Raw genomic sequence first — 113,185 nt, 5'->3', positions numbered from 1 at the left:
GGTTATAAGGTGCTCGTAGCATTCATTTTCATTTTACAGTCCGAGGCGTCCTCAAAGAGAGCCTAAACAACAGCATACCCTGATAGCAAATATGAAAAAGAAATCCAAATTAATAGGAACAAAAAGGGGGATAAAACAAAGCCAAAATATAAATAGCTAAACAATAGAGCAAACTCTTATCCTAGTCCGAGCAGCCCCTTTCCAACTTCCCAAAGCAGTTCATCTAGCCCTCTAGATTCCACTAGTCTTCTCTGTAAACATCTTCGACCCAAACCCCTGAACCCCTGTCGTCCCTTCCTAAACCCACCCAAAGGACACCCCCAAAAGCCCGTCAGCGTAATTTGTTCACTTACATTAGCTGCTGAATGGAGAAGCTGAAGAAGATGGGTATGGTAATACAATGTGAAGCATACAGACAAGAATAACATGTGAGCTAACTGCATTCTGCTCAGACAAAAGGTTTCGGCAATTTTTTTTTCACCCTCCCTCAGCAGAGAGAGCGAGCGAGAGAGAGAGAGAGAGAGGAAGAGAGAGAGATGAGAGAGAGGAGAGAGAGAGAGAGAGAGAGAGAGTGACGGACACACAGTTACAGACTACTCCAGTGTCTAAGAGAAAACAGACAGTGGAGACAGAGGGGAAGAAAAAAGCAAGAGCCGAACGAGAACAAGTTTTTTTGCCTTTTCAAAATTTTTTTTTTTTTGTCATTTATCAATAAAAAGTGAAGAACTAATTCACACCAGTTTCCTTTTGTACTATACATATATAAGTATACATATACATATATATATATAGCTTTGAAAAGGAAGAGAGGATAGAGGGGAGGAACAATGGAGGGGATTCATTTCGAGGACGGAGGAGAAAACTGTCCGCGAGCGCCGGCGGGGGGGCGACGGCCCTCTGCCCGCCGGGCGGCACTCAGGGGCAACCCGCTACCTCCAGCCACCTCGAAAAAAAAAGGGCGATCTGGATTACAAAATGGAGTCTGTGAACAAAAGGCACTTTCAAGGGACAACCTTTAACTGCTGGGAAACTATACACTACAGCACAAGCACTATAAGAGTCATTTACAGAGGAGGGGGTGGAACAGGGGAGAGGCTCACCTTGCTGCCTGTTTCATAAATGGCTCAGACCTCATATTTTACGCCTGATTATCAGCTATGTTTGCCCCTTCTCTGCTGCTTCTGGGAACTGTACAAAAGGTCTCGGCTAACTCCTCGCTCCACTTCCACTTCAGGTGTCTCATCACAACCTTCAGAGGTTTGTTCTAAAAATGGGGACAAAAAGATTTGGGGGCGTGAAGCATCTCCGGCAGTAACAGGGAGGGGCTCGTCGCGTTCTGACGCCAATGCGTGTGGAAAAAAAAACGAAAGAAATTGGGAGGGTTGTTTAGTTTTTTGCTGGTGAATTTCAGGCAGTGCTCAAGAAGGTTTTTTTTTATGAACAGGCTTGACAGTATAGGTTTATTTTATTCTTACTAAAGGTTGAACCAAAATGCCTTTTGTGTCACAACCTTAAGGATTTGGAACCTCTCCCCCTACTCAATACAAATAGAAGAATACAAATAGAGAGAGGAATAACGCTGTTTCCTAAATGGTCTGTTATTTTTGTTCATCCGTTTATAATATTTCTGAATGTACTTTATAGTGTTAAAGCACCAGTTTTCATCTGATGATAGAGATTTTTTTCTGAAGTTGTGTAGATTTTTTTTTCCTTCAGCCCTCCCACATTTTTATAAACAAATGATTATACATAAAACATTAAAAAAAAAAAAAGAAAAAAAAAAGAGACAAAGGAAATAAAAACAAATACCCCCAACTTACAAAGACTAGGATTTTTCATGGCCCTCTAGTTTAGAGTCCCGGAGCTTATGGACTTGAAACAAATACATTTTTTTTCTCTTTTCTCTTAGCTTTCTTAAAAATCTCTAACAGACAAACACAATGATCTACCCAATGCATTGCACGTGGCTCAATCGACACATATTTTTCAATAATAATACTTTCCATCAAAAAACAAACACTTTTTTTTTTTTCTTCAAACCTACTGTCGATTTTTGACATGTTTATCTAGGTATCATAATGCTGCGCTGCAGATGGCGATGGCATGTGTCGTTTGATTCGTACTGGTAACAGTAAGGTGATGTTACTGAAACAGGGTCGTGGGGGGGGGGGGGGGGGGGGAGTGAGAGTTCAGAAAATAACTAGACTGCCAACAAGCTCATGTAGTAAAAGTTAAAAAGGAGCATATATCATAAATATATATGTATAAGATCTCTCTCTCTGTCTTTACAAAAAAAAAAAAAAAAAAAAAAAAAAAAAAAAAAAAAAGGTTGCAGTCCTCTATAAAGATCTGTCCTAGGCCAATGGTTTCCACATGCACCAATGCTACCATTCCCCGTAGCTTTAGCTTATATGTGGGAAGAGAACCTGAAGTCAAGTTTATTACTAATTGCATGATGGGAATACAGAGGCACTTCCATATATTGTTATAGTCTTGATATATGGTTTTAGTACATAGAGCTAATGTTACTAGAAGGGGCTGAGAACATGGTCTCAGCCCGGTTTACTATCCCTGCAAAACAGAACCAACAGCTAGGCAGTCCAGTTATTTTGTGAGGTCGGCTTTTGTTGAATTGTGTCATGATAAAAAATAATACCAACAGCAATTTTCAGTGTGAGCATTGACGTAGAAAAATATCTCAAATTAAAAAGACAAGATTTTAACTGAATGAAAAACCATTAACAAAGGCAGATCGGAGAACCAAATGAAAGGCTTCCCTTTAATTTGTTGTTTTCATGTCAGATTGTTGGTGCTTTCAATGTGCATTTTATGTGCGTCTGTTTGTGTGAGTGTGCATGTCTATGTGTGCTCCTCAGGGTTTTTCTGTGACCAGACGAAGGGATGTGGGGTGAAGCAATGCAAAGGATGTAAATGATGAGCTCTTGTTACTGTGCTGTCTATAAGTGAGAGATTTCAGAAACTGTTGCTTTTGTTCTGCTAAAAAAAAAAAAAAAAAAAAAAAAAAAAACCAACAAGCATGATATTTGAATATTTACTGCAAACAAAAAAAAAGTGTTATGGCATGCAAGAAAAAGCCAAAACAATCCTGGTGAGACAAACCCAAAACAAAATCTAGCAAAAAAAAGAAAAAAAAGAAAAAAAAAAGAAAAAGAAGAAGCAAGAAAACACCTATGAACAAAATTAAAGCTAATTATTTGAAGTTGATGCTGCATGTGCATTATTGTAAATGTCAAGCTTGTGAATAACAACATGATATTGTGAGTGACTGCATGACAGAATGTTGTGGATAGCATGGCCAACCTGTACTGTCTACAAGCGTGCATGTGTGTGTGTGTGTGTGTGTGTGTGTGTGTGTGTGTGTGTGTGTGTGCATGGGTGTGTGCGTGCTCTCAGGGTCTGGACCTCAACACTGACACGGCCCCACACCTGCTGCGGCGTCCCGCCTCGACTTGCTCCTCCGATCGCTCACCTGACCATCGATGTGCAAGACTGTTCATCCCTTATTAAAAACTAATAGTGCATAGGTGAGGGGACGAAAGAGCACATGTAGAGTTAGTGTTATGACTGTCGTGTGTTCACTTTCTAGCACTCGCCGTATGGCTATCACTTCTCCCGCAGCAGTACGCCCTGATACTTTGACAGGTAAACAAAGACCAGCCACTTAGTGCATATACGTCACACCATTGGATGGTGTCACTACGATTGGCCAATCGGAAATGAGAGAGGCTCAGGGCTGAGCGACGCAGGCAGCGGAGCGCGGCAACGCGCAGGTGTGCGGCTGTGACTGTGACTGGGGTCGCGACCCTGAGCGGCACCGGGCTCCAGGTGGACCGAGTGGGGGAAGGCGGTGGCGGATGTGGGGCGTGATCATGTACCTGGAGGAGAAATGCGCAGAAGAATTCACAGATACGGAGGCGTGCAATTTGGGTGGCGATCATTTCAACTTGCACATCAGACACTTCACCTTTTACCACTACATGTACTCTTTTCTTTTCTTTTTTTTTGTTGGATCTCCCAGCCAATGCATGGAGTTTCATTGTGGAGACAAGAAAATGGAAAAAAAAAAAAAAGAAAAATTAATCATAAAAAAAAGGAACAACAAATGTGTAATTGGTCATTTGTCACGGTGCCATATTGTGTTTCCTTTCTGACATTTTATGGTGTGTGAGACAGTTCCTCAGCTTCGTCTTCCTCCTTCTTGCATTCTGACTCTGTCCACTCAACCTCATTGAAGCCTCCTGCATAAAAGGGGACGAAGGTTCCTGCTCAAATGGAGTTGGATTGGGAGTCCTCTTGGGGCGGCGAGGGGCTTTTCGGGTTCCATAGTAGTACTTTGAATAGTGTTGGCGAGAGAGAAAGACCTTTTAGTGTCAGCAGTTTGTTCTTTATCAGTGGTGATGTGTTTCTTTTTCCGATTTCCAATTTTCATGACACAATTTTAGCTGTTGATTCAGAGAGGCCTTGTCAGAGGAACCAGGACTGTGAACAAAAAGAAAAACAGAAGAAAGATGTTTTAATCACTGAACCACATTAACACAGGCACATTACAGATTGAAATCAGCATTTAGTATTGATGTGCTGTGAAGAAAATACTGACAAACATAAGAGCTGAAACAATATAGAATGCAAAAGTATGAAGTATGAGTACAAAACAGTATTATAGAAACAAAAACTCACTTCCAATTATGGTGTTGATCGAATGTTTAAGCAGAAGAAGTCATGTTGGCATTTATGTAAACAAAACTAGCTGGAACAAGCACTGAATTCCAGTTTTTAAGTTTCCAATCCTGTGCCATAAGTCCCCAAAATGTAAATCCCTTCAACATCCAGACATCTTCTACCCCGGTTTATTGAACCCAGGGCGGCTGGAGCCGAACCCAACTGACTATGCATGAAGGCAGGATGCATGATGGTGACCACAAACCATCACAGAGCAAACACAGAGACAGACAAACATAAAAACATTCAAACATTCAGGCAATTTATAGTCCACAGTGGATGTATTTAGACTGTAGGAGGAAAACTGGAGACAACCCATGCAGGGAGATCATGCAAACTCCATATAGACAAGCCCCTGACCCCAACCCAGGCTGTAAAATTACTTGAAGCAAGTGCTAACCACTCTAGATCTAATGCAGTCCTCCTTATATTACATATTTCTGCTAAAAAAAAGGCTAAATCAATCACTCTGATAGCAATTTTTACTACTTTTTTTGTTGTACGAACTAAAAAGACACATTGTGTAAACTACACACAAACCTTTCCTTTTGCCACAGGCTGCAGTGAATGGAGATAAAGACAGACTTTACCCACTAGGGGGCAAACTACTACTCCTTTTCCCCCTTCGCTCTCATTATGTGCTGAGCTCAGCTGTCCCATACAGCCCTGATCACAAAGTTACCACCTCAACCTCACCGCTTGCTGCTTTTACCAGGGCTGACTGCAGCGCTTCACTCATTAACAGTTGTTATTGCTGAGCTAGAAAAAGAATTACCACAGCATTTCTGAATGGCTTTCCAGTGAGCAAACACGGGACTACAGCAGCTCTGTCATGTGCTACCGGTGTGGATGTAAGGCGATCCTGCTAGTGTGTGTGTGTGTGTGTGTGTGTGTGTGTGTGTGTGTGTGTGTGTGTGCGCTCTGTGGGGCAGAGGAGCTTGAGGCTACAGTATAAAGCCACTGAGGGAAGCGGCTGCCGGGATCCAGTTTCTGAGCTTGATAAGAGGTCAGAGTGGAGGCTTTGGCGCAGGCCGGAGCTCTTCTGGCTGCCTCTGACATTCCACAGGCCTCGAACCGGGGAGCGCAGCCACTCGCCACACCTTTACCAGCGAGCTCGCTCTTGTCCCCCCCCCCCGCTCAGTGTCAAGCAAACCAGGAGAAACGTTCAGGCCCCTTAAACCTCCGGCTATCCTCCGCCACCTCTGCCTCCCGCTGCTGCTGGGAGATGACTCCTCCTTCTCCTGGCTCCAACTTCCTTTAACCCCTTTCTCTTTTCCTCCCTGGCTCTCAGTGTAGTGCTTGGCAGTGGAAAGTGACCCCCCCCCCCCCCGCTTTACTCGCTAACATCCCCCCCCGCTTCAAGTTCAACTGCCTATGACATCATGTCTGGTTGCTGCGGGCAACCAGACAGCCAGGACGTGACTGTGGAGCGCAGCGAGCTTCAACTAACTCCCTCGCTCTTTCTTCTCTCGCTTTCTCTCGGTCCCTCTGACTTCTCTTTTTTTTTTTTCTTCCTGCAGACTTCCCCGTCTCCCCCTATACGCCCCTTCCTGCACAGCTCGGGCCTCGCCACCAGAGAGCTCCTCAGACCAGCTTTTCTCCGCGTCTTGCTCCGACGGCAGTGGAAAGACTCTCTCTCCCTTCCGTCTTGGCTAGTTGGCGAGCAGGCAGCGAGGCGGGCTGGCAGGGCCGCCGTCTGAACCTCACCATATGCCAGCGAACAGCAGGATAGGCACAGACCTCTGTTACTCGCTCTGGCTGAGGCTGTTGCTGACCTACTAGGCTCAGCTTACTGGGCGCAGTTGGTACTGATGCCCAGGTTCTCGCTGTGCTTGCTGTAAACCCCACGGAAATGTTAAAAAAAAAGAAAAAAAAAAAGAGATTGTTCAATTGCATTCGATAAGCAATAGTAGAGATTATCAGCATTCTGAGCAGCTGTTGTTTTTTTAAGGGGGGAGAATGAGGGGCAAGAGTTTTGGCACGGAGCTGAAGTGTATGTGCATGCGTGCATATGGGCTGACACGCATTTGGATGTCCCTTCGGTGCCAGAGCTACATCTGTAGGAGAGTGGTGCAGGTGGGGAACTTGAAAATACTAAAGGGAGCAGCAGGAGGAGAGAGGGAGAGAGAGAGGGAGAGAGAGGGAGGGTGGGCTGCCGATGCACTGGAGGGAGGGAGCGAGGGGGGGGCAGCCGAGCAGAGCTGTGCTGAGGAGGAATGCAGATTGTTTCCATGTGTAGGGAGGACAGGAGAGCCGAGTTGGCTACAGGCAGGTGCGGTTAGCCCCTAATGAGAAAAGTTGTGTTGGTGATGGAGGAGGCCCAAGACACTGCAGCCCAGTGGCAGAGCGCAGCCAAAGCTGAAACCACAATGTAGTGCACTGCTGGCCTCACACGCTGCACTAATACACACCGTGGGGCCGTGCAGAGATAAATCAACACTGCTGGAGTTGAAAACTAACTGGCACTGCTGACGTTCACTGTGGGGAAATGACTGTGGTGGAGGTACTGTAAACCAATACTGAAACTCAGGCCTTGATTCAGGGGCAACGCCGTTTCGATGCAGCAAAGCAAGTTTGCAAACAACTAACGCATCATATTTGTGTGTGAAACCCACCAAACCCCTCTTTCCTCAAAACTCCTCTCCAATACACAGATAAACCATAACATTATGAGCGCATGCTGGACATTGTGTAGGTTCTCTTTTTGTTGCCTCATAAGCTACAAAGCTGTGAATCACAGCATATTTTGCCACCTGCAATTTCTCTTGCTTGTCTACTGGACCAAGAGGTGCCAGCCCTCACTGCCTCACTGCTCGAGAGATGAAGTTTTGGAGATCCTCTGACCCAGTCACCTACATGTCATAATTCAGTCCTTCTCCCTGGAGGGTTGGCCCAGAGATTAGTGTGGCTTGTAATCAGAAAGTAGCTGGTTTAAATACTGGGAACGACAAGGGATCTTAGTGGGGAAAGTGACCCTTATCGCTACCGCTCTGGAGGCTTAAACAAGGTTAAGCCTTAAACCTCTGAATGCTTCCCAGAAGCCCGGTGCTCCTTTAGGATGGGTCAAATCCTGTGAGCCAATTTTAGTGTACTATTTTGCACATGTTGCAAAAGAAATTCCTATTCTTTCTCAAATCTCTGCACATTAACTTTAAGGACAAAATGTTGACTTGCTGTCTAATTCATCTGACTTACTAAAGGGTGCAATACTAAAGAGATATGAGGGCTAATCAGTTTACTTTATGATGATCAAAAAGTTATGGCTGATCGGTGGATGCTCCAGTAAACGTTTCCTATTTTAGCTCGTGTTCAGCAGCGTCAGATGGAGAAAGGAGCTTTGTTTTTTTTTTGTGGAGCGTTTGATGCATTCTTCTCCGGTAAAGCAGGTGGCAGAACACAGATTATCAGCTCTAATGTATTCACCCCCTACTGTGAAAGATATTTTCCATTTTTTTAATGAAAACCCCACCGTTTCCTAAATCTACTGAGCTTGACAGATCCATCAATACGAGAACTTTGCAGTGAGGCATTACCACGCTCGGGAACAAGCTGAATTTGAGATGGGGAAACTGCAAAAATTCAGATGAAGGAAAAACAAAAAGATGGTTACGTGTCATCTGCTCATCAGGGTTTTTGCTTTTTTGTTTTTTTGTTTTTTTTTGTTTTTTTTTGGCTGGATAAAGATGTTGTCAAGGCAGCGCCATTGTCTGAGTGTTGCTTGTTTCATAGCCTTCACTTTGAATCACATGCTTGTCCACCAAACCCTGAGGATGCCTGGAAAGTGGCATCGGTGTGCAGCGCTGTGCAGAGTAAAGGTGGATACTTACTCCGCAAGGACAGAGAAATTTGTTTGTCTTCTCGAGGTACAAAGGGCAGGAACAGGGTTTGTTTAGGTTAGGACATGTGATACTCCTGTGAAGTCCTCATCTGGCTACTGCTTTTGAGCTTCAACCAAAGCCATGGTGCACCTCTGACCCATCGCACAATGGCTGTCGGACAACACACAAGATAAAAAAAAAAAAGTTCTGCCGAGATGACGTGTGGAGAACACGTTGGGAGAAACTTCCCAAATCAAGGCTGCTGAAAAAGAATGATCTCGGTTTTTTTTTCTCTCTCAGCTCTGTGAGAGAGGGAACAGATTTCTCTGTTCTTGCGGAGTACGTGTGGACCTTAAGGCTCGCGCCGGGTGATGAGGCGAAAGAAAGAAAAATACATAAAACAGAGTAGGAGGCGGTGGAGGAGGTGGAGGAGGGAGAGGTGGACATGTGGATGTTAATTGAATGAGGGAGGTTGGCGGGGTACCTGAGTCTGCTGGGGGATATTCAGAAAGTTGTCCCGTGTTCCGATGCCGACAAACCGGTTGGGAGCTGTGGAGCCTGGCGTGGAGTATGCTACAAACAGAGAGATACAAGTGTGTACATGCTTTTACACACACACATACACACTCAGCTCATCGTAGAGTTTGATGCTCTCGTCATTTCTTTTGTTTTTTTTAAATGATATAAACCTGCAGAGGCTGTGACTAAATATCGCTGTCAGATGAATTACTGGGGAAAGACAGTACGGGTCAGGGATATTTGATCGTCATTTGGGTGATCTGTTCGTGTGTTGGGCTGGTTAAATGTTAGTTTCTTCTATCTAACAATTAATTCTGTGATTAAAAATATGGCATACAGTCTTTAGTGATTAGTGCTAAAACAGAAAAGCTTTTTTTCTCTCCTAAATATATGGCTGTGCTGTTAGTCACAGGCGCTCCTCAGCAGCCCCTAACCTCAGCATTAAGCCGCTGTGATCACAGAAAACCACGGGGGGATTCGCTGTGGCATTCTTAACAGGGTGACCTAGGAACCAGCTACATTCATCACCATCGCTCCGTCTACTTTATTAGGTTAAGCGGAGCATCTTGTCCACATAGTGACACCGAGTAATGATGCCACAGGATCAAATTTAGGGCAGTTGTGCTCACTGGACTCCAACATCCAACAGCTAAGTAGAAACTTCGCTGTGCATGGCTTGAGTGAGTTGAGGGGGATGGGGATGTGTGGGGGTGACAGTGACAGGGCTGGAGACTGATACATGAGTGAGGGTGAGTGTGTACCATGTGTGTCAGTGCATGTGTGTGTGTGTGTGTGTTTGTGTGTATGTGTGTACACATGAGATTCATGACTGTGATCACGATATCTTGAGAATCAAAGACAAAATCATTGGCGGAAGAAAAAAAAAATACAGTGATAACAGTCACTGGGATGAGAGAAAAGACGGAAAAGTAGGATATTTATTTATATAGATGTTCATATAAATAAATAAGAGTGACACATTAATCTGAGAGGGTTGGAAAGGGGGAGGGGGAGAAAAAGCTGAAAGAACAGGAAGAGGAGGGGGGGAAAAAAGTTAAAACAAAAAGGAGGAGAAGGTGCCCCGGCCGCTCCGTCCAGTGCCCCCTCTCGTTGTGCCTCTCCCATGGCCCGACTCCCGCACTGCACCTGTCTGGGTGGAACCGAGCACATCCTCACCGCTCTCTGACGACACGCCTCTCTCCCGCTCCCCCAGTGCAGCGGTAATTAGACAGGTCTGATTAAACTCTACCATTCATGTTCAGAGAAATGGGTTGTTCTTGTTACACTGTGGTTTTCATGTTTTTTGTTGTTCTCAATTTTTAATTGTTGTGAGATTTGTGTGAAAGTGCCGAGGGGATCGGGTGGATAAAGTGGGGCATGATGTTTTCTTTTTCTTTTTTTTTTGGAGTCCACGCCAACTGCCCTAATTTTGTTCCCTTTAAAAGTTAAAAAAAAGAGAGAAATAAAGGAAAAGAAACAAAGAAAGGAGGATAATAGAATATATCAAATAAAGAAAAGAAGAAAGCAAAAAAAAAAAAAAAGAAATGAGAGAAGGGGGGCAAATTGTATTGCTGCTGTCACAGACAGACATGCAAAGTCTGTGTTGATCAAAGGGTTGCAGCTACAGAGGCAACGTGCACACGGCCCTACTCTGCTCCCCCAAACTACAAAACACATCAAAAAGAAGGGAGAGAAACTACACTGCCTCTTGTGGTGCTAGCAGGAACCCCAATGCCAGAGAGAGAAAGGAAGAGGAGAGAGAAACGGAGGAAGACTGAGGCTGAGGCGGTTTGCAAACTTATGAAGAGAGAGAGAGAAAGAAAGAAAGAAAGAAGGCCAAATGTCAGAGCATAAGAGAGAGCAAAAAGTGCAGAGGAGCTTGAAAGAGGATCTCTGGTTTGGCAAAGGCGTGGCTTCTGCCTCAACAGGACTGTTGCTCCCTGGACAGATCGGTACGAGTACAGTAACGTACAGTCCACAAGGTGATGGATGGAATCGGAGTGAAGCTCCTGGGGCTGCTGAGACTGCAACCTTACTAAAAGCTGAGGTCAAACTCGATAAAAGATGACCAGGTAAGCTATGAAAAACTGCAGCGGTAGCCATCGTAGAAGTCTCAGACTTGTGCTTTTCCAGGTGATTCCTCGGAGGAATGCCGTATTGTTGCTTTAATTCACATGAAGACCGAGACCGCTATGATGGCTACATCTATTCTAGTCTACTGAACTTGGTGGAGTACTCGGGCATATCTGGTTGAAATCACTTCCAGGTATGTGCTAACTATCCAACGGGGGCCTAAGATTGGACTGGCCTCTATGGAAAGTCTGCGGGAACACTGGGGCATTAATGGGGTTTTGTGGAGGGGAGTTGGGGGGGGGGGGGTGACTTACACGGAGATGCGGGTGAGCTGAGTCCACCGTCAGTGGGCGTGCTGATGGTTTTAGAGTCGGGCATGGGGAGGGGCACAGGGCGTGCCACCGGGGGTGGCGGGGGCAGCAGGAAGGAGCCCGGCATTTTGCTCTGGCCACCTCCATTTGGCTGCAGATGGACCATACAGACAGGGTGAGCAGGACACACCCCGAGAATATACAGTGCACAGGAAGCCAAGCACACACACATTAACTGTCTCTCTCTCTCTCTCTCACACAAACACACACACACACGGTCTCATTTAAGGGAAGAGACTCAGATACGGACGTATCCCAACAGCACTCACAGAAGGAGTACATGCAGAGAAACTGAAACGCTCACACTCCCACACAGACTCACAATTCAAAATAAAAACCAAACAAAATTTCACAGCCTGGTCCAAAGTAGGGACGTCAACAGGAAGTGGAAAAGTAATGAGCATGTCACACAAGAGGGGAAAAGAAAAACTGAGTTGTCCATGGGGGACAATGGGGGACTGTTAGGGAGGTAGTTACAGTGCAAAATAAAGATTCTTTTTAAAAAAAAAGGAAAAAACAAAATCTGCAATGTGAAAAAGATGATCGTGTGTATGTGTGTGTGTGCATCATGTGCCATGTTTAAATGTATGCCTTGTGTATTTGGTGTGTGGAGTGATGACAACAAAGTGTGATCGGAGGTGAAATAGGGTTCAATAAGTGGATTCAAAGTTGCTCGTAAGGCCAAGTTTGCAGTAGAGGTTTACAGCGCTGCTCATTGTGAGTGTGTGTGCACGTGTGTGCGTGCATGTGTGTGTGTGAAGCAGTTCACAAATGCCCCTGTAAGGCCAGTTGACAGTCAGCTGCACGCCGTGTTTTCATATCTGAAACTGGAGCTGTCAGCACAAGTGAGTGTGGGCATGTTATTGGTGCTCTCAAGGGGGTTTCTCCCTTCACTAATGTTTCCCCAAATTAGGCCCACGCCACTTTAAAAAGGCTCAACTGTGTCCCAGAAACACCCCTCTTTGCCCTCGTTAGCTCCTGCATTGAGTTTCCTATTAATTCACAACTACCAGCAAGCTCCTTTGATTTCATCTCACAACCTCCAGTCGCTAGTCTTTAATTCTTCCTGCACAGGAAGACTGTCACAATGCGCCACTTGCACATAGTGCTTATATAAATACAAACGTCGTGTGTTGGATATATAATGCTTGACTGCTAAGCACGCTTTCTGCAGAGGCTGCATAAATGCAGACTGTGCACTTGCATTTGTCTCCACTGAGGAAGGTTGCCGGTAAAACTGAATGATCATCAGTCAAAATTGCAGCGGGTGAAAGGGGAATTGTTAAACAACTGCTGAACACACCTGTCACCTTAAGTATCTGGCACATACTCTCCCAACAGTACTAATCTTGATCTGTCTACAAACGCCTCTCCAAGGCCTGCCGCCTTGCGCCCCTGTGGTAAATCCACTGCCAGCTGCCAGTTCTGCCCCGACCATATTTACCCTTTGACGTGTCGGCGGAGAACGACTTTCCTTCCTCACATTTTCTACCTCCCGCAATCTGTACACATCTGAAAGACAAGATCTCCAGCTTCCCAACAGTGGGAGAAGGTACTACTTTATATGCTGAACCTGTGATGAGTCAAATGTGGTTTGGCTCTTCTCCCCATAATTTTTTCCAGCTGAGTTTTTTTTTTTTTTTTTTTGAAGCACATCTGGCTGCCTCCTCCCGTTGATGTATTTGCCCTAAAACCTTCCCTGGTAAAGTTGTTCCACTTCATAAAATGTGCAGATTTTGGCTCACTTGACCTTGTTGGTAAGCCATTCTCACTCCTTTGTGCGCTCTCGCTTTTCACTATTTTCTGCACTTGAGCGATCAGTTTTCTTTAATATCAGTTTTACTCCACAAAATACTGCAGCAAAGCATCCTACCATCACCTGTCCTTCCTCCGCAGCTCCCACGGATCATTTACCTGTGCACTGGGCTGTCCTGTGCCGTCGGTGCACACAAACTGCACAAACTCCTTAAGCGGGTCCTGGTGGTGATGGTAGCGTATGGTGGGGTGGGTGAAGTACGGGCTGGACTGCTGGATGATAGAGGAGGAAGGGAAGTGCAGGGCTGAGGCTGAGGCACGGGGACTCCCTGAGAAGAAACGGAGATTGTAAAGAAGAGGAGAGGAGCAGAAATGTGCAGAGAAAAAGTGGAAGAATTACAATCAGCACAGATGGCACAAGCATTCAAAATTCTCCACTTTACAGACATCAGGTACATTAACATGCACGCCTATGACAGATTCTGAAACATGCACATTTTAAGTGTCCAGAAAGTTTGAAAACTATTACTGTATATAAGATAACAGTGACATTTTCCTGTGTTGAACTGACTGAAGCCATTTCTGCTTTCAGATGACTTGCATTATCCCTGGCTACTGGGGAACATCTGGTCCCATTCATCTTATAAATCAGCCCACTAGTTTGTGTGTACCTCTGGTAAAGCCTGGCATCACTACTCATGGAGACACACACACACTTTCACAGCCACATACACGCCAGCGTGTTACAGTATTTTCTGCCTTCTGCTCCTTCTTCATTTCTTTCCCTCTCACCCACACATACACAAACCGCTCGGGTATGACAGAACCACATATGCACACATACACACACACATACACACACGCACACACACATACAAACTGGGTTTTTTTTTTTCCCACTTTTGTTTTATTGCTTGTCAGTGATGTGTAATCAATCAGCTGCATATCCTTGCTGTGTGGTTCTGCCCAGTAGTTTGAAGGTTGAGAGAGAATCTCCCCTCTGCTCCCGACCGACCACAAAACACCTCCCAGAGACATTAGTCAGCCAGCCAGCCCCACACACACACACACACACACACACACACACACACACACACACACACACACACAAGGCTCCAGTGTCTGCCTTGTCTGCTGTGATTCTATGGCTTTGGCAATTTGGCACACCAAACTAAAGAGGCAAGCTGCTAGGTGAAGGGAGTCTGGCGAACAAGCATCTGTGATTATGTCTGTCACCTAGTATCTCTTGTGTATACTGTACTCACAAAGTGGCCAGACCCCTGCCTGCTCAAACTTTCTGTGGTTTTGTGTCTCGTGTCTGTTTAGGCGTGTGCTTGTTTGCAGGTGCGCTTCAGCGTTAGTGTTTTGGCTTATGTGTATTTTTTGTAGTCTGAATGTCGTGTTGTCTTTCGCTGTGTGTGTGTGTGTGTGTCTCTCTCTCTTCTGCGACAATAGCGGACTCTCCAGACTAGTATAATCAGGCAACAGTCAGTCTGGCAGCACTCCATGTCAGTGTGAAGCCAAAAACAGAACGTAAACCATCGAGTCCCTACCCCGCAACAACCGCACTCACTAGCCTTAAACAACAAGAGCTAACAAGCTCCAACTCATCCACGGCGGCTAGCTGCGCCTCCCTCATCTCCGTCTACCCCATCTCTCTTTTCATCCCGCTCTCCTTCCCTCCCTCTCAACATCCTCCAGTCTCTTTATAGAACCAAGGCCTCGGAGGGACATTCCATTTGGATGGCAGCCATTTTAGCTCAGAGAGTCCTCCACAAGAGTGTAAATTTACACATGCACGCATGTGTGTATCCCCGTGTACGTGCACAAATGCACCAAGACAATCTCTGAACACTGTCTCATTACAGCCTCTCTATTACATGAAAATCTCTCAGCCAACAGTCTACATACACCCGTTTTCAGAGCGAGTAAAGTTTGTTGGAGAACAACGAAAGCTGAGCAAGTCCTTCACATCTCGTGCACAAAACGGGAGCAAATTGGAAAAAAAAAAAAAAAATTCTAAATAAAGAAATCTGAATTTTTTGCGAGGGTTTAGGACAGCTTTGTGGAGATGAACAGTACGGCCCGATGGGGGAGGATCCAACCAGGACCATCTTTTCTAAATATACTGTGGGGAGCTCCGCGAGTAAAATTCAATACGTTTCAGCACGGAGGGCAATGAGTCCAGACGACCTTTATGTGGCAGGTCCTGTTTGGCTGTGGACCAGTCCATCCCTTTGAGGGACAAACGGAATGAGAGGGAGAGACAGAGAGAGGAGGACATGTTTATTCCTTTGAAAAGTGAGACAAGTCTACAGGGACTTGTTGGCAAACTTGAGGTCTTTGAGACTTTGGGAATTCTCTGACTGGAGATTGAGAAATCGTGTTTGTGATCCTGTAGGACCAAAAAGCTCTGGTGAGGACGGCCCGTCCTTAATGCCTCTAAGGAAACAAGACCTTGGAAAGACTGGAGGTTACTTGGAACATTTAATCAACTACAGTGGAGACATGTGTAACTGTTTTCTGTGCAAATTCCTACCTCTTCGTTTTAATTGGCAAATCTATACCTACTCTTGAGTAAACACCAAAGCCAAAGGACAAATCATGTGCCTGTATATGTCAACGTTATATCAATTGCTGGCATGTGTTAGCTGTGTATTTGCTGTCTTGTCTTTGCGTAAATAAAATACTTTTTTAACATCTTCACTTCAGACTGTGTCTTATTGCTCCATATGGTACATTCAAGCACCTTCTCAAGGTCACTGTATCGCAGCCTGGTCTGCTCAAATGCAACAAAGTGACTTACGTTCAGTCCAACGTACAAAATACACACTGCTGTAAGATGTGAGGTAAATCAGTCACACAGGCATGGATGCAACACTGGTACCATGCAATGACAATATTAAAAACACAGGCACGAAGATGGTGGTAAAATGGATGATGGAAAGAGGCTGAAAGAGAGAGAGAGGAATTTATGCCAAGCCATGATGATAGCAGTAACACTGAACAGGTGAAACTCTGCAGGCATATTGCTTCTCAGCAGTTGCAACTGTAGGATTGGAAAGTTTTTTTTCTGCTTTATCAGCAGGTATGTTTTTTTTTTTTTTTTAAGATTTATATTTTCAGGCACATGATTGTTAAATTAATTTTTTTGTTTGCTTCCAGAGGAGTTGGGGGTGCGATTGCGACAATGTACAATTTGAGTCCGACACTCCCTTTCCTTCTCTCTCTTTTTCATGTTACTAAAAGGGGGGGGTGTTGGGGGTTGTTGGGTTCATGGCAGGGCTCTCACCTGGTCTCACTCCTGCCAGCACAGGCAGCGGGTGGTGTGTGAACGCCATGCGGGGGGACCTCGTCTGGGAAGTCAGGGCGTTGAAATCAAACTTCCCCGGCTTCTTAAGTGAACCAGGCGAGGACAGTCCTGGCAAAAAAAATAAAAATAAAAATAAAATAAAATAAAAATGGGATTAACAAAAAAAAAAAAAAAAAAAAAAAAAAAAGTGGGGGGGAAGAGGGAGGAAAAGAGAGAGGTGGTTTTAATCAACAAAGTGTTGCTTTATTTGATTGGTTTCACTTAAAAAAAAATCAATTTGATTTCGTATTGAAGGGGACTTAAACAATCGTGATTTTCTGATTGGATTGTTTTTTTTTTTTCTCTGCAGTGATTGATGGCAGTGCATTGTTCCCTGTGCTCATTTGGCAGTTGGCCATCGACTCCTGCGAGGTTTCAATGAGCCAGGCAGAAGACTGTAAACGATGTAATCAGAGAGGATAAAGATTTTCCAAAGACCCAAGAATGTTGACTGCTAATTACAGCGTTTCGCTACTCCCAGGCAGTAATAGTTCATTCAGAAATATACTGATATTCCCAACTCCCAGCTTTACGGTCATATACTTGGTAACCTAAGTGCATGCGTTCAAATAAAAATGGAGGAAAAAAAGCTGAGTCCGAGATGAATCTGGTCTTTGTTTTAGTGCCAGAGAATATCTGAGGCTATATTAATCTCCACTGTGCCACTGTATGTTTTTCCTGTCTCATCTCTTTCTGTTTCTCTCTCTCTTTCAGGTGCCAGCTCTCGGGTTTCTCTGTGTATGAGCCTGGCCACCATACAGCCACAGTCAGCTAGTTGTGGTCTGGCTTCGGCGAAGCTCACAGGCTGGCTGCACGAGAAGACAGCTTCATTCAGAAATAGCACACACTGTACAGTATGGACACGGCAGCTGCTGAGTGTGAAAGACAAGCAGACGGACAGAGAGAGGAGACAGAGGGAGAGAGAGGAAGAGAGAGGCGAGAAGAACGTGGGAGACATGAAAATATGTGAGGGAGCAAGGGAGCAAGAGAGCAAAGCAGAACCTGTGAAAAATGCAGCAGTATCTTTTTTTTTCATTGCATTGCTCTGACAACATGTATGAAATTGGAATGTCATAAGATGTTAAATATGGTTATTATCTCTCGTGCGCACACACTCACACATGTCTAAACACACTTGAAAGACCGCCACATTTAACCGATAAAACAATAGACAATCTTTTTTTTTTCCCCCCTCTTTTAAGTTTCATTCTAATCTTCCTAACAAGTGAGTGGTGTGATGCTGTTCTTCTTTTAAACTTTCTGAGACTGTTGTTTTTTGTAGTCTATTTCTGTGGCCGCTCCGCATCAAACAAGGCATTAAATACGATTCCTCCTCAGTTCTCCAGCTGGAGACGTGTGAAAGTCTATGGGAGTGTGGGGGCGTGCAAAACCTTCCCTCCCTGTGTGAAAGAGTTAAGTCTCAAGCAGGTGGGAGTGAATATGTGTGAACCATTTATGTCTTTAGCAGACATATATCCTAACCACCTCCCCCCAACTGGAGCGGGAGTCTGGGGGCGTATTGTACTGTCAGACAAATTCCAAGCATGAAAGCAACCCCGGTCCCACTTCTGACACCAGCAGTTAGCATTGATTGCTATGCCACTGTCACAGTGGTGGGAGAAAGGTGGAAACGAGAGCAGTCTCCACAGACAGAGATGTAAAAGCACCAGAGGGGAGAGCTGGGAAAGACTGAAAAATCAGAGCCTTGTAGATTTAGACAATGACGGTTTTAGAGGCGCAGACTTGCGTGTTTCTATTTTGGAAGTGAGAAATGAGTCTTTAGTGAAGACATCAAAGAAATGAAACTTTTAGCAGATCAGATGTAGACTGATGTTTGGTTATGTAGAAAGTTCTCGCACTGTTGCTACACTGCTGTACTTCTGAGACTGTGCGATGGTCTGATCTGGTGCATGTGTGAGCGTCTTTGTGCCACAACTGCACTCGCTTCCTCATCTGGCAAGCCTTAGCATTTCACTGGCAACCAATCAAGCGTTCCCATGATGACCCTTCTGTCTCTTTGCACTAACAGGCCTGCCACCAGATGCGCCTCTGAAGAACACACACACACACACGCACGCACGCTCGCATACACACACGCACACACACACACACAGTTGTCAATGAGAGGAGATTGTGGTTTAAACATGGAAAGAGAAGTTAAGGAATTGTCCTCGCTCTCCTCTCTCCAGTGATTTAAACCACATATGTCCAGAACCGAATGTCCAGCCGCGTCCCTCACGGGGCCTGTAGCGTTTAACTGAAAGCACCGCAGGCAAAGCCTCCGCCACCACAAGTCCCCGGTGTCTTAGAAACATTTCACAATCATTTGGAGCTAATATGAAATCATGGTTGTCTCGATTGTCTCCACTAACCTCCCCCCACCCCTGCTCACCCCTGAGGAGCAGATGTCTCCAGCATCCTCATGGATCCCAAGGCTACACACACACGGAAACACCATCTGGGACCACGCTTCAGCTGTACGTGTGTGTGTGTGTGTGTCTGTGTGTGTGTGTGTGCGCGCAGAAATCCATCATGTCGATCTCTGGATGTAACTGTGTCTGTGTGGTTTACATGTACGAAGTGCTTCTTCATGCACGTGCACGTCAGTGCTGGAGAGTGCTCTGCTGGTGATGGTGGATGTGAGGAGAAGTAAATGGCAGTATTGACAGACTGAGAGGAACACCTGTGGGGTTTCTTTCAGAAGTGTGTGTGTGTGTGTGTGTGTGTGTGTGGCTGTTTATACACACATACACACACACAACACCTGAGCAGGAAGTCCCAGAGGAGATCTGCTGGTGGCAGGTGGGATTCTTTGGAGGATCTGATGCACACCATCCCAGAATCACACAATCTTGACTCCCTGCGTCCTTGCTCTCCCATACCTATCAATCTCTTGGCTTATCTTGACTGTGAAAAATGCTTCGTGCGAGCCACGGTTTCAAATTATTTCCTAACCCGCACACAGCAACGGGGCTGATAATTACAAAAGCTTTTGGCTTTCCAATTTTTTAGCATGCATTTTGTAAATTAATTGGGTAAGGGGTCCAGATTTGCATGCTATGCTAAACCCCTTATTTGCCAAACTCATTAGGAGGTGTACAAGGCTGCGTGCTGCAATTTGGATTGTAAGGCAGTGGTACGCACACACACAGAGGAAGAGAGGGAGACAGAGCAAACAAGAGACGAGGAGAAAGATGGGAGGTGAGGCTCTGGTGCGCTAAGGCGTGCAGGAGTCTCTGTTGTGGCTCTGATGAGCAGCCTCTTAATTACATTTACAGCTAAGTGGAGCAGGAGCAGAAGAGCAGCCGCCGAGGCTCAAGTGAGAGTAGACTGGGGCAAAACCCAAGCAAGGCTTTTGGCTTGTCTAGTTCACTTTCTCTCTTATTACCCATCACCGTTTCACCACACACGACTCATCCTCCGCCATTCCAACAACTTTCCCCCCCTCCACTTTTCCTAAAATTTCTCGTTCTCTTTCTCCACCTTCTTTCCTCTGGAACGTTCCTCCCTCCCCAGGGCCTTTCCCGCTCTACACGTTTTCAATTAGACAGAAGGGAGACAGGGACGGAGGGCTGAAGGGGAGAGCTCGGGAGCAGGAGGAAGGGTTTTACACCTCTGATCCACAGAAGCGTCTTAATGAGGGATTTGAGGCATGGAGGGATGGAGCGGCGGAGGCAAAGCAGACACCTGAACACCTGCAGGGGCGGGGAGTATGATAAGCATGTGTTTTAATGTGTGAACGTCTGCATGTGCGGTGGATGTGAGCGTCTGAGTCACTGTGTGGTGGAAGGGGGGCTCCTATGTATGTTTGTGCAAGTGCGGTGGTCTGAAATAAAAGTGAAAGTGTTGCTGGTGCTGTCACGGTGAGGGGCTGGTGACAACAGTCGGTTCACTGGGCAGACTGACACGACTTCAGGGATGAAGTCAGAGACCTGAGGCCGGCTAACTGCAGCCTCACGTTTCACACAGACTGAAGCTTAGACTCTGTAATCTACAGTAATCCTGCCACTGTACACCACAGGAAATGCATTGTTCATGAATAAGACTTTGATCATAAGATTGATATCCATGATATCAATCTGCTAAAAATCAGACATCACTCGAACATTAGTGTGGAAAGCTACTTTTGACTTTATCACATTCATACTACTCAGAAACACACATATTTATATATTTTATATATATATATACAGATATATATGCATGTATATGTATTTATATCATATATATATACACACATACACACACAAATACAAAGGAATGACTGAGCTACAGAAAGGCTGATAAATAATGAATATATATGAGTGTAATCAATGTTCTAACCATGGTAAGGAAACTGCACGCCATCGTTTTCATGTTTTATCTTCCTCTCCTGCACACTCGCCAAATGGTGCTGCACTGAAAGTGAAGAAGGGTATTGTTAACAATGAGAGAGAGAGAGAGAGAGAGAGAGAGAGAGAGAGAGAGAGAGAGAGAGAGAGAGAGAGAGAGAGAGAGAGAGAGAGAGAGAGAGAGAGAGAGAGAGAGAGGGTGTAAAGGGAAATAGCGTTTAGACTGAGCATTTGTGTGTGATGGAGGTAGTGAACGATGGAGAATTGAGAAAACATCAGGTAAACTTTTAGCATGAAAATGGCTTGAAGGAGGGAGCGAGGGGCTGTGGACCCGTTCAGTGCACAGGAGGAGGTGTTTTCTTGTTGTAGCTAGGATGAAGAGGGCACTGCTGTGAAGCTGTAGTCACTGCCAAAACAATGTAAACACTGTCATAAAGCCTGAATACAGGCTGCTGGGAGATGCTGTGGGTTATGGTTCCAGTTAAAATCTTCTGACCGGAACATGGCACAGACTATAAATTAAAACATGCCTGTGACTTTAATGCCACTTAATGAACGTCAAAGGAAGGGACCATTCCAATCAATGTAAAAAAGTTTCACGCCCACAATAAAGGTGAAGACCGTGAAGCTATTTAGTGGCAGATTACAACATATTTCACTATCCTCTCACTTGGTGTCATATCAAGATTACTACTCTTGATGAAACTTTTTTTTAAGCAGTGATTTTTTTTTGAGTAAAAGGGTCAGATTGTGCCACACACACACTGGTGGGAGAGTGTGAGGCCTCTGAGAAATGCTCAGGGTCCATCACCAGTCGATTGAGGAGTTTAGACAGAGGCATCAGTTTGAACTGTGGTGGTGGAGCAGGGGTTAAGAAAGAAAAGTGCAAAAGACTTGAGATTGCACGGCGGGGCAGGTGTGGGGTGGAATATGAAGGTACCTGCATCCATGTCATTGGGCCATGCGCTGGACTGGGAGGAGCTGGCAGCAGGCGAACGGCCAGGGTAGAAAACATCATCGGTGGGGCTCTCCATCTCACTGTCATCTAAGGACTTCCTCTTGGTGGAGCTGAGGCCGTCGGAAGGTATTTGGTGGAGATGGGGGGCAGAAAGAGATGGAGAGAGACGGTATTAAATAAAAACGGCGCACATGTTGCAGCAGGAAAAGTCAGTGGGTTCAACAATACATTTTAGTAACATTATAAGGAAGAAGGAAGTCAAAAGGAGGTTTGCATCTTCTTGCCCCAGAGTCTTGGGAGTAGAACAGACACAAGAAATGTTGAAATGAATGAAAAAGGAGGAAACAGAAAGAAAGAAAGAGACCGCAAGGACAGCCACATGTTAAGACTCTCTGAATGTGAGCCTCTGTATGTCTTTTTTTCTGTGCATGTGTTTCATGGACTTGTAGGATTTCAGTGTTTATAACTACCTCCGCGGAAGGTTTGCGTACAACTCCACCTCAGACCTAAAGTGACAGCAGATGACAGAGGTAAGAAAAGAGAAAGAGAGCGGAGAAAGTCACAAAGGAGGAAAAAAGCAGAAAGAGCCATCACACATTTATATCGAGGACTGCAGCCAACAAAGACACACACCACACACACACACGCACACACACACACACACACACACACACACACACACACACACAAATGTATATAAACAGCTACTGAGACTGGGAATGGACCACAAAGTACCATTCATAGTAAGAAGCTTCAATGAAACAGCCTTACTTTACTTTTGTCATACACACTGTCTTACAGCACTGTGATTTCACACTTTCTTCCAGTTTGCCCTTCGCTACACAGAGAATCACAAACTGAGGCAAAGCTGCTAAAGCCACAGCGTGTTTTCCCCCACAAGACACAGCTGCACTGTTGTAATAGTCATCCTTCTTTCTGGGGCAACCGACACCTCTGAAAATCCTAAACTGTCTGCGTAAAAACTGTGTTGGAACTGTTTACCTGGTGGAGGGAGGGGAGGTGAGGGAGCGCCGCCCCAGAGCCACCTGGTTAATGTTGTAGTAGCTGGGACTGCTGTCCAGGTCGGCCAATGAGAAGTTGGGACCTGACGCTGTGGCTACAGGAGCTGGGAAGTAAAGGATGGAGGTCAGGTAATAAATTCCAAAGATACTCAACAGAGAAACATAAACAATGGCTGAGTTGCACTGTGTCCTACAGCACAGACACTCAAAATATGATGAGAAAATCATTTTAAGACCGTTTTTATTTACATTCCACAATCATATTGTCAAGCCTATTAATGCTTCACTTAATTTTATTAATTATTTTCTCCTTACTCTGTGACACTCTGACCAGCTCTGCCACGTTCCACACCCCCGAAGTGACGAAGCAGTCCTGGAAACTCAGGTGCCCTGTTCAGAAAAGAGGGCGATGATGATTTTCCCCAAATATATTTTGCGGGAAAAAACAAAACAAACAAACAAAAACAACACCAACTTCTAAATTCAAATAAAGCCTTGAAAATCACATGCCTTTGAGAGGGTGACCATCTGCAACTCTGTTTGTGGATCAGCATCTGTGTGAGTGTGTTTCTTAATTGGATCCATAATTAGAATATGTTAAGACTGATAAGCATGATGGAATCAATTCACGTACGCTGATTTGACAGTGTTTGGACACAGACAAACACTGTGACACACTGTGTGTGTGTGTGTGTGTACTTGTTATTCTATACTGGTCGGTGCCCAAACCTGATTTTGTGAGGACTGATTGTCACCATTTGGTCAACAATGGAGGCCCTCGATAGGGAAATTCAGGATAGGCCACCAACGGTTAGGGTTCAGGCTACCAGTAAAACTGAGTTAACTCTGCACTACATGAATGTAGGTGAATGTGCCATTCCTCATAAAGTAGTGTGTGTACCTACCATTGGGTGGCGGTTTGATGTCTGTGTCCCCTTGTTGGCTGGAGCTGTCTGATTGTCCAGATTCTGTTTGGAAAGAAATAAGAGAGCGCAGAAAGACGAAAAGATTATGACTTGATCTGGATGGACTGAGGAAAAAACATACTGAGAAGCGTACAAAGTCTCAATGAATCATAAATAAGTGTTCATGTTGCCAAGACTGTAATAGTTGAGGTGGAAGTGGGAATAAGAGGGACTTGCAGTATGTGCTGGGGTATGGTATACATCTTGTGAATGCATGTGTGTGTGAATTCACACATTTTTGTGCCACAGTCTTGTATCTACGAATGTTCCTTCCCGTCTCCCTCCGTCCCTCCAGACTTAAGGTGCAATGATTTACAGTGTTCTGCTATGCCATTTAGTATCTAACCACGCAATCATATCCCTCATCCTAATCCTATTTAATACTTTCTTGCTGGTAGGGATTTAGTCTGCGTAAACAGAGCACCTTACACAAACACACACACACGCACGCACACGCACACACACACGCACGCACACCCTCAATCTGTTTCTTTCGCTAATTTTGGTTTCATACTTTAATACATGTTGTAATCCTTGCATGGACAAACTCATAAATAAGACAGAGACAGATGGAGCAAGGAAGGCTGACCACGATGGGCTGCTCCTCGCCCCGAGGGGATTTGAGGCAGAGCGTGTTAAAGTTTAGGCAAAGCTCTTCCGCTTGGGATCAAACGATGCGGAAACACACACACACACACACACACACACACACACACACACACACACACACACACACACACACACACACACACACACACACACACATACACACCTGTTATGACTGGTCTACGAAAGCACCGGGGCTTCTCTCACATGAGCAGACACAAACATGCCAAGTCTTGGCAACACAAGGCTACAATTACTTGAGGGAGCAACAGGCTGCAAAATGAGGTCTTGTAGCCTGAGTCCTGAGAAAAGTTGGCCTCAAGATGCTACTTTCTCTCACAGGCTGTGCAAACGGGTACACAACGCGAGCTGAAGAGCCGGTGTGTTTCCCTGCTCTTCTTGACCTCGTGAATAAGCTGATAAATGAGCTCCGTTTCCCGGATTTGGTGTGCAGGACTAATACCACGGGCAGTCCATTCAGGCCTAGCTAGGCTGCAGCTAGCTAGCAAACCTAGCAAAGGAGGTGTTTATCTGCAGGCTGTAGGTGATAACAGGGCACACAGGCTCCTGCCAGCAGCACTTGCCTTGCAGCCACACTAAGCCACAGATTACTGAGCAGAAACAATAACAGACCTGTCTCGCTGCCTACGAAGCAGTGCTTATCCACAGAGAAAGGGGCGAGACAGACAAGAGCGAGAATGAAAGAAAATAAAGAGTACAGAAATGAAAGAGGGCTTCTTTTCCACTCTCTCTTCTCGAGCAGAATCTCTCGCTCTTCTCTGTCTCTCGCTGGCTGGGTGTAATCCTGGCAGCCATCTTAGAGCTTGGCAGCCATCTTAACATTGGCGGTAGTGCCACATTCCAGCTAACTGACGGCACTCACTCCAAACATACGAGGCTGCGCCCCCGCCGCACACGCACGCAGACACATTCAGACGCGCACGCACACACTCATACGTGGACAAACACTGAGGTACACACTCAGAGTAAACATATATGATGGCCAATGAAAGCTGTTGAGAAAACAACCTGACTTCACTGGCCTTTTTACCGTCGTGTAGTATTTCACCACAGGGCTCTACTGACACTCGATTTCTCACACCATACATGCACTGGTTAGATACACAACGTTTGTACTGTATCTGCAGTATGCTCGAGAGATATCGCATATTCTAATGTGTAAGCTACATAAAGCCATAAAGCTGCAAGAAGATTTTCGGAGAGCGTACGGATGATTGAAAACAGTCGTACCGAAGCAACTGGAGCAAGGCCTGCTCAACCCTGTAGTCATTCCTGGGATGTGGTAGTCGAACTGGTTCATATTTAATATTTTCAATGTTTAAAATGTAGGGTACAATTTTTATTTTATATACCGACTCCTCCTACGACTGTACTATTGTTTCAAAAAGCAATGAAGGGTTTTGATCAAGGCGTACCATTAACTAGTGCAACACTCACTGCTCTGAATCTAAGGTATTGGAAAAAAATCTGTTTTTCCTTAAAAATCAGAGCACCACAGTGGAATATTACGCTACAGACATCAGCGAACCCAGTGACATCCACATTTCGGTATTCTTTAAAAAAAAAAAAAAAAAAAAAAAAACTGACATAGCTTCTCTGGTTTGGAATCATATCCTGCTTATCTTACTCAGTAACAGAGCAACTGTTTTTCAATATGGACATATCACATTTTGGAAACACCCTGCACTTGGAAACCCTGCCCTCCGTGTATCTGAATTGCCCATTGTTGGCCTGCCGTGACCCCAGCATGTTCTACTGTTGCTGAGGTGTGAAAGCTGAGGCTCATGGCAGATAAGAGACTGTCAGACAGATATGCACAACAACAGGAAAACTGATAGCTGTCCTCAACATCACCCTGAGGTCTCGACTAGCCAGCCTGCATCAGCCCTCAGAGTCCCAACGGATAATATGACTTGTGTTTTCTTTTCTATTCTTCTCTTAATTCTTCGGGACTTTTAGGGAAGAATTTTTGATGGTGTGTGCTCACGATTCAGTGACGTGAAATTGCTCCCGGGAGTTAACTAACGTTGCGCTCACGCCACGTCGCGACATCGCTCACTGGAATTAAGTGTCATTGTTAAATTAGAACATCATATAGCTGTTGGAGAAGTGAGGAGGACAGGGCGAGAGGGAGGTAAGACAGAGGTCTAGTTGCTGGTTATCATCGCTCTGCAAGCTGCAGCCTACAACAGCAGCCACAACCCCCTCTGCCACCCCCTGCCTAAACACCCCCCCAGCCTCCTAACCACACATCCAGCGCCTTATCTTCTCACCGCAGCCCCCTAAAGCCCTCCCTTCAGCAACCATAATCGTCGTCCTGCAGCCCCCTCCGTCTCTTGGATGCCCCTCTGCCTCCACCAAAAGCAAACCCATCTCCGGCCTGGAACCTTTCAGCCTGCCCTGTAGTCCCTTCAGATCAGTGAATTTGAAAAAAAAGTATAGATAAAATCAGAGCACACACAGTGACCAGATAATGAACACAAAGAGGATGTACAAACTGTCCTTTTTTCCCCTTAAACCCAACCAAACCACCACATAATGACTTTTCAAGAGTTGATTTTGCGAAAGTTTTGGCTGATTTGTGAACCATGTTATCTACACCTGACTGAAATAGTGTCAAACACTTATAAAGTGTTTGAACTTGACGGGACATTGATTTGATAAGTTTGACTGCATGTGTGAAGGAGTTTCACAGTCATGAATGAGATTTTACCTTCAAACCTCAGCTAGTTAAAATAAACCTGAAACCTGGTGAAAGTCACAAACCGTGGATGGGCGCAGCTGGTCCTCGAGGGCCACACTGCTGCTCAGTTTTGATGTATCCTCACTTCAGCACACCTGATAGTAATGACTGGCTCATTCTCAGGCTTTCTGCAGAGCTTCATTGTGATATATTCATTAAATTCACGGATGATGGAGCAGGGGAAGATTGAAAACATACAGGATGTGGTCAACGAGGTCCAGAAATGTAAAACCCTGTGATAAAACTTTCTGGAATTTCTTTTTTCTTCAATCTACTTCCTTAAATGATGCAATCTTTGTAAAACCCTGCCCCCCTTGTCAAATCAGATCCAAGCGTAGGAGCAAAAAAGCATCGCTACCCCTGATTACAGTTCATACAACATTGGCACATGAGCCCTGACTAATGTGTTACTGGTTTGATTCCCGCCGACCAAACCATTTGCTGGATGCTAATCTTATACATACATACTTTCCTATATTTCTTACTAATTTATTACTATCATGTAAAGGTAAAACAATAGCAACAATAGTGCTTTAATGGAATAACGCCAGACTGAACATTCAAAAATCTATAACCAAATAATGTGACGTATTCTAGATTGGAAGTGAACAGTTTTTTTTTTTTTTTTTGTTTTGTTTTTTTTTGGAGAAAGATCCAGTTACAGAAAGACAAAAATCAGTGAATAAGAATCAACTAATGTTGGTCAAAACAAAATGACCACTGACAACAACTTTGGCTAAGTGCTTGATAACATTCATTCCCTTCGTGGTTGATTAGTTGACATGTTGAAGCTTCTTGTGGTGAGTTTGTGTTGGTTCTCTGACTGTCGGGCTTCTTTGTGGTTGCAGCTTAATGATCACTGCTGTCACTGACTGCTGATTGCCGACTCTCTCTACGGGCTCCGGGGCAAATCTCACGACCCCACCACAATCAACATAACCCCACTCATCACGGTCTTGACATTCAGTACTGTGGTTGCTCTCTCGCTCTCACAATCCTTGCCTCAATCGGCGTGGGGCTCAGCTCTTCCCATCCGCCGCATATTTCCGTGGCTTTCTTCAGCATCTTTTCCACATGAACCATAATCTCCTCCAATTCTATTTTCTCATTTGACACATTCATCTGGTTTTCTTTAGGTCCCTTAATGCAAAATGAGTCATTCTCAAGCCCTGCAACATCTATTTTGGCTAATTCTGTTTGCTATCCAACTCTTTCTGTTGTAATTACCCGATAATCTCCACGAGCAGGAAAAAAACAAACTGACCTGTAACAGCAAACACCCCAGCAGGCAAACAACCACACCACCCTCACTCCATCAGCTCTAGATTAGGTTTTAGTGCAGTGACCTGTTGGTTGTTGACCGACAGGTGTGAAGGGAAAGACACAGTCGCCTAACTGTAGCTCAGGTCAAAATTTCAAACACCTTCCTCACAATTAATTAATCCACACATTAAACATGGCATTAAACCAAAAAAAGAGAGAGAAGAGTCAAGGTCATAACTGTGAAATATACCATGCGGGTTTTACACTGCTGGTCATGCTGAGACTCCGATCATTAGCATACAAATCAATAAGCGACCTAATGCACTCTGTGGCCACATCAAACCAGCATGAGTCCATATGTGTGAACAAATGCGCGTGGAACTACAAGTATGTGTCGAGATTCCCCTCCTTGTTGGAACAAATGTCAACTCTGCAACTCCCCCTCCATCTCTTCCTCCCCCTCTCCCCTCTTCTCCTCCCCAAAACACAGGATAACGCAGTGCAGCCTCCCAATTGGGTTTCGCTTAAGAGGTTTATCGGTATGTTGCTAAACATTCTGACCTTTTTTTAATCCTTAATGCGCTTAAAATGTTCCAAACCCTCCTAATCCCCCCGGCTATCCCACACAGATGTTCACTCAGCTCTTTTATTGGACGTTATTTTATATTTTTTTAATTTTTTATTTTTATATATATATTTTTTTGTTTTATTTTTTAATTATTTAAGTCAGAGTCATATGAGGGTATATTTCTATTTCAGTGTGAGGAAGTCTTTATCACTATTGCTGCTCAGTTTGTGTGTGCATATATGTGTGTGTGCATGCGTGCAGCTATGCTTTTGTCTTAAAAGTGTAACCCAGATCCCTGTGTATATATCCCAGAAGTGTAAATGTGACATTTTCATATCTTTACGCTATTAACAGCATAAACTTATAAGTCACTTATAATAAGCATCACATGAAATATTTAAGGGTTCAAAAAGAAAAAAGGAAAAAGGCGAAAATGTCACAGGAAAAATAAAGCACATTGCTTTTGTGTTGAGTTCTTACACTCAGTGTTTGTCTGGCATACACACTATGGCGGAACAAATCTGTGCGTGCGCACACATTTGTGTCGGCACGTATGGATGTACAAATAAATGTATGTATCTTTGTATGTATACACGTGTGTCTGTGTGTATTTGTGTTTCTGTCCCTGTCTCACCGTGCCACTGTGCCAGGCAGGCAGGCTGTGTGGCGAGGTGGCAGAGTAGGGCTCTGTGTGTGTGTGTGTGTGTGTGTATGCATGCATCATTGTGTGTGTGTGTGTGTGTGTGTGTGTGTGTGTGTGTGTGTGTGTGTGTGTGTGTGGAGCAGGTGCGCCTGGCCGCCCTGCGCAGCTTGCTGCCCATCTGTGCTCCCGTCTGTGTGCCGCCTGCGCCCACGCTCTGCCAACAGCACCACACCACGGCAAGAAGACCCAGGAGAGAGGGATGCTGAGACGAGGGGAGGGATGGAAAGAAATGGAGAGAGAGAGAGAGAGAGAGAGAGAGAGAGAGAGAGAGAGAGAGAGAGAGAGAGAGAGAGCGAGAGGAGAAAGGGAGGGAGACGGTGGGAAAGAGGAGGAGAGAGGAGCAAACGGGAAGAACAGAGGGAGGAGCAGGGAGGCGGAAGAAAAGGGGGATTACAAGACTGGGAGCATGGAGGATGGGAAAGGAACCCAAGAAAGTGGGAAAGGGAGAGGGTTATGGGTCTGGAGTGTAAGCATGAACTCGTGGGGAAAGGGAGGAGTGGGTGATAGTTGAAGTGGAGGTTTTGAGGGGGTATCTGGCTGGCTGAATGCCCAAACATGCCCCCTCCTTATTTATTCTCTTCAATCCTCCCGCCCTCTCTCCATTCACCCTCTTATCCTCACCCCACAATCACCTCTTTGCTCCATCAGCGCAGATTACTGTACTTCTCAGTTCTCTGCAATGTTTGTCCATCACATGGTTGGTTTTTTTTCCATTTTCCCCAAAGATATTGGTATTATAAAGCCACTGGAGGTTTCTCAAGATGCGACAATAAAAGTTAAACTAATTATTTGGCTGTAGTCTCACTAAGCGTATACCCAAAAGAGGGTAGAATATTTTAAATTAGCCTGCCCAGTGGACCTTTAGAAAATATTCTGGTGAAAGCCAGAAGGTAAAAGCAGCTTTTGTGTAAAAAAAAGTTGAAAGTTAATGAAGAAAGTCTGCATATCATGGCAAACGTTTTCCGTCGTGATGATTAACACGAACACATTACGGCTCAGAGGGGCTCACAATTCACAATGACTTTCCATCAGAAGTTTAAATTTAAGATGAGGTACAACTTCAGAAGTGAGATCAAAACCTTTTATCTTTGTTAGAGACGATATTCCGTTTCTATTTAATCATTTAATTGTCTTCCCTTATGAAATCATATTTTTGGAAATATAAAGGAATCTCAGAGCTAAGGTTAGATAATCAGCTCATACCTCTATATCAAGATTGCAGCCCCCAATTATTGATGAAGAAATCCTGTCGTCGAATTGCCTTCCTTTACCAGTTGACTGAGCTGGGAATGAGTCACTGACTGTGCATCCACACATGCCACAGCTTGTTTTTAAATCGGAGCATGTGAAGCGATGCATTGTATTATTGTTCCCAGCACACGGAGCATGTCAGTTTGTTTTGGGTTCGCTAATTGGATTAAAAATAAATAAATATAGAAAATCTGAAGAACAAAACAAAATCAGGATTTTTTTGTTCTCCTGCAGTGGAAAGTTTGAGGTATAATACTGTTGCTATTGCCAATATTGGCAAAACAACTAAACAATGTAATGAGTCTTGATACTGAAAAAGACAGGAATACGTTCAAATTGTGCTAAACTCTAGGCTGAAGTAAGAATATTTGTGTGTCTTACACAAGCACACAGCAATCCTTGATCATAATGATCATTTTTTTATGTGAACGTATCCTTTCAATCTGGTTATAATGATGGAAACATGTTAAACCATCACTACCTATGTATTTGTTGAAATGTCAAAATGGGTTTTTTTTTTCCCCCTCATTTAGTTGCGATGTGAAAGAAATACGCTCACTTGAGAAAATTTCATCCAAATACAACTAATAAAATAAAAGGAAAGTAAGAGTTGGAACATTAACTTCTTGCAAATTAAACCAGACTAGCTGCGAGTATATTTTACGTTGTGTTTTTTTTTTTTTTTTTTTTTTTTTTTCCACGGATGAAAATAGAGTTTACAAGACAGGAAACCCTTGAACAACCCCATTTGGTTGCTGTGACTGCATTGCTATGCCTTTTTGCTATGCAATGCGGTCACAGAGGCCTCCGACAGTGCTCGGATTCATAATTAATATGGAGAGCTGAGTGTAAATGAGATTCTGCGTGTTGGAGTTGCACTGACAAAACTTGTAGTTTGGACCGCAGCTCAAAGTCATGAAGGACCACAAGGGCCCAAGGAGCGAGAATCCTTCTAAAACAGACACAAGAAGACACTAAGCCATGCTCACAGTCAGCACACACGCTAATACAAATGTACTTTTGGAGTGGAAACATGTCTGGGACAGAAAGCACACAAGGCGAACCGACTTAGCTGATTAAATTTGAATCTATAAAACTTTTAACGCTCAAAGAATTAGCCTAAAATGTCACACTGACATGTAATATATTAAAAAGTGTACCTACGCTGAATTAATGCCCTCAGCCCGTGTGTGTAAAAATGTGCGTCGACTGCTTATCAGTGTGATCATTATGCATTCATGTACGTGTAAGCTGCTTCATTAGCAGCGGCCCGGGCATCCTGCACGTGTGAGTGTGTGTGTGTGTCTGAGGCTGGGGGCCCCCAGCACGGTTCACGACCCAGCCTAACAGAGTGTGAACGTCCCCCCGCCGAGCTGATACTGATATAACTGTCCTGTAAGTGGTGTTGACACCGGCATTATTACCCTGTCAACCTCCATCGCTACTCAGCTTAAAGGAGTCAACTGGGGCGGGGGCCCGAGTGTGTTAAGGACCAGTGTCTTTGCAAAAGCTCCGCCGCAGCCCAAATAAATACAGCTGCACAAAGGCCGGAAAGGGAAAGAGAAGGGGAACACGGGGGGAGGGAGGGAGAAGGAAGGAGGAAGAAGGCGGTTGCACTCACTCCTGTTGCTACCTACACGACTTTCAGCAGATTCAAACAGGAGAAAGACGTGCTGAGGGGACGGCTGCAGTGGGGGGTTTTCACCACCAGGTGGCATTTTCCTGGCACATGTGGACCGTGGTGAAATGCAAATAAAGTAACAAGGCCTTGGGCCAGGCGTCTCAGCTAGCTCAGACTTCACTCTCTAGACTGAGGAGAGAAGCAGGCCAGGAATGGAGAGAAAGGCAGACAAAGAGATGAAAAGGGAGAGAGAGATGCGACGTGAATAAAATCAAAGTGAAATATGGAGCCGTGAATATTATTGAGATGTGAGTAGGAGCTTATCTCCTCTGCATTTCGCCCTCAGATAGCAAGACCCTCACATGGCGTGCACACGATCATGTTCAAAGAAAGTGTTTCGAATTAAAATGCTTTACACACTGCAGCATCAGGAGCCGAGCGCTGTCTGACAAAGAGACCGAGGGAGAGGGGGAAACAAACCAGAAAGTGCACAGACACAAAGATATGTGAGCCGAGGGAATGCAGATTTGCAGAAAATGAAAAAATGCATGGCACTGTGACAGGATGCACATTTGACTCAGAAAAAAAAAAAAGAAAATCAACAAAAATTTTGAAAAAGAAAGCTAAGAGAGAAAAGTACAAGAAAGTCTGACAGCATGAAGGAAAAAGCAACAACAGAATGGTTCAGTAATGTGACACTATACATAACAGTTTTACTCTGGATCACCTAAAATATGGCCGTTGTCCTGAGATTCACATGAGAACGACATAAAAGCAAGCCTTGGAGTAAAGTAATCCAGAAACACCATAGAGCTCAGGAGCACAGATTTAAAGGAGGAAAAAAAAAAAAGAAAAGAAAAAGCTAGAAGTGTTGCAGAAATATCACAGTACTAAGCCGAGTATAGAACTGAGAAGTGTTGGGAAGGCCTGTGTTGAGACTTGGATATCTCCTCCCCCGGTCCCTTTTCCTGCTGGCCTAGATACACACTGTGGGTCTTTGTGCTGAGGCTGTTATACACACTTCCTGTCTGGCCAGCAGAGGGGTGCTTTAAGGTAAGCCTCTCCCATGTTTTACTGTTGCAACTATCTTTCACTTCAGTCCTCTCCTTTCTTCAGACCATACCTCATATTCTACCTGGATTTATGCCCCTCTGGTTGGTTGGAACTCAACATTTAAATTAATTTTGAAACACTATGGCCACCTGCTTTCTGCCCACAGCCACGTCCATTTACTAAGATACTTGAGTTTATTTTCTTTTCCCTCCGTTACTCTTTCCTTCACTGTTATCTCTCAGACTCTTAGCATTTCTTTACAAGACACATAAAAGAAAGTGAATTACACTGATAGAAGGCTGCTGCACATGCACGGCCAAGGACACGTTGATAAGAGTGAGAAAACATCCTCAGTGCGTGCGTGCGTGCACACACACACACCAAACACACACAGAAGTGATACTGAGCAAGGTTGCCAACTCCTCCAAAAGCACCACTGAGATAACAGTGATAACAAACATTCTTCCTGCAGCCAAGTCTTTCTCTCCCGAGGAACACTTCAATGAAAATTCAGAGCAAATGTGCCACTTTATGAACATAACAATACGTCAATAAGTCAGCTGGGTGAATGTATTGCGCTGGAAAGCAGGAGACCCAATTACAGAGTAACTCTTAAGTTCTTTTCTCCTGAGGAGCAGAGCGATGAAAGAAAAGTGAGAATCCATCCATCTGAAGAGATCTAAAGAATTACGATTGTGCTTTTGGGAAGGCGAAAACATAATCACGATCATTTCCTACTGGAGAAAAGTTTTGCGTCTGACAATAATTGAGTCATTTTTTTCAATTTCAACTGTATAATTTCAACGTAATATAAACATAAAACGGATAATTATAAGCTGTTCCATTAAATACTAGATGTTGGTTTCAGTTGCAGGAATATTGTGCAGCAATCAGTGGCACAGACTGACACAATATATGTCTCACTGGGAAGTATGAACAATCTGAGAGACTCAGTCCTGTCAATCTGTGCCAAGAAGTTGGGTGGGTGGGGGAATCAAAAGAAAAAAGAGGAGCAGGGATGCTAGCAGAGGAGGAGGAGGAGGAGGAGGAGGAGGAGAAGGAGGAGGAGGAGGAGGATAAGAGCGGCTGGCAAGCAAAAGGAGTGAAAGCCATACAGCATATGAAAGCTGTGTATATGATATTGTATATATACATGGAGGAACGCTCCAGGAGAGCGGGGTTGATCAAAGAGGTCACACTGTCACATTGACAGCACACAGACACACACACCAACGGAAGAGCGGAAGGACGTGGCGCTCGTCCTGCCAAGCGGTGGTCACCTTTGACCCTTTGGCAGTGCAGCTGGAGACGATGCCAGCCAGACGGCTCAACGCAGGGCAAGGAGAGCAAACAGTGTGGCTGAATGTGCTTATGCGAGTGTGTTTGTGTGTACACAGGGGTGTGGACACACACTGGCCAATCACAGCCATGTCAGAAGATATGCGCCAATGAAAGCAAAGTTTGACAAGGCTGACAAGGGTTGATGCTCGCTCATTTCGTGCCATGTCAATATGCACGCATGTCGGCATTTGTGTGCATTTTGGTGAGTGTGTTGCTGAGCGTGCTGATGTGTGAGGATGTGTAGCTGAGCAGACCGGGGGATTTGAGAGGAGAGGAGAGGAGAGGGGGCTGGCAGGGAGATGGCAGAGCGGGCTGCCTGTGAACTTGTTTCTTTGAGTGTCGGGTCTCGGGACCTGGACTGCCATCTTATCAAATCTGGCTCATGATACCCGCACTTCAACACACACACACAAAAACACAGCGAACAACAACAGATGAAAGAGTCGTCAAAAAGAGAAATGGCGCGTCACTTGGTAACGTTCACACCCTTTCGCATGAGCCACAGACGCCGCACTTTTGAGCCTCTCTTTGTCCATTGTGAGGCCTGGTCAGGGCAGATGGAGAGGGATGAGAGGGTGAGGTCATGTGAGGGAGCTGGAGCCAGGCGCGACGGCCAGCCTCAAGTCAACCCAGCAGTCTGTATCACCAGTCACTGACCCTGTGACCACGGCCTTGTATGTCTTTGGATTACATCTTGAATGAAACTGAAAGCCCTGTGCACAGATAAATTAGGTCAACATGTGCATGTCATGTATGAAAATGTAATATGACTATCTCATTTTGCAGAAAATATGGAATTGTTAAAATAAAGCTGATATGAATTTATTTTTTTTACCAATTCTAAATTAAAAAAACTACATTTTCACCATTTGATATGTGTTTTTAGTTTTTGTAACATAAATCACATTTGAATATTCACTATCTTTGATAAATGACATGAGTAATTTTTTTTGCAGTACATACTGTAAAGCCCACAGGATTCTGTCATTAATCGTAGCAAATATGAATATAGCTGTGAGTGCAAAGAAATAATGGATACAGACAGAATGTACATCAATGAAGACACTTCAATATGAATCTGGACGGTGTATTTAACAATGGATTCTAATTTTGAAAAAGATAAAGGAAACATAAATAATGTAACTCTGATCACTTTTTGACCCTCTTTCCTCCTTAATGCATCAAAGGAGAGTTTTTCAAGTGCAACCAACGAAATACAATCCATGCAAAAGTTGGTGCATATGAATACCTGGACACCCTGCCGTTTCGTAGAAGTGAAGAAAAACAGGAGGCACACTAAGCAACAAACAATGTCAACAAGCACACAAACAATGTCAACAAGCTAATCCAACAAATGGCAGTGGTGGTAACCCTTCACAGCTCGCACAGCTTCCAACAGCTTGGACTCTGAACAAACAAGTGAGGGCACCGACACAGACAAGTAGATAAACCAATCAGGAAGTAGATGTACAGTAAAGCAGACCACCATCTGTCTGGCAGTATAGACACTCACTGGGGAGCTGCATCACTGTCACACAGGGTCAATGCTAGTGTGCACGTGTGTGTGTGTGTGTGTGTGTGTGTGTGTGTGTGTGTGTGTGTGTGTGTGTGTGTGTGTGTGCAGAAAAGAAAAAGCACGAGCAACTGAGTAGGTGACAGAGATGAAAACACACCGAGTTTATGACTGGACAATTATAACCACGCGTGTTTTTATTCTTCATCGCCTTTTTGCCACCTTATTTTCGATCTGCAAAAAAGAGCACTCAGGCTGGGCAGAGGACAGCAGGCGACTCCAAGGCTTGTGCCAGACAACAGAGGCCTCCAGTCTTTTTAGAGTTTGGATCACAGACAAAGCATGTGTGTACCCGCAGCCCACAACTCACTGAAACAACACACACACTTACATAACATTTGTATGTATCTGTCAGTGTGGGACTCTGTCCTCGTTTGTTTAGCCAATTTTAGCCCCCTTCCCCCGTCTCACTTTTGTGTCCAGTGTTACCTCAGTCCTACCCAGAAACCAGATAGGAATTCATGCCTAGGTTCATCTCGCTGTGTCTATGTATGAGTGTTTATGTAAGGATCACACACCCCACCCCACCACCCAGCGCTTAGCCGGTAAGCCCATCCCGCTTAACGTCTCGTCGCTAATTCTAATTCTAAATCTAATTCACTTCCTTACCACAATCACCCCTCACATCATCCCTGTACTCTGGCCGGGCTAAGCCACACACACAGACGCAGAGTATCTGATTGGCCACATGGCAACTGGACCATGGTATTTGTGCTGTATAGTTAATCCATATTAATAGTGCTTTGCTTAGCTTCAGCCTATGACCCTAATCAATTAAATTCTGTGTAACCTCTCGCCCAAAGTCAATGCCAAAACATCCAGTTACAGTAGAGCCTCCCACTAACTCACCACATGTGTAGGCTGGGTGAAAACTAAGAGCTCGAGGTGAGGGAAAACTCTGTGCTTCCAATAGTAAAATCATTTTCTCTTTTTTTTTTGAGTTTGAAGGCCTCAGAAGAAAACTCGGTTATCACACATGAAACAACTATTTTTAAACTTCGTTTTGTTTTTAGATGCTTTATTTGAGGTTTCTTCCAGTCAGGTTCACACCAGGTTGTGATAATAAATATTGTGCATGTGATAGTTTAATGTATAATGTCAATTTCTTTCAGTTTTTCAAATGTTGAGAGTAAATGCCGATTAAATGCAACCTGCATGACTTCTCGCTCTTTTGCTGCTGCAGCCCCTAAAAATAAAGTATATAAAATGAAGTGCATTGTGATACATTATCACTCAAATCAGCACTAGATTGAAATGAAGACACTGTTTTTGTACTTATGTGTTGTTAATGCGAGGGTACTTTAAACCTCTACGGATTACAATTCATATTTACAGGATGAAAGTAACTGGTGGTAACAGTTATTAATTCTGCTGCCTGACAAATGTCAGAGTGATCAAATTGCTTCAATAATGGTTCAATACCAAGTTTTCCTGATTTCTGAACTGCCATTAAGTTAATTCCTACTTTTACCATTGTATTTTTTCCCTCTGAAGTATCTGTATTTCTACTTAAGTAATTATTGAATACTTTTTCTCACATAGATTTCTTATCAAAAACAGGTAGCATCTATCTACACTACTATGGAGCTTTCACATTTGAATTGGTGTGTGTGTGTGTGTGTGTGTGTGTGTGTGTGTTTGCTGGGGTAGAGGAAGTGTGTGAGCAGACCTGATCCCCTGTAATCTAACCAGTGATGTAATGCCTGGTGCAGCCACCATAATATGTTACATAACCTCATAAAAAGGCTTATGCACCCTAAGGTTCAAGGGGTTCACTCGCCGTATAAATGGGTGTTTTGTCTCTGGCCCAGGCCAAATGACCAAGAAGCAAAACAAATGAATAATCAATAACAAGTTGCTCAGTTGCACAAGGCATCTGTATATTTTTACACCCAGAGGCCACTCAAAGAGCCCCTTCTTTGCACTGCTGAATACGTTTACGATAAAAAAAAAAAAAATGAAATGCATGCAAAGATTCTGGAGTATTTTCAAAAAGTACGGAGACTTATGAGTTAGCTTCACCCCACTGAGAGGAGCTGTCTAAATAGCCTGGACTTCGCCGAGGTTGATGCAGAGCAGCAGTACTTACACAAATGGCTACATTCACACACCGAAATGGCTATAGTCAACCCAGTATTAACATACCAACTCACAGCATACCTCCTCGGCCCCCAACTGTTCTTAGCTCAGAGGAAAAAGCTTTTGATTTGGTTGTGACTGGCAGTTCATGTAAACACTGCATCGGCTCGTGAGCGATAGACCGGGAGAGAGTTGAACGCTTGCCAAAAAGCTGCAAAGCCAAGTTTGGCCCTATAGCACTCGGTGCGTGTGTGCATATGTGATGAAAAGGGGGTTTGTGTGTGCAGGCAGGAGTGTGTACATACAGTATGCGAGCACGTGTGTCTGTGTTTAACCCATTTACGTAACAGTCGGGGTCCCTGGGTTCAAGCAAATTTGAAGACTGAGCGAGCAAGAAGGTGGAGGAAGGAACTATATGGGAGAGGGGAAAAAAAAAGCGGGAATTGGGATTTTTTTTTAAGGGAAATACAGGAGTACAGATTTTGGGGGTAATTGAAGGGGAAAAAAAAGAGGGCAGCAAGTAAGAGAAAAGCAAAAACCTGACTTTCTTACTCTCCCTTATTTCTAAGCACAGGGTCTCAGCTCAGGAGAGGAGAAACGAAACGACAGGCACCTGACAAACGCAACTTTAGTGAAGGAAGTTTGACAAAGCAGAAGCTGAACAGACTTCCAGCCCAGACACCAGGCTGCTTGGATGAAACTGCAAAGAGATTAGGAAACTAAGATGTTGCCTTTGACAGAGAGGAGGGAAGCGAGTGAGACAGAGACGAGAGTGTGAGAAAGTGTCAGGAGAATGAGAGACCAGGAAGAAAGACCAGGGACAGAAAAAGGACGAGAAGAGACAAAAAGCATGAAAGTCAGAGAGAAGGGGAAACAAGATAGAGACGGAGAGAGAGAAAGAGCGGGAGAGAGAGTGGAAAAAGAGAGAAATGGAGAAAAAGAAAGAAGCATGAAGGCTTGTTTCTGGTGGGACTCCAAGAGCCAGCATCTGTTTGGCTTGGGCTCAGAAAAGTCTAGTGTTTCACCCTGCAGCGCCCGGGGGAATGCTATTCCAGGCTGCATGGGCTTCTATGAAAAACAGCTTTATGTGGAAAAGGGGAGATGGAGGGAACCGGAGAAAGAGAAGCAACAAGGGAAGGAAGGAGGGCAGGAGGGAGAGGAAGGAGCGAGGGAGGGAAGGATAAGGGAAAGTGGAAGAGGAGAGAAAGCCTGGAGAAGAATGGGGTGACACGTGGGGGAGAGGAGGAAATCATGAGGAGTGAAGTCTGAATAAGAGGAAGAAGATGAATGACAAAATAAATGCAGCGTCTTTTGAGATATTCAGTAAATGAGCGATCAGGGGAGAAAAGGTAGAAACAAAAGCGCAGTGCAAATGAGGGTCATTTCTTTTTGTCTGGCAGTTTCACCTGTTTCTAATCCTTATTCACCCCAACAACAGCTCCTGCTTATTCACAAGTCAGGAAAGTCCGTGTGGGAGGTAATGAGGCGAGCGCACACACATATGTATACACACACACACACACACACATAACCACAGACATACACACACACACAGACGATTTTTGTCCCTCCTCAGCATCTGGGCTGGGACAGCTGTGTTGTTTCTCCCAGCCTCGGGCCTCCTCACCTGTCAGTCAGACGGCTGAAACTCCCCAAGGGACAACAAACAGCTGGCGGACAGGTGCCACCGCCGTCCACCTCAAAAACCACACCTGTGTGGGTTTGTGCGTGGAAGCATATATTTCTGCACCGATAACACGCTCTTCCTTCATCTCCCGGACGCCGCGCAGCGCGGACAGGCACAAACGAGCGTCCAAGAACATCTGAGGTGGCTTCATCTCAGAAACAAACATATAGAAGTTGGCAGACAATCAGTGCATGGCTGCACATGCTGAACCTCTCTGCTGCTCGAGCAACGCAAGATGTATGATGTCTGAGTGTGTGTGTGTGTGTGTGTGTGTGTGGGGGGGGGTTATGGTATTAAAACAGAACTCTGGGTTTAATCAAAAGCAGAGGCACTTTTCCCTGGAAAAACAATGAAGGAAAGCAAAGTTTACAAGAGTTAATTGACAGAGAGCGAGAGGAAGCGTAGATGGATGGACGACGGAGGGAAGTTGGAAGGGAAGAAAATAAACAAACTGCGGAGTCAGAGCATGAAGATAGATGGAGAGAGCGAGCGAAAAACAATTGTAGTGTGGCGCAATGACATGAGGAAAATGTGCTTTTCATTTCTGGTATCACTTCACCACCCTCTTTTTACTTACCTCGCCCCTTTATTGTCTACTACTTATCACGACTCCCATCGTCATCCTGAAATGTGTTTTGTGATGCGAGTTTTGCGCAACGTGTGACCCTAAACATATGATCCGCGAAACTCCACAAGGCGAAGCACCCACCCCGATCCCTCTCCACCACCCTCAATCTAACTCCATCTAGATCCCACTGGAACACATAAGCCTGTACTATCCCCTGTACTATCAGCTTTGGGGGGATTTCAGTCGTTTTAAGGCATTTCACTTGTCCAGCCTGGATTGACGTTGAGTAAAGCGGCTCCCAAAATCAACAACCTCTCGCATAAAGCTCCTCGGGGTTGGATGAGGACAGAAGAGAGGAGGAGCAGGAGAACCAGAGAAAGAGGCAGACAGAGACGTGGTTGTGGAGGAGCGTGAAACAACCTTGTGAAAAAGCCTTGAAATTCTTGAGAATGAAAATAAATGTGGAAAAGTGACCGAATCCACAAAACGTCCAGCGGTACTTTCCTGTGTGCAGCAGTGGGCTGGTATAAAACATTAATATGGAAGACATAATACGTTTTTTATACACATATTGAGTTGATTACAGGATACTTCCAGAAAAAAGAAACACACAAGGATGATTAAGGCAGATTTGGGGTCATCTTCCAATAAGCTGTGCAGTGATGTTTTCAAGAAACATTCAGTCAGTCAATTCCCTGCTGGGCACCTTGGTACAATAAAGAAGAGCACCGGACAACCTGCAGGTATGTTACAGCCGCCCTCCATTTGTTCATACTCCTCCAGGCTGTTGCCTTAAATGAAAGCAGACCATCAGTCAACCTGTCCGGGTGAATTAAGGGTTAAAGAGAACCGCAGCAGCACAGATAGGGCATTGTGCCTCAACTCAAAGGCTGGGGCTCCTCATGCTATCTCTAACAAACACATCATCACTCTTCTCCATTCACATCTCTCAGGTTTTAAAGTGTCTCCCTTCAGGCACTGCTTTCTGTAGGAAAACTGTAAATATCTCTGCTAAGTGACTGACTGATCTTACGAGTGCATTAGTGTTATCTCTGCTTGTGCAGCTCTCCAGGCGATTTATAACCCGAGGACCTTCGCAGCCAGGAAAGAGGAAACGATGGTAGAAACGACACTATTTACCACTGCTTTCATTCATGTGTCACAATCAAGATGAAACCTTTCCAAGACAAAGCTCATCTATTTATTCTCCCGCCGTCTTTCTTCTCTCATTTAATTTACTTGTGACTGCGAGTTGTTCCTGAGCCAGCAGTGTGTGGAGACCTGGTACGGAGTTACAACGCATCCCCTTTAAAACACAATAAGAGTAATTACTGTTTGGTGTCTTATCAGAGAATATTTAGAATTAACACAAAAGCCAAAACCTGTTGTCTGTGATGTAGCAGACTCCTATCTTAAAGTGCACATTTAAATAAATAGGCACGTGAATGTGATGGAGTGTGTCCAGTCCAGTTTGTCCTGAAGAGCCACAGTGCTGCATGTTTCAGGTGTTTTCCAGATCAACACATCGGGCTTCCTGGAGCGTTTGGTAACGACACATTCATTTCATTCAAGTGGCTTGGAGCTGGGAAACATCTCAAACACGCATGAGATGGGGAACTACCGCCTCAGACGGTTCTGGCATTCAGCAAGAGAACAAAGTCAAAGTTTCGATAACTCACTGAAAATGCTCTTAATGAGAACAAAAGTTGTACGTCACATGTTCATCTGTGGATGTTTCATCAAGCCTTAATGACCGTATATGAGATCAACTTGGAACCACCTGTTTCTACTGTTACTGATATTCAATCGGATTCTTCATACAAACAAAAGACTTTGTTCGCAGTAATTATTCTTCAAAGTAAATTATTACTGCGAGGAAGACAGAGATCAAGAACGGCTTATTAGCTTCTCCTTCTGTCACTGGGCATAATTACAGATATCATACAGCAACATTTAAAAGAAGTTATTCTTAATTGAAATGTAAAATACTGGTCAATTATTTCTACAAATATAACATGTAACCTGGCAGATTTAAAACAGTTTATTTGTCATAGTTATACCCTCCACTGAAAATGAGGAAGAAGTACAGTAGCCTAGATTTTTCATAATTCATAAGACAGAACTATGAAAAACCAATTTCTGGTGTTTCGGTGATGATAAGGGACACCATCCAGCCTGAAATACACAAATCTTTCACAGCAAAAGAATCTGTATTAAAAAATCTTACTGAACAGCCTTTTACTTTCACTGTCGTTCCATTAGAGTCTAAGGCAGAGTTCGATGGGGAGAAATAGAAGCAGCTCCCCGCTGACAAAAGACAAAAGTCAGACAGCGACCAGGACAGGTAGGGTTAAAAGACCGATCCCTTTTTAAACGCTCTGTTTCCTTGTCCTGATCCAGCTGATAAGATTGAATTTAACCGCACCGACGAGGCTCTTTTCTGGCTTCGTGCCACTTTGACAGCCTTTATTGTTCACCCAATTATTTCATGGACACTTTACCGTATGGCGAGAGTTTTTCCACACACCACTCTCTATTCACTTGACTGCGCTTGATTTCAATAATAAAAACACAAACACACACACACACACACACACACACAAGTGTGGAAAATCCGCAGCTAAAGAATATGCATCACAGGGAAATAAACACACACACACACACACACACACACACACACACACACAAACTTGTAGAACCATATGGACCATAGCATAAATGAATTGGCTGTTTTAATGAGCGCTTCTGAATGAATGTTTACTGCAACACTGGAAGCGTCTGCATTCATCAGCACTCGCTCTCTCTGTTGTGTGAGGAGACAGCCATATGATTTCACTTAGACACGGCCTTGGTCTGAGAGCTTCTCGTCTGAGGATAGTGACGAACTAATAATCCCCCTTTCCTGCAATTATCCTCCTCCCCACTCCCCATCACTCTCTCTTTCTCCTGTAATTCTTCCTCTTACCCTCTCAGTCATCGCTCGGCTTTGTCTTCTACCCTTCTTCCCCCCCCTCAATATCTGACATTACCTGGCAGACTGAAGGAACTGTATGATTGATAAAACTGTATTTAGGTGCAGTATTTTACATAGATAAGTTAGTATAAACCTGGCGTGATTTGCTAGGGAACAAGTTATTTTCAGTAGTTGACAGATTTGCTGAAAGGCGATCAGGGATGTGTGCACAAGGTTTATAGAAGTAGTAATTTTGCAATAAATATTTCAAATAAAACAACTGTTAGAGTTATGATCTTACATAAAAATTTAGTTCATATTGTCTTAAAACTATTAAAAATCGTTATAATACAATAAATAATGATTCACATTAAGTTGATATGCTGGAATCTACGATTAAAAATGAAAAAAAGAAAGAACTCCCAGAAATCAGGTCACGTTTGTGGCGTCCAACATGTGTTTCCAACTGGTTCCAACATCTAACTCCACCGCTAAATAGTGAAATGAAGACTGTGTGAAGTCAACATGACGCTGATGGCTCGCGACAGGTCGAGCCGGTGACAGAGACGCTGACGTAAACCCACCGGAGGACTCTGTGGTGAAACGACTGACGCCCTCGCTGATTGCCTCTCCTGGGAGACAGGAGGCAGAAAGCGGGATGGAAGCAAGGACGATGGCGCCGTGATGAATAATGTGAAAGAGGAAAAAAAAAATGTTCCTGACAGTCAGTGTGGTAGATTTCACGCTGACATTGGGTTCACATGTATTAGCACTCACTCCCATCCTAATCAATGTGCGTGATCAATAAGCTTCTGTCGGGCTGTTTCAGCTGGGGCTGGCTGGGCGTCAATGATAAGCCAGAAATCATACAGTTCAGCCGGGGGCATCAGGGCCTGTAAGGCCGTCTGATTAGCTCATGGGTCGGGCGAACGGCCACAGATCGTCCTGCTTTGGCTCCTCCAGAGCTGATGGTGATTATTTGGGCTTATTGACAAGCTAATGGTGAATCGGGGCTCTGAGGGATTGTTTAGAGAGGATTACTGAGTGAACTGGAGGGGATATAAGGACCATGACGACAGCAACGGTGATGCTGATGATCTGGCCAGACTAATCACTTCAGGATAAGTTACAAAAACTGAACGTGGATCAAGGGAGCGGACACATAAGTTTGAATCCAGTTTGTCTTTGTTCTACTAAAGCTGGGGATCACAGGATAATCTACAAACATTTTATAATAACATTTTTAGAAGTGTTTACACACCAGGATTACAACGTGAAATGACATGAAAATATTGAATATTTCCTCATTATCAAAAATATTTATATAAGAATGTCGTTCAAAAAAAAAAAATCATAGGTGAGGGTTCAAATGGATTATCTGCAGCATATTTCCTATAGAATTATTAAAAAAGAAAAACTCCTTCATTGAAATGAGACAAGAAAAGGTACACGATGGACACACAGGAAGAGCATGCACACGACTGTCAGGACGCTTCCAAAGCCCAGACTTCAGCTGGGAACATTCTCACTGTCGGACGAGGCGGTCATTAAAAACACCAAGTAATGTAGCATCTGTATCTGAGCAACATGAGCACACGTTAAATCATTTTGAGGAATAGCTCTACACTGCTGTAGGACTTCACTGCCAGAAAGTACAACAGTTTAAAGTTCAAATAGTCCGAGTTAAGGAAAGAAAAAAAGAAAAAAAAAAAAAAAAACGACTTATTTTCTCTCATTATGACTGCAACACCTTCTGCACTATTGGCACTGCTGTATTTCTCATAAAAAAGTAAGAACGTTAATCTTTATTGTAGGATTACAAGGATTTTGAGCTCTTCACTAATGATTATAAATAAATAAAATCTGTGGAGCTCATCTGCTCGGTGAGAGAGTGAACTGACTAACTGAAGCCGAACAGAGGAGAGCGAAGCAAGTTGGGCTGAGATGCGGAGCCCATCAGACACAAGGTGGAGTGACTCGCTCACATTAACTCTCCGCTGGCTTTTCAAACAACACTGACAGATGCATACCCCTCCGCACTTCCATTTGTCAGAGATCTATTCCTGCACTTAAAGCAGACTCTATCACTCACACACACCCATGCTTGCTGAGGCGCACGCACACACACACACACACACACACACACACACACACACACACACACACACACACACACACACACACACACACACACACTTTAACGGCTTACACTACCTTTGTCACCTCCCACACATTGGTTATCTCCAAGGACACAAAACCCACAAGATCCCCAACCCAATTTTCACGCATGCAGCCTAAATGGAGCTGTAAGCAGGCATTAAGCCTGACAGGGAGAAAAGGGAACAGGAGGGAAAAAAAAATACCAATGCTGAAAAAAAAAAAAAAAGCAGGAGATAGATGGAGGGAAATAAGGAGAACAGGAGGGGAAGGAGGGAAGAAACAGGAGGTGGATTTCTATTTAACACACTGACTTTCATCTTCGTTTTACAACATACTTAGGCAGAGGATTTCTTTGGGGAAGGTACGCGCTCTCTGGATGGTGCGCACTAATGTTCTCTCCCTTCTTACTCCCAGACAGAAAAACACACAATGAACCCTCTGTACTTTCTACACCAGGGGGGACACAGACAAAAAAAAAAAAAAAAAGAAAGGATCGCGATCCCTGCCAGATTTAAGAATGTCTTGGTCACTCGCCAAGTTATCTGAAATAATACTCCACAGCTCACAATACTTTATGTAATGTTTTTCAAAATCAGAGATTAGAGGTGATCTCCTTTCGCTGCTAATGCTCCAACCAGTCTGATTGCTGTATCTGTAGTTTAGACTGGATGTGAGCCAGGAAAGGAACCATAGGCAGCACTGGGCTACAGTCCAGGATGGAAATATATAGCTGGATACTTCAGAAATAGATACACATACATCTGACTTAAGCCTCCAGTTGAGTAATGTTTTTATGTTCCATTATCTAAGGATATGTTATGAGTCACACAAAAGACGATTTTTTTTTTTTTTTTTAAGTATTTTACACGGCACCTTTTGAAGCACAAATCCTTATGAAAATAACTGAACATTTTATAGATTAACGCAATAATCAACAACATTAGACTTTCATGCAAAACCCAAAGCAAATCAAGCACAGTTTCAACCATCGAAAGTCGCTCCCTGCTTAGTTTCGCCCTGAAATGTGCTGCAGACTGACTTTTAGCAATTTGCGGAGGAAAAGAAAAAGTTTGAGGAGGTACACATAGAGAAGCCCTTTAGATCATACACCTTCACAGAAAAAGGAACACAAGCAAGTAGAAGAAGGCTGAAAGATGGCAGAAGAAACACAAGGACACGTCGCGGACCCACAAAAACCACATAAGTGTTCTACCCCACACTCAAACAACCACACACTTTGTACAGCGGCCTCAGAACTCCCACACACTCATTCAGACCGCTGACTGATCAAGGACAGAGGTAAATGCAGTTTCTCTCTTTCTCACTCGTCTCCCCCCCCCCCTCCTCTGCTAACAAGAGCCTGTGGGCTATTGGTGTGTCTCTCTGTGTGCAGCTGTGCTGGATGGTCCTTGATGCCAGGACGGCTGGACTTGTTTCCCTGCTCCCTGCATCTGTCTGCTCCCCTACATTTGCACATGCACAAAGGCTTTACTGAGGAAATTCATGTCAGAAATCGAGAAAGATTGTTTTTATCTCATCAAAATCCCTGTATTGTCGTTTGTATTTGGATACGTGTGTGTTTTTTGTGTGTGTGTGTGTTTGATTTGTCATACAGCATTTCAATTTTCAATACTTGCCTATTGCAGTCTGTTTTTTTTTGTGCTGGAATTATGAGCTTGGTTACAAGGACACACAATTAGGAGTAATTACAGTTCCTTTTAGATCTCTGCTGCAGTTTTTAGTGAAGCCTTTCCTGTTTAAAACACACACTATGCACGCATGAAAGGAAGCTGCAATAACCCATCAGTAACCTCATTAAGAAAAAAACGAGCAAATTTCATACATTCATGAATTCTATCAAATCAAAAATCCCATTTAAGAGAAAACATGAAGACGTGAAAGGTTCTATTGAGACATAAACCATAGATAAATTCCTGCGACAGGTTCTAAAATACTATTCTGACCTCAAAGAGCTCCACACAACCCAAAACAAAACCTCCTCTCCTGAGCGACTTGCTATCTGATGTAGTCAGTCTGCCGGCTCGCAGGGTTAATGAGCTGTCTCACTGTCTGGCTATCGCCGCACGACAGAAGCTTATCGGCCAAGACAGTGGTCACACTGTTCACAGAATTCCCATCTTGGAAATTTCTGATTTTATGAAGACCTCTGCTACTTCCAGTCGGCTCTGCATCTCTGATAAAAACTGAAACACAGAATCACTGGAGCGGTGACACAGCGGAGTCGTTTAAGCAGAAAAACAACTTCTGCGATCGGAAAACATACTTCTTAATGTTACTCTGTGGTGATGAGAACATCCTGAGGACTGTGATGAGCTGCAAGCGAAGCTTTAATTCGATATAATTTCTGTTTCTTCAAATGAACCCCAATAAGATGACGACAACAATACAAATCGTCCTGTTGCGTCCACGCAGCTCTGGTTTGACCAAAGATACTGAACTCTGCTGAACCTCTCTTCAACCAAAAAAACGACCTTTATTTGGATTCAGTGATAAGCGTTGTTTGCTGTTTAACCTCCATTTACAAGAACCAGCCCAAAAAACATTCACGACCGCAGACAGCCGAAGCGAATAACATTCACGATTTCTTTATCATGCCACCTGTTATTGGTCTGGACAAATCAGGCAACATGGGAACTAGACGTAGAGTATCTGATGTTACAATCTAGGTGCCAGATACCACCGAACACCTTAAAAGGAGTCCATACGCCCACTGCTTAGACAACAAAATGAATCAGGTGGTTCTACTGACCTTGGCTAAAATACACACTAATGCATTACATATCAGGCACAATAAAGACCATTGAAACCAACTGAAAAGCAAATTATTTCTCTTATTATTAATTTATGTTTAAAAACAAAATAGGGCAGTGTTAGTTAGTAGAGTCACTCTATGTGGCCTAAAAGTGCATTGGACTTCATTCCTGACGTCACGTTACTTTATGTGGCATTAACAGGGGCCTGTCTGTATGGCGGCTGCCCCTCGCCTGACCCGGTCCATCACCCAGAGGAAGGAGTGATTAGCAGGACTGTAGTGGCAGGAGCCCACCTGCTCCGACTCAATAGAAGCCCTCACACAGCAAGAGTCAACAGAATTTTAATCACACATACAAAGAAACACTTGCACAGACAAAGACACATGTACACACAAAGACGCATGAGTGCTTACACACACACACACACACACACACACACACACTGACACACACGGACGCAGACAATTATGCACACAGGGAATGCTCCCTCACACGTACTCCCTCACTGATTCTTTCATCCTAGCAGATAGATAGAAAGAGGAAGGAGGCAGAGGAGTGATAAAGGCCCAGACAGCAGTGACTGAGAGGGGGGGGAGTGAGAAGGGAGGGAGGGGGTGAGGAAGGAAGGGAGGAGGAGCGTTTCCTGGAGAGACGGGGCAGGCAGGATATGCAGAAGGAGAAGGAGGAGGAGAAGGAGGAGGGGAAACACAGGGATGGCTTGTTCCAAACAGAGGTTGTGGCCTTACAGGGTTTCTGTACACGCTTGTGTCAAAGAGGGGGACAGAACACTGGCCGGTCACTTCCTGGTGTACAGCCCAGTGGAGAGAGCGGCAAACGCTACACAGAGCACAACCCCGACTCCAAGCATGTGCACTTTGGCATCAGCAGACAAAACACTGACGCAGTCAGGCTCATTCCCACGACATGCATGCAAATGGAGACAAGCAATTACATGTACATCTTCAGTTTTGCTCGCAGGCGGCGATTCGGATTCAGGTAATGAAATACAGTGTCTGTGTTGCAACTTCTATAGCGACAAAACCCTGGAGGACTCCACAGTATGTCTTGTATGTAACAGGATCTCCCTCTTTCGTCTTTTTCCTCCTTCTGAGCCTTTTCTTTCTGGCAAGCCGGTTTTGTTGACTGCTTTTCTTCAGCCTGCTGCCCCGTCTATCTCTGTCTTCTCCCTTTCTTGTTGCGTCTCTCTCTCCCTCTCTCCCTTGGCACAGTCTGGGTTGTGTGGCCTGTAATAGAGCTGCCATTGTTTAATCGGGGAAGCAACAGGAACTGTACCCTGTTAACCCAGCTCTGTTGGTATGTGTGTTAGCGTGGGCATATTACAGGAAGTTGCATGTCAATATGTGCGGCCATTTATTTAATGTATGGCTGCCTGCAGTGTGTGTGTGTCTGATAGCGGTATACATTTCTCTCCAGCTCCGCGGTGCTGTGTTTGAAGTGTAAGCCACCAAGACATTAAGCATTACATTGAACAATTGTCCCTCTCCATTGCTCCTAAACCTTCCTCGTGTACTCTTTAAGGGTTTGACCCCTAAACATGACCTCTCTTTATTCCAGCTTTCCCATAAATGCACACTCACACACACACACACACACGCACTTATCATAAACTGCACTGTAACATTTCATTTTCACACATGCTTTTATTCCCTTGCCCTATAACCCTTTCTGTAACATTCTCTCTTTGCTTTCTATACTGTTAATACCCACCATTCCAAATCTCCAAATGCCCCCATCTCAAGTTGCAGGACCTGTCTCTCATGCCTGTGTGTGTGAATGCACACGTGTGACGCTCCATTAACTCTAGTGGTGACAGGCCTTTGATGCCGCCACCGCTCCTTAATCCCAACACAGGGGGAGGGAGGGGGGACAGCGGCAGACAGGCAGAGAGGGGTCTGTGTGTGTGTGTGTGTGTGTGTGAGAGAGAGCGAGAGAGACGGAGAGAGAGAGCAAGAGAGAGAGAGAGAGAGAGAGAGAGAGAAAGAGAGAGAGAGAGAGAGATCTGCTTCAGGCTCAGGATCAAGTTCAAGTTCAACCTCAGAACACAAACTTGATTTTGGAGTTGAGCTGAAATGACAATGTATGACAATAAAAAAAAAAAAAAAAAAAAAAAAAAAAAAAAACCCTCACTCACTGAAATACACATGTAAATATTTCACACAGTTGTATTTCTATCAAAAATTTCACATGCAATAATCAATTAAAATGTAAAATCCACAGCATGTATGATCTCAAAGGTGTACTTGCAAGTATTTCGGGTGTTTTTTGTTTGCAGATTAGCTGAGCTTCTATGTGCAGAAACTAATATTTAAAAGGACAAAGGCTCTGTTTTGTCACTCCAGTACTTGTGTCTGCTGCCGTCAGCAACTTAGTGGAATACTTCTGTAACACAAAGGAGAGGAAAACTACAACAGATAACCTGACTGTAAGACAGACAGATTAGGACCGTTGATCTCTTCTTAACTTGTCACAGTAATAAGCAGTATTTTGAGCTAACGTAGTTTTCATGTTATTTCTATCATTATTTACAAAAAAGTTACAATTAACAGATTCATCCGAAGTCAAACAAAGACAAAAAGTCCAAGCATAATGGTAACGCTCACACAATGTGTCCACTGTGATAGGTGTGCGTTATCGAGTGGAAGTTTATTGTTTTATTTTCCTGTTCAACAAAGAATGGCAATAAATCGTTTCCTTCAAGGGAGGAAAATAATTCCAGCTATCTCCAAGTCTGTGGAGACTGGAGACACATCCGTGAGCGATGGAGCAAGGAGGTGAAAGAGAAACAGTCGACAGTTAATCTAAGCTCAACGGCAATAAAGCAGAAGAAAAAAAAAAAAACTTAAATGTCAAACGAACCATTAATAAAGTTCTAAACGTGCCCCATTATGAATTCTGATGATTTTGACTGATATAGAAAATTGTTGTGAATGTTTAATTGTGACTTCGTGGAGACTAATGATACAGTATTTGGATTGATAATCCTATCAGTGAGATGTCTGCGGCCATGAGAAATGTTCAAGCATATACTGTATGCGTATCTATGCATTCTCCCTTTATCTAGGTTATTATGCTTGGAGGAGAATACAGACGTTCATTGCATTTATAATACAGCGGTCAGTCCCTCCTATGGTGCACTGCGTTAAGGGGATGCGGGTTCGAATCTTGGCCGTGTCCGGTATAAAAACCAGCCACGTCTACAGCCTAAGCTGCAGCGACTTCTGTGGCGATCTATGTAAAAGGGAGCAGTCGAATATTTATAATAAAGCTGCTAAAAGTTAAAACAGAAACTTGTGCTAAAACTAGGCTGCCTGTGAAAATAATTTTTGACTTGTTCTTAGACAATTGTTGCAAGGTTCAACTGGGAACCTAATATCTTAAGCACTTCTGTCAGATCTTGGACTGCAACTTTTTGAGACCTTAAAATATAAAAAGAAGGATTTTTGGCAGAACAATCTCAGTGTTCCTTTCTGAGGTTGAAATGAGGCTGAACGCATTTTTGGTTTTCTCATTAATCCAGTTGAAATTACAAGTTGCAGTCCCTTCCTGCTCTATTTTAATATATGTAAAATGCTACTCTTTGATCTCCTCACTACCGCATATAAAGAAACTTCTGTGTGACTCGCATGTTTCATGTTTTTCTCTTCTCAAAATGTTCCCATCTTACTTATAGCATCAAACCCTGAAGCTTTCAGTGAACTGGAAGTTTGTCATAGGTGATGCATTCTGTGCAGAGTTTGCATGTTTTTCCTGAGTGTGGGTTTTCTCCGGGTTCTCTGGTCCAGAAAACATTCGCCCCAATGCTAATTGGTGACAGTGAATTGTCCGTAGGTGTGAACTTAAGAGTGTTTGTCCCGCTGTGTTTGCCCTGTGATGAACTGCTGACCTTTCCACGGTGTTCCCGGCCTTTGCCCAGTCAGCAGGGATCGGCTCCAGCTGACGATGGGCGAAGGCAACCCTAAGTTAGATAAAGCGGCACGGAAGATGGATGGATATACGGACAGCTATTTTAAGTCTTATGGGCACAAGCACGCATGTATTTACAATCTAAGTAAACATAATACTATTCTGTGATACTGTCTTTCTTAAAACCAGCAGTGAAGTTTAGTTTACTTTTTCCAATCAGCTGTTTTGGTTTCAGTCTTTCAGTGAGATCGACCCGCCTGATTTTACTGAGGAGTGATTAATGGCTTCTAATGAGTCTGCAGTTGGTTATAAAGGTCTCATTTGCATAAAGACTGTAAGCCACTGGGCTTGGTGAGCTCCTCCCCGCAACAAAAGGAGAATTCTGAAAGAAAAAAAAAAACGCTGTGGAAGTTTTGCACTCTGAGAGACGGCCTTGACATATGTTTACCATTTTGCCATCACACAAGGGAAAGATTTATGACAAACCCCTCAACTTCTAATCAGAAGGGTATTATTTGTTCTACTTTTTTTTTTATGTCTATCTTCTGTCAGAGAAGCGGTTGCTTCACACTGCCAGGTGGTGTGTGTGTGTGTGTGTGTATGCGGGTGCGCTCGTGTGTGTGTGTGTGTGCGCATGTGCACGTGTGTGTGTGTACATGAGTGATGAGGTATTTGGCAACCGGAGAGTAGGTTTAATAATAACTGATATATCCCTGGATGCTTTCAGACCCAGTTCCAGCTGGGGAGCGGCCTGCGATGCCTCCAGACCCCAAAGTGAGAGAAAAGATGATAGAGCGAGCGAGAGGAGTGGGACGAAATAAAGAAGAAGAAAAAAAAAAAACAGGGGAAAGAGGCTAAAAGATGAGGAGAGGGGAGGGGAGGTGTGAGCTGACATCTGCCTGGCATCTTTTCACCTTGCTTGCTCTTTGACCATTCACTCTCCCCCTCCCTCGCCTTTCATAAAGTAGGAGGAAAAATGACATCGCTCATCTGACTGAGGCAAACATCCAAACCACACAGCCCCCCCCCCACCCCCCCACCCCTTCAAACACCGCTGTCTGACACTTCACTTCTCCACGGCGCTGCGTGCATGCGTGTGCATATGTGTGTGTGCATTATAGTCTGAGGGTGTATTTTTTTTTCGCAGGCCCCTGGTCTCACACTGAGAGACGCTGAGATGAACCCAGTGCCTCTGCCAGGTCTGCACTCACTGAGAGATATTGAGGCGTATCACACTCTCTAGCTAGCTGGCTCTCGCTGCGTGTGTGTGTGTGTGTGTGTGTGTTTTAGAAAGACAGAGTGTGTATCCACTGGCTAGGGATGCCTGGAGACGTCTGACTCTCGCACACAACCGATAGAACAGTATAGAACATTACACACATTGGCACGTCCTTATGTACTTTGCAGACACACATACACATAGAGCAAGAGAGAGAACCATAACAGCATGGGCTCCAACAGTGCCTCTTTGACAGATTTAAGTAAATAGCAGCAAACAAGCGATTATTTTTGGCAGAGCAGGCTGCAGCCCATTCCAAGAACTAGGGGAGGTCCAATGGGAATGGAGAGAGATGAAATCACATAAACAGATGTGATTAAAGTCAATATCATATGTGTCATTACTCATTCAGAAGACATACTCCTTCTCTGGACCCAGCTAATACAAAAACACGCAGAAACAAAAGCTCTGCTCTTTACTCTTTGCTGGTCCTCTGTCTTATTCGGTCTTCTTCTACTGCAATTTATGTCCAGAGCAGTTCTGGGAGTATTAAACCGAGGCATGTGTCAGTTCTGAGCACTGCACGGTCTAAGCATTCGCACAGAAAGTCGGGTATCGACACGGCACTGCAGGGATGCGTTGCACGTGTGTCACCCTCATGCACGCATGCTGCATGCATGACAAATAAACAGCTCGAGAATTCATCATGTTTGCATTGGTTCCTTCAAATATGCAACATGCAGCAGTGTGAAAGGGCAGCGGGATCAGAGCGGGATCTGCAGCTGACATAGTCAAGTTGACCCACTATAAGTGGATTTGTAATCCTCGAGTGGATTTAAACTGTGTTTACTGTCACGGCCCGTGTGTGTGTGTGCGCGTGCGCGTGAGTCTGCACAGCTGCATGCGTGTCTCTCACTCGCTGACTCCTTTATCCATATTGCCGTTAAATCATACAACATTAATCCTGTTGCACTGTTGCGCGCTGTGTGCTCACATTATTAATGCGGCGGAGGCCTTCCTGACACATGGCATCGATTCTTCTCTTTGCGCTTTAAGACAGCGAGGTCTATTAAACCAGACTAACGTTGCACAAACACATCCATGTGCAACACACATACAATCACACGGTGTTCTGGCTGTGCCCCAGAGAGGATAAGCTGCTTTGTGACTGAGGGATACTGTCACCAGTCGATTAATCGGTCATTACTAACACCAGGCCGGGCGGCCGCAGTCGCTAATGCTAATATGGCCCTGCCGAGGTCAGATGGGGATCAAACCACGACTAGAGCTGAATACCTCTTGACCTTAAATGGCCGGTGGAGGCACAAGTCACCTGAGGTAAATCAAATCAAACTGGAATTAGGTGCAGAGGAAGTCAAGTGTCGCAGTGGGTGCAGATGGAGTTGCAGGTGACAGATTAACCAGAAGCTAATGTTCTGATGTGATTAGGGGTCAATCAGCCAAAATATTATATTTGAAAGGGTGTATCAGAACATGCGAATTAGCGCATGGACATGTGCTTTGAAATATGATAATATCCGCAACCTGATTTGCTGAACCTCTGAGACTTTTCCGGGAATGTTTGCATGTTTCTGGACGACTGCATCCTGTTTATTGAATGTAAATCCTTTAAATATAGAATCTTAAGTAGCTGTCATTCACACCGAGAAAAACATTCAAACACCGATGTCAAACTTCAAGCTTACGAAAACTAAAGCTACATTTCAATATGAACTTGGCTGCCAAACAAACCAAAGTTTCAAAATTAAGGCGCCGAGAGAGACCTGATATAAGAACAACCCGTTAGATTTGGATGGCGTAACGTCAATGAGCTTAAATCTGGAGAAAATCTTCTCATGTTTGTTTAGTAAAAGGTTCATGGATTATTAAGTGGAGTCAAGGCAGGACTGCAGGGAAAAAAAACAGGTAGGGAAGTAAAAATAGGTTTAAATAAAGTCTAATTCTGTACGTGGTGCTTCTGGGCTTATGAAGGAGGACATAATCTAATTAGTTCTATTAAAACTATTTAGGTACCTAAAAGTGAAATTCCGAAGCCTGTGCTTCTAACATAAGGAAGGAAGCTTTAGAAGTTGAGGAAGATGAATTAAGTGTGGCATACTTTTGGGTCTGCCGCGATAACATAGGCAGATTAGCTAAAGGTACGCTTTGGGTTGAAAGTTAAAATAACAGACGGGCGCACTTGGGCCCTAGCGGCTGAACTAAGTTCAACAGAGTATCACATTAAGAAACACTGTGAAGTTTTTAAAAGTTCATGTTTTTACAAGTTTATAATATTCCAAGTATTTCTATTTTGGTGGGAAAAACATCAAATCCACATCTTCGGGGAGGTTGGCAGTTCAGCTTGGTTAAACTGAGGCTGGTTTGGCGAAATCTGCAGTAGATCAACTTAAGTTGACGCTGTGTAAATGTGTGTGTGTGGGGTGGGGGGTGGGGGGGTGGGTGGGAGGGATTTAGGAGTAAATGCATCAGTGATGAGACAAAATGGACAGAGATGAGTTGCGGTTGCTGGCAGTCGCACTGACAATGCCACCCAGACGGAGCCCTTGGGAAAACATTTACTGGCCCCTCGCTCACACGCCTCTGTGTGTGTGTGTGTGTGTGTGTGTGTGTTAGCATGTGTGAGTTGGTGAGCGAGAGGGAGAGACACATAGCGTCTGTTTGTGTGTGTGTGTGTGCGAGTTTATTGGCCCCCTGCTGCCACCTCTGGGGAGGAGCCGTCCAAGTGCTGAGTGACACACGCTGCTTAGTGTCTTAATGGAGGGAGCGGAAGGCCAGCCAAACCACAGCCTCCAGACTGGGATCTTACAGCCTGTAATTATAGAGAGATGTTAAAGTTGCTGTGTGTGCGCACGTGTGTGAGAAAGGGACAAAAATAGAGGCGAAGGAGGATTTGCGGCGTCCTTCTCCCCCGCTGCTGGACAGTCGGATGCTACGTGTGCGAGCGTACGCGCGCGCCAGCTGACCTCTCTGTGTCTGCGAACGCGAGCACGTGTGATTATTCTGCAGGAGAGCGTCACCGTCACGAGTCTCCCGCCGCTCCAGCTGTGGCTGTGCTCTGACACACACACACACACACACACGCACACACACACACGCACACATACACACAAATAGAAGAAATGAAAGTTGTGGGGAACTGAAGCTGCGTTCAATTAGGGTAACCACATATTTACAAACAGTGAGGGGAAAGCTGCCTCTCTGTGACTCATCAGCCAAGCGGCACACTTGCACTTTTGACTCCGGGCCTGCCTCTCCCAACTGCACAGCCATGAGCGAGGAAGAGGAGGAAGAGAGCGGATGGAGGCAGAGGAGGAGGGAGATGACAGGGTGTGGACAGAATGAGAAACACACACACACACACACACACACACACACACACACACACATGCACACGCATACTGGCCGTACATGTGTGAGCGACAGCATAAACAAACACACATGTGTGCATACAAACACTCACCAAAACTAAATGAGCTCATTTAAACTCCTGCGGCGTGAACAAACATTTGAACCTGGTTACTTTCGGAAAATGACTGATGACTACAAAAAGAAGAAGAAAAACCATTTGGGTTTGCCACTGTGGGACAGAAATCCTGCCAATTCACAAAAAGAAAAGAGCGTTTTTTTTTAATTTTTTGATTATCTAACAGGTGATTTGTTTGTCTTCTTTCCATACAGTAGTCTGTGGAAATCCCTCCGTGACAAATAACACATTTTGCTCAGTGCATGAAATGTACTGTGTAAAAAAAAAAAAAACTCATGCTGCAGGAGGAACAAAGAGTAACTCCGCCAATATTTCAGCATGGTTATTGTTGAGAAATGTAAGTGTTGGGTGTATATTAAAGCATAACTTTAATAAACACACTGAAAAGAGCTTCACCACAGAACAGCAAAACTTGGTAGACTGTTGTGTAGAGATAAAAAAAACTACCAGAAGTATTAAGGTTACCACTAATACAGCGGGGAGGTTGAAAAAGTAAAATTTTCTGTATAAATACATCTTTAATTATAACTATTCTTTTGGTCATTGGTGTTGATGAATCATTTCAACTTTATTGAACTTTATTGTCATCACTTTAGAAACAATGAAGCGGCTCCAGCTTGACAGTTTCACAATAAATTAAAAAATAAGGAAGCAAAAGAAAGTGAAGAGAAAGTAATGTGACCATAAAACGTTCTATAATATATGTCGTTATATCGTATTACCTTTTATTATTTTCCTAACCTATATAGAATACAGTGGAAAACATTTCACATATTATATATGAATGAAAAGAAAAGGCTTGCCATGGAATGCTGGTCAGTTTTTCTTTTGACACGAGGGATTTTATTTGTTAAGCCTGTGCAGAAAATCACAGCATGAATGCTCTAATTGTGAGCAGCTAAGCACATATTATGCATCTGTATTTTCGTCGAGCAGGTTGAATAAAACCTTGAATAAAACTCTGCTCCCTTGTAAAAACTGATTTACGGCCAGCATAAGGTGGAAAAACTCTCAGAGTGTTTTCACAGATTTAAAACAAAACCACGTTGCACACCGATCCTGTAACCACAACACTGTTGCTATCTCTGCTCAGCAGTGTTTACTGGGAGTTTTGAGTCGTAACAGGATGACATGATGGACGATTACCACTGTCCGCCGTCACACTGGTTACTGTTTTGACCAACATGCAGCGTCGGTTTGCGTCTTTCTGTGCGATTCCAGTTCCTCGCGCTCACACGTTAGTCCATCCATGCCACACAAATCTACCTCCTGTCAAAACCTGCTAATGTGCATGTGGCAAACATGAGCGCACATGAAAGCGCAGCAAAACCCCTGGCCTTGTTTTTTCTGCCGGGGCTGTCAGCGCCTCGAGAGAGCAAACGGAGGCACAGGGCCCTAAGTGTGAGGGCTGTTTGTCTTGACTTGACCTTGGTGTGTGTGTGTGTGTGTGCCTGAGCATGTGTGCATGAGTGCATGAGTGCAAGTGTGCGCACGTATCTGTGTGGCGCACCGCATCAAAGGACGACGGAACGGCTCAGTTGTGACGACCTATGACCCCGGCATGCTCCTAGACAGAGGGAGGGTGGCGGAGGAGGAGGAGGAGGAAAAAGACACATTCACACACGCCCACACACTGAAGTGCACGCACGAGGAAAAAGGGTGGGAAACGCGTGGTCCCCGAATGTGCAACGGCGAGAAAAAACAGCGACAGATAGACGGCGAATCAATCTGTCTTGTTAAGTTTTATAGAGGCTCATAAATCATTAAATGCACGCACGCTAACGCACGACGAACTTGGTCCATCTTTTTTTGGCGGTGAAGCCGATTCACTCGGCCCATTCAACCTGTCCGACGTCTGTGCTGCCGTTTCCTCCTCTCAATCAACTGCAAATGTTAAGAATGATTTTCATTTGCTTTTGGTACGAGCACAGAGGACAAATGTAGGAGTTTCTTGGCCCTCGGTAGACCGACCTTCCTCTCTCGCTGATTTTTCCTCATTTCTGCTTCAAGTCTTCAAAGGTGATCTCCCTTCTACATCTTTTCTGCATTTATTTTTAGCCGATGGCGGATACAACCTAAATCCTTGACAAAACATCAAACGCTGGTGTAGCATGTGTGTGCACGGCGCATGACTCACAGGATCAGTCTATGTGTGAGTGTGTTTTAACATGTTTGTCCAACCTGCGCTAAATGAGTCATTCACTTTGTGTGTAACTGTAGACGCACATGTCCATGCGTGTGTGTGTGTGTGTGTGTGTGTGTGTGTGTGTGTGTGTGTGTATTTCCTATGAGCGCATGTGTGTCACAGCTGTAATAACTTACAGCTCCCTGACTTTGAGCTATGCTGTCACGCTCCATTATAATTTTCCCTCTACACACATACGGACTAATGAAAACATTTCTGTATAACGCTCATTTGAGAACAAGAACATCCCAGTCGTATAATCACGGGCTGCAGCGAGCTGAGGGTAAAATATACCTTAACTTTGCCTCTAATCACTGTAGTTTCGTGCTGTTAGCTTCAGTTACAAAAAAATTACATCTTTCTGCAGGTGTTGACAGCGGGAATGTTTCTACAAGTGCACGCATATGTGTGTACACTCTGGGTTGAGAGTGTCACTTTCTGTACTGTACATATATATCTTAACATACACATGCACGCACCCACACACACACCTGCATATACATAATGCATACTGTGTATGCTCATGCACATATATGACTGCATGTTGGTGCGTCTGTCTGTGTATGAAACGGCCCTTGACAGCCACTGGGGGCGGCGGCAGTGCAGCCGGTGTGTTTGCCTTGGCAGCGATTCAGCATTCCACATTCCTCTGTGATATTCAGTACTGTGACCTCAGGAAACCCGCCCTGCAGAGAGGCGCTCTCTCTCTCTCTCTCGCTCTCTCTCTCTCTCTCTCCAATCCCTCCTGCTCTATGTTTAACTCCGCCCTCTATTCATATCTCAACTTATGAAATCATGTGTCACCCCCACCTCTCAACCCAACACTCAGTTTATTTTCACTTTGCTCTTCTAAAAAAGTTTCTTGGGAGCGTTACCCGTTACTTTCTCGGTGCTACAGGTCTGAAAACACAACTTGTGAATGTCAAGAAGAATTTACAACACTGTCCTTGTCGCCTCATGGATCACTGAAGCATATTTTTCCTGGATTAGGAACTCCTTTCATGACCACAGATTCATCTTAGCCGCTTTCTCAGAAGGATTCCTTCACATAAACTAACAAAGCTGACCACATGCAAGCTAAAGGTTTGGATTTGCAGTCCATTTGCTGTGACCTTGTACCTAGATTGAGAGAGTATTAGTTATTGTCTGGTCTCCTGAACTCTGTTCAAATAACAAACTATCTTGCTGTGTTCACAAGCTCCTCCCTCTTTTTCTGGAGGCCCTGCCCACATGCCCAGAGAGACGTTTCACCTGAGATGACCCGGCGCCCGGGGCAAGATGGTTCCTCCTCCCTTCTCTTAACTCACCCCTCCCACAGCCCCCTCTAAGCTGAGGCTGTAAACTACGACACATACTTAAAACACATGGCTGAAGCACCTGCCACCAAAAGGCAGGAGGCTTAGGGAGACAAAGAGACTTGTTTTAAACACACTGAGCTCAATAGAACACAATAAGAACTTTATCAACAGGTTTTGGAGGCACAAAGCCACTGTCAAAATGACAGTAACATTCATTTTCATGCTGTTCATTTACATAACTTCAGACAGCAAAGAAATATCCCCTGAACAAGACATAAAAAGCTATTCTAACATTAACTGACATTAAAAGGTAAAAAAAAAAAAAAAAAAAATCTCAATGTGGATTTGTTTGTGTAGAGAAGGTGAGAGCTGTGAATACGTGCGAGGCATTAAATCAGCTCATAACTATGACAGACTGCAACGTCCCCTTTTCCTTTCCCAGTGATACTGGAGCTCTCCACTGTGTGGCTGACCCACATAGAGACGAGCAGCAGGGGTGATGTGAGGTAAAGGGTGGAGCAGTCCGTCAGCTCCCTTATCTCCCTATCAGTCTGACACTTCGCTCTATCTCAAGTGTACCTTTATATGGCCCGACGGTGCAGCAACAACCCCTGTAAACTGTTGAAGTTATAAAAATAAACACAAGAGCGCGGCAGTAAACACAGGAGGAGCGCAGGAATGAATGAACGCAGTAAATGTATACGTGTTTGTGTCCAGATTACCGGCACAGGATGCATTATCAATTAAAGCTAACCAACATAAGCACGGCCATAAGGACACATGCAGACACTAATCCATCAAGAAAAACAAGCAGATAAAAGTACATCTGCTGGGGAAGGTCGGACTTGTTGAGTTCACCATGTTTACGTTTGCACACTTGCTTTTTATGCGTCGAGTCGAATTATTCAATAAGTGTTTGCAAGAATATCCGGAGTTATTTGCATATATAGAACTAGACTGAGAGAGAGAGAGAGAGAGAGAGAGAGAGTGTGTGTGTGTGTGTGTGTGAGTGTGTGTGGTGTGCAAGGTGCATATGTGTACGTGTGTTAGCAGGACTATGACTGAGCGTATGTGTGTGTTTCGGATTAAGAGCTTCACCCCTGGACCTCGAAATTAGATAGGGGATTAGTGGGACACATCCGCCACCTGGCATTTTAAGCCCCGCAATTACAACAACAACTTTTAATCAACAACAGCCACACATGTGTCACATACAGTCGGAACTCACAGTACAGTGACTCATTTCTCTTCGCCCTCACGCCGGTGCCTCGCAGGATGCTGCTGGTTTGACTCCGCCGCAGCGCCAGGCGACGTGGAGGGCAGCTGTATGCTACCTCTCTGGCTGATCATGACCCACTGTATTAATGAGGATCAGTCTAGATTGGAGGTTGTTAGCACTGCGAGCTAGGCAAGGATTTAGCAAGCAGAGTGACTTTTACTTGGCACAAGACGAGGAGAAAGGATGAGAAGCAGTTGGTGCCCGGCTCAGAGGTAGCTTCCTATTATCACCTGGGCAAGGCATTTGCCGTCCACAAGAGCGTGGCGCTAATGCAAGGAATTCCTAATAATGCGATGCCTCAGTGATAGTCTTTAAAAATGCTTCAGTCTAGTTGCCGTGCTCGGAGGGGGTCAAAGATCAGGATTGGTTACAGAGTAACACCTCTGGAGCTGGTAGCGATTCAGTGTCTTGTTCATGGCCACTTTAACAAGTTGGGAGCTTGCCGACCACCAGGGCTTTAATCTGACTCACTAAGCCACACTGCTGTTTTTCAAAAGCCCACTGCCACTGCGAGTTTGCAGGAAGACTCGACGATGATGGACAGAAGAAAAATGAAAAATAAAGAACTCACAGAAAACAATGATGTTGCACACAGAAAACAGGTAAAACGAGACGCTGAGTGGAGACGTATGGCTGCTGTGCATTAAGACCGAGACTCATGCAGCCTTGAAGTCTGTGTGGCCTTGTTGTCATGAGGATGCCATCTCAATTGAGAGCTGGGGGGGGGGGGGGGGGGGGTTAAGTCGCTACAAACATGCTACACTGAAGAATTAAAATGCAGGGAAGGAAACAAGACCCTGAACGCTCTCGCTCCACTTCATGGCCAGCTCACAGTGGGGAGGACGGCGCGGCAGGCTAGCAACCAAACTAAACACAAACAGCAGCCAGGAGCTGTGAAAGGAAAAGGAATCGTGTTCTTTCTCATGTGCGCATGTCGTTAAACATGTTAATACAATTACACAAAAGTGCTCCTGTGCTCAGGAGGCACTTTAGACAGCAAAGAAAATGTAAGTCTGCACACCAAGACTGATAGCCAATATGTCAATAACAAAGACTCGAGCTGCTACAGCAGGGGTGTCAAAAATATGGCATGTGGGCCAAAACCAGTCCCCATGAGGCTCCAATCCAGCCTGCACATGACAGCACATTGATACCCGAGTTGATATGTCGGTGACGTTGCCATTAACGCTAACTATTAAAGCCATGCTGTCAGAGCAAGTTTATAAAGGTGTGCAAAAGGGAACTGCTATTGGAGATGCTTTTAGACATTTCACTGATTTTGCACCAGAAAGTTAAATTAAATCTGGCTTTATGCTGAAATTGATGTCACTTTCAGTCATAATTGTTCATTGTTTGCAAAAATATTGACATTTTCGTCACATATACTCTGCACCACACCAAAAACTAAAAACCCAAGATGAAATTGGGCTGTATGTGGCGCCTGAACCAGGGGCGTTGGACATCCCTGTGCTACAATGCACTTTCCAAATCTCAGTATATTTAATAAAAATGTACTTTTGACTTTGAGGGACTGATTCAAACAGCATTGAAAAAAAAAGTAAGAGAGGAGAAATTACATAAAGCTCAAGTGAAGAGAAGCCAAATAAATAGAAAGATCACAGACGAAAGAGGGGAAAAAAGGAGAGAGCTTTGCTTTTTTTTTTTTATTAACAAGCAGAGTTTCCTTCCAAAATCACAGATAGCAATCTACCACAAATTAGGACCACATTTCTTTAATTGACAATTTTGTTCCCCCAAAAGACGAGGTGCCACATTAATTTGCCACGTCTCGCTAAACGGGTGATAGATAGCTTGATAGAATAAAACAGAAACGTGAAGTAAAAAACAGAAGAAGATAGAGAAATCCAAATTCATCGCTTGGAAGAAAAAAAAAACCCCAAGATGAACAGACAAAGCTAAAACTGAAGATTTGACAAAGAGAAAGACCAAAAGAGAGAGGAATGGGGAGAGACGGTAATTGCAGGAAAGGGGGCTTATTAACCCGTCACTACCCTTGATCTAACCCTCAATTTAAGGTCAGAGGGGGAAAGAGAGAGAGAGAAAGAGAGAGAGAGAAAGAGAGAGAAAGAATGAGAGCATGAGAGCGAGAACCTCGTAATAAATGAAAAAAAAAAATAACTGTGTCCAATGAGGTGCTCTCAAACTTCTCTCCCTCTGTTCAACTTTCTACCTCTGGCCTCTTTACTGGAGCTGGCAGCGCTGAGCGGGCTCAGCACACCGTCATGGATCACACACCATATCTCCTTACACACCTCGCATGACGAATCCACTGTCTCCCTGCCACAGTCTGAACTCACTTAGGAGTGAGGAAGAAACACTGACTTTGTCCTCAAAAAGCAAGGGGGGAAAAAAAATGAGCGGGAAGAAAAAAAAAAAAGGAGGGAAAAAAGTAGAAAAGACACTGAAGTATCGAGAGGGCTCAATAGCGGGCTGAATCCGACGATCCATAAACCTTTCTTGAAAACTAACACTTTAATCAGAACACACCATCAGGTAAACTGTAGATCGCTACTTTCATCAAATGAAATTCGGCTGCCTGGAACAGTGATTGGCTCGTGACCAAAGACAGAGGCTGGATTATAGTTCAGGGAAGCAGGGTGATGAGATATCCAGCCCTTCCCTGTAGCTCTTGCTACTCCTGCACGGTTCAGGCCTGGAATTCACTTCACCAAGGGCAGTGCAGGTTTAATAACGCCACATCGTGTTGTTTTAATACAAGAAAAGTCAGACACATACTTCTCTTTCATTGCATTGACAATGTCAAGCACCACTTTAAGCTTTCAGAGACGTGCTGAATTTAGAATTCATTGGAAAACTAAGATGGATGAGCTACAGCAACGTGCTCCTACCTACAGCTACGAAGCCAACTTTCCAGCAGCGGCTCACATTAAAGTATTTGGCCACAGAGTGCAGGGTGAAAAGAAAAAAAAAACTAACCTGATGTGCTTGAATATTAAGAAAAAGTTTCCTTGAGAACTAATACGATTTGTTAATTGCTATGTGAGGACTAGTCACGGATGACAGAAATCAACAGCAGCAAGAAATTACAGCACTCGATGTGCTTTTGTGACTTTGACCAGTCGGTATTTTTAGACTTTCTGTAGCCATGACTGCCAGCGTCAGCTGCTTTTTTAAACAAGCTCTGTTCACACAGCTGGATCTTTACGCTGCAGCTCTACAGATTTAAGGAATTACAACGTTTAAACGTAACAGCGGCTGTTAAAACTGGATTCCGCGTGCTGATTGTACAATTTGCCAATTACTCCCCAAATCACGCGCATGGCCAAACTGTCGATCCACTGCAATCCATTACGTCACCTGTTAAGTTATAGTGTCAAGGTGCTTAAACTCAGCGGGGCGCTGCATTGTTTATTGTGTCACAGCGGGAACGCTCGTTTGGAGAAAGCTGAGGTAAGAATACACATGGGTCCCTGCTGTAGTGTGTGTGTGCGTGTGTGTGTGTGCAACAAGGGGTGGCAGTACCAATCTATGCAAAGAAATACAGTAATGTGCCCAAAGTGTTGCAGGATTTTAAGGTGTCCAGGGAGAGTGCAAATAAATACAAACATGCACGCGTTCCGCCTCTGTTTAACATACAATCTGGATTGTTATCATCTCATTAAGAATGAGGAGTCTATGTGGCACCTGCTTGTTTTGTTTGCAGTGAAAGCGGATGAAGCAGATGTCCGCGCATTCACTTCTACACAAAGTCATGCTCCCGCACAGATGCACACTCTCACACACCTTGCAGAGAGATTAATACTAAAACATTCACTTTTATAGATTTGTACATTAAAAAAAAAATGTCCTATAATATTTGAGAAAACAATGGTTTAATTTCCTCTTATTATTACTGTTGGTCCCCTGGAGGCTTTCAAGCATAGGTTATGAAACCATATTGTCTCAACAGATGCACGGTGATGCACACACATCATAATCATGCATTCAAATGTTATACACGTGTTCTGGCAAAATGGCAGAGAGCACAAAGTGTGCAGCTGAATATTTACACAGCACAGGAGAAAGGCATTGTTTAAAAAACATATACACTCATATATTATACATTGAAAATCCATCTCTCTGCTGTCTTTCTCCCTCTCATTCTCCCGTCTCCCGCTCCGGCTTTCTTTCATGTGGGAGGCAGTACTGGGCACCCAGCCATGCCACATCAATATGCGCGCTGGTGAAACGCTTCCCCTGCCTTCCCCCGTGTTGCAGTTTTGCCGAGGCCCGCGAGCAGTGGAAGCGGCGCGGCGGCTAATGTCACCGGATATGGCGGGTCATGTTAGCTAGTAGTTAGTTAACGGGGGTTAGCGGGCTAGCACTCCCACTGCGGCGGGCGGGCGGGCCGGAGTCAGGCCCGGCCTTGTCGTAGCGACCTGCCACAGTGAAAGCCCATTGACGCAGGCAACGCCAGCCAGCGCCACCCTGGAGGCACCTTGGACTGCACCCAGCCAAGGTTCCCTGGGAGCCCGGGTTGCCATGGTGGCAGCCGAATTTGGGTCCAATAAACGTGAGAGGAACAGGCGGCGGGCTGAGGAGGGGGACGCTGGGGTGGCGAGGCAGAGGACAACGAAAGCAAAAAAGGCGGGGGTTACTAAAGGCTATGGCAACCTTAAAATCAACCCTGTGGTTTGAAAGGAGTGAAATAAATTGAAAAAAAAAAAAAAAAAACTAGTATAGACAGTGAAAAAATAACATCACTCATAACCTATAAAAGACAGACAGCAGCAAGGAAACGGAGAGACTATGAGTGGTCGGTGCTGTTGTTACCGACACAAAGGGCTTTTAAAAGAGTCTCTCAATGATGTGAATGACAGGATGCAGGTATCGCGTGTCTCCTTCTGCTCTGAAGCTGTAATTGAAAAGTATAAAGCTCAGCTGTCAGATCAGTCAAATTACAAAGTGACAGATCCACTTCTCATATCTCACTCCACAAGGCCCTTCTATAAACAAGATGAGCTCTCAAACGATTATAGGCATGTTAAAAGGAGCAAGAGTTGTTAACATTAACACTCAAGTGAAGCACAATTAAACATAAGCTAAATTAAAGCTTTTCAAAGACGCCGCTCTCTCTTGTCTTCTCCAAATTCACTAAGTGGTTGGAGATAACTCAACCCTGATCCCCGCATTCAGAAATTCATCTCCGCTTAATTAAAAAGTTTGCCTGATGGAAAATGCACCGTAGGACTTCTTAGCACTTAGTTTACACCTGGATCCTTCAGCCAGCAGGCCGACGGGCTGAATTATGAACAGCTGAAGCAGAGCGAGATGCGCCGCACCTCGCTGCGGCCAGTTCACCGCGGTATCCCTGAGACCCGGAGACTCCCGAGACTCGGTTCCTTCCAAACTAACTTTAAAAAAAAAAAAAAAAAAAGAAAAAGAAAAAAAGAAAAACCACGGCTGCTTGGCTTGTAAAGCTGTAAATCATGCAAAGTAGAGCACAGGACTTGCAGAAAAAGAAAAAAAAAATTACCATGTATAATGAGCAGACAGCGACATATGCACATATGCACTTTCACACGCATGCATGCCTGTGAGTGTGTGTGCACATAAGCCTTGCCAAAAAGGACACCACCCCCTACGCCGCTTTGTAGGAGACACACAAACACGTACTGTCATCGGCGTGGCCCGCGATTCAAACCCAACAAAACGCCATCCTTCCCTAAATCCACGAAGGCGATAAAGAACAAACAAGACACACTATCTCGACCCCCACCTTACTCCACTTGCTGAGACTTTGTTCACCTCCCACCTGCTCTGCACCCCCACCATCCCCGAATACACACATGGACCAACACAGACACTAACGCCATTCCACTCCAAACTCATCCTGTTATCTAAACAAGCGTCGTCCTCTCGTCGGCGTCACTGGGCTCCTTTCTCTGTCTCCTCAGAGAAAAGAGAGACTCTCCTGTTCGCAGATGAATGGAGGCTTTTGATGGAGCGCCGAGCCTTGTTTACCGCCACTCCATTTATTTACCGGCCTGTTTTTTAAGTCGTCATTGAGGGACACTCTACCAAACCAACCCCCCCCACTGCACACACACACACCCTCCTCACCCCCCGTCCTCCTCTCCTACCAACCTCACCCACCAACCCCCCTCTATCTCATCCTCTACTTAACTACCCCCCCAACACCACACCACACACACACACACAACATACATAGAAATATACACACTATCCCCGCTCCCAATCCCATGTTGTTCCCTATCCCGTTTCATCCTGCTTTCTTCTCTCTGTCTAGTGTCCTAGATCTGTGTCCAAACTGATTTGAAGCTTACTCGCTTACACAGACGCATGCCAAATTTGATTCTCTGCATTCTGTTGTGCTTCTCAGCTCGCTCACTCATTCAGCCTCTCTCTCCCCCCCCACCCCACCCCCCACCCCCCTCCCATCACACCCACCCCACTTTCCGTCTTCTCTAAACTGCTCTCCTTCTCACGGTGTAACAAACACCAAACGATGCCTTCAGAAAGGTGTTCTCTCTCTCTCTCTCTCTCTCTCTCTCTCTCTCTCGAGGAGGAGGTAGGAGGACGAGCGGCCGGCCCGCCGAGGGGAGCAGACACGAACAATCCCGTGACATGGAGAGATTTCGACAAAAAAAAAAAAAAAAACTAAAACAAAAAAGAAACAAAGGAATGCAATAAAATTTGAAAATAAGAGACATTTCAGTAAAGAATAACAATAACTGAATTATAAATCTAAACAAAAGAGACATGAAAGACAAGCTATCTCTATTCGATTTCAACCCAAAGAGACACTGATTCAACATATCCCCATGATGAACGTGACGATAAATAACCTCACTGCATTAAAAAAATAAAAACTTAAGAATGAAAGTCATGGTGGACCGTCTCATGACAGCCCGCTTTTCACCTAGAAACAAGGATAATGGTCCCATTCAGCGCTAAAATGTTTGTGCTTACAAGTTATTATACATTTTTCTGTCGCTCCAAATAGGCATCCAGGGTGCTAATGAGGCTAGGGGAGGGCATTCATTTGAACCCTAAAGAGGAATAAAAGGAAAGGGGAACAAGTGAAGAAAAGAAAAGAAACGAGAAGAAAGAGAGGATCAGAGGGAGGAAGGTTGGCAGGAGCTGTGTATGAAAATTTGGCGTCTTCCATACAGAGATAGCATCGTGCCAAAAACGGCCGCCGACACAACTCCTCTCACAACTCCTCTTACTTTCAACATCAGACTCCCTCGCCGCGCTAAACTCGCCCACATAATCATTTCATTAGACTTCAACCCACATGTGCAAAATAAAATGAAAATAGAGGTTATTTTTATTTCTTTATTTCTGAATTAGAGCTGATCTAACTTTTTCATCCGACGAAACAAACTCGACAAATCCCACTTTCGATGGGCAGGGGAAAAAAAAAAAAACAAAACAAAAAAAAAAAAAAGAAAAAAGCTTAAATGGAAGATTGGATAAAAACAAGCAGAAGAAAGGCGATGGTGCCTTGCATTTAAAACGCAACACTGTGACAGTTATTGTAGCATGACTGTGGCTGTGTGGCGCTGAAAAGCGCCGTTAGCCAGACTTAGCGGTCCCTGCCAGGGCCTCGCTGTGAGTGCAGCCCGGTGAATAAGCCGTGTTCCCTGGCTCTCCCTGCTTTCTGGCTGGCCTTCCCCGAGAGCGAGCGTTGGCCACTGCACTCTTTCTCCTGCGCCTTCTCCTCCTCTCTGTCTCTCTGAGGTCGGGAAACCCTCCTGAGTGGGTATATGGTTTTTGGGGACAGACACATTTCATGGTTGGCGCCACTACAAAAGCCTGAAAAGAGACCCGGCACTGGGAAGACACAGTATTAATACAGACAATACCTCCCCCTCGCTGCTTCTGACTCTCTCTTTTCTCAATAACCTCTTTCTTTTCATTTATGTTTCTCCTTTCTCTCCCCTTCTTTCTTCCCTTTTCTTGTACTCACGAGGTTTTTTTTTTTTCCAAATAAAAAACGCTAAAAAGCCTACTCAGCTCAAGTAAAGAATGCAGTTTTTTTATCACTGCGTGGCCAAGCTTAGCCCACACCCCTTTTTATTTGACAAACATTAATGTTCTTTAATGTGCAATTAAATCGCAGCAGTAGGCATTAGACAGGTTTAGACAGCGTGTGAAAGCAGTCGCCTTATCCGTAAAACAAAATGGAAAATGACGGTTATTTGAGAGAAATAAATACCATCTTATAAATAGAACACATTAGATTAAAATAAAATACTCTAATGAACAAATATGACATATTTCTACAAAGTGACATTAGTGTAATTTAATTAGGCATTCATTATTATTTTTATTAATTTATTTTCTTATGTCATTATCAAATAGGATTTTTTTGATCATTTTCCGGAAAATTAATTCACATGATAAGGGAGCAGTGGATTGAAGTGAAGCTTGACCATGACTGATAGATAACTAATCTTTGAATAAAACACAAGTTGTCGTTTGCTTCCAAAAATTCTCCTCATCTGCCGCCCTCATGGTGCGCAGCGCTTCCCGATGAGAAGCAGGTTGAAATCTGATATATGAGCTGATACAAAAAGAAAAGAGAGAATGTGAGAAAAAAAAAAAAAAAAAAAAAAAACACTACGAGAGCCAAATACACCCCCCCAAAAAAACCGCCTCACTTGTCTGCTCCACGACAGTGATGACCTCCTAATTTCACTGGAATAATCTGTTTACCGCATATCTCCCAGTGCTGAAACTCCTCACACAAAAGAAAACAGATGCGGGCAGAGCAGAAACGTTCATGGGTTTTACTCTCTCCCGAGTCAGACGCAGCCAAAGAAACGGAGGCTTATGATCGTTACGTAAAAACCAGAAAAACGGAGAGCGGCGGCTTCTAGGACAAAGGCACCATAGCAAGGAGCATGCCAGTTTTTACTGGTCAATTTAATGGGAGACCAAACATAACAGCATTCACTTTGACTTGCCTTTCTCGTGTGTGTGTGTGTGTGTGTGTGTGTTTTCCCCCCTCAAGTCTGCTTGTGTCATCATGGTCTCATGAGATAAATGCAGACCCTGCGGTTTTGGATCAATCCACGTACGTCTGTGACACCCCAATGTTAGCCTCGCGTCTGTGTGTGTGTGTGTGTGTGTTCATGTTTTGGAGGGAAAAAGCACACAACAGGGCTTTGGCGAGCCCGATACCAATAGCTATCCAAATACACAGACTTTTTTCTGAAGCCAAGAATAGTGTGAGAAGACTCCCTCTCACTCCGTCTCTCTAAAGTGACGGGGCTCTCCCTCTATCTTAACCCTTCAGATTTGATACGTAACCACCTCTGAGCGTCGCCGACGCCAGACAGAGAGACAGGAAGAGCGTAAAGGATCCGGGCTAAACGAGCGCCGTCGGTAAACATTTTCTGATGCCAGAGCTGATCTGCATGTGGAGAGGGCTTCTCGGCCGCCGTGGGCCCGGTTCCCACCGCACACAACAACAAAAGCCGCGGACCTGACCGGGCTCCCCCGAGTGTCGAGACTTCATTTTAATCAGAACTTCACCGCTGAGTGTCATCCTAAGCCGCGCTCGCACACAGACACAAACAAAAACACTTGCACACAAGGACAAGTCCACTCGACCCGCGTGATGTCATGGGAACCTGAGAAGAGATCCAGGAAGTAATTAACAACAGATTATTTTCACAGGAGAAAAAAAAAATATATATAGAGCCGTGGAGACTGGGGAACCTGTGGAATCCATCAGAGAAACTTGAAATGCGTCATGAGCCATTCATCATGTCAGCCATGAGTGTCGGGACTCTTCTCTTTGTCTTTGTTCCGTTTCCTTCCCTTTTCTTACATGTTAGTAGTTTTTTTCTTTTTTTTTTTTTCCTCTTCCTCCCACATTTGCTTTCTTTTCTCATCCCTATAAATCCAGAGTTTCCCTCCGTGATGAATGCAAAATGGGTTTTTATTTGTGAATCCTTACTGTGGTCAGCAAGTTGTGGCCGGGCGGGGTGGTGGTGGTGGTGGTGGTGTTGGTACAAAGAGGGCGAGCGCGGCACAAGGGGTTCTCTGGGTTTTCTCATAGCGCCTTCCAAAAGCATGACGACTGCTGTAGTGAGAGGGAGGCGGGATCTGGCAGTGCGGAGCGTGGAGCGCGGAGCGGTCATGGCAGAAATGGCACGGCGAGCACATTTCACACCTCCCTCGGAGTGACTGCAAATTTCCTGTACTGCACTTTTGATTGGAAACACATTTGAAACATCTTTTCGTGATCACACTTACGGCGTACAAAAGAAAGAAAGAGGGAGAGGGAAAAAAATAAAAAAAAGTGAAGGCAGCAAGAATGAGATCCAAACTATGAGTAAGAGCACTGAGCTAACTTTGGACCTGACAAATACCTTTCGGAGAAAAACTTCTATTTTTCCAACATGAAATAAATCAGAAATCTGCAGAGCTTCATATAAAAACCACCTCGAGATTGTAAATTAACCACAGTGAACACTACGACAGGCAGCTTAATAATTTCTCCTCGGACGGAGGAGTGCAAGTGGAGCCACCACCGTAGCTGTCAGGCTACAGCAGAAGTGGGAATTATATCTAAACTAGTAGTAGTGAAGTAAGCCTATTGAACACACTCCATTCATGGGTTATCAAAGGGGCCCAGCCAGTGCGCCGTGCTTTGGCAGACATTTGGCACTTCTGGGCCACGAGATCACAATCTCCATTATAACATACCAGTCTGTCATTCTTAATAAAACACTAAAAATAATCAACTCACTCTACTGCACCACAATCACCCTTCTCCTCGCCTCTGTTCTCTGCCAGAATTTCAGTTACAATGTTCAAAGACGTGCTGCTCCGTCTGTTTCTCTCCTTTCGCGCTTCGCTTTTTATCTGAGGTGCCTGAAAAACAGGAGTGTGGGGGGGGGGGAGAAGGTTGTACATTGTGGCATCGTGGTTTGTTCTGTTACGGCTGCGGTGTGTTATGCTCTGTAACAGAGAGGATCTCAAAGGCTGGCTGGCTGCAGAACAGTCTGAGAAAGCCTGACGGCAAGCCCAGAGATTCCCCGTGGCAGCTTTTGCCACTCTGTCATAAACAAAACACAAGACGTCTTTCTCTTCTTCCCACACCAACGGGGCTCGGGTGCTGCCAAACAGAACAATCACTATTGTAGCCTCTTCTCCTTTCCAACACACTCTCTCTCTCCCTCTCCCTCTCGCTCTCTGTGTCTCCTACAATATAAACAAAAGAGATCAGCGGAGGCTTTACCTCTGTGAGAGCAACAATGAGGGTGATGTTTAAGGAGACAAAACAAAAGTGTGCACGGGATCAAAGAGGACCGGGGAAGACAGAGATGCTAAAGACCGACAAAATGCAAACCAAACAAAAACAAACAATGAGCACATCTTGTCATTCACTGTGGGACTGAGGCTAAAAAAAAAAAAAAAAAACACACACACACACACACAACCACATATTACTGGAACAGATAGGTGCGATAGATTACTCACAAGTTAAAAGTACACAAGAGCCAACTCTGGTAAGAGCGGCGACCTGGTGGCACAAATGCAGATGCCAGTTCGCCCTTTGTCTCCGCGCCCAAAAGTGTGTCTCTAACCGGGACTTAAACAAAGCTTCGGCTCTTTGGAAGAAGATAAAAGTACCACGGCGCACTGTGTCGGCCCGATAAGATAAGGGAACGCACGACATTATGAATGGGCAACGTGTTGGGCAGTTCCAGCGAGCTGCCATGTGTTTTACTGTACGGCTGTAAACCAAAGTGCTGTAGTGACGAGCGCACGGCGCAACAACCTGAGACCATTCACAGTTTGTGTGGCATGCACAAGCTGAGAATATGGTGTTTATGACATTTTTACAGTGTAATTCTCCTTTACAGTAAAGCTCCGTCACCACTATTATTCACATTCTTTCTATCATTTCGTGGTGTAACCGCAAAATTACACAAATATTGGACAGTAAACTACGTTCTACAGTACGTCTCCATGCATGACCTACTTTTCTTTATCTTAATTTCCTATTATAGGAATATGAAATTTACTCAATGAATTTTTTACATTACCAAACTACAAAGCACACCCAACAAATCACGAGCTCCCAAAAAACATTATAAACACACTTGTTAGTATTTGGACCACTGTCTTAATTATAATCAATTATTAGCCACATTTTTTATTTAATATTTTAATATTTGGCTTTTTTTTTTTTTTTTAATTACCATTAAAACAGCGACAGACTGATTGCCTGCTACCTACGGTGTGTTACCACCAGAGACACAGCAAAAAAAGTAAAGCTGGAGCCGCTGCCAGGTTTTGGCTTGAACTGAGGTGTTTGGCCTGGACTGAGATTTTGTGTAGAACTGTGTGTGTGTGTGTGTGCGTGTGTGTGTGTGTGTTAGAGAGAGAGAGAGAGAGAGAGATGCTCAGGGCCGGCTGTGATAGCATTTGGCTACACTCGCGTCAGTGCTTACCATAAGAGTTGTGCCTAGGCATCGGGCGAGTGTGTGTGTATTTGGGCAGTGACTGGAATACGCTGTATATATATGTGCTGGTTGAGTCACTGTTTGAAATTTCCAGAAAATTCCAGCTGAGATAATATTAGGTCATGAGCGTGTGTTTGTATACGTAGCCAGCAAATGGTGAAGTCGTGTGTATTTGGAGGATTTGGCTGTGAAATGTATTTCGTGTGTGTGTGTGTGTGTGTGTGTGTGTGTGTGTGTGTGTGTGTGTGTGTGTGTGTGTGGCTGCTCTGACAGTGTTTTTTTGCGATGTGGGGGGAAAAAACTACAACACAGCCAGTGTTTTGGCCGCGTGTGTAGAGTACGCGCACTGGAGGCTACAGTGATGTTTGGCCGGGTGTGAGTGTGTGTATCCATGATGGTGGCTGAGATACAACAATGTTTGGCTGTATCAAACTGTATCTGTGATAGTCCTTGGCCGAATGCGCGCACTGTGTGGGTGTGTGTACGCAATCGTGACTAAAACCGTGTTTGGCTCCACGTGTGAAAGTGCGCTACAAAGATGACAGAGTTGTTTTTCTTTTTTTTTTTCCCTTAAATTTAATTTTAAACTGAATGTGTGTATCTTTATTTAGCTGTGAGTATGTGTGTGTGTGTCCCTGCATGTGTGTTTGTATGTGTGTTTGTGTGTGTGTATGGGTGTGAAGGTGGCTGCAATACTGGCTGTCTTTGAGTATTGGCGTTTTTGAGTGTGTGTGTGTGTGTGTGTGTGTGTGTGTGTGTGTGTGTGTGTGTGTGTGTGTGTGTAAGCGCGTTTGGCAGCCAGGTCCAACGTGGTGCTAGTGTTCAGGCAGACGGTGAAGGCGGCAGCAGCCTGCGGCCTGAGAGCAGGATACTCACGGCTCTGTTCTTGTTCGCACACACACACACACACACACACACACACACACACACACACACACACACACACACACACACACACACACACTCACTCTCACACACAATCTGGGCTGTGGCCAAATGAAGATCCCTGGCTACAATGGCCTTATCATCATGTGGCACATACACTTCGACAGACTGAGTACAATATTATAAACAGTGACTGTCCTTTGTGAAACGTTCATCACAGAAAAACACAGAATTTAACAGAGGTGATCGTCTCATAAACTCATATTCTCGCTCACACGCACACAAACACACACACACACACACAGAGGCATGCAAATCCCTCCCTCTAAAAAAAAAACAAAAAACAAAACGCATCCTCGTATGAAGCCACAAATGCCTTACTAAGAAAAATGAACACGTACTTGCCAGAGCACGCTGGACGAATGCCCTCGACACACACACTTACTAATTCTTTTTATGACTGCTGACACTATGCTGCCATGTAAACAAAAACCAAGAAACAGATGAGAAGAGGAATACATATTTAAAAAACACACAGACACACACACACAGCAAAAAAATATTAGCAGTTTTCACTGGAAATAAAAGGAGTTTTTTTGTGCTCTCCAGGAAGACGAGGTTTCATTTATTTAACTGAATATTGATGAGTAAAGTTTTTAAATAGCTTTTAAAAGTGATGCAATGATAAACTCAAGACTGTGATTTTGCATTTCTTTTTTTCAAACTAATTTCTGACTTGGCTGTATTTGTGTGTGTGTGTGTGTGTGTGTGTGCGTCTCTCAGTCCCATTCCATTTAATTATGGGTATCAAGAGAGGAGGCATGCCTCTGTGTTTCTGTGATCATTCTGCACCTATAGGTGCACGTGGACGTGAGCACGTGTGGCGGGTGTCTGGGTGATGCCGCTCCTCTCTGCTCGTGTTCTCGTGTCCGGTTGGGAAACATACCTGGCGTGTGGACGAAGTAGGCCAGGTAGAGGTCGAGCTCCTTGACGGACACTCCGATGTGGTGCGGCTGGACGCACAGGCCAGGGTTGGTGCACTGCGGCGACTTGACCAGCCGCTCGCCGTCCGTGCTCTCCAGGGGGCTGCCCTTGAACAGGATGACCATCACCAGGTCCAGCCGCCACACCTTGTCGGCCTGGCGCAGGCAGTCGATGCGGCGGATCTTGCCCTTCTGGTCGGGGTTGGACAGCACGCAGCAGGGGGGCTTCTTCCCCGTGATGGTGAGCACAAAGTCCTCACGGAACTCGGGCCGGATGTCCTTGCGGAGCTTGGCCAGCAGGCGCGAGGCCCACTTCTGCTTGATCTCTGGCTTCTCCCCCAGCAGCTCATCCTTCACGGCGCGCTCTTCCTCCTTGGACATGCGCTTCTCGTGCTTCTTGAAGTATTTGCGCTTGCGGGCCTGCAGGTTGAACCAGGTGTAGGCGAAGGCGCGGACATGGGGCAGAAGGGCCTCGATGAAGGGGTGGAATTCATCCTGGATGAGGGAGGAGGACGGGGGGAGGGCGGAGGAGGAGAGGGAGGAGGGGGGGAAGCAGGAGGAGGCAGTGGAGAGAGAGGGGGAGAATGGGGGAGAGAAGGATGGAGAGAGAGGGAGTGGGGGTGAGGAGGGGAAGAGAGAGGAGAGGCAGTTAGCACCGGCGCGCAGCATGGAGGAGCGGCGCCTGCTCCGTGTGAGCGGAGGGAGAGAATGAGCGAGAGGCGCCGGGAAAGAGAGAGAGAGAGAGATAGAGATAGAGAGAGAGAGAGAGAGAAAGAGAGAGAGAGAGAGAATGCGAGAGAGGGAAATTCGCTTCACACTCCAACACAGAAGCACTACAACGGAGAACACACTTTACACTTTACACCACTGAGAGAGAAGAGGTAAGAGACGCTGAATTTCATTCGGAAACTATCATTTGTATAAAGAAGACGATGCCTAACACTTAAATAGGAAATAATGAAATTTACCATAATTGTATGCCTAAAATAATTTTCAAAACTTTGAATTCTACAAGTTCTTGTTTTTAAAAAAGTGCTGCTTTTAATAGAAGATTACAAACTACATTAATTGCATGATAGATAAAATACTAATTAGCTGAAAATTTATACGTTAAATTGCTAAAACTGAAATCAATGCAGCGATAATAATAAGCATCCATAAATAACATAACAGTGTCTGCACGCAGAAAAAAAATAAACAACAGTCGCCGTGAGAAAATGAACGTAAATAAAACAAGAATCATATGGTAGTTACCATTTTGCTCTCTCATCATAAATTCCCCCCGTCGATTGCAAAGAAACTTAAAACGCAGAAACCAGTTCAGAAAACTGGAGCGTTGAGTCAAAAGGCGCAGAAGTGAAGCTGCGTATATTAGAAAACAAAAAACTGAGGGAAAAAAAAAAAAAAAAAAGAAGCAAAAAGAGAAGCTGAGAAAGTGTCCAATAAAAGCAGCGGGGGGGAAAAAAGCTGAGAAAGAGGAGACAGGCCAAGGGGGCGCAGTGCAATACCAGCACAGGAACACAGGAGGTACTGTAGCAGGAGCTGCAGGACAGGTGCTGTTCAAGAGCACAACAGAAGGAGAGTGTAGAGAAGTTTAGCTATCGCTCTGTCTAAAAAGGGTTAAACAGAGAGTTGGATGTGCACAATCAAAACAAACCAGCTACAGCGGGGAAAAAAGGATAAAGCTGTCAAAAACTAAAACAAGCTTCTTTGTTTGTTTGTTTGCAAAAATACGAAGAAAAAAATAGCTCGATGACAGAAAAAAAAAACAACAAAAAAATGGCTGGCAAAGCATTTGCTATTGGTTCAATTCTGATCTGCATAAGACTCACGGAGAGGGAGAGAGAGAGCTGGACAAGGGGGGTGCGAACGGAGGAGAAGAAAAAGGAAAAAAAAAAACGAAAAAAAAAAAAAAAACAAAAACAAGAGGACCGAATCAATGTTGGAAGACTGTGCACGACCGCTGGCAAACCCGAGTGCAGCTTCTTTTTTCCCCCTCTTTCTCTCCAACTCTGTCTCTCTCTTTCTCTCTTCCTCTCCACTTTCCGTCTCTAACCATTGACTGAGTCTGTGCCAACACGCAGAGGGCCCACCTATTTGGCATGGGCTCGCAAACAGCCCAGCCAATACGCACGCTCCCAGCGCCGAAAGGGAGGGAAGAGAGAGATGGCAGAGGGAGAAGCAGAGAGGTGGGGGTGTGGATGGTTGGTGGCTGGTGGGTGAGGCAGGAGGGGAGGGGGGGGTGTTGTGTGTGTGGTTCAGGCAGAAGGCACGTCATTAGCCAAATAGACAAGTTCCAATCTAGTGCAAAGGCAAAGTCCAGAGGATATTAATTTTACATGCATCCAGACAGCGCCCGCCTTCTAAAGCCCCCGCTCCGCTTCCCTCCTCCCTCAACGCCTTCGTCACCGGCGTGGTCACAGCGATCCCAACAAACCAGCTTGCTCTCCAACTGCAACCCCCCCCCCCCCCCCCCCCCCCCCCTCCCACCCCCACCCTCCTGCCCCCTCCCTCCAGAAACACCCCTCTCTCCCTCTCTCTCCGCTCGCGTTACACCACCTTGGCATGGGATGGCATGAGAAAACACAGACCCAAAATCCCACTAGACCCTGAGACCAGCAGCTGCTCCTGGATTTACCACACAAACAAAGAGAGGAGGGGGAAGAAAAAGTCACCCCCGCACCCCCCCAAACAAAAAATACCATCCAAAAACATGCTCTCCTGTTTCAAAATGCACTCTTACATCCAAACTGGCCCCTTCTCCTCCTCTCTCTCTCTCTCTCTTCCTCTCTCTCTTCCTTTTTTTTTTTTTGTTACTCCACTTTAATAGCCCCAGCAGCACAGACACAGAAACACATTAAAAGTTTCTGTTGCCGAATTAGAGAGCATTTCTGGGTGAGGGACGGGATTCAGTGGACACTTCAGCTGGAAATGCTGTGGTGGACTGCGTCACGTAAGTAGCCTACACGTGCTTTTTAACCGAGGGAGGCGGATATTAAAACCGTCTAAAAAAGACTATATAGCTTCCTGTAATTAGTAAAGGTTGGCAAACGCCTTGGGACTGGAATAGTCTGGCTGTTTTAATGGTGAAAAGAATGACACTAGCCACTAAATTGCCCTTATTTTCATCGTGTTGTATTGTGAAGTACACAATGGCACATAATTGAGGCTGATGGGCCACAGAGAGGAGTGAGGAGGCGCAGACATGCAGGGGCGCTCTGGACAGCGCCTCATCGTGTCCTCCTTGGCCGACCCGCATCACCTCCAGGGAGACGCCGTGCCCAGCGCATCGTGGGCAAAGTATGTGACACAAAAGGCTCGCAATACAAATCACGCAAGTGTGATTGGACGCATTTTTCCAAAACATAATACGCCTTTTGTGGTTCCATGTGAAATACATCTCAATTGCTCATCTCATTAGATGAGCGTTTAAATATAATTGTTTTAAATTTTTCAGAGTTTGAAAAATTTCAGTCATTTTTGGAGCCAAAATTGTATCAGAAAGTTCAGAGAGCTCACAAGACTGAAGAGGACCTCGTCATTACTGGGACGTCAATAAACAAGGTTAATTTATCACGTGGCAAAGTTGAATACATGGTCATTTCATTGTAGTTTAAAGCTCCCTGCAGCTTTGTAAATGGAAAGTATCTGTCAATCTGAACAGCCTATAAAGGCCAGAGACCTCTGGTTGGCTCCCAGGGCTATCAGATTTAGCCTGGCCTGCTCCCTCTGTCAGTGTCTGACAGAGGAGCCGCAGCCTGGCCGACTGGCTGCTCCACTGACTGGCTGGCAGAGCTGGCTGCTGGGTTGGCTGAAAGGCTACATGACTGGCTGGGTGAATGACTGGTTGGCTATCCGGGTGGGTAGCTAGCTGGCTAGTTGGTTGCCTCGCTGGCCGACTGGCTCGTCGCTGCTACTGCTGTGGGGGGGAGGGAGGGAGGGAGGGAGGGAAAGGGGAGGGGAGGGGAGGCGAGGCGCAGACCCCATCTGGACCAGGCTGAGCCGGGCCGGGTGCCGATTGTTCGTGCTAACATACGCCTGCTTCACATAGCCACGCCGAACACGGGAAAAATGTGGGAATGAGAGAAGATGGTGCAGGAAATGAAAAAAAAAAAAAAATATGGGCAAAGGGAACATGAGGAGATGGAATTAAAGAGGATGTGTGTGTTTGTTTTTGTTTTTGAAGAATAATGACGGAGGTGCGTTTGCCACTTATTTGAAAAGACTGAAGGGATCTACACTTTTTGATGAATGGACTGCAGACAAAGAAAAGGAGTGATCTGTGCCAAGTACTGCTGTCACTTCCTGTAATATCACCATGCCATTGCTAATAAGCAAACTAATAATAACCAGGATTATCATCAGTGAAATCAAAGCCTTTAAAAATCAAACTTGGGAGAAAAAACTGCAACATTTTCCTTCTTTAAAAAAAAAAAATTCTCCCAGCCAGGGAAAGAGCTGACTTAAATCTCCATACACTAAAGCGAGGATGAAAAATAGATAGTAGGCTATTACAACAACGCAATCCATATTATTAGGCAAATACTATTTGTATGAAGCATGTAATCCACGAGAGCAAAATCGTCCTGTTTTTAAAAATCTCCCAGTTAAATCTGTTATTAGTCTTATTAAGGTATCAAAACCCAGCAGAAAAGGCTTGTGTGCAAAATTTACAATAAAGCCTTTTTATGATAATGGCCCTGTAAGAGGTGTGTGTGGCTCCGCGCAGCAGGACAGACCTAACGGGGAGTTTTCAGGCCTCAGTCGCTGGACGGTGCAGGTATCTGCAACTGATTCATCTCAGGATCATCTTATCTTTACATGCCATGCTCTCTTTCAGAAAATGATGACCTTTGTTCGCCAGGCCGGGCAAGCCCAGCTCTTTCTGCTGCAGGCCTGATATGGTCACACAAGTCAAAAAAGAAGGGAAGAGAAATGACAAAAAAAAAAAAAAAAAAAAAAAAAAAAACACATCAGGTTTGTGGTGATGAGGCCAAGCTTAAAGGCACTGCCAATAACTCACAAGAAAAAGGTAACCTACAAAAATACACCTGCATTGTCCAAGACTATAGTGGCATTAAACAACAAAACACAGATAAGCAAAAGTGCCAAGTGGTAATTTCACCATTTATGTATTTTTTTGTGAGGGAAGCCTGAATTAAAACCCCCAAAAATACAGCTGACACATAATGCAGCACAATGAGGCCCAAAGCGTCTTCAAATGGCTTTAAATCTAGGTTATAATAACCCCATCAAAACTTTCACCTAAAATAAAATTTATGACAAACATGGAAACACTAAAAAGTGCATTAAGTGAAAGTGCTTTGTTGAAGGAGAAAAGAGATAACGCCACCTCAGAGAGGCCTGTGCTTCAGCTCCAAGAGGCCTGCGCCTCAGTCTTCACGTTTCTCAAGAAAGATTTAAAAAAAAAAAAAAAAAAAAAAAAAAAGACTACACGACCAACGGAGGAGGAAAAAAAACAACAAAGTATCTCTGTTACCGTTTTCACCCAGAAATTTTAACCGCGTTGACAACAGCTTTGGCACACCAGGCCCGTCTTTGTGTCCGCTCACGCACGGTGACGCACGGTGGTCACAGCCTCCTTTACCTGCTTCTGTTCCCAATTACTTCAGTTGTTTTTATAATTTAGGATTTTTGGAGTGTACTCGTATGATTGAAATTTGAAAAAAAAAAATAAAAAGGAAACTCACTCAAGTCAAATATTGAGGATTAATCCAAAAACGAGGTTTGCAGAAGGACTGTTTTGCTCCGTGCGTCCGCAGCGGGCTCCGTTCGACGCACATGGTCCAAATTCTTCCATAAAGTTAAAGAGAAATATGTTTGTGTCGTAACTTGTTCTGCTAATTAACACAAGCAACGTAAAGACTGACCTCAATAAACGCACACGTTCTCCTGGGTTCGTGTGCTCTCCTCTCATTGCTGCGTATTTATTTGCGCAGCCTCGTGCCTCGTGAGCGCGCGGGGATTTTCAGGTTACACCATGACTTTACGCACGCTTTTTTTTAATTTTTTTTTTTTTTTTTTTGAGGGACTAATAGCTCGTGTTTATGTGTTTTATTTGCATACAGTAGATATTTTCACAAGATTAAGCCTGGCCCGTTTCCCACAGCGTTATCCACGGCACTAATAATAAGCAATTAACCTGAGATGAGTCGTATCATTGATGTCGAGCGAATAAATACCAAAGGACTAATTATATGCACGAGGACACGTGGGAAGGAAGATCAGGTCATTCATGCGGGCTTGTTTGAAGTCACAGCCTGAAAGGTGAGATGCCGAGCTTGTGAATCAACACGCGCTATTCTCACCGGGCTGCAGAGTGTTCAGGCATGTGGCATTACATTCACAGTATAAAGCTCAATTATCCTCTTTTGTTCAGGTCTGCGTTTAATGAGGATTCAAACCGACTGCAATTTCAAGAGGAGCAATAAAGGAAAAAGAGGGGAAAAAATGCGTGAAAACACAAAGACAAGTTCCATATTTATTTAAATATTCTAAAGTTCTGGAAAGGTCTCTAGATGGAATGAAAGGTGCTTTTTTTTGTTAATTGAAGAAAAAGCAGGGTGTTTTAAAAATGGATCAAAACACACCAAAAAATGCACAGAAAATTGTGTATTTAGCAAATAAAAATATTTTATGAGCTGTTTTTCATTAATTTAAATAAGAATTTTCTTATTGAAATGCAATTTGAAAATCTACATTTTTCACAATAATATTGAAATTAGCATAGTCTTAAGAAAATAAAAATGTTCCATTATTATATGTGCTTTACAGATTTATTATAACAGTAATTACTATTATTGTTATATACTACCCAATATTTGCATTTATATTTTTAAGTTAGTTATATGAAAAAAAAACACCCATTTTATTCCATAAATATAAATGCTGACAACTGAATTTTTATACACATTATAAATAAAAGTCATTTAATTATTTTTAAAATTAAGTCATCATCAACACCACACACCATGTACTTTATAAAAAGCTCAGTGTCTGTGTGTGCGTGTGTGTGTGTGTGTGTGTGTGTGTGTGTGTGTGTGTGTGTGTGTGTGTGTGTGTGTGTGTGTGTGTGTGTGTGTGGTCTGACCATCATCTGAAATTACTGATTTTAAAGTCCACTGAGTGATCACTATTATATTATCAATGGCATGAATCAAACGTTTTATCCGATTTTGGCAATATCCATATAAAATAAGGTCTCTGACCTATTTTATGAATTCAGCTCTTTGTAAATATTGTGTGTTTTATTTCTATTAGACGAGCAGTGAAAACAGGACGGTGAGCAGAGAGCAGGCCTGAGGAGGCTGTCAGTGTGTAACACCCTGCCATCAGGAGGTGATGGGTTAGCAACCTCACAAGCCTCAAGGATATAAAATAATTGCGGAGAAGTTCACATAAACTGTAATTTCCTCAGGAACACTCATGAAAAACAAAAAAAAAAAAGCATGGGCCTTTTTTTTTCCGTCTTTCCTTTTTGTGTGGTTATTTTTGTATTCAAGCATTCTCCCAGTTTTCTCCTGAAAGTCTCACTCCTGCCAGTCGTTCGATTTCCATCCAGCTCGAAACCTTTTCATCCATTCTAATCCCTGCAAGGGGAAAAAAAAACCAGAGCAAAACTTCCTCTATTCCTGCTCTCTTTCTCCCATCGGCACAGATTGATGTTAAAAGTGTGTCTGCGCATCGTTTGTAATTACGCCTGTTTACACACTGAAGCATTACTATGTGTGAAAGTCTGGAAGCCATTTGTGGCATGAGGCTGAGGGGGAAAGACAGAGCGAGCGAGCTTTAAACAGCTCCAGAGACACAAGGACTGATAGCAAAGCGGGGCTCCTGACATGACGGCAGACCTGGGTAATATTATACTCAAATATGCTTTTCTCATTTGTGCACTGGGTTTGCCTGGGCAGCCTGTCACTGCCGCCAATGTAAGCACATCAAAGATTAGATCAGGGGCTCTTCGTGATTCTTTTTAAGTAACCAAAAATTTGTTCAGCCAGGATTTTCTTGAGGTTTGTGTGGCTTTTCTCCCGGCGTTATCCCATTTGCATAAATTTCACCTTATACAGTTAATTATAAACAGGCCTCTAACCTCACAAGTGACTTACGCTTCTAGTTTATGTTCTGAAAATATTTGGAGAACAGAATTCAATTTGGAGTACGAGAACAAAATTTGCTGTGACTGTTTCTTAAATATATCTTGGTTTTTTTTTTTTGGTTTTTTTTTTTTTTGGGATGAAACTCAGCAGACAGCCTCCCAGACACAGACTCTAAACAGTACTGTGGGAACTGTAAAAGAGTCCTGCATGAAACATTATACATTTAATCCATACGATGCAAAACTGGATTTCAGTCTTGATAACAGTGCCGCCAATTAGGGAGAATGTTTCATTTGGGAGTGATGCTATCGCGGGCAAATTTATAGATTTCAAACTAAATTAGGAGATTCTGGCGCTGCATGTTGCAAACAATGATTTAATAAACCATTTCAGCATGTGGCGGCGGCCGAATGGAGAGGTATAGAGTTACACGCAGGCTCACGTTAAGTGGATTCATACAGGCAGCTGCATGTGTACTGTGTGTGTTTACATTGCAGTAGTTTCTGTAACAAACCACACACACACACACACACACGCACACACACAAACTGTCAGTGTGGCATTTTCCAAAAGGACATTGCTGTCTAACAGAGTACAGCATTTCCTCTTGACGAGGGCAGCCATTTTTGATAAGGTCAAGTAGGCAGTGTGACACTTGGAGAGCGTGAGTGAGTGATGAGTGTGAGTGTCTGCGTGTGTGTGTGTGTGTGTCCTGCAGCTTTCTGCTTCATCTCTTCTTCTTCACTTTCTGTGTCGCCCCGAGCCGAAACGCCTGCTGCAACACACCTACCGTCCTGCGGCCGGCGCACGCCAGCGGCGCAGCGTGCGCGCTCCGCTCGGCCTGCAGCTGGACCGAGGGCTTTGAACCTCAACGCTCAGCAAATACAGCGGGAATCGGGCAGATAATGAAACCCGATATCCCTTCGCCTCCGTGGCCCGGCTCCGGCGGTGGCCGAGGCCCGCTTCTCCCCGCACAAGAGATGCACTATTGAGAGACTTTCTCTCTCTCTCTCACTCTTTCACTCCCTCCCTCACTCTTTTATTCCTCTCCGGTCTTCGTTCTGCCAGTCGGCAAGAGTCGGCGAGATGCCAACCTCTCCCCAAAGCCGGGCAAAGTGCCCTCACCCTTTATGCAAATGACTCACCACCAGCCCAACTTTACACATTCACTCTGCGCGCCCTCCCCACATCACCTCCGTGTCTTCCTTTCACCTCTCCTACACCCTTCCCTCTCTTGCTCTTCACATTGCTGGGACAATTCAACCTTCTGCTGCCTCGCTCGCCCCGCTCTCCTCCGTCGTTTTGCCTGTGTGGCTCTCTAGCTCGATTGCTGCCCATCTTCCAGCATCTCTCTGTCCCCCCCCCCTCACTCTTTTCACTGTGGAACTCCTTTTCTCGCTGCCTCTCTCTGACACACAGCTTGACTCAACCACACTCAAACTTGTGCACTCATTTCTCGGTGCCAGACAGGCAAGTGCAGAGTCCCCCACCCTCCACCCCTCCAACCCCCCTCCATCCCTCTCTCCCTCTCCCTTTCTCTCTCTCTCTCTAACTCCCCGGTACTTCCCTTAAAGGGAAAGTATCCCCTGCTCCATAAATTATCATTTTCTTGTTTCCCTTTACGTTTGTAAAACCATCAGATCATTTGTCAACATTTTACAACTGCGTGTCATTTGAAATAAGCCATTTGGCACATTCATCCATACTTTCCCAGAGAGTTTACTCCCCGGTTTTGAATGATTAATTGCTTCCTTGATTGTTCCCTGAGTGTCTGTGCATTTCAATGACGGCATTTCTTCAAAATAAAAAAAAAAACAAACGGAAAACAAGTTTAAAAGGAGAGTGGCGTAGACGTCTTTACTGTCGTGTTCTCATGCAATCAGCAGCACAAGTTTTTATACGTCTAAACAGTCAGTTGTGTCACATTAGAATATCAAAACTGGACAAAGTCTTTGAATGAAATTAAAGCGGGAGGCCCACCCGCTGACCTTTTGGAAAGCTGACATCATGCAGGGATATAGGGGTAATTTAGACCAAGAAAGGTTTACGAACATTTTATTCCCCCGCCAATTATTTATTCAATTTAACATTTGCAGACAAAATGTCAACAAACTGACCGTGCTACATTAGCGTGTCATTTCCACATGGGTGAGCTCCCTATCAGGAAACACTGGAGCTCGCAGATTTAATTCTGCTTATCGTCTGAGCTGGAGTTTTGCCTGTGCCGGGCTGGCACAGCGAGGGTTAAACAGTGCCCGCTCCCTGTGGCATGATATGAGCTGGGCCTATGCCTGTGCACTCTGCCTTGCTGGTGTTCGGGGGGTTGAGAGCGGGGCGGCCGCTCCGAGCGGCTTTCTATACGGCTCTGATCCCGCTCGGGTTAAAAGGCGGCTGCTCCATATGGCCTCCAGAGAGCCGGGTCCCGATCTCCGCTCCGCTCCGTAGACTCCGGGTCAAACAGAGACGGGCCCTTGATACGGAACAAAGTACCGGCAGTGGGAGGGTTAAAGGTCGCGCTGTCCATTTTGAGCCGGGTTTCCTATAGGGCGACCAGCATGCAATGCCGGAAGAAACAGAGGACACACACGAACACATGCTGGGAGGGAAAACAAAGAGCCTACACAAACACACACATACACGGACCACATCGGTTTGAAACTTTGTCTTTTTTCTAGGACGATTCCAACAAATCCTCGGGGAGCGCCGCAGTGACACAGGATGCAGACGGGCGCCTCCGGGAGAGTGTGTGTGCAGCTATCTCTTCAGTGACCACACTCACTGACTTCCACAGCCTAAACTACCACCTCGCTCCGACCTCAGGAGCACCACAGCACCACAGGCAGACAGCCTTAAGTACATATCCCCAAGACATAAAATAGAGGAAACCCACCTCGATAAAACGGCACCTCACACACACGCCAAGCAGAAAAAAATAAATAAAAGAAAGCGACATATAACATTACACACGTCAGTGTGAAGTTGCGTGTTGTGTATTCTGTTAGAGAAAAATGTCTTTTCAAAGCAGCTTTTTAAACTCTCATTCTCGAGTGCAACAGCAATTACAAAGTGCAATTCCGAACAAATGAACATTATATGCGTTTTATGCTAGCGTACACGGCAATAACAACTTAATAGCTTGCATCTGGTGGGTTTATAGGTAGTGCTTCACATTTGCGTTTTTTGCAAGAAATTCCCCCTATGGTGCAGAGCGACACAATAGCACGTAAGCAAAATACGGTTTACGTGTTACCAAACGTGTTCTTACTGGCCTCGAAATAAATCAAGACAGATTCTTTCTTTTTTTTTCTTCCCAGAAACACACTCTGCTTTGCTGTTGTCTCACTGAAACAACAGAAAAAAAAAGACAATTTTAACGGCAATAAATGATCCATTCCTGCCATATTATTGTTTTTGAGAACAGCACAGTTTTTGCTGGGAGTTGGTAAAACCTTCAGTGAAGCTGGTCCGCTATGAAACACCAGTCAGTCTCCATTTATAAACATGTGATTGTATGAAAAGATAGTATCACAGAAGAGCGAGCCAGAAGGAAAGAGCTGGACTGAAAGCAGCAGGAGCTGCCACGTCAGATGTTGCTGAGGCTTCTTGGCTGTCAGGACTGAAAGACGCGCACACATACACACACACACACACACACACACACACACACACACACACACACACACACACAGTGAAAACACACGCTGCAGACAACTATGGTATGGCCTGCACACACACACACACACACGAGTTTGCCTTTGCAGTGTTGTTTGGGAGTAGGAGTCATCGGCCAAGCCTGACACCCCTGCTCAGTGTAGCCATCACCACTGTCTTTCTGTGAGTCAACATGCGCGCACACACACACACGCACACACACACACAGACACACAATAAAAGGAACAAATCCCTTGCTGCACAGAACGCGCCCGCCTGGGGTCTGATCACATCAACCTAGCATGGCTTCTGGATGTTCACTTAAACCTCGCTCGCATTCTTCAAGCATTAAAATAAATATTTAGCTTTCCAAAATTTCAGTCAAGTATTTTAATGCCCCAAAAATAACAAAACTTTAAACTGTGACAGCACTATATGCAAAACATACAAGCGCTTGTTCTCCGAGCGCAGCGTCCCCTGGATCAGACGCAAAAATAGGATTTGGCCTCGTCATTATTTAGGCTAGCTTTCCAATTCTTGGAGAAATTGCATTATTGAATACAACAACGCTATTGTTTCGGCAGCGTTTTAGCGAGGCATTCGGCTTTATGTATTTCCAGAGAAGAAAATCAAAAACGTGAACACTGCTTTTCAGTCTGCAGCAGAGAGACGGTTCTCGTGCCGAGATTTGATTCTCCAGATAGCACTTGGCACCGTTCGCCTGCTCTAAGCACTGTAATATGGTTATGATGCATTAACATTCCTTCACATCGCTAAAGAAACCCAATATGTGTATATCAAGCATTTTAGTCAGTGGAGGACAAGAAACGAAACAGAGGAAGAAAAAGGGAAGGAGAGGAGCCAGGTAAAAGATTACCATTAAGAAGCAATAGGGAGTAAAAAGTTGCCCCGTGACGTGAAGTGGCATTCCAGTAGACAAAGACTGCTGAATGGTGAAACTGCTTTAGATAGCCCGCGCTGTTCTCATGAGAGATAGACGGGGAGTTAGTAAAGTGGCTTTTAAGCTCACAAAATCCAACATATCCCAGATAAGACTGTGGCTCTTCCTGAGGGAACGCAAGAGAGGAGCAGTCGGAAAGAATGAGGTAAAACAGAAAGAAGCGGCTGAAGTAGCAGATGTAATGAGAGAGAAAGAAAGTAGTCAAGAGTTGAGGGATGACAGAAGAAACCGTCAAAGATAAGCAAACACATGTAAAAAAGAAAGGGGGAGGCTTTGGGAATGGGGCAGAACAAGAGAAAGAGGACAGAAATGAAGTGTATGGAAAGTGAGAGCGTATTTTAGCTTGAGCGCACATGTGAGCTTCGGTGTTGGTTGATCCCGTCTTATACGGTGCGGCGCATGAACCCGGAGACACTGAGCAGCCCTGAATACTTCTCCAGCAGGATTTTATCACCTGTGTGAAAGGCGGCTTGAACACACACCGGCCAGCGGTGCCATCAATCTCTGCTCCCCTCGGTTACAGGACGACGCTGCAAAGCCTCTTTCGAGTAAATATACAAAAACAGTATTGTAATCTAGAGCTGCGTGAGTTATATGAAACATGCATACTTACTAAACACACAGTTGTTCCAAAAGCACATGAAAACAGGCCTCTTTTTTAGTTTTTTTCATCTTGCATATACTGTTAACTGAATTCTACATGCAATCCTGCAAAAAGACAAGAGACAGGTGCACACACACACACACACACACACACACACATGCAAGAGAATGTATTTAATCATCTCCAGTTTGTTTATTAAGCAGTGGTCAGGTTTTTAACTTATAAACCTTCAAAACTACATTGCAAAATTCCTCCTTTCAGACTCCAGAGAGAACATTCAAACAGTATTAATTCCTCTGCTGGGAAAAGGGACGGCCTTTTCCCGGAGCAATCCATAACATCTGAATATAAAAATAAATATGAAGACCGGGCGTGCGCTTAACCCCAAAGTGAGGAAGGAAAAAACCTGCCGGGAAGTTTGATGGCGGTGTATGTTTTTCCTCTGTTTCACCCACACGAGGAGTAGCATTTTTTTTTTTTTTTTTCCATGAAGGTATACTCTCGCTGTTCAGACCGCAATCACCATTTCTCGAGCTTCTTTTTCTTTTAATCATCCCTTTACTGAGCCTCTCCTTTCTGTCTCCTTTATCTTTTCCCTCGCTCTCCCTCTCTCGCTCTCTGCTGGACGCCCCTGCGCCAGTTAACACACCACAAGCCAGAGGGAGGACCGCAAGAATGCTTAAATCAGCATAATTAGGCCTGTGTGTACTTTAAACACACACGTTTCCCCCAAGCCTGGACCCCTGCCACCCGAACACCGCTGCGTACGCAGCCACGGCCTGTCTCTTTGAGTCAATAAACACAAACACATCAGCAGTCAGCCTCACAAACGTTTACACAGCACACACACACACACACACACACACACACTCACACATAAATACATATCAAACACACAAGGCGAAAAATTATGCAGTATCCTCCGTCCACACAAGTTTATTCCACCAACTGAAGCTGCCACCCTCACACAGCTGTCACTTCCCTGCCCTAAACCGCCATCACCACACGAACACAGCTTGACCCTTTGCAGCGCGGAGCTGACGGGGAGGAAAGAAAATCGGTTTAATATGAGAGCGCCGGTCTGAGAAGCTACATGTCTGCTGAAAGTCTGCATATGCGAGCCAAAGGAAGAATTCGAGCACGAGCGTGCGCTAAAACAATGGCAGGGATCAACAATTGGGTTTTGTGGTTTTGTCCCACACACACATCTGCATGTGTTTTAGGTTTCACTGGTGCATTAACAAACATCAGCCTCCCAGTGGATACAAGGTGCCCGGCTGCATATGGGGATTATCAGTAGTCATTACAGACCATTTAATAATAATCACCGCCATCTAAAACAAATCAGTCCTAGCATGTGATATTCGAACGGCCAATATAACGGGATGAGTGGATCATATTAGCGAAGATGAGAACTGACTGGGGAGCATTTGACATCCCATTCTATTTGAACGACTCACAAGCAGCTCATTATAGTGTTTATCCGCGGCCCTGCGCTGCTCATCATGTGTGTCGGTGTCTCTCTGTGAGAGATAAGAGTTACAGCAGGGACGACGCCCGTGGACTACATTGACCCAAGCGCCCTCAACAGGGAAAGGTGGAAGTCAATAACTACAGCAGCCTAGTTTAATTCAATCCAATAAAAACACGAACTCCCAACTCCCAGGGGTCTGAACGCTCGCAGCTCCCAAAGAAGCTTCAGGTGTGGATGGACTCTTCACTAAAAGACACTAGATGCAAGATTTAAACATGTATTTAAAACAACCAGCATAGAATGATTTTATCTATTCTGAATTCTAATTTTGTTTCTTCAAGAAAAATGCATGAGAAAGAAGCAGTTCCAGCAATAAATAGCGATACTTACGGTCGCGTTACCATGGACTTTATATGTCATTAAATCAAAACACGAACTCGATTTGATTTCCATTTTTAACATCCAGCTGTCTCAAAAGCAGCCACATTTTATACGGCCTCAATGTACTTTTCGCTTGGCATGAAACTCCAGAGAGTGCTCAGGATGGCCAGCTTGGTCTACTTGGGGAAAAAAAAAAAATCTACTTAGAAAAACACGTTTGTTAGTAATGTTTGATCGAAGTGGTGTGATACTGTTTATAAGTGATGAAAACTAGTCCCTCAGAAGTCTTTCAGCATGTCTCTCTCGCTCTCTCTCTGTCTCTCTCTCGCTCTCTCAGACAGACACACAAACATACGTCATATTTGTGTGCTCACACAGCTGTGGATCTTGCGCAGGGTTCACCCAAGGTAAAGATATGGTATATTACGCAACGGCTTATAGATTTTTCCACCCCTGGCGAGCTGCCAGCGCGCTCAACAGGAGTGAGCGAGAGGGGCGAGACAGAGAGAGTCAGAGAGCAGCACACTTTGTTCCACAGAGTCTGACTCACTAAACTGGGATTCACTGGTGGCTAACGGGAGCACGGGCACTGTGACCAGCACATACACCCTCAATGCAAGGCTGCACTAAAGTGCATGCGTTAGTTGAAATACTGTGTCAAATATTAGATGTATACAATAATGAGAATGAGGGGAGGGGTTAGTTAATGTTTCAGTGGAGCACTGCTCCTCAGTCTGTCCCTGCTTTGCGCTCACATGCACACAGAGTGCAAAAATAAATGACCTTACGCAGTCGTTCAACACAGCGGGGTGTCATGGTTATACAGCCTGCCTTATGCATTCCTACCTCCCGCTTAGGGAGACAGTAAACATCTTGACGCAGGCACGGGAGCGCGCACGCAGAATAATAATAACCTGTTCCTGCCGATTTCGTATTTATTTTAAAATACCGCCGTCGATATGTAAGTTTTGGCACTGATTGTGTTGTCGGGAGCGTGCAAACTTATTTGACAAAGCAAAACAGTCACGAGTCTCTAGCGTCTTGCTGTGAAAATGCATGAGCAAATCCCTTTGACGTGAACAACAAAAAAGTCTAATGTGCGTGCATGACAGACATTTCGGTGCAGACAACTTCCAAAATGAGACTTGGAAGAGTCAGCAAGAGCAGCTCAATCTGTTTTGAATCAGAAGCTCGCCTGTCAGCATGATCAATCTGAATGTTTTCTTGATTTACTTACTCAGTACGTGACATGCATATGTTAATGAAACTTGTGCGCTCCTCATATCAGCTTTGTCCATATTTTCCCGCCTGGATTAAGGAGGCAGACATACTGTTCACACACAAGGCAACAGAAATGCATTCACTGAGCTGATTTGGCCTAGATCTCACACACCAAGGTTACCCTACTCTTTTAATTGGGCTCTTGATGCTCGACATAGGGTGTACTTCCTCTAATTAGCTATATCTATAGCGTATGGGAGGGTGATGAATGCATGCATGTGTAAAATCCTCTTTTGAGCAACTCCAAACTAACTAAGAGCTTTAATTTCACGCTAGGCTGCATTGTCCCATTCACTGTGGTTACCCCCACCACCCCAAAAAGAAGAAGAAGAAAAAAACCCTCTGAGAAAATGAAAAAGACCGAAAAACACACCCATGGGTCACAGAGGAGGGGGGTGGAGAAAGAAAAAGAGAGGGGGAGACAAACAACAACAACAACAACCAAAGCTCATCCTTAAACAATGCCGATCTCTCACCAACCGTTACTTCTCTTTTAAAAGGAGCTAATTGAGGAGGTGGAGGGGGCTGAGAAGGAGATGAAGGTGAAGGGGAGTCTGTCTCGAGCAGCTGCTGGAAGACGGCAGTTCACCAGATCTCGCATCTTCTCATCCCTTTTTGGTTCCTCACTGGTTCCTCACACTTTCACTGTCTGGTGATCTCATCCCTTGCTTGGCAAGCTGACGACTGCTTGGTTCACGTCGAACGGCGGCAAAGCGCGAGTTGTTGCACCTTTAATTCTTAAACCTGAGAAAAATAATGACAGTCTTGCGCAGGGACGACGAGCAATTATCATTCAATCACATAATCGCTTTTACACACCTAATTCTTACCGCTGGCCACCAATAAAATTATATCTGCATAGAGGGATAATTATGTATATTTGATTTTTAGTGCTTAATGCTGTAACAGCAGAAACCAGCAGAAGCTGAACTGCGAAAGACGTTCCCAGTTTGAGCACACAGATGAGATCCAGACTCCGCTGCTTCTCCGCCACATGTCTGTCTATCTGTCTATAACATATGTGAATGTGGGGTCTGATTTCCGACGAGTGTGTGCGCGCGTGTGCCTTTGTGTGAATACATGTGTGCGCCGTATGGCTTGGTAAACAAAACTATATCTCAGACCAACATAAGACCGCTATAGGGGCTGCCTGCTTCCACTGGCCAGAGATCAGCCTAAACCTAATCCACACTAGAAGGAAGAGGACGAGGGGAGGGAGAGACGCCACGTTTTCACACAAAAAGACACACACACACACACACACACACACACACACATATCGGTCCCACAAACACATGCCCATCCATCCAGGGGACAGCCACCTATTACCCTGTTGTGCCAACTGCCTCGGTTAAGCATGATAAATCCATTTTCTATGGGCAGTCAGGAAGACTGCACAGATAAGGGATAAGCAGAGCAGCACAGTGCCGGATTTAACCCACCTCCAAGACTGTTTCACACACGTTCAGTCAGACACACACAGGCAGAGGAGGGCTGTCCTCAGGCTGCCTCTCGGTTTTGCTTGGGGCCTCGTGGGCTTTTCTCCTCCAAAATTTAGCTATGTTACAAACAAAACTAATATTCAAGCACACCATTAAGTGTGTTTACGTGATGTGGTTTCAAATATTGAACCGGATACAAATCCGCTCCATTTGTCTTCACCTGTATTCAAACTCTAGTAAGACACTGTTTCACTGATGGGAGACAAGTTGTGCCATTTCCCTGCACTCTTTCTGGGCCAAGCAGTGTAAGGTGGACCTGGTCTGCCTCCAACAGAAAGGATGAATTAGTAAAAGAACACAGTGTACCCCTGGGTTCTGCCTGCAACCCGCCGCCTGCCCGCTCGCCCGCCCGCCTGCCCGCCCGCCGTTTGGCAGGCCACTTTTGCCCTGCTTACCGTCCACTACAGCAAAGCTATTCTCTGCTGCCTGTGCTGTGCCTACCAAGTAGCTCTGTGAGCAGGATTAGCTGTGTGTGTGTGTGTGTGTGTGTGTGCATGGGTATAGTGCAAAGTGACGCCGGTAAGACTTGGTAGTATGTTACCGGATCATGATGCAGGCCCACCTCGGCTTACACACCGTGCCGCGGCCGTCTCCGTCCGGTCCCGGTGAAACCAGAGGCGAGGGCTGACGCAGTAGAGACGCTGGCCCGGGACTGAGAAACGCGCACATGCGCACACACACATGCACGCACGCACGCACGAGGCAGCGACGGCCTCGGCCTCCGCCGCCTGTTTGTTAGTGAACCGACGGTTTTGGAAACAATAAGATCAAATAAAGCAAACAGAATTTGGCTTAAAGTAGAAGTTTTTGCGATCGCGGGGATATCCAGACCAGCAGCCTATAACTCCATGCAAACTGCCTGTGTGGGCTCTGCACATATTGCCACACAGACTGTACGCTTCTCCATATGCACGGATTCACATGTTTTGGTTGGGATGAAAGTGCTTTTATCTCCATCACCAAAGATACTGACTGTAAAAAAAAAAAAAAAAAAAAAAAATCACCACATTTTTTCTGTTGCCATGTCTGTGGCATGGCTACAGTATGTATAGATTTCCCTTCATGCTTTCAAGCTCTTTGCCAATCTGCACGGTGGGGTGAATTTCAAGGACTTATTTGATCTCCAAATCTAAAACCCTTAAGATGTGGATATAATCAGAGATGAATCGTTTATCAGCGAGTATTGAGCAAGCAAATAAAACTTTTTTTTTTCTCCTTCCCACCCCCCTTCCACTTTGTGAACAGTGCGGGAAATAGTTAAACAATCTTGCGCACATTGTTAAACATCTCCGAGTTTTTCCTGCAAAGCCTCAGAAAGTTGGCAGTGTTTATGAGACACGCTGTCGTCTATATTAGCAGTCCATCTCATTTGGATAAACGGGATTTAACTGGAGTCTGAAATAATTGATTTCAAAACGCGGCGCATAAAAGTTTTAATTAACGACGCCTCCTCGACCTCTTGCGACGCATTAAAACTTTATGCAAATGCATTTTTCCGTCGTGCGGAGGTGAAACAATGCCACGCGGCCCGGGAAAAACCGCAAGTTTGGCAAGTGCGCGTGCACTTCCCGGGCGCCTCACCTGCAGCCATTCCAGCAAAGCTTTTATCAACATTAATAAAACATTGTAGATTGTTTGCAGCAATTTTGCGTGTTTTCTGTGATTTCTGAATTATTTACTTAACAGAGATCAAGAACACGGTCTTAATGGGACAGCTGGACGGCGGTGGCGGCGTCGGGCACGCGCGCCCACATTACGCACGCGGCGGAGCGCATCTATCAGCCGTGCGCGCGCGCGCGCGCGCGGGGGGATGAGAACGCCTCACTTAAAGAACCGCGGTCTGACTTCTGGCAGCGACAAAAGCACAAGATCATTAAAACTATCAGAGCAAATTAAAAGCGAATGTTCGGCTCGACTTTGGATTACAGGTGTGAAGCGGGCGGTACGCGAGGCTGGCTTTGAAGTTAATTTTTGACTGCTGTTATCTTAATATCCTCTAAATACAAACACGGGCTCTCAAGGAGATATGAGAGAATGCAAACAGATCAGCTCCGCTTGATATCCATCAGTGGGACCCGGAGACGCAACAACAGCAGCCTCGGCAGATCAATATGTATCGCGCATATGGGCAGCACGCGTCCATGCGGCGCTCGTGCGAGAGGATCTGCTGCCAATTAATTTTAATTAATGGAAAGAAAGAGGAAACTCGATGCGGACCTCTGCCTCGTACCACCAGGCTTGGAAAATTATCTGTGCTAAATATGCAGTAGGGCTGTCGGACTTATTTTACTGGGCGAATCAAATAGACTATTGATCAGAAAATGTCTCTCTCACTGTTTAAAAACTCGCAGAGGTCAAAGGGAGAGGAGAGGAAGAAAGTTTCACAAAAAGACAGAAGCATCTGCGGCGATGGAGTTGATTTTGATACAGCCTTGCTTGGTTGGCAATGGGGATATGTCTAATTTTTTTTTTTTTCTAGCCTCGTTTTGTTTCTGACAAACTATATAAAGTGTGAGAAACTCGCTGAGGTCTGCGCTGAAGGCCCGGAATAACACCGAGAAGGAATCCTGCATGTTTTCCACGAAGCTCGTCAAAACCAGACGGTTCTGTTTTAGGAAAGGAATGATTACAATTTTCTGCTCCGTCACAAAGGATGCGTGTCTCCAAATAAAACTTGGGAGTTTGTCTAAAAGCGATAAAAAACGGACGTTCGAAACTTATCACAATGCAGAGAGGGGGGCGCAGGGCCGTGACCTCCGTGTGTCACTGCACATGGAAGTCACGGGCCTGCAGAGAGATGATCAAGCTAAATCTGATTCTTTATTTAAAAGAAAAAACAATATATAGTCATGCAAAAAAAAAAAAAAAAAAAAAAAAAAACAACTTCATAGAGAAGCTTATACGCAGCATTTCTTGCATGACAACTTGACCTCAGATTAAAAAAAATAATAACAGATTAGTGAAAAAAAAAATCTGATCATAAATGATCTTGATGCTGACATAAAAAAGGTGCTGGGAAAACAGTGAAAGAGAAAGTAACGGCGGCTGCAGTCCGGTGCAGGATGAGACCCGTGCAGCGGGCACGCGGCGGCCTCGAGCTGCACGCCGCAAGCGCACGTCTGCATCTCTCATGTTAACTCTGCACTGACTGCAGCAAATGCATGCATCTGTAAAGTGTCACCTAACCAACATCAGCTGTCTAAATATATATTTTTATTAAAAAAAAAAGCGAGGGGAAGAAAAGGAAACAGAAAAGGTCAGACTCAACTTGACCTTTCATCTGATGCGCTTTGATTTGTTGTAGTTTAAATTACAAACTGAAATATCGACACGGTCAAATAGCATATAAGAACACATGACGAGAAAATACGTTCAGAAAAAAGTAAGAAGTCAGAATAAGATGCATCTCATGTAATCAGTTTAAAAGTGTCTTGGCCCAAAATGTCACTGTGACTATTTATAGTAGGATTTAAAACAAACAAAGAAACAAGGAATTAATATCCAAGAGAATATACAGACTGTGTTAGATGTGACAATAAAATAAAAAAACAAAAAGATAATTGTAGCTTTGTACTGTCAGTGGCAGAAGCGCGTGCTGGGAGAGGACACCAAAGGTCAAAACGGAGTCTGTTATTTCAGATTTCTGTATAAACTGTGGGAATAATATCCAGATGTGATTTATTATTCCAAATATTGCTCGACTCAAGAAAAGCAAAAAAATATATTATTTATTTATGTGGAAAATCCAACCTCAAACCGCACGGCCTTGGAAATTGCGCACATGGTCCTGCAACAGCTTTCTGACCGCGTTAATTCCTAAAAAAAACTCCTGACGCTGTCATTTAAACAAGAAGCTTACAGACAGGTACAGAACGCCGCACGGCGAGTATTTTTATTTTATTTTTATTTAATCATACTTCCAGAGGAATAAATACACTTAGCGGGGATCTCGCGGCTATACGTCTGCACGCTCCCGGCAAAACATCCACTTGACCTAAAGTTCAAACTGAGTTTTGTTTTTTCAAAAAACTGCGCGGATTAAAACGGGGTCAAACAGGACCGCTTCCACCGTGACCCCAAAAGACTCCCGTGGCCGTGCGCGGCTCCAGACCGCGGCAGACCTCCCTCACGGCCGCAAGTCAGAAAGCCAGAAAGAAAAAAAAAATGAAGCCCACTGTCCTACAACTCCAGATATTAAAACTTGATTATAGCCCATTACAATAATCGATCAGGTCGATAATCGCCTCGAGGCGTTTGCAATAAGGCTCGCCGCCAACTGTCAGGACACCCAGCGCCTCTCCCCCTTCCTCCAACCTCCGTTTTATATAAAATAGATTTGGGAGAAGCGCCATTTTCTCTCCAAACCATGCGCAATGAGACGCACAAGAAAGCCCGTTGGAGAAGTGCCACTAAAAAGAAAGGGGAAGAGAGAAAGAGAGAGAGAGAGAGAGAGAGCGAGAGGGAGAGAGAGGGAGAGGGTGGGGGGAGCGCGAGGGAGAGAGGGAGGTTAAACACTATCGAGGAAAAGAGAGCAGAGCTGGAAAAAAGGTCCTTAATACGCAACAAATGACAAGCGGCAGCACGACACACAACACTGCACTGTAAACCACATACAGTAGAGGCAAGCCGGAGGCGCGCGACACCGGAAAAAAAAGAAGAAAAAAAAAAAAACTAGAGAGAGCGCGAGCGGCGGAGAGACGCGTGAAAACGGCGATTTGTTCCGTACCTGTGTCAAGCAGTAAGGGGAGTACATGGTGGCGTCTAGAGATGAACACTGGAGTAGTTGATAACAAAGTTGGATGGAGGTTCGCTGCGGTGCCGCATTGCAAAGCCGCTGTGTCCAGGCTGTAACCCCGCCTCGCGCGCGCGCTCCCAGTGAAAGCCGCGCACCAACAACTTTACAGCAAAGTTTTTGCAGCTCGCTCTCGCCCTCCCTCCCTGCCTCCCTCTCTCTCTCTCTCTCTCACTCACTCTACCTCCCTCTCTCTCTCTCTTTCTCTCTCTCTCTCCCTCCCTGCCCGCTATTCTAACACATCGGTAAAACTGTACTTTAACATTTCTACTTTTTAGAATTCCAAGTCTTTTTTTTTTCTCTCTTTCTCTTTCACTGACTCGCTGCGCCTCCCGGACGCAGCCGCTTTATCCCCGCGGCACCGCAGAGACTTCTGGTCCGCCTGGGATCGTCCTGCGACCCCGGAGCTTTACTAACTTATTTATTAAAGTATTCTAAAGACTAATAATAGTCCTACAGGGGGTCCGCCTGTATTTTTCTTGAATATTAGGATTCAAACCTATCTATCTATCGATCTATCTATCTATCTATCTATCTATCTATCTATCTATCTATCTATCTATCTATCTATCTATCTATCTATCTATCTATACAGAACATGTTCAGTCCCAAATCTATATGCATTTTTTTTTTAAATTGAAGATAAACTTCACAGTTTGCCTTGGACTGGCTTCTTACTTCTGCACTTGCTGTTAGTTATAATCTACTCTTATGTGCAAGATGCAGTATTTCAAATTCATTCTGCTCCTGCACAAAACCAAAGTCTTTCCCTATGGGCCGATAAAGTGTATTGCACTGTCTTCTGTCACCTGTCTACCTGTCTGTCATTCTGTTTGCGTTCCACAAATCAACAAAAAGGAACGCAAAGTTTGTCCAGATTTAACAAAAACTCTTGTCAATGTTTGTCCTTCAGCTGGGACTTATCAGTGACTTTAAGGCGCTTTGTACAGTGTTTAGAAACTTTTTAAATCTCTTGTTGTATCAATTAAATATTATAAATGTTTACAGAATCTTTCTACTGTTGGCAAATATCATATTTTTAACTTTGTTTGATAAACCTGTCTTAAAGATCTTTGCCAGTGAGCGCAGAGCAAACAAGTGACTGAGAGGGCCAATTTCCTCAGAATGAGCCCTTTTTTTTCCTGCTTTCATCTCCTTTGGTCTTGTGAGGAACGCAGAAGAAAAAACAGCAAAAAGTTTGACCGAAGAAGAAACAGAAAAGTTTGAAATTTCCAACTCAGATTAGGCTGTGGTCTGTAATCAGCCAATGATTTGGACCGTGAGTAAAACCCCGTCTGCTCTCCGACAGTTAACTGATTCAAGCGTCTTCAGTTGAGGAGGGGAGTATATTCTTATATTGATAAGTTAATAGAATAAATGTGAAGGCAAGCCACTGACTCCGCATTTGATACTGCTGAAACGTCAGCTTGGGTTAGGTAGATTAAATCTTATTTATGGAACGTTATGAGGCTCCACGGCTGGGCGTGAAGCTGGCCGCTGCCAGCACCGCTTCTGTTGACGATACTCTTTGTTGATCATTTTGGGGCAATGAGCTGTTTATCTGAAATAACCACACCTATAAAGTGTTTACAGTACTGGGCGCGTTCGTATTTTCTCAATATTTCTAGAGATTACTTCGAATCGAGCTAAAGTCCGAAGTTATTACAGCATGTTGTAAATTTGACTGTCTAAGACTGTAATTTATTCAGCTGTGATACCACTTGATTTCCTATTTTGCTCATTTTCAGCTAATTCCAGGTCATATTGCAGTCTTATATGCATGTATACGGAGACAAAAGACACCTGAACTCGGGCAAAGTGGCCTAAACCGGTCTCATTGTGACTCCTATTGTATGGAGGCGATACACTCTGTTTCTAATCAGGCTTGGCTTTATCCTCGCCCGCTCCCTGCTCCTCAGCCTAATCAAACTCATATATGCAGGCAGAGTGCCTGCAATTATACATAAGCCCCGGCCTTGTGCGTGTGTGTGAGTGAAAGTGTGTGAGTGAGAGTGTGTGTGTGCGAACATTACTGCTTGGATGCGTGTGTGTGTATGTGTGTGTATGTATGTGCGCATGTGTGCCTATGTGTGAATACAATGCTGTTTATGCATATGTCTATGTGTGTGTGTGTGTATGCGTGTGTGTGTGTGCGCGCACACTCACAAGGGTGCGGTTTTGGGGGTTGAAGTCACCCCAGTGGTTGAATGCCAAGTTTTTCAGGGGGATATGAAGCTGTGCAGCTTTACGAGACCTCAGCCTGTGTAGGATACTTAGACACTCACACCACAGACACACACACGCACACAATGTACAATATATGCATGGGTTGCATATATACACACACATACACACACGTACAGCACATACATGGCCACAGATGTCTGGTGGTCAAAGATACGCTGGCACAAGCAACAAGAAAGGGAATAAAAGATTTACCAAAAAAATGAAAAATACTAAATAAAAGTAAAAGAAAGTCAAACATATCGAGGTGTAATGTTCTTTTCCTAACGTCTCTCGTCTTTCCAAACCACACCCCACCCCGGCACAGGCCCAAACCCCAAAGCCTTTGTGGGCTGCCTCACTTTCCTACTTTTTCTTTCAGTCTACTCTTCTTTTTTTCTTATTCTGTTTGTCTTTAAAAGACATTTCTCCCTTTTCTCTTAATATGTTTTTTTTTTTTTTTGTTCTTTCATATTTTTTCCACCGTCCTTATCGCATGCTGGACTTTTCATCTGATTTCGCCGATCGCCCTCGTCTCTTGCTTCACGTCTGGAATTAGGTGTCCGTCCGAGTATTCGACAACGAAGCTTGGCTGCAGCAATCAAGCTGGAGCAACCGCAGGAGTTACAAAACACCGCCACTCCACTCTCTCTCTCTCTCCCTCTCTCTCTCGCAAACTCTGCCTGTGACCACAATCAAACAGTCCGGTCTCAGCGTCACCTCTGAAAGCCCCCCGAGCGCTCGGGGACCTCGCGGTTTCCGAGACTACATTTCGCCATTAGAAAGCACATGCGAAAACCATATGGCGTGTCTAAAGTTAGCATGTTGTGGTCTCCCAGTGACACACAGGCACTGCCCATACACTTGCTGTTTACCATTGCCTGTGGCTAGGCCATTAAATATTGAAAGTGATGTAGCATACTGATACTGCCATTAGCATGCTCAATGTGTGAGACAGGTGGTTGAGGCTGCCTTTCAAAAAGGCAGGAAATATGTGAACGGAAAATATGTGTAACTGTACCGTTTACTACGCCGTACAGTGTAAATATTGTTTGGGTAAGCTGTTTATGTGTGCTCTGGGAAGGAGCACGCCAGTCAAATGCATACAGGCATATGCAGTCAGGAAGAAATGGCTGACTGGCCGCTACGGCTAACAAGCATATCATACACACAGTGCGGATCCCAGAGACTCTATGGATCTGTTAGCAATCTGAGTGTGTGTGCACAGCAATGTGTTGCGCCTGCTGCTTTTTATGTGTTTACTGTGTGTAATAGCTGCTCATACGTTACACTCAGACTGGTTCGGATTACTGCATTGCTGCCATGTCTGAACCCAGCAGGAGGGAAATGTATAGATTTATTTATTTTGCAGTCTGATGTCATACGTCCTGAACTTAAGCGGAAAATGCAACACAATAGAAGTGTATTTTACAATGACTACATGCAGCTTTTTATGCAAAACGCATCTTACAAAAAAAAAAAAGATCTTCCATTTAGTAAACGCAAGAATTTTACTTTGTTATAACAGGCGTCTAACTTTTGTCCTCCATCTGAAAGAAATATGTGCGGGCTGTGTAGTGAAGCCAAACTTTTAGCGAGCATGAATAATACCTAAAAAAAAAACAAAAAAAAAAAACATGCTGCCAAAAAGTTGACATTTTCAGGAAATATAGTGTTTTTCTTGAAGACTGTTGCCACATGGCAGCAGAGTCGCCAGAAGAAAAAAAAATCCAGGACATCCATGATGACATGGAGAGAGGACTTTACAGGAAATGGACGTATGAGCATGCAAAAAGTCGAGGCGAAATGAGGATCAACACATTAATTCCAGAAGTGTGGCCTCGAAGTGAAAAGACGGTAGATGACACAGAGTTGAACATGTGGAGAGAGATATGACTGCTGAAGTCTGAGGCTGAAACGTGCACTGATGGCTCTTTTGTTCTCTCAGGGCGTCTCAGCGTTCAGTTGCAAAAGAGAAAAAGGAGATTATTTCTAATGGACTGGGATTGTGTCTGTGCCCAGGAATAAATCTTAAAACAACACTAGCGTGTGTGTGTGTGAGTGTGTGTGTGAGAGTGTGTGTGTGTACCCTGTATGTATCAGACACGAGGAAACATTCAGGCATCCCTGGGCCTCTCGTAGGGTCGTCGTTTACCAGGTAGGTGTCAGTAGCCTGAAAACAAAGAAAAAGTTATGTCATTATTAATATTTCTGCCACAAAAATATGTTTTCACATTACATAGATCTGCGAAACCTCCTTAAATGATGCAGTGGAAAATAAAATTAACTTCACAGACATTTTAGCCAGTTATTTATCAAAACATTGAAACATTTACCACAGACTCAGTTTAATGCGATTCACTTTCAGGACAACGGCTTGGAAGGTGTGCATTTCTGTCTAAAAAAGAAAAACTATAAGAATCTCCTGAAAGGCATTCTTGCCGATTAGCCTGACCACAACCGGATTTTTTTGAGCTTCCTCTTCGTGAAACATCCTGAAAATCTGCCTGCACTCCATGCAGAAGTCTTTAGAACTCGTACCGATTTCATTTCTCCACAGAAGCACTGCAAGACTTGCACTGCAAAACTCCAGTGAGATAGTCTGTAAGTACCCGTGTGTGTGCATGTGTGTGTTTGTGCGTGTGTGTAGGTGTGCATTCAGGGAGCTTCATTTGTATTCTAAGTCAAGCAGGCAGGCGGGCAGGCAGGGTTCTGGCAGGGCCCAGAGCTGTGAAATAGGCTCTTCTTGCAGTTCTGCCGTTGATTGGATCAACCTATCCCACTCTACTTAGCTGAAGGGAGCCCAAATCCCACAGCCGCTGTGCCGTTCTGTGAAATCCTATTTCATTTCACAACTTTAACGGATAAAAAAGCATGCACGCACGCTTGTGCCAGCCCAAGACCCCATGCCACATTTATTTATTGAACAGGAGCAGAGAGAAAACAGTGTATCTAGTTGTGCGGAGAGGTTTTAAATGCACACACACACAGATAGAGAGTCCCACTTGCTGAAAAATATAATCACCCCTACGTGTATATACATCTTTTTTTTTTTTCCTCCACACACGTGTTCGCTAGCCTTATGCACAGAAACGCACGCGCGCACACCAGCGCACACGTGCATGCCACTTACGCAGACACACAGACACAAACCCCATAATAAGAGCCAGACGTTGGCAGACCACACAGCCCTGAGTTGTGGTGAAAACAAAGGCTATTCATATCCTTCGCAATGAGAGGTCTGTACAGCTAACTCTCTTTCTCCCTCTCTCCCCCGTCTCTCCCCTCAGCTTTTTATTACAGATAATCTGCACTCACAAACCTTCCATTTTTCTGCAATTGTGTGATTTCTAATCATCTTTATTAGTCCATAAACATGTTTTTTTTCTCTCTTTTTTTCTGAGTCTCTTTTTATTGCAGAGGCCCTTGACTCCTTGAGGGGGCAACACAGCACCTATTGTTTAGTTTTGAGAAGATGATGAAGCCAGGAGCAGAGTGAGAGAGGCCTGCTGATAAGACAGCAAAGCATTATGGGAACCGGGTTAGCGGGGTTCTTCAGATCCACACGCACACACACATACGCGCTGATGCACATACAAAAGCACACACAAGACAAACTGCAAGCACTTCAAGTCTGCCAGGCCACATGTGTCTGATAATGAAACGACGCATCCGATTGGTTGGCGGTCAGAATAATGGCCCGGATCCACAGCACCTGTGTGGGGGTCCACACCAGCGCGAGTCTGCCGGCTACCAGAAAACGTACCACAATGCATCAGGTGTGCTGGACCCTCTGCGATTGGCTGTACCAGGCCAGAAACAGGGTCAGGTGCACAGGCAAGCCTCGCCTGATTGGTTGAGTCCGACCCAAAAAGCTGCGGGTGAGAAAGAGCTGTTTTCATTGGCCGCCGCCGCCTCATTCTGCTGGTGAATGGGTGTCTGGGTGGATGGCACCGGGACAACTGGGAGCGTGTGAGGAGACATACTGACTATTTGAGAAAATCTTTGTACATATGTAGCGCTTCGTATCGGCACAATCTCCGCATTACCCATCCTTTAACTTGACTTTGTGGAACAACAATACAAACGCACAAAAAAAAAAGCACACTGCACTCCAACAATAGATCATTAACTCTCATTTCATATTAACCGGCTGACAAAAAGGAGTTTAAATGCCGTTTTTATGTCGTCAGCCAAAGAAACAGGTGTTGATGAACCTCAATCCCATTGTGCAACAGTGAATAACATGAAGCTAATGAATAGGCTAAGCTCTGTACCTGCCACTGGGGAGGCCAGAACATACTGACTCCCTTTGTAGTAAACCCCTCAAAAACTCCAGGCCCCCAAACACTCTCTCCTGCAGCAGTGTATGAATTATATATTGTACTATATATATAGAACATATGCCCAGCCCATATGGCCAGCCCTGAGCGAAAAAATCTCAAAGCCCTCCTTAATTAACATTTTAGAGGGAAGATTCGGAGGCGGGAGATTGAGTCAGTGACCTATTTGGAGTCCATCATCGCCCAATGCAAATGTGTTAATTGAGACAGATTTTCCTACTCCACAAATATGTGGAGTTGGGGATGCAATGGAGGTTTTTTTTCTTTTTTTTTTTTTTAATGTGTTTTTGTCCAAGCCATCTGATTTAAGGTAGGGGTTTAAGATTAGTGTTGGACTGCCGTTCCCGCCGCCTTCACTGACAAAAGAAGACCCCTCTCTTTCACTTTTTCCCTCTCAGTCTCACTCTGTCTTCCTTTGGCTCGCTCTCTATCTGTCTCTTTCTCTCTCTGGGTATATGTGTTGACGACCATATGGCCAAATTCTTTGGAGGTGAGATCTCCGAAAACCTGCTCGCACACTTGCGCGTACACTCACACGTGTAGTGACACACACACCTCCACAGAGCTTTGTGTATGAAAGGCCCTGATGGCGGAATTTGTTCTCAGATGGCTCCATTTTAAAGCACATGAATGGCAACATATCAATGATCCTCCTCTCTAGCTTTCGGTCTCTCCGCATCTCATATTAGCACACACACACACACACACACACACACTAATTTGCCACCTACACACAAAAATGTACACTGCTCTCTCTCACACCTGGTGCAGTCATCGTCTTGTTTCCAAAAAGGATTTTTATTCTGGCTGCTGCACAATCCTCCACCACAACTGCTATCAGCACTGTCAGTCCATCTTTTTTTAAAAACCATAATTATTATCACCACTATTGTGTCTTAAACACGTTTTTTTTTTTTTTTTTTTTCATCCTGACTTGGTGGCTGAAAATAACACTGCCAAGTTTAAGGCACAAGATGAAAATGGGGGGGATGGGGAGGGAAAAGAGACAGTCCAGCCAACCTGCGTGAGATGGCAACCACTTCAAAGACGCCAGGCCGCACCGGCGATCTGTTCCACGTTGTGTGAGGAGTGTATGAAAGGCAGAAATGGCCGCCGTGTGAGTCCCTGCCAAAGCTACCTCGGGGAGAAATGTTGGAAAAATACGATTTTTCACACAGCCATCTCTGGGGGTTGACGAGAAAACGGGAAGACTAAGAAGGAAGATGACAAACGGAGGGACTGCATTTAAAAAAAAAAAAAAAAAAAAAAGTATAGATGGATGGCTGAGCAGAGTGGGGCTAATTATTTCACTCTACTTGTGGGTCCTGAAGGTTTGGCTGGGTCAGAAGTACAGCCAAGACGCAGGGCTGAAGATTTCATTTGGCTTAAATGTGCAGTTGTGTTTTACACAATAGTAAATGGTGGGATTCTGGATAAGGCATGAGGCACATGGCGTGAACAGTCTGTTACGCACTGTTATACAAGACTGACTGCGGGAGGACTGAACGTAGACATTTTCAGATGACTAAAGCAGAAAGCATGCGGCCTATGTCAGAAAACGGCATTGCGGTTTCAGAAGGTGATGGGAGGTAAAAACTTCTGCATGCCACTTCTTTGACAGATGTAAAGCTATGCCAGGCTTGACAATGGCTGTCTTGTCTTTATGTAAATTTAAAAAAAAGAAAACAACTCCCCATCCTTTCACCAAAACTGTTACGATGAAACAAACAAGTTTGAACAGAGAGCGCATTGTGACACACCCCAAGATTCACTTGGCCTGGCACCTGGCCTGTCAACTACTGATCTTGCTAGACAGGATAGGCTATGGACTGCGGCCTTGAGATAAATCCATGCCAATTGTCACACTGAACTTCTTGGGCTCCGGCGTTTCATCACCACACTGCTTGCACCGTACGCCTGCTTCGTGCATTTGGTAACTCAATACCACTGGCACCCCTTTTCCTACATGTCTTCTTATTGAAGCTCATTTTTTTAATAGCCAAACCACACTCAGTTGAGGTCTAACTCCACTGGCTGAGTGCATTTAACAATGAGGTTTGGGCTGGTACAATCGGCCCTTTGTGTCACACAAGAACTGATCCATGGGGAGATTTTCTTGTGGTTATGGTCCTAATACAGCCGAGTTTACCACAAAGACTCGGAAGCATAGAGTTACATTACAGCGCACACGCAGAGCATGACTCAATGAGGCAGCGCGTCGAGTTCATTTCAAACGCTTCACCCACTTTCGACTCCAGCAAGATGATACTGAGATGATGAGAATTTATTTAATAACATGCAAAAGGTTCCCGCCTACCTCCCGACTTGGCACCAATAACTTTCTTCACTTTTACTTGACTGGCAGGTTCGGTGGTTGGCAGGTTTTCTGAGCAACAACCACAGCTCAAGCAACTGTGAAATTATAGGCCTACAATCAAAACAAAATGAGCATCCTACTACCATTGCCAATTATGAGCCATTGTCTGATGGCTCTCTCACCTTAATAAATATCTCCAATTATTGGGAAACCTGCCATAAATAAACATTTGTGGCCTGCGATTTCATATTTTTTAAGTCCTTGAGGCCTGTCTGCGTCTGTAGCTGTGTAGGTATAACTCCACACCAGCAGCCGACGACAGTTTATTTAGCCACACAACCTGTATATTTAAAATAACCCTGCCTTTGTGAGAGAATGGACTCAAACCTGTTATGTAACAAACTGAACAGACAAGCCTGATTAGTGGTGGGTGTTTTTTTTTTATTTTTTTGTTTACGCTTTGATAGATGTCACACTCTGTGTGTGTGTGTGTGTGTGTGTGTGTGTGTGTGTGTGTGTGTGTGTGTGTGTGTTTAAAATTATGTCTTTAAGCATTATTTTCTTTCAGTTGGTAGAATAACACTTTAACATTTTAATAAATATAATCACATGGTGTCTTAATGTAAGCTATGTAATTGGATTTTGAGCAAACAACTTGTTTGAGATAACTCAGTAATTAATGACCTTATCTACAGCGAAACAGCACTTGAAACACAGACAAAAAAGTTGTATTATCAAACCGATAAAATGGGAGGAGCAATTTTAAGTTATCTGGTGTTTTTATGACTTAACTTTAAAGGGCATAAGGTTTGATTCAGATAAAATTAAAACAAACTGAAATAAAATAAATGCAGTGAAGACATCACATCTTGCTAAAACCTCAATCTCTTGGGCTGATAATAAAAATCAATGATAATGCAGGTATTACTATTTCTATTATGCCATTCAAAAACAAAGACTTCAAATATATTTTAGATTACAAATGCACTGAGGAAAACCTGACTGAACAATATGATCTTTTATATATTAATACATCTCGAAGGTTATGAAATGTAATATTTGTGTCTGCAAATGCTGCTCAATTTAAAAAAAACAAATCACCCGAGTTTCAGCTCCGTGTTGAATATTGGGGTTCATTAATTCAGGCTGCTTTCTGAGATCTCCTCAGCACGAGGGCACAAAGACGGTCTGTGTGTGTCACCTCACCTCCCCACCCCCTTGTGCTCGCCAAAAAGTGCCATCAGCTACGCAAATGAGGTGCCCATTGATAAGAAGAAGGAGAAAAAAAAACACACAAACAAACAACAGCAGCCTCCCTCAGAGGAGGACAGTCCGAGTGTCAGGTGGATGCAGCAGCTCCGCTCCGCGCGCTCCGCCGGCTCACTGCGCTCCCGCACACATGCAAGCGCAAAGCGGAGCCGTCATCATCTGAAACGGCCGCATACTGTCTCCGTGTCTTAGCTTTTCAGATCTGCATTTGTGTTTTATTCTGTTTGATCTGAGCTGTGCAGGAGGATCAGCCTCCACGTTGACAATCGGTGTCGACAGGGCCACTCAAACGCCTCTGCAAACACTCCAGCCTGCACACTGCATGCGAACGCACCGCAGAAGATACACTGATTTCAACTGGGCAAGGACTCTTTTTTTTCAGTGATAAATTAGAAACGCAAACATTTGGGAAGAGAAAAAAAAGATTTGAAGGAGGAAAAAAAATGTGGAAAAAAATGATAACTTGAAAGCAACTGTAAAGTTGTATAAAAGTGTGAGTTTTTCAAAGTGAATGGAAATATATTCTTATATTTGTCCCTGCTGAGTATTTAATGTCTTTCTAAATGTGCTCAAACTGTGTGAATTCGGCGGCATTATCAAATCCATCAGGGTGAAGAGGTGGTCACTTCTGCACAAAGCACGACCACTCTCCCTCACTCTGTGGCGCGCGCGCACGCACATACACACAGGTGTGTTGTATCATCCCCATCATTACCATCACCATCATCATCATCTTCATCATCATCATCCTCATCATCACCACCACCATCATCATCATCATCATCATCATCATCATCATCATCATCGTATGGCACGAGACCCAAAAGCCTAATCCATGTGTGTGTAATAAAGTCCACGCAGGTATCCAGGAGCTGAAATAAAGCGCGTGGATGCAGTCACACCAAAATCGCTGCTTTGTTTACTTTCAGTCCTATAGACTTTACCCTATAGACCCGACGGAGGGGAACTATTGAGTTACACAGCACGTACCATTATAGCGTGGGGAGATCTGCCAACCCTCTCAATGCCCCATTTTCCTTTAAAAGTTCAGCTTCCAAAAAAGTGAGAGAGGGAGTGAGAGCTGAGGGAGGAAGACTGGGTCTCTTCGCTGTTGCCGGAAGCAAAAAAAGGGACCTTTAAACAAGTCGGCCTTAGGCCCAGATAGGGAAAAAAAAAAAAAAAAACACGCTCTTTCAAAAGTGGGTCCACTCTGCAAGAGATAGGAGGAAAAGAGGACAGCGGCTCCGAGCTCCTCCGTCTACCGCCGTTTGGCGTCAGATGCGCCCATGTCCAGCAGGGAGAAGTCAGGGAGACGTCTGCGCCAAAGTCCCGAGGTGCGTCCTTCAGCCGCCAAACTTGTCCAGTAGATTGGGAGACGCAAAAACAAAAAAAGAAAAAAACAAAGAAAAAAAAACTCCCCGAGATATTATCAATAACACGATGAAAATCACGGACGGGAGAGGTGATGCACAGTAAGTTCTGTTTATCTTCTTTTTTTCCGTGTGCAGCCTTTGCAGTCGAGCAGCTTCTGAGTCCAAAACGTGTCCAAAAGCAGCTGTCTCCTACGCCGCGCGTCCGATCTGTTTTACCCTCGTATCTCTCTCTCTCTCTCTCCTCTCCCTTGTTCCAAACACACACAAGCACACACGAGCACACACACGGAGTTACACACAAACGGGGGGACACCCCTGGTCCCTCGCCGCCTCCTCCTCAAAGCTGACGAGATGAAAGAGCAGCTTGCGCGTTTTTCGCTTCTTCAAATCGCTCCAGCCTCCGCCGAAAGCGAAATGCCTGCACAGCGGCGCGGCGCGGTGCGGTGCGCTGCGCTGCGGTGCGCTGCGGACCCGAGCGGGGCTCCGGATGCCTCGGCGCGTAAAATGGAAGCTTCTCCGTGCGTCTCCGGCGGCGACAGATCGCCTGCGCTTCCCTCCCCAAAAATATCAGCCACTAAATAGCTTCGGCTCATCAGCATGCGCCCCTGTTTACACGTACACACCAAAATAATAGCGGGGGCATTGGGGCAGTTGTTTACAGTGGCGGCGGGGGCCGGGGCTGCGGGCGGCAGCGCAGAACTGCTGAATTATTAGGTGAATTATTAATAAAGCGAGCGGTGTGCAGTCTGTCGCGGTGAGAGCAGGAGCGAGCAGGGAGCAGCTGGGGCTTTAGGAGCATTAGGAGGACCAGGGGCTAAATCACGGACTGCGGGGATTAGGGCTGCGTTTGGCTCCTGCCTACCTACCGCCTACATGCGCTCAAGGTTTCAGAGTGGCGCTGAGGGCACGAGCTGAGCCGCTCCAAGTTTTGATTTCCGTGGCTTTAAGTGTTACGACCTGGAGCGGAGTTCAAGCAACAGGAAGTCCCGCAACAATCCTAAAATGATTTGAAAAAAAAACCAAAAAAAAACCTATTTGATTACCAGCATCTGACACCTTCCAAAAGAAAAGCACCGTTTTTTTATTCTGCTGCTGCAGTAAGGTTGCAGTGACGCACAGTTGAGGTTAAATGTATCCCGTTAATCACATTTTTTCATAAAGATGAGAACTTCAAGCTCAATGTAATAATATATTTTGACAAATTTGGTCTTGAAAGCTGCTCCACACTTCACTAACACAGATGGATTGCCACCGAATGACGCAGAGACGCAACTTAATTAAATATGTCAGATTTTACAAAGTGCAGACATTAGCAATAAAATATCAGACTTTGGGGAAATTAGTTCAGAACACACACAAAAGACATTTTTAATAAAGTGCTCATTGTTTTGTTTTGGGTTTTTTTTTTTTTTTTTTTTTTTTTTTTTTTTTTTAGGGGGGTGACTTTTCAGGGCAGCAACAGAAAGTGCCAGAACCTGCAGAGCATCCAAAGAAAGGACAGAAAGAGTAAAACACATGTGGACACACTCCTGTTATTATTAGAGAAATAGCTGAAAGGCAATCAAAATGTCAGCAGAGTCTCAAATGAAGAAATCTGGTCATTCAAAAGAACCTTAACATGTCCTGGAATGGGAGTACGAAGCGTTTTGTTATAAATGAATTTGGCCAGCGGGACATGCGGGGACACCGTGGTGCCCCACAAGGGTCTGGCACAAAGAAAACTCCCTCCAGAAAATGAGCAGCAGAAATAAGTGATTTCATTAAACTTAGGGAACAACACAATTTCAGAAAACATGCTGAAATGAGAAATAACAAATGATCAGTGAAAAGCCCAGAGCAGCTCCTGGCACTGAACTTATTGGCTGGTCATCTTTAAAAAATCACTTGTTTCTTGTTTCAGGCTTTGCTGGGCGACTGACTGCTTCAACTAAAGGCAACCCAATGCATAATTTGCTTGTTACTGCGCATGGATGCAGAAACCTGTCTGGGTAGCCCAAGTCTGTGCCCATTTCCGAGCCTGGAATATGCCTTTTTGTCAGTTTGTGCGTGTGTCGTTATCTGCCCCCCCCCCCTCCTTTCCCCCTTAAATCAGACGTCTAATGACATTCCTCCAGCATGACGGTTTATTAATAATTAAATGTTGACCTCCCCACACATTTGGCCACATCAATTAATCATTTCTAAATGAATTTGTTTTTGTTTCAGCCTAATTTGGATTAAAAATGCGTCTGTGGTGGGAAGACATGTGGGTTTAATTACTTTATATTTTGTTACA

The 113,185-nt window shown here is 44.6% G+C and overlaps 1 protein-coding gene and 1 long non-coding RNA gene across 15 annotated transcripts; one reads left to right on the top strand and one right to left on the bottom strand.

Annotated features, from left to right (window-relative positions):
* Positions 1-4,011: 4,011 nt before the first annotated feature.
* Positions 4,012-111,140, bottom strand: nfixa (nuclear factor I/Xa). 14 transcript variants are annotated; one of them, XM_030093001.1, is made up of 14 exons: positions 110,528-111,138; positions 103,698-103,781; positions 76,583-77,114; positions 23,845-23,907; positions 23,255-23,329; positions 22,920-23,043; positions 22,388-22,423; positions 21,900-22,027; positions 20,952-21,026; positions 16,569-16,697; positions 13,436-13,605; positions 11,465-11,612; positions 9,043-9,131; positions 4,012-4,500 (listed from the first exon to the last, which is right to left on the bottom strand). In XM_030093001.1, the coding sequence occupies exons 1-14, from the start codon at positions 110,528-110,530 to the stop codon at positions 4,486-4,488; spliced, it is 1,671 nt and encodes a 556-aa protein (XP_029948861.1). In that variant the 5' UTR covers positions 110,531-111,138; the 3' UTR covers positions 4,012-4,485. The 14 variants fall into 14 exon arrangements, with proteins under 14 accessions (XP_029948861.1, XP_029948864.1, XP_029948862.1 ...); XM_030093004.1 differs by lacking the exon at positions 20,952-21,026 and having other exon boundaries at positions 110,528-111,139; XM_030093002.1 differs by lacking the exon at positions 22,388-22,423 and having other exon boundaries at positions 110,528-111,139.
* Positions 83,693-101,815, top strand: LOC115389582 (uncharacterized). Its single transcript, XR_003931603.1, has 2 exons — positions 83,693-83,723; positions 101,555-101,815. It is a non-coding gene; the product is annotated as an uncharacterized LOC115389582 (long non-coding RNA).
* Positions 111,141-113,185: the final 2,045 nt, after the last annotated feature.

This window comes from Salarias fasciatus, chromosome 6, assembly GCF_902148845.1.
Source record: "Salarias fasciatus chromosome 6, fSalaFa1.1, whole genome shotgun sequence".
Taxonomy (NCBI): Eukaryota; Metazoa; Chordata; class Actinopteri; order Blenniiformes; family Blenniidae; genus Salarias; species Salarias fasciatus.
This window is presented reverse-complemented; position numbering and strand designations above follow the sequence as displayed.

Coding starts and splice junctions, on each gene's coding strand:
- nfixa (XM_030093000.1), bottom strand. CDS start 77,288: ATGCTGCGCGCCGGTGCTAACTGCCTCTCCTCTCTCTTCCCCTCCTCA. Junction 23,330..23,844: donor CATCAAACCGCCACCCAATG/GTAGGTACACAC, acceptor TTTTCTGAACAG/GGCACCTGAGTTTCCAGGAC. Junction 22,028..22,387: donor TACGCAAACCTTCCGCGGAG/GTAGTTATAAAC, acceptor CGACGGCCTCAG/CTCCACCAAGAGGAAGTCCT.